Genomic DNA, 118,777 nt, shown 5'->3' on the forward strand with positions numbered 1-118,777 from the left:
ACATGCACGGAACAAGTACAGAAAGGGGCAGTCGGATTCAGACAAGAAAAAGGCACAAACTGAGCAACACGGAGCAGATCCAAAGCAGATTGGGCTGTTTCCCGATGCTGCAGATACAAGGCAAATCTCATAGTTGCTACACACCCCAATAAATGCATTTATTAAATAAACAAACAACGTGATTTAAAACAGCCACTGTGATAGTGGCTCCAAGTGTGTAAACTGTAACCATAGGCCAAATTAGATCTGACCAAATGTGTCTTTTCAAATTAGCATGCAAAACTGCAAATAGCATTTGCACCTGGAGAGAATGGATATTTTATAGACTCAGAGCAGGCAATTTAACCCCTGCCTCTTCTCCTGCAGCCCTAAGAAAAATCCTTTTTCTGAAGCTTCAGTGGCTTAAAAATGGGATTGGACAAATTAATAGAGAATGAGGAAATGAATGGCTTCTAGTCACAATGGTTCTATAGCTTGTTACTTCCAGTATCAGGGACATTATTTATGCCACTGAATTCCATGTGAGGAATATTGCACTCATGTATTGCTTTGGGCTTCCAATTGGCATTTGTTTGGACACTCTGGGTGAAGATACAAATGGGCCGTTCTAGCCCCTTTCTTCTTCAAAGAAGGGATTTTCCCTTGGTACTATAACAGGAATAGAAAGGGTTAAATGATCCCTTTTACAACTTTGATCCCACTAACTTTTTAATTGTGCTGTTTGTTTGTTTGTTTGTTTGTTTGTTTGTTATTTTTATTAAATTTGAATACCACCCTTCATCTGTAGATATCACGGTGGTTCATACTTGCAAATTTTTTTTTTTTAAGAAACCACTATTTGTGCTAAATGCAAGGAGCAAAAAACAGCCACATTGTTGCACTTATAAAATTAAGATATTTCTTTCAGACCCTGGTGGCAGGAACTCACAGGAGGCAAAAATGACCCTCTTCCAGGGTCCCTTGGCGGTCAGGCCAAGATGTGTGTGAGACAGGTGGGCGGACAGCTGGCCAAGTGAAAGCATTCAATGTCTTCTTCCAGTTAAGCCCGTAATTCAAGAAGCACCTCCTGGCCTTTAAATAAAGAGAGAGAGAGAGAGAAAAGAAGAAGAAGAAGAAGAAGAAGAAGAAGAAGAAGAAGAAGAAGAAGAAGAAGCAGCAGCAGCAGCAGCAGCAGCACAAAACACCTTTCTTATTGGCTCAAATTCATATCTCCAGAAGGAATAACCTTCCTCCGGTGAGAACTTGTAGCCCATTTTTATTCAGCACAGTGACACATATATTTCAAAGCCAGGAGCTTCTTCAGCTAATAATGAAAGGGCTTCGTACGTAGGCAGATGGGCTGTTTTGACCGCATTCATTTGCAGTCCTTGAACAGATAAGAACTCCAAGTCCTCTTAATGCTACTGAACTATTGACACAAAGAACGTGTTTATCCTCTGCTGCCGTGCTGCAGCGCAAAGTAGAAAAATCGGCAGCTGCCCAAGGGTCCATTGTTTATAAGGTTTCTCGAGGGCATTCAGGTAACCTGGCTGTTATGTTTTCACTTTGACACCGCTTATGCAATTTGGCAACCGGCCAGTCTAACAATACCAGCTCGCAACACTGCATGTGCATCTTGGATTGTGGTGGGAAGGGGGGTGGGGAAGAGGTTGTACACAGAGCACATAGCAACAATGGGCAATATGGAGCCCTCCAGATGTTGCTAGACTACAACTCCAGTCATCCCTGACCATCAGCTATACTGTTTAGGCTGATAGGAGTTGGAATTCTAAGCACACTTAGACAACTGCAGGTTCTTCGCCCTAGGAAAGGGATCTTGAGGATGGGGTTGATAGCTCAATGACAGCATCTGTCTGTGCCAGTTTTGAAGGAGTTGGATTTCACTTTTGCCTACAATATTGAAGGGGGACAACAAAGTCCCTAAGACACCTAGGACGGTAAAATAAGGTAAGTGGCACATTCCCTTTCCTTGTCTCTCGCATCAGATATGCAGTCAACTTGCTCTCTGCATTTGGAGCAGGTGTAAAATCTTTGCCCAGATCAAAGCCAGGGGGAAACGCTTTCTATCCGTTTGGAGCCAAGGAGGATGAAAACAGCACTGATTGGTTGACTCTTGTGTCAGTCATGAAGCCACCTCCTCCCTCCTTGGAACAGCTTTTCAATTAAAAGATTTAAATCAAACAAACATGCAAAGAAAGGCACACAAAGTCTGCCTGAAGGCTGGAGGGGATGGTGAAGTAGAAACCAGCACTGGATTTGGAGCAAGTTCATGTATCATTTAAGGAGCAAAATCGGAGGGAAAAACTGAAGCATTAAAAAAACTGAAAGGGGACCTCTATTTGAAGGAAAATCTGTTGGGTTCCCAGACTTAGGGGACATTGGCTCTCCTTTCAGTCAAGTCATTTTTAATATGAGCTGCAAGTGCTTCTCTGACTCCCCCCCCCCCCCCTCAATTGAAATGACTGGAATTCACCCAGGCTGCAACTGTGTGACCAGGAGCCCTCTGCTGGTCATGCCTGAGGCATCAAGGCAAATGCTGATTGTGTTGGTTTTGGTTTGATTCGTCCTTCCACCATCCCTGGGCCATTGCAAGCAAAGGGTCTGTGCTTCCCATTGATCTAGGGGCAGGGATGCACATTGCAAAGTGGGGAAAGATCCTATGGGACAATAGTCTGAGGTCTGGGCTTAGGGGTGGCCACCTTTTCTCTGACCACACATTATTGAAAACTACTCTGATATTTCATAACATATAAAGGAATATAATCTTTTTTTAAAAAAATCCAGAAGAAGAAGAAGAAGAAGAAGAAGAAGAAGAAGAAGAAGAAGAAGAAGAAGAAATGCTGTTATTGGTTGGCAATTTTAAAGAAACCACTTCCCATGGAAGCAACCGAGGTTGCCGTTTTTGCTGGCACATTGCAACAGTGAATGGGTGTTCGGATCCGGCCCATTCGCCTTCTAAATCCAGTCTGTGGGCGGTCCAGGAATCAGCGTGTTTTTACATGAGTAGAATGTGTCCTTTTATTTAAAATGCATCTCTGGGTTATTTGTGGGGCATAGGAAATTGTTCATTATTATTTTTCAAAATATAGTCCGGCCCCCCACAAGGTCTGAGGGACAGTGGACTGGCCCCCTGCTGAAAAGTTTGCTGACCCCTGCCCTACATCATGGGGCTACATAGGGCACAACCTCCTTCCTCCGTGTTGCCATGCTATCCCCCTTCAAGTATTCAAAGCTCATGCCATGAGCCCTGGAAGATCACAGCTCTCAATCACACATGGAGCCAGCTTACTATGTGAGCTGAGAAGGCTCTCTTCTGCAGAAGTTCAGCCCCCAGTGCAAAGTGGTGGGGGAAAGACCAATGGCTTCATCCCCACCTTCATATAATAGCTGTGGGGGGGAAGAACAACTGTGAGGGACTTCAATGGTTTCTAAAGCACTGGGATGCTCTCCTCTCCATCCACTAGGGGGCAGGCCAATTTGTAGGAGAGAGACTTCACTAGGGATCAGCCTAGAGGTCACCAGCATTGTCTTTATGTTTCAGACTTTCTATTTTATTGTGTTTTTATGGCATTGCTTATATTTCGCAGCATTTGCATTAGCTGCCTTCCCTTTGTCATCACCTGAAAACTGTGCTATTCAGGCAAGTCTTTGCTAGGTGCATTCTTTTCACCAGCTAATTTTTACTGGTGTTGGTGTTACTGTAATTTTGTATGCTGCATACTGCCTTGCTGTATTTATATGAATTTATTTATTTATTTATTTCATTTGCGTCCCACCTTTTCCTCCAAGGAGTTCGAGGTGGCGTTCATGACTCTCCTCCTCCTCCTTTAATCCCCACAACAACCTTGTGAGGTAGGTTAGTCTGAGAGGCAGTGAATGGCCCCAAAGTAAGCTTCATGGCCACGTGTGTGTGTTTTTTTACCCTGTTCACCCAGATCCTAGTCTGACACTTTAAGCACTACACCACAGGGGTTCTTGAAGTGAAAATGCAGTCTGTAAATATTTCAATACAACAGTACCTCGGGTTAAGTACTTAATTCGTTCCGGAGGTCCATTCTTAACCTGAAACTGTTCTTAACCTGAAGCACCACTTTTGCTAATGGGGCCTCCTGCTGCCGCTGTGCCGCCAGAGCACGATTTCTCTTCTCATCCTGAAGCAAAGTTCTTAACCCGAGGTAATATTTCTGGGTTAGCAGAGTCTGTAACCTGAAGTGTATGTAACCTGAAGCGTATGTGTCAGAGGCTCAGGAGCAGAAGAGCAGGGGAGAGAGCAAATAGAGAGCGGAGGAGAGGAATCAGAGGGGAGCGTAGGGGAATATGACAGTGGACCGAGAGATTCCATGAGCTTCTCCAGCGAATCAGAAGATTCCCAGGAGGGGGCGCCTATGGTAAGGGCGAGGCGAGTCCCAGGGGGGACGATCCATAAACAAGGAACCAGAGGGGAGTCCCAAAGGAGTAGCGGAGGAGTAGGGCCAGTTCCCCCACCAGAGCACAGTGGGGGGGAAGAGTCACGTGAGTCAGGACCAGCTTCTCCTCCATCGGGGAGTGGGGAGACGGAGGGAAGGCCAGGTCCAGCTAGCCTCCCCGAAGGGGGGAGCAGTGACACAAGTGTAACGGTCAGAAGGAAAGTGGGAGGCTGCGCGCGCGCGCCAAGTTCAAATGTGGAGGAGCGCGGGACAGCAGAAAACCCGGATTGGGAGCCAGGTCCTAAAGCCAGAAGGAGGGGGGGAGAAGAGTCAGCAGAATCAGCGTCAGAGGAATCTAGGAGGGCTGAGACTCCGACTAGCAGAAGGACCCAGAGAAAGAAGGAACAGAGGAAGAGGTGGAGTAAGGCTAGAATCTTAAGCTGGTGTCAGGGGGGAGGAGATTCAGATGGGACTTCTACGGTCTGATGGATAGACGTAGCGTTGCGCGCTGCGCGTCTGGAAATGAAACTGAACTTCAATAAAGACTTTTAAACTTGAGCAAGAAGCAGCGTTGGTCTTGTGTGAGCTGGGACCTTGGGCAGCGCTGACAGTATGTAACCCAAGGTACCACTGTACTAGTGGCTCACCAACCCCTCTGTCATTTCCCCACCACCACCACTAACACTATCCCCACCCCATGGAACTACTAAATTTGCTTTTCACCTTCCCAGTCCCATTGCTGATGCCACTTCTCTCATCTATTCTTCAGCCCTGCTTTGCCCCCGTTTTCACCTTCTCCCCATGTCTATGTCTCCCCCCATTTTTTTTACAATTCCCCTTGCACACAAATCACCCCCAAGGCAACCTCTGCATCTTCCTCCACCCACACATTGCAACTATTACAAATCCTTTTCACCTTCTCCCCAGTTATGAAGTCACCATCCCCTCTCCAAATCTTCCAGGGCAGGATTACAGCTTTACATTTTTATGTATCTAGGAAGATACAAAACAAATCTTTCGGTCTAATCTACCTCATAAGGCTGTTGTGAAGGTTGACTCCATATACATGTCACCTTTGAAGGAAGGGCTTAGAAGTTAGGGTCTGGTTTTTGTCTAGGGCGCTCAAATGATTTTCGGAGATTGACTTGCAGAATCTCTTTCCAATGGGCTAAGGGGTTTGCAGGCTTCAGCATCCTTCTGATAGGAAAACTCTCTGCTCTGGGTCCACAAGGAAGATTGCAGGCAGGTCCCTTGGCTATTAGGCAAGATTGAAATAACAGATCTGTCCAGGCAGGTTATTAATCAACTTTCACTTGCTTGAAAGGAGAAATGTAACTACAATTGCATGCACTTTTGCATAGTGCAAGTTAATGCTATGCACCTGGTTTTATGGGTTTGGAAATCCCATTTGGCCCCCTGATAACAAGGCCTAGAACAGATGACAGAAATCCTCAGTTTGGCACCTCAGAAGTAAATGACATATATGTGGAGGCACACCTTGCAGTAATTCAGTTCAGCTCTCAACAGCCTTGCAGAGAAGGCCTTATTCCCCCACTCTTGCATAACATCGCTGTTCTTTTAAGACATCTGCCTGCAATCCCCACTTTGGACAAACACCCGAGTGTTTTTCTATTGGGATGACGTCAAAACCTGCAATCTCCCCCACATATGTCATTTCAACACCAGCAGAGATCACAGCTTTCCTGGCAAGCTCTCCCTTGCTGTCACTGAATGACAGAAATCCCATAAAGGCAGCTTCGATCCAGGCAGCACGGTTAATCGGTTACCAAATGGCAGCACGTGCGGTCCAGATCGCTTTGCCAGAGGAATAATATCTGCTTGCATTGTTAGCTGTCCCTGGTAGATTCTTTCAGCAGCAGAGGTCAGAAAACCTGTGGTCAAAAAAGAAAATTGCTTCCAAGCTGGAAAATGTTCTGAACAGGGCAACTAAAAGATCAAGGGGATGGAGCAGCTCCCTGATGAAGAAAGTATGCAATGTTTGGGGCTTTTTAGCTTCGATCAGGCTAATGGCCCATCTCTACAGTATCCTGCTCACACAGTGGCGAGCTAGATGCCTGTGGGAGACAGCAAGCAGGATTCAAGTACAAGAGCAGCTTTCCTTCCTGTGTTTTCCAGCAACTGGTATTCAGAAGTACTGCGCTTTCAATTGTGGAGGACAGAGCTGGTGGCCATGGACCGACCTGTAGTTCTCCAGCCAAGCAATGTGAGCAAAAATACACATGTTGTTGTTGTTTAGTCGTTTACTCGTGTCCGACTCTTTGTGACCCCATGGACCAGAGCACGCCAGGCACTTCTGTCTTCCACTGCCTCCCCCAGTTTGGTCAAACTCATGCTGGTAGCTTCGAGAACACTATCCAACCATCTCGACCTCTGTCGTCCCCTTCTCCTTGTGCCCTCCATCTTTCCCAACATCAGGGTCTTTTCCAGGGAGTCTTCTCTTCTCATGAGGTGGCCAAAGTATTGGAGCCTCAGCTTCACGATCTGTCCTTCCAGTGAGCACTCAGGGCTGATTTCCTTCAGAATGGATAGGTTTGATCTTCTTGCAGTCCATGGGACTCTCAAGAGTCTCCTCCAGCACCATAATTCAAAAGCATCAATTCTTCGGCGATTAGCGTTCTTTATGGTCCAGCTCTCACTTCCATACATCACTACTGGGAAAACCATAGCTTTTACTATACGGACCTTTGTTGGCAAGGTGATGTCTCTACTTTTACACATACTAGAGTAAAAATGCACAGATTCATGAAAACTGCACACAAAAGGCATTTTATTAGGGGAAATGACTTTGCAAAACAAATGTTCCTAGTAGGGGAAAATGCACACAAAAAGTGTGCACTGGGAGAGATTTGCTCTAAAGTGCTGGTGCATTTTCATGAGGACCTTAAAAAAGAAAAAATTGCACTGAAGTCATCATATTCACCCATCTCTACCTGTCACCCATCAGTCAGGACTGATGGGAGAGAGAGTCCAAGAACATCTGGAGGGCAGCAGGTTCCCCATCTCTGCTGCAAGTTATACTTTTTCTCAGCTTCTAATAAGTTACTGGGTTGGGGGCTGCAGGACGATGACGGTGGCACAACTCTGCATCCTCTCCTGGTAATCGTTCCATGACAGTTTGATATCAAGCATTTTCAACAGCCTTTCTTTTTCAAAACCAACATATCGACTGAATATAAGGAACTTGCTTGGTGCCCAGTTGCCCAAGGGCAAACCCAGATTCCACAGAATCAGTAAAGACCCAGTTCCCAGCTCCCAGGCATCCATGTTCTGGTACTGTGTTGAAGGACAACATTGCAGAACTGAATATCAGACTAGACAAAGCTGGGAGTTTTTTGCGGCATCCCATCCCTAAGAATTTAAGGACATTTTGCTGCAGCCAGGAGAGCTGCAGGATTACAGCAGGTGCCACCATTCTATTTATAGGCTTATCAGATGTCAGCTAAAACTGTTTGCACTTTCTATAGATTATACATCAAGTACAACAAGAAAACACTTCAGAGTCCGTGCTGGTGGAGGGGCAGGTGCATTAGCCCAGGTTAAAGGCATCTGCTTAATTGAATGCATCTGGGAAAGGACACATGCTCTGGCCCTCTGCCCAGAACTTCTCTCAAGCTCCCAGAAAGCCGAGCTGATTGCTTTACAAACAATATTGTGTCGGGAGGAAAATTGGAGTTATGTGTGTGCACACTTTTAAAAACGAGGCGGCATTATTAGGCAGGAAGTCATTTTCAGGCCCGTCCATTTACAGATGCCTTAAAATAATACCCTCTTGCACATAGATTTTGCTGAAAATATTCCAACAGCAGCCTATTGCAGTCTTGCATGTGACTCAACAACACCTCTGAATTTTGGAGTTTGCACCTGTGTGGCTTTTCTGAAACCCAATCTGAGTCTGTTATTTCCAAGTAGCAGAATGAATGAGTTGAAATATGTGAGCTCAATATGTTCAGCTCCGTAGGGGTAGTTTTTCTTCATTCCATATGCATAAGATATTCAAGTGTGCATATTATCTCTGATACTGAATGCACATGAGCTCAGTGTTAACAGGGTTGGAAGCATCCACAGATTTATTTCAGTTGTCAAACCACTACCAGCTTCCTGTCAATGGATCCAGTTTCTCCCTGACATTCTGAGTGACCATTTTATGACAAAGGAAAGAAGACTGGGAGACTCTGCTATATAATCAGGGGCAATTTTGCTCAGCTACTTGCAATGGCCAGTAGAAATGATTGTGTCTAGATCAGGGGTATGCAGTAACCACAAGATTCAGTAAAGACCCCAAATTGCTGCTTCAGTCTGAAGCACTGCCTGTTTGCTTCATAAGGCTGCCTGATTTGGCTTGGGCCCCAAGGTCAAATCCGCTTTGGAAGGAAAACACAGCTTCATTTCCCCATCCCATTCATTATTATGGGGAAATAAAAAGACCTATTTTCCCCCCTTTTGGCAGAAGTAGGTAAAATTTGTGGGCGTGGTAACCTCTCTCAGAGTAGACAAATTATAGGCAGATAGGTCCAATGGTTCTTATGCTGGACACCTTTAAAATATATTGTTTGGTTTAAAAAAGGAATAGTCTATAACTTTATTCTATGGTGGAGCTTTATGAAATTTGCAAGCCTAGTACATCCTCCTGATGGGGTGAATTCAGAAATGTCCATGTAGTGGTTGTCCTACAAGAGCAACTTGGGATGGTTGGAAAAAGGATTCCCTTAAATCTCCCCTGGTGTTTAATTATAGCCATGACCTGTCAGCCATAACAAAGCTCTCTCTCAGGGGTACTCTGGCATTTGTTCTATTTCCCTTCTCCTTCCCTTCTTCCCCTCACAGTTTCCTTAAACGGTGAGATGAAATACAGTACCTTAGCTTTCTGCAGACTCTTGCCTGGAGGGATTTTTTGGCACCTGAGTCGCCAAGGCACCGTGAGATGCTTCAGCGGGTCCCCGTTTTGACTGAAGGCACCTCATGTGCAGATCCCGTTTTGCTTCAGACAAGCTGAGAATCCCACCAAAGCACTCCACATTGGGTTGGGAGTCATCAAAATCTGCTGCACACCCTTATTCAGTGCTATTTTTCTTGACAAAAAGGTGCTGGAACTCCCCATGAACATCTCCCTCATTCTCTTAGAATGGCAATGGCGCCTACCTGAGAGGGGCCAGAACTGAGTTCCGGCGAGTTCCATCTGGTAAAAAAGTTCTGTATACATTCCCTCCAGAATCAGAGGCAGTGTGCTTCTGAATATCAATCGCTGAGGGACAATAGCAGGAGACGGCTATTATGCTCATGTCCTGTATTATGCTCATGAGAGCCAGTGTGGTGTAGTGGTTAAGAGCAGTGGACTTGTAATCTGGTGAACCGGGTTCGATTCCCTGCTCCTCCACGTGCAGCTGCTGGGTGGCCTTGGGCTAGTCACACTTCTCTGAAGTCTCTCAGCTCCACTCACCTCACAGAGTGTTTGTTGTGGGGAAGGAAGGGAAGGGAGATTGTTAGCCGCTTTGAGACTCCTTAGGGTAGTGATAAAGTGGGATATCAAATCCAAACTCCTCCTCCTCCTCCTGTTTGTTGGCTTCCCACAGGCCTCTGGTTGGCCTCTGTGAAAGCAGAATGCTGAACTAGCCTTTGTAATGATCCACCAAGACCCTTCTCATGTTTGTAAGCAGCACACAAGTCCATGGACATGTAAATTTTCTGCAGTGATGCCTAGCGGTCCACCATCAATCCTAGTTGCGTTTTTAAAAAAATTAATCTGCATTTGCCACAATAATCCTAATGAATAGAGTTGTAAATCATGCCCTAACATGGGGGGGGGGATGCTCCCCTCAAATATAAGGATGGCTATTTTTAAAATCACATCTTCCCAACCAGGAAGCACTGGATAATGGTAGGTCGGATTTAGTGCAACCACGTTTGGGATATATTGAGGACTAGTCTGTCAGAGAGATTCTGCAGTGTTGAGAGGCAAAGAAGGAAGGAAGCATATTGTCCTTATAGGTATAAGAATTATTAAACTACAAATGAGAAGGGAGGACAGATTAAAGTTATAGTGGCAAAACCCTCTTCGGTAGCACTTATTCTTCTTATCACTATCCAGGGCGATGACCTGCTGTACAAGCTGCAGATAGGGAAAACTCAGGCAGAGCAACGCTAAATGCAATATTGACACAAGAGGCCGTTTTTCTGGAAAACAGCCTTCAGGGTTTGCTGACATCCTGGTTCACGGAACTCTGTACTTCTAAGCAGGTGTGGCCTTGAGGAGTTCAAACAATTGGCCATGGAGCTGGATCCTTCCCACTAATTATTATTTCAGATCGAATCAAGGTTTTTGGCTGCTTAGAGGTCTGTGTAAAGAAACAGGGGGGGAAACACCTCATTTATTCCTGACCAAATGACCCAAAGAACCAGCATAGGCTGTTCTTGTGCTTCTAGCATCACCTTGATCTGCCGAAATCAGCAGATGACACTATCCTGCAAGGAGATAAATATTAGCACCTGCACATATTTGAACTTGGAGGGTAATGGAGTGCAGAGCTGGCAAGTTAATTAGATTATTTTTCAGGAGCATCTATATAATCATGGAACCTGAAGGTGGGGTACAACAACCCCTAAATGGTGCCTCTTAAATGGAGCTTCTGTAACTCAGCTTCCCACATGGCTAAGAAATTAGGATTCAATGTTTTCCCAGCATTCCATATTTCACTGCACAGACATACTGCCCTTATATTTACCACCTTAAGCATTTTACTCATTCCAGCAATGAGCCTACAAGGAATTAAGAAAGAACAGAACAAATTAAAGAGTAAGTTGCAGTCTCTTTCAGGGTGCCTTGACTAAAATAGGGGGGCAGATAAGCCCTGCCCCACGTGGTGGGGTGCACACACACCATTTGAATGGCAATGTCCATCAACTGGGGGGCAGGGGCAAAGGAATGCTAATCAGCACCCAGTGCGGGGGGCGGGGCAAACCACCCGACGGCTCATGTGCATGAGCCATATGTACTGCACATGTGCCTTCTTATCACCCCCCCCCCTTAGAGATGGCACCTGGGATGAACCCCCCACCTCCTTCCTCTGCCACTCCTGGGGGGTGCTCAAATATTTTATTGGGGGGCGAAGACCCCTCAATGCCTCGGAGTTGATTTACCATTTTTACAGTATTAGTATTTATAGATTTCTTCAGTTTCCACAAATCCTAACATCACTGGATGCAAGAATTTTGACCTATGGCAAGAAGAGATAATTCAGCACGTATTATCTTCATGAAGCTGCTATGAGCATATAAGGTAGCAGAGGTATTTTCTTGTTTCATCACATCTACAGAACACTGAGGGTTCCACAAAACAATGGAAAAACCCCACAGTTCAGTGGAACCTTTAAAAACTAATAAATATTTGTTGCATCAGGATTTGTAAGCCAAAGCCCTCTGCATCAGATGCATGGACTATTATGCTTACCTAGCTTTTCCATCTTTATGTGTATCTTAATAGACAGAAGGGGAATGTTATTACAAAGGAAAAGCAGAAGATCCAGCAATTCAAGATATAGGTGTCCCAACACTACACTGAGCAGAAATACAAACAAGAGTAAAAGATTTATTCAGAGTGGTGAGTGTAGCCCACTTCCAATTGGCGTTTCTTTAACCCTAGCCCTTTTCCCTGGAATTTAGATATTTTGTTTTCTCCCTTTCTACTGAGAATTCAGAAAACATTGCCAAATCATTGCCTTTCTGTGTTTTGCTTTGTTTTAGCTGATTTGTGTGACCTTTCTTCCAAAAGTAAATGAAATGTGATTGCAGCACCAGCCTTCCCATTGTGGAGTGACAATGTGCTTTTGAGGCTTTTAAGGGCTACTATACTTTTACAAAAACCTACTAGTTCTGCCTCTTTTTGTCTTTCTGTTCAATTCAGCTGGGATGAGTGATTAACGATACCACACCTCTATGTTCCTTCCAGGTGTTAATCAGGAAGGGGAGGATCTATTTCCTAATTTTTAAAAAAAAAAATTGAAAAGCACCCTTTGCTTCAAAGGAAATAGAAAATGGAGGGGGCTAATAATTAAAGCACCATTTTCTTGTGGGAAGCAGGAGTTGATTGATTACGGGACATTTCATTTGTATTTCCCCAACCGTACCAAACAGAGAACTATGAAAAGAGATGAAGCTGCAAGAGGAAACATTTAATTAACATAGTAGTGGGGTTTTCTGAGAAAGCTTCCTTGTGAGTAAATGCAGAAGGATCTTGGCTGGTGCTAGAATGATTAATATAGCACTATATTAAGTGTTGAGAGTAATCCCTGTTTTACTTCCCTTTGCAGATAATTGTGGGGAAATGCCCCTTAATTGCAAAAAGTCTTTAAGTAAGGAAGCAACCCAATTATCAAATGGCAAAGCAATATGATTAATGCCAAGACATACCTTAAGAAGGGACAATAGCTTTCTGTGAGGAGCGTGCCACTATTAGCTGAAAGGCATTACTTATGGTTTGCAAGGGGGGACGGGACAAGAGCTTTTAAAAAAGACTGGAGGAGGGCAAATGTTGTCCCTATTTTCAAAAAGGGGAAAAGAGAGGACCCAAATAATTACCGCCCAGTCAGTCTGACATCAATACCAGGGAGGATTCTGGAGCAGATCATTAAGCAGACAGTCTGTGAGCACCTAGAAAGGAATGCTGTGATCACCAATAGTCAGCATGGATTTCTGAAAAATAAGTCATGTCAGACGAACCTGATCTCGTTTTTTGACAGAATTACAAGCCTGGTAGATGAAGGGAACACAGTGGATGTAGCCTACCTTGATTTCAGCAAGGCATTTGACAAGGTGCCCCATGATATTCTTGTAAAGAAGCTGGTAAAATGCGGTCTTGACTATGCTACCACTCAGTGGATTTGTAACTGGCTGACTGACCGAACCCAAAGGGTGCTCATCAATGGTTCCTCTTCATCCTGGAGAAGAGTGACTAGTGGGGTGCCACAGGGTTCTCTCTTGGGCCCAGTCTTATTCAACATCTTTATCAACGACTTGGATGATGGACTCAAGGGCATCCTGATCAAATTTGCAGATGACACCAAACTGGGAGGGGTGGCTTACACCCCAGAGGACAGGATCACACTTCAAAACGACCTTGACAGATTAGAGAACTGGACCAAAACAAACAAGATGAATTTTAACAGGGAGAAATGTAAAGTATTGCACTTGGGCAAAAAAAAGTGAGAGGCACAAATTCAAGATGGGTGACACCTGGCTTGAGAGCACTACATGTGAAAAGGATCTAGGAGTCTTGGTTGACCACAAACTAGACATGAGCCAACAGTGTGACGCGGCAGCTAAAAAAGCCAATGCAATTCTGGGCTGGATCAATAAGAGTATAGCATCTAGATCAAGGGAAGTAATAGTGCCACTGTATTCTGCTCTGGTCAGACCTCACCTGGAGTACTGTGTCCAGTTCTGGGCACCACAGTTCAAGAAGGACACTGACAAACTGGAACGTGTCCAGAGGAGGGCAACCAAAATGGTCAAAGGCCTGGAAATGATGCCTTATGAGGAACGGCTAAGGGAGCTGGGCATGTTTAGCCTGGAGAAGAGGAGGTTAAGGGGTGATATGATAGCCATGTTCAAATATATAAAAGGATGTCACCTAGAGGAGGGAGAAAGGTTGTTTTCTGCTGCTCCAGAGAAGCGGACACGGAGCAATGGATCCAAACTACAAGAAAGAAGATTCCACCTAAACATTAGGAAGAACTTCCTGACAGTAAGAGCTGTTCGACAGTGGAATTTGCTGCCAAGGAGTGTGGTGGAGTCTCCTTCTTTGGAGGTCTTTAAGCAGAGGCTTGACAACCATATGTCAGGAGTGCTCTGATGGTGTTTCCTGCTTGGCAGGGGGTTGGACTCGATGGCCCTTGTGGTCTCTTCCAACTCTATGATTCTATGATTCTATGAAAATAATAATTATGTCTTGGTTCTCACTGACTCACTCATTTGGTCTGATTATTAGGAAGAGGAATGACATTTTGTACAGCTCATAATCAGAAAATAGAAGATTCCTGCTTAGTGTGTGTGTCTTTTTTTTTTTAAAAAAAAAAAGATACCTTAAATGTTTAAGATAACCTTTGTGGAAAAAGCTGAGGCTTTTTTATTAGGAATTATAGGTGCAGAAATACCAAAGGAGCAGAAAAGACTATTTATGTACACAACGGCGGCTATGCAGATGCTTTTTGCCCAGAGATGGAAGAAAGATAAAGTCCCAACCAGAGAAGAATGGATAATGAAGGACTACACCAAAATGGCAAAAATGACCGGGAAGATCAGAAACCAAGAAGACAGAAACTTTAATAAGGAATGGGGAAAATTTATAGAATATTTAGGAGAACACTGTAAACTGTTAAAAACTTTGCAGGATTTTAATAACACTTGTAAGGTAACAAAAATTAGGGTATAATAAGGAAGTTAAAGAAAAGATAGATTACATTATGTGATGCAGTTGAAAATGATAAACAATGGAAACCATGGAGTGGCATAGGGAAGTCCAAGGATTCAGGGAATCCTACATAATATGTATGATTTTGATTTATATTTGAATGCAAATGTTATTTGTAAAACTGAATAAAGATATATATTAAAAATGCAATAAATGAATAGTAGAAGAAATTTTAAAAAAGGAACCGTAATTGCTTACCCATTATCTCTGCTGCCTTATACAAGTCAGACATTGATCCATCTAGCTCAGTACACTGTCTACACGGACTGGCAGTGGCTTTCCAGGGATTCAGGCAGGAAATCTTTCCCAGCCCTACCTGGAGACAACAGGGATTGAACTCAGGACCTTTGACATGCAAAGCAGATGCCCTACCTCTGAGCTACAGCCCTTCCACAGTGAGCTATGGCCACCCTAAAAACAATAACACCTGCATCCAGACTTAGGAACATAGGAAGCTGCCCTATGCTGAGTCTGACCATTGGTCCATCTAGCCTCAGTATTGCCTACACTGGCTGGCAGCAGCTCTCCAGGCTGGGTTCTCTGCTGGATTGAGCCTGTGATCTGATGCATGCAAAGGAGATGCTCTGCTATTTGGCTATGGCTGTTCCCCTAACATAAGAGGCTGCCTTATACCAAGTCAGGCCTGTGCTCCATCCAGTTCAGTGTTGTCCGCACTGGCTGGCAGCAGCTCTCTAGGGTTTGATGCAGGTAATAATTCCCAGCCCTATCTGGAAATACAGTGGTACCTCAGGTTACATACGCTTCAGGTTACATACGCTTCAGGTTACATACGCTTCAGGTTACAGACTCTGCTAACCCAGAAATAGTGCTTCAGGTTAAGAACTTTGCTTCAGGATGAGAACAGAAATTGGGCTCTGGCAGTGCGGCAGCAGCAGCAAGAGGCCCCATTAGCTGAAGTGATGCTTCAGGTTAAGAACAGTACGGACCTCCGGAATGAATTAAGTACTTAACCTGAGGTACCACTGTACTGGGGATTGAAATGGAGACCTTCTGTGTACAAAGCAGATGTATCTTTCTTTCGAACTTGTCTCCTTTACAAGTCTTCTTTAATAAGATTTTAACTGATGATGATGATGATGCCTTTCTGGATTAGGCCAATGGCCCATTCTGTCCAGCATCTTGTCAGTGCTTGTCAAATTCAGCCTAAGGAATAAGAAGCAGCAGAAGCAGCCCTAGCCTGGCCTCACTAAACCCCCTTGAAGCTTACGAAGAGTACACTCTTATGTGGACTCAGTGCAGTCAGGAGCCTGGGCTGTTCACAACTGTGTTTAACAGCATCCCTGTCCATTTAGGTCCCCAGAATTCTGTAAATTAGATTCCAGCCCAGAATAGCCTGGCCTGGCCTGAACCCTACAAGAGTCAAAGTGCCCTGTGTAACCTCTAGAGAGGACAATCAAGCATAGGAGCGTGCAGTTAGTAGCCCTTTCAGCCCAGTTCTCTCTCTGTTTATTTTTAACTGCTGAAAAATGGCTGGAAGAAAATAAACACCCAGAGTGTTCATTGGAAGAGATGCGGTAATTCACTGACAACCATCTCAAGCTCACACTCTCTACCCTACCAGCTTAGTGGCTGTTCTATACACAGAAAAGAGAGGAGAGGAGTTCTGTTCTATTCCAGGTATACAAGCGGGGTTTGCAACAAGCAGCTGCTTTGTGGAGTGCTCCTGAACAGATTTATTTATCCAGACATGCCCTTTTCCAGAATACTCCATTCTGTCCCTAATAGCCATGATGGCTGTGCACTGTTATCCACTGCCAGAGGCAGTAATGCATGCCAGATTTAGGGCAGTGCCGGCACTTCCCCCGCACAGGGTGCTGAGCTGAGGGGACACAAAATAATAAAACCTATATTTATAAGGGTACCTGCTGAGAAGAAAGCCATTGTACCAAAAGGAATTATTGTGAAAATGAGAAATATTTGGGGGGGCAGGCATCAAATTTTGTTCTCATTCAGGGCGCCATATTACCAAAGTCCACCACCCGTGCAATAATCTTTCTGAATACCAGTTGCTGGAAGCCACTGGAGGGGGGAAGGCTCTTGTAGTCAGATCCCACTTGTGGGTTTCCTACAAGCATCAATGCTGGAATAAGAATAATACCTTTATTGTCAATGTACAACCTGTGTACAATGAAATTAACCGAGCCTAACTGAGCCTCGCACTCTCCCCACCCAAGCACTCAATCTCATTGCACTCTGTGTGTTTATCGCACAACAGACCACCTCGCAGGTCAGCTGCACTATGTTATTTTCCATTCAATAGCCTAACAGCCCATGGACAGAAGCTATTTTTTATCCTTCTGGTACAACTGATTATACTTCTATATATCCTGCCCGAGGGTAGAAGATTAAAGAGGTGATGTCCGGGGTGTGAGTCATCCCTGAGAATTTTTCTCGCTCTCCTAAGACAACGATCCCTTGCGATCTCATCTAGCAGACTCAAGGGACAGCTCATGAGATCATGTGCTGTATTCACCACCCTCTGTAGAGACTTTCTGTCGATGGTCATCAAGCCAGCATATGGAATGCTGGAGAGCCACTGCCAGTCGGTTTAGAGTCCAGGCATGGCCAAACTTGGCCCGCCAACTGTTTGGGGACTACAACTCCCATCATCCCTGACCACTGGTCCTGTTAGCTAGGGATGATGGGAGTTGTAGTCCCATAACATCTGGAGGGCCAAGTTTGGCCATGCCTGGTTTAGACAATAGTGAGCAGCGGCTCTCCAGGATTTCCCACCTCTACCTGCCGTTGCCGGGGATCGAACCTGCAACCTTCTGCTTGCAGGGCAGATGCTCCCACACTGAGCTCTGGCCCTTCCCCATGGACCAGAAGTCAAAAGCCTGCGAGGGACTCCCTACACGACTAAGTATATCACCAGGAAGGATGCTTCTAGCAGGGCCGCATGCCACTTCTCTGTGGTGACATGAAGGAGGACCTTTCATGTAGCAGCACAAGTGTTACTGAATGCCCTCCCAGCAGATACCACACAAGCCTTCGAGATTTTGGTGCCTGTTGAATATATATATATATATATATATATATATATATATATATATATATATCCCATCATTTTTATTCCACCTGACTTGGTCACTGTTCATTTTGGAACAGTAGAAAGTTAGTGAAAGTGTTTTTTATCTGATGGTGATATTGCATTGTATTGAGATTAAGACGTTTTCTAAACCAATGATTGAATATAGAGCTGCCTCATGATGCAGAAACTCAATCCAGGGTAACTAAGCTGTGGCCCTCCAGAGGCGGCTGGACTCCCAACTCCTTCAGCCCCGGCCAGCATGGCCAATGGTAGGGAATTATGGGAGCTGTAGTCCAGGAATACTGGGAGCGCCACAACTTAGCCACCCTGATCTAAATCTTTCAATGTCCACACACACCAAACAAAACACCGAGCTAATGTCCTCTCCGCCTCTCTCTTTCCTCATCTCTCTCCTTTTCTCTCTCTCCCTCTCTCTGCTAAGAGGAGACTACATCCCAACATCAGATGACATCCTGTGGCAGATTTGGGCAGTGCACTTGTTAGAAGTGGAACAGCTTTTCTGAAATCCACTGAGGGAGGTTTCCGCAACAAAACAGCAAGGTCCCTTCCTGTGTCACACACCCCTATTGACATTTCAGGAACAAAGTTTAGGAAGCTGCCACAAAATGACTTGGAACGCAGGACAGGCATCGTTTTTGGTGCTTACTGAAGACCTTTCTCTCCCAACAAGACTTTTAAGTGGGCATCTTTCTTAGTCTAGAATTGTTTTTAGATTTTAAAAAATTGTTTTGTTTTGTGTGTTTGCTGTCCTGAGCTCCAAGAGGAAAGGTGGGATATTATTTTTGATGATGATGAAGCTGTCTGAAGGATCAGATGTTGGTATGAGATACACCCACATCACCAGAGTTTTCCTATGGTTTTTATGCATTTATTATATTTTTATTAAGCTTATCTGATGTTATAAATATGTACACATTTGGTCAGTTTGCTTTCCCACCCTTCAATATTGCCCTGGCCCCTGCCTTATACACACATTGGGGGTAAATCTTTATTTAAATAAACATTCCTAATTTGACCCTTAAAGATATTTCAGACTTTATTGACCTATCAAAGGACTGAGGTCACTGAAGATTTATTCCCATGTTATGATAAATGGTTTATTTATACATATATAGCATACCTGGAGGTTTCACAGTTTGAACCCATTCCAACGTATACTGCTACCCCATTATGTTTCAGAGGCAGCACGCAGCGCCTCCTTCAGACCTCCCAGAAAATCCTACAGTTCTGACCTTGTTCTCAAACCGTCTCAAGTGTTAACTACCAACTGCCTCCTTTGTTCATATCTTCTATAGACCAAATTAGCACATTCCTTAGGATGGAGAGCAAAGGGGCATCCCATTCGGACATTTCCTGGCCATGGATGCAGTCCATCAATAATCTTCATAACAGAAGAGAATTTATCAGGCTAACCATGTGACCAGTTTGGCCATTTTAGCAGTCTTGTCTTAAACACACAAGAATCACTGGATGAGAAGGGAGCCTGGGAGTCATTTAGATCTACCCCCAAACCCATAACAATATTGTGTTGGCCTTGTTTTTTAAAGCTAAGATTCCCAACAATCTTCATCAGATTTCAGAGCTTCCATCATCTATCAGGAACTGCAGATTTATATTCTTCTCCTCCTCCTTCAATTCCTAGTCCTCTTGAGTTTCAACATTTTTAAAGCATTTCCTACATTTATAGGATCATTATTTTTTATTGTTATTTCTGCATTGGAAACCCTCACCATGACAAAGTAGTGATGTATGTGCACTTGGATGAATTTCTTTAATTCTCACTGATGAATGCCATGGGACGTCTGTGCAGCCAAAACAGATGTTTGGTGTGTTGTTGTTTTCAGAGTTCCACAATCAGCCTCCTTTCTCTCCTTGCGTGTTCCATTCACTCGTTTCACAGTTTGCTGGCTCCAGTATCTGAGTAACCATCAATTACAGGAAGCGATGCCTCTGTGAAAACTAAATGGAAGTTTAGAGTTTTGTTTTGATTTTTCAAAGAACAAATTGTGCCATTTATTTTATACCATACTGAGCTTCTGCAGGGTCCACAAAATCATCTGGAACATTATTGGCATATGACAGGAAGTGTTGTTTTGAAAAGCTCAGTCACCAGCCTCTGCAATATGAAGGGGGAGGAATGCGGGGCTAGGAATAAATAACAAGGACTTGGGGCTTCAAATACACAGAGCTGTACCCAACTCTCTAGCAGCACAGCCAGACTTCTGTTTCCTCTCCTCAGTCACACCCCAAATTTGTTCCAGAGAGCCCCCCAACTCTCTAAAGCTGAATTTGACAGCACACAGGAGAGGGGCTGGAAGGGACAGGAAAGTCATCGCCAACATGTGCATGGGTATCTGCTGCACCACTGAATATGGCTCACAATTACTGCCTTGAACTTGAGCCCTTTCTTTGTGCCATTTATTGCAGGACTTTAAAGGTACAGGATCCCTGGATGGTTGTTGGTTGTTGTTGTTGTTTAGTCGTTTAGTCGTGTCTGACTCTTTGTGACCCCATGGACCAGAGCACGCCAGGCACTCCTGTCTTCCACTGCCTCCTGCAGTTTGGTCAAACTCATGCTGGTAGCTTGGACAACACTGTCCAACCATCTTCTCCTCTCTTCTCATGAGGTGGCCAAAGTATTGGAGCCTCAGCTTCGCGATCTGTCCTTCCAGTGAGCACCTGAGATAGTGAAGCTGAGGCTCCAATACTTTGGCCACCTCATGAGAAGAGAAGACTCCCTGGAAAAGACCCTGATGTTGGGGAAGACTGAGGGCACAAGGAGAAGAGGACGACAGAGGATGAGATGGTTGGACAGTGTTCTTGAAACTACCAGCATGAGTTTGACCAAACTGCGGGAGGCAGTGGAAGACAGAAGTGCCTGGCGTGCTCTGGTCCATGGAGTCACGAAGAGTCGGGCACAACTAAACGACAACAACAACAACTATGCTATATGGTAATTTATGGACCTAATAGGTATCTAAAACCATTTGCACATGGAGAATGTAGGCACCCTATATAGAGAAATGAGCAAACCAGTGATATTTTAGGGAGCAGGCCAGCAGGTGGGGCCCATTACTTACATCAAAGTAGCCTACACAACACAGAACACTGTTGCTGTATGTAGGTTTTATTTCTTTTTTATCTTATATTTTGGAAATGTACACCCATTTTTTCCCCTTTAAATTTTTTGGGGGGCCCCAAGAGAGTGGGGCTCTAAGCTATAGACTGTTTAGCTTATACGTAAATCCGGCAATCACTGCATCTTCTGGGGCCCCCGATTTCACAGGTTACTTGCCTATTGCTTTGTTTTGTCTAGCCTGCGTCTACCGCCCCTCTCAATTCACTGAATGACACACACAGAGGCCGAGTTCTAGTATTACCAGCTTATTATTATAACAAAAAAGGGGCTGTTACAATTCGAAGCAAGGAAAGCCTGCCTCTCCACTGCTGCGCCCCTCTGCGCAGTGCCCTACCCAGGTTGGTCAACCATCCCTCCGGAACGACGCGGCGCTTCTTCCTTTTATGACGTCAGCATCTCCCGGCAACGGGAGAGAATGGTTGCCTTGGCGACGTAAACAATATAGGAGAACAATGGCAAAGGCAGAACGTCGAGACACCAAATCGTGTCTCTGGTGCAGAAGTGCAGCTGCGCTTTAACGCAGGTGGCCGAAGGGGCTTTCCAGACGCCGAGGATTCTTGCTTGCAGTTAAATGAAGCGTTTAAATGGGGCACATCTGAACTTGGTTTTCCTTCCTTGTATTTTTCAGTTACGGTGTTGTTGTTTTTCTCGTCACAACTGAGAATTCAGGGTGAGCTATGTGCTTTGTTAAACCTTGTATGCATTGTTGAGAGATAGGTCTCTGAGTTGTCTGAAAGCAGGGAAGTCGACAGGCTAAATGCATGTTTTTAAGGGGAGAATTACTGTGACTTTCGTGGAAGCAGACCATATCCTCAAAAGAAACTAAGCTCTTGTGGCCTTTACTCAGCGGTAGCGTTACCCAGGCGCACACATCCGCAAATATTTAAAGTTGAAGATCCAGCTGCCTGTGGAATAAGTTTCCCTTCCAAAATATTTACATCTATGGTCATTCATCTGCCTCTTAAATTCCCGTCAGGGGGGTTAAAAATATTTCCAGTGTTTTCTCAGCCCAGTTGCTGTTTTTGCTCTTGACAGCTGATTTATATATTTGTACTTTTAAGGACAACCTGCTCATTCAAAGCACCAATGTTTTAATGTTTATGTTTTGTGTGTGTAACCTTTCTGAGGGAGGGAGAAATTATAGACCTCGGGGGTTCAGGTTGCTCTTGACATTTGTCAGTTTGGCATTTAGAAGGCAATGCAATCTATTTCATTTCTTAAGCTTTTTACATTGTAACCTGGGCTCAGCTTTTGGGAAAGAGCAGGCTATACTGAATAAACATCTTTAATCTCTCTGCTCTGCAACTGGTTAAATATAATTAGTTTGCTTTTTTTAAAGGAAGTTAGCAGGCTGCGACTGTATACAGACTTGCAAGAAAAGCTGCACCCTATGCACATTTACTTAGCAGTGTGCCCTAAGTGACTTTTGTGGAGAAGGGGTGTAGCTCAATGGTAGATTAAATCCTTTGCCTGTAGAAAATCCCCAATTTTATCTTCTGCATTTCCAGGTAGGGCTGGAAATATCCCTCGCCTGAAAACCTAGAGAGCTGCTGTCAGTCACTGTCAACAATACTGAACTAGCTGGATCAATTTTCTCACTCAGCATAAGGCAGCTTCTATGATCACATGCCCCATTGAAAGAGTGGGTTTATTTCTGTGTAAACAAAGATCATGCAGCGTATCCCATTGAGCACAGTGGGACTTCCTTCCCTGTAAACCTGATTTGGATTGTGTGCTGTATGAAATCTCACAATGCTACTGTTCGTTAAGTAGTTATTATCTTAAAGAATTACCTCAAAGTATTATAATATGCAAAGCTAGTCTTGAAAGTTAAGACTATCCCACAAATTATAGGATTGGTTCTATCAGATGTAGTGATTTACTTGTGGTTCAGGTCCTGCAAAGACTTTATGCACATTTCATCCGTAACTTGGTTCCATTTCTCTGACTTAACTTGAATCAATTCAAATAGCTTGGAAAGATAAGACCTGTAGCTGTAGGAGTATGTAAGTTTCACCCCCATAATATTTTATTTCACTTTTGGTACACAGATATCAGTACAATATAAAACAGTGCATAATGCATCCATGGGCATAGCCAGAGGGGGCAGTTGCCCCCTTGGATCAAGTAAAACAATAGAAATACTTACTTACCTAACTGACCAATTATGTTGGTTCTACACTCCAACAAAGTTCTGTCCCCACCACAACAAAAATCCTGGCTACGCCCATGAGTGCATCACAAACAAACAGAAGTTAAGGGCATTGGTCATACTGTAGTATTGAAAGAAGTATGGAGGCTTTTTGCATGTGATTTTTCGTTAAGAAGGACCGTTCCTAAATGTTTTGTTGGAAGTGCTTGTATAAACTAAATATTTGCATATTGTAATAATAATTAATCACCAGGAAGAATAATTGCCTCAGCTGAAACAAATTGCAATTTTACAATTAAATTGTACTTTCTCTGCTTCTTTGAGATGGGAAAACTTCTTAATGGAAACTTTCCCCTCAATCGTAAAAATTTTGGGTCCTCCTATTCATTCAGTTGAGTGGGGCCCTGGACTTTGGCTCTGATGACACAAATGACTTTGTGGTGGTCCCTTCAACAAGGCTGGGGAATCACTGCCTAATGAACATGACTACCCATGGCCCCTACCTAACCTTTGAAACCAAATCTCTGTTGCAGTGCATCAGGTCCTTTTAAGCTTGCCATTAACATGTCTAAAACGATTATTCAGGCTTTTTGTGATTAATGTTTTTGGGTGCTTCCAGACAGTCACTATTTTTGGGTGGGATTCAATCACATATCTGCAAATTCAGGCTGCACAATTGTAGTTGTTTGGGAGGTCTTGGGTGACAAACCCTCTTCCCCAAAAGATCAGACATGTTGAAATAAGAGAAGCAATGAGGAAATGCACAGAAATATGAGGGATAATACATGCTTCCATGCAATGCCATCTAACTTCCCCACAAACTCATCCGAATGAATGCTCCTTAAATAGCCAATGCCGTTTAATCTCCCTGCAAACTAATTAGGGTGAATGCTCAATAAGCAGATTGTCTGGAAGTGCCCTTGTGTAAGATATGTACCTTTAAAGCACATTAAAAAAACATTTTCTCCCTCAAAAAACTGGGCACTAAAGTTTGTAAAGGGTTGTTGTTGTTGTTGTTGTTGTTGATTTCATTTCTAGACTGCTTTATATTTTTAAAGGCTGCTTGGAATTGCAGTTCTCTGAGAGGTAAGCTGCAGTGGCCAGAATTCTTTGATGTGGGAAAATGAGCTTTGAATAAGCTTTAAATGTATAGTGTGCACACAGCCTCAGTAGTAGTTTTTACTTGTCCCTCTGAATATTTATATATCAATTTTATTTTATTTTCCTACAGAGACTGAGCAACATAGCTGCAGTTGGCTCTTCCCCACTCGCCTGGTGCATCAATTCTGTTTTTCTGCTTATGTTCTAGGAAGTGAACGCAGCATACGGTTTGGGGGAAGCCAACGTCCAGTGTAAACCTTACCCTGTATTTTATTAAGGCAGAACGTCGCCAACATGTCTGTAGTCTCTTTTGCTCGTTCAGATACATCTCTGAATGCAGAGAGCTCTGAAGCAACTTACAGTAAGTTTTCTCTTTCTTTCTCACCACTTTAGTTAACTGGCTTGGCCCGTTTGGTTTGAAAACTCATGTCGTAATCTGAGGAGCTTCTGAAGAATACAGAAATCTCCAGGACGTAGACATTTGTGGGATATATATTTTTATATGTCTGTACATTTTGCCTCATATCTAAGGTTCTATCAAGGCTTACTTAAAAAAAAGAGACGGAATAGAAAGTAAGCTGGAAATCTGGGGCACTAAATAAAGCCCACAGGGACTTGGTTGGCCATTCCTGATCTGAACAGTCCTCATGGTGCAGGTCCTATCACTTGAGCATTAGTTCCAAAATGTGAAGCATTACCCTCGCTTCCTGAAACCTCAAGTCTTTTTTCCAACTCCTGAGATATCCATGACTAAGAGTGGGATTGATTCTTATTGTTCCAGGAGAAAGACTGACATCTCGGCAAGTTGGAGATGTGTTTACAATTCCCTCAGTTCAGTCAGGTGAATCAAAACTAGGTAAGACAGTCTTGCAGATTTTTACTATTTCTGTTTTATAATTGCATATATGTTCCAGTTTTCCTCTTAAATTGTTCAATCTGATGTAGCTCCCCTTCTACCTTTTATCCCAGGGAACTCTGGGAACTGTAGCTCTGGGAGGTGGACATAAGGGTCTACTAAGAATTCTTAGCACCCTTAACAAACTACAGCTCCCAGAGTTCTTTGCAGGAAGCCATGGCCATTTAAAGTAACACCACAGTGCTTTAAATGCATGGTGTGAGTGTGACCTTTGATTACACAACCTGAATCCCACCTGCAAAATGGAGACAAGTCCAGAAGCAGCCTGGAGAGGAAGAGAGAGTGAAGGTGGAGATACCCTAATGCAGGGGTGTCCAACCTCAAGTTGGCTGCAATCTACTATTCAGCATTAAAAACTGGCAGTGATCTACCACACTCTCCCATTGTCATTGGGGGCAGGGAGTAAGGTGTTGGTGGCCAGAAAAAAAACCTTTCTTTCCTTAGCACGGATTCACGGTTGATTCCATCACTGCCTTCTATGTATTGCCCAAATGGAGGCGACAGCTGATTAAGCCACAGGTCGCTCAGTATGGAGGAGGAAGGAAAGGCCTCATCCCGTATGTAGAACATGGCACCCTGCACCCCAATTTCCTTTGCTCTCGAGGGGGAATGCTGCACCCTCTCCCCGCCACACGAGTGTGGTCCTGCAGCACCCAGCGAGGGCCGCCCAGCCAAAGGCGGCCTCCTTAGCAGAGTGAAGTGAGAGAGGCATGTGCTCCAGAGCTCATGGGACCGCAAGCGAAGGCACAAGTCTGGCCTGGGAGGGTGGAGTGCAGACTTACTCCAGCTACAAAAGCAGAGGCTATTGAACATTGATATTATTGTTCTATCTTTGGTCTTAGATCTTATGATTTATGTGGAAATTGTTTCCATTTGGTTGTGTACTTTTTGATATGTTTTATTTATTGTTTAGGACTTATGTTTGTAATTATGTAAATCTTGTCATGTTGTAAACTGCCTTGAGCATGGTCCAACTATGGAATGGTGGCATACAAATAAAATGATGATGATGATGAAGAAGAAGTCCCTCCCTCCTGCAGCCGCCTTGCAAGCCCCATTCAGGCCGCCGGCTCATGGGACCACAGAAGTGGAGCCGCAGCTTGTTCCCTCCCACAGCCTAGTCCCGGCTGCGAGGGAGGAGCAAAGGCTGCCTGGCCATATTGTGATCGATGGAAACCCATTCAAGGATCGATCTGTTGATCCCGATTGACGCCTTGGACATGTCTGCCCTAATTCATCGCCATCAGCATGTCTGATGTGGTCCCAAATTGCACTGGACTTGAGGACAGTCAGGATCAATCTCATTCTGGCCTGCAAAGAAAGCTTAGGCACCAACTTTGCAGCAAATATAAAGCAAAACAAGAACAATACTCAGTTGCCCTAAAAGGGATGGTGGGAATTGTAGTTCCAAAACAGCTGGCTGCAAAGAGCCATTAATAATTTTGCGTTTTGTGTGTTCTTTTTGTGTGTGTTTTTTTTAAAAAAGATTAATCTTCAGATGGGGAGAAACAAAACTTGTGAAGGGGGGGGGAAATACTTTGTTTTTATATACTACATGCATATAAAATACAAATATTAGAATGCTGTATGTGAGAGAAAGGGGAGGGAAGTCTCTTCTCAGGTGATATTCGTATATTTTTTTAAGTTGCCATTTTAAAATAAAATCTGTGTTGGGGTGCCATCCATCTGTAGTGGCTGTCCACACATGCAGATCACCAATTAGCATTGTGCAAGCTTTTTCCCCCGAAGGGCAGCTGTTCCCCCCACCCCACCCCACCCGCTTATAACTTCCTGTTTCTTGCAGCTTCTAGTGGTGCCACAGACTTTCAGTTAGACAAGAACCCGTTTAAAATCCCTTCAGATATCGATATCTTCTTGCTGCGAGACAGGCAGAAGGAAAAGGCAAGAGCGGTATGTACCAATCACAGGAGGTTCCTGGAGGAAATCTTTCTTGACCACAAGCAGTGTAGCATTATTGTTATTGTTTATTACATTTCTGTCTTGCCCAGGGCAGCAAGGAGCAAAGCAATACATTTTTAAAAAATTAAAATACATTAATACAACTATAGATCATAGGGTCAGGAAACATGTTGCGGGAACAGTGTGTTCACATGCTGCGATTTTGCATATATCCAGGGAAATCTCTAAAATGAGGCTCTGAGCTCCTTGGAAAGTGAGCTGGAAACAAATGTTATAAATAAAAAGTGCTCATAAAAATACAGAAAAGAGCAATCCAACTGATCAAATTCTTTTCTTTTTTTTTAGGGCAGATAAAATAAAGTACCTCTCTGTGCAGTACGAAATTAGATTCTAGAATATGCTGCCCTAAAATGTAGCGATAGCCACTCATTTAAAGTACTTTAAAAAATGGCATTAGCTGAGTTCATCGAGGATAAATCTCTCATCAATTAGCCATGAGAGCCAAGTAGAACCTCCATGTTCAAAAGCAGTATACCCCAGAATACCCAATATGTTGGGGAGAAACTATGGGAGAGGGCTGTTTCCGAATCTGGAAGTCAACAGCGCTGAGGTAGCCTGAAGTGCTGGTCTTGGAACTTGAAGCTCAGCGCTGAGTTCTGAGATCATCTTTGGGCTTGCTGGATGACTTTAGGAGATGGACTGTGGCTCTGTGTCTTGGATGCAAAAGATCTCAAGGTTCGACCCCCAGAATCTCCAGGTAGGACTAGAAAGACCCTGGCAATCTGCTGCCATTCAGTGCTGACAATATTCTGGCTCATTATAAGACAGCTTCCCACGTCGCTATGACTTTGCAAGTAGAACTATATCTGTGTCAAGGCACATGAGAATCCATATGAGCCATCACCTCTGGGACATCTTTCCCCCTTTACATTGTCACAATCAGCTCAGGCTTGAGTCCACAACCAATTTATGCTGTTCTGGACATTCCTTTTCCCCCATAAATAGTTTAAAATTTAATTTTAGAAGTATAAAATTATAACAATATCAAATACATACTCAGATTTAGAGATTTCTATGAAACTCCGGACTTCCCACCATCCCCTCCATGGTGCTATTGTCATCATTTACAACTGCGTATTATTTCATCATCCATATTTTAGGTCTATCCGTATTATCCAAAGTCTTTGGTACATTACAAGTGGTGTTAAAATCCTGCTAAAGTTTTCATTTGTTTACAGTGGTCTCTTAGATAAATTATAAATCTTTCCCATTCTTTCTTGAAGCTTTTGTCTTCTTGCTTCCTGAACTTTCCGGTCAGTTATGCCATTTTGTCAAACTCCAACAGCTTGATTTTCCATTCTTCTTCTTCTTTCCATCTCTGGGCTAACAGCATCCGTTAGGTGGTCGCTGCATACATAAAGAGTCTTTTCTGTTCCTTTGGAATCTCGATATCTACAATTCCTAATAAAATTTGCTGTCTGGACATTCCTAACCAAAATAGGTGTTGGCTGTTAGAGGTTGAGCAGTCAGATCTGATTTTTGCAGAGGTTCCATTCATACCAGTCCCTCTAGTTGGTCACCATTGGCCACCACCACCATACACACATACACACACACACACACACACACACACACACACACACCGTATTTTTCTCTCTATAAGACGCACCAGACCACAAGACGCACAATGCGCAGTGAAAGCAGCAATCCCTCTTGCTGTTCTGGCTTCTGGGATAGCTGCGCAGCATGCATTCACTCCATAAGACGCACACACATTTCCCCTTACTTTTTAGGAGAGAAAAAGTGAGTCTTATAGAGCAAAAAATATGGTATATTCGAAGCAATCTTAGAGGTTACTGAAAACTCGATGGAGCAATAAGCCTACCCCCTTTTTACCCTTAGGAGCGAGAGCGAAGGAAGACTTTGAAGGTTCACGAGAAGATGACCTGCTCCACCCTGCAAGGTGCCAAACAATCTGGCTTCAAGAAAGAAATCCAAATGGAAGAGGAAGCGGAAGACAAAGAGTTGGCTGCAGAAGCAGAGCGCCTCAAAGCTCTCCGAGAAAGCATCTCTTGGAAGATAGCAGTCACTAAAGGTAGGGATCTTTACAGAAAGCATCCAGATCAGGACACAACCAAGAGACTGACGGCAGTTTGGGTGACAGAACACCCACTGCTTCAGCCTCCAGGCTCAGTTGCTGACACATCTCCAGTAACAAAAGACCTCAGGCAAAAACAACCCATGATGTGCAATTGCCTACATGTTTCTCCAATATGTTTCATTTTTCAAACCGAAAGCAGCCATAGGATGTTGTAGTCTTTAGTAAAGGAGTGCCCCAGGGTTTGGGTGTGCGTACGCACATGTGCTTGACCCTTTCCCTTCCAGCTTTTTTTCCATTCAGAATTGTGGGCACCTGCTTCCACAGAGAGAAAAGCAACAGTGGGTTAGGGGGCAGACGCTCTGTGGGGGAAATATCCATGTAGCTCAGGGGTGAGGAACCTTTGTTTAAATTCCGAGGGCCACATTCCTTTCTGGGCAACCTTTGGGGGGCCGCATGAGGGTGGGCAGGGCTAGATGTCAAAGCAGGCAGAATGCTGAATGTATGTTTAATCCAGGCATCCCCAACCTGTGGCCCTCCAGATGTTTTGGCCTACAGCTCCAGTGATCCCTAGCTAACAGGACCAGTGGTCAGGGATGATAGGAATTGTAGTCCAAAACATCTGGAGGGCCCAAGGTTGGGGGTGCCTGGTTTAATGTTTACGCAGCAAGCTGATTTAAATGGGTACTTACCCACAACCCTCTCTGTCTTCCATCCAGAAAAGAAAGAAGCAGGTTCAGAGTTCAAGGGCACATTCCCAACTAGGCAAAAATGCTCACGGAGGTTGTGAAGCTGCGCCAGTGAGGGGTGTAGCCTTGGGAAAGCATCAAAGGCCAAATCTAGAGGCCAGGGCCTGAGTTCCTCCACCCCTGATGTAGCTGGTTGTAGACTCTTAGTTGCAAGTGCATCTCAACTTCTTGGGGAATTGATACTGATTCTTGAAACTCTCTGAACACAGCTTTTTTGCACATGGTCTGCCTTTGCTTCGCAGCTGCTTGTTCTGTCTCTACTTTGCACAATTGTCTCTCTCCCTCCTGCCTTTCTTTCTTTTTCTAGACCAGGTCGTCGAAAGAGAGACCATGCACGACTACATCAATCAGAAACGGCAGATGTTCTTGCTGCAGGTATATGGCTTCAGTTTGGGTGGAATTTGATTCTGAGCCAGTGGAGGGCAGCAGTCAAAGCAATGGGCTTGGCTTGGGACAGCTGGCTTCAGGTCCCTGCTCAGTCATGGCGCTCAGTGAGTGGACCTGGACAGGCCACTGTTTCCAACTTTAGAATGTTGTGAAGGTATAATGGAGGGAGACTGCATACATCATTGGAGGAGGAAGAGCAGGTTACAGTTGTGATCATATGTGTTCGTGCTAGCTTTCTTCCTGCAGGGAGACTTTCATGTGAGAATAGAGTTAGATATAGTGGCTACTGCTGGCATCTTATAGTGGTACGATCCTGAAAGGACTGTACCATGTGCTTATTTAATTAGCTAGGGTTGCCATACATCCGGAATTTCCCAGACATATCCGGAATACTGCAGTTGGAAGTAGTGTCAAGATGGAAATCACTAAAAAAATTGTCTGGGGAAATCCGGACATATGGCAACCACTGTCGGAGGAATAGGGGTGCGGGGGGATACGTCTGCTCTGGATGCCATCCCGGGGGGGTGACATTTGATTTATTTTGCATGTATATGCCGCCTTTATCTTCCAAGAATTTCAAGGCGGTGTATATGGTTCTCCTCCTTCCCATTTCATTCTCACAACAACCCTGTGAGGTAGGTTAGGCTAAGAGATGGTGACTGACCCAAAGTCACCCAGTGAGCTTCATGCCTTAGTGGTGTTTTGAACCCTATCCTATTATCTGCTGTTCCCTATGACCTCTCCTTTGCAGGCCACAGGCAGAATTGATCCAGCTCTAGGAAGCAATTATTTTACCTTCAAGAAAATGTATTTGATTGGGACTCAGTAGACTTGGGTATAGACTTTGGACTCCCTACATGACTTTGGGGAGATAATGCAATCTTTTTGCATTGCATTTCTTTTCATACGCGACTTTAAAGGGTTGCTGAGCTGAGTCAAGAATCGTAACAAACACAATTCAGCAAGTCTCCAGTGTGGGGCAGTAATTTTTCTCTTCTTTTTGGCCTAAATTCCAGTATGCTGTAACGGTAAAGAAAGATGAGATCCAGAAGCTGGAAAACTTGGCCATTGAAGAAGAAGCAAAGCTGGAAAGAGCCGAGGAAGACCTTGAGAAGGATGCCGCCATGTTTGATGAGTTCCTGAAGGAGAATGATAGGAATTCTGCACAAGCCTTGAAAATGTAATGCTGGAATTTGGACTCCATACTGTCACATTAGATTTTTTGTGTGTGTGTGTTTTCCAATATAGCCACAGTGTTTCCCTCCCCAGAATAATATGAGAGAATGGTGGGAATCAAATTGGGATTTAGAAATTGAGGAAGACGCGTGGAATGGACTGTGGATCAAAGCCTCGTATAAATCTATTCCGGCATTGACAAGAGAAAGAGCCCTCAAAATTTCACATGGCTGGTATTTAACACCTAGATGTCTAGCTTGTATAAAACCCAGCAGCTCTCCTTTGTGTTGAAGAAGGTGTCCCACTATTGGGACATACAGAAATATGTGATGGGAGTGTTCAAAAATAGAAAAATTCTGGGAAAATGTCTTTGCAGAGATATCTTTGATTACATGGCAGACAGTTCCTATGTCTCCAGGACTGGCATTGCTTAATTTGTACAGTCAGGGCTAACCAAGAACTAGAAATAAATATCTTATAACCCATTTACTGACTGCGGGAAGAATGACCATAGCCAGAACATGGAAAACATTGCAATGTTGACCATGGATAAGTGGTATGATGCGGTCTGGCAGACAGCTTTGTTGGAAAATCTAACATGGAAACTGCAGGTAGAAAGAGGCTAAAAGAAAAACTTCTACACAGTAGGGGACAATTTTATTGAACACACAGGTAGTGAGGCAAATGGAGGGGTAGTGTTTGGGGTGGGTAACATAGTTTGGAATACTTGAAGTATACATTTTAACCTTTCAAATCGTTGCAGATATAATGTATTCCTTCCTTTCAATGAGATTGGAGCACATGGTGTGTTGTTTTATGGTTTTTAAGATCACGAGAATGTTTGAAATATATGCTGTGGCAAATAAGCTATTTTTAAATGGAAACAAGAAACTGATAACCAGGGACTAAACTCCACATCAAGACTGAAGATGCCCGGAAAGGTGCATGTGGGTGGGATTTTAAAAGGCCCCACATATCTTGCCAATGACTGCACACTCAAAGGCAGCACAAGTTTATTACGGACTCAGTCCTGCTCATGCCTACAAGTTTTTCCACAGGGTCCAGCATTCTCATCCAAATGCCACCCCGTTCCCACCCTACCCCACAATTTAATCCAGATTTACGATGCCCATTTATCAGATTTCCTGTGGAAACTAAATCTGGATTAAATGGAGAATATGGGGTGGCATTCTGAAGATGCAACTGCAAACTTACATACATGAGGAGTGCTGAGTCCAGATAAGGCTGCCATGCAGAAGAGCCCTGTATGGACAAGGCTGAGCTGGGAGGTCACAGAGGCAAGGAAGCTGGAAGAAGCTTCTTTCTCTGTCTCTCTCTCTCTCTCTCTGAGCAGCTGCATCTGGCTTTTCAGGGAGAAGGACCTTTAGTCCCACGCTGCTTCATCCCCTGCTGCTGTTCTTCAGGTAACTGTTGTTTTGATGCCTCCTTCTTAGCGCCGAAAAGGAAACCAAAGCCAAGCTGGAAAAGATCCTTGAGATCCGAGAACTGACTGCGCAAATGATGAACATCCAAAGGTCAGAATTGTTTGGAAAATATTTGGAATTATTGTCAGTTATAGTAATTTTTTGTAATACCCCAGAGGCTATTTCTCCAATCCTGCAAAGAGATCTGCACTGGTTGCTGATTTGCTACCAGGCCAAAGTCTTACTATCACTATATGTACTTGGGGACCCTCTTACCTGTGCGATCACCTTGCCCTCTCAACCACTATAGTCTGTGGAACTGGTACCACATAATACCCATTCCACATCTGTGAGAAATCAACTTTTGACATGACACGAGGCAGAGGATGATTTGATTAATCTGAAAAACTTGATTTAGGGAGAGTTTTATTCCCCCACATTTATACGCGGGAGGTCCAACTCTGGCTGTTCCACAGCTTTCCCTGTTGGGAAACAGCAGCAGTGTGATGTAACAGTCTTCTATTGAGGTAGAAAGTTTAGTAGTTGCTGAAATGAAGCAGACCCCTCTGTGGCTTTGCCTCTGCCAAGAGACAAAATACATGGGTTGAAATGGTCCAACCCTGGAAGCTTTTCCTCTGGGCAGCGGTGGAGTAAGCCGATTGGGTGCCTGGGGCGGGACACTTGCTCTGTGCCCAGGGGCGGGGCCAGCCACCCGTGGGGCGGGGCCAGCTGGGGCAGGACACTCCACAGGGCCACCAAGGAGTCTGCCTGCCTCCTCCCACTGAGCCACCCTACACCTGAGGGGGAGGCAGCGGGTGGACCGTTGGGGCAGCGCGGATCCCTCAGGTGCCCAAGCTACCGCATCACTCCCAGGAGAGATGCGTGGCTCGGGCGCGCTGCAGGCCCTGCGGTGAGTGCCGCCCACCATTTTGTCACCCCCCTCAGCGGTGACACCCGGGGCGGAGCACCCCCCCTTCCTCCGCCCCTGCCTCTGGGCAGAGAAGACTGCAAATGACTCTGTTCACGGTGACTGGAACCTGATGGAACTTCTCCTCCTCCTCTAGCGAGATCGCCAGGTTTGAAGACACTATGCAGGAGTATGTAGTATTCAAGGACTTCCTCTTCCAGCTGTCCCCCAAAGAGTGGCGGGAGGAATATGAAAGAAAGCGAATGAAGGACAAAGAAAAAACGGTGAAAATTGTACCTGACAAAGATTTCGCACCTTCCAAAAGTAAGAGCTCCCAGCAAAGGACTGTCCATTGTTTGGGCACATGTGCACCTCCCATTTTATGGTTGTTTATGACAGATTAGCATAAAGGAATTGGGGAATAAGGAAAACAATCAAGCCAAGGCTAGATACTTCTCTGCTTTACTTTGAGGGGGTTCTTATTTTATGCTGGCAGTTTTAAATTGGTAACACTTCCTTTTCTAATTAAATACTAAATGCTACATTTTAGCTGTCTGAAAGCCTTTTCTTAGAGCCCAATATTGTCAGGAGAAACACCGCTGACTTCAATGGTGCTTTCCCCCAGCTTTTTCTGCAGAGAATTTCATAAATGATACATGGTTGATTAAGGACATGGAAGCAGCTCTCCTGATCCCATGCTATCCACAAGACCACCCTTTGCTAATCTGCTATCCTTATATGGTCAGATGATCCAAATAAATTTGGTATTATTTGGTACTCTTCTTGTGGGCGTGGCTGTGGGAGCTCTCTTGCTGAGCTCCTGTATTTCAACATTTACCACCACTGCACATAGCAGAACAAGGAGGATTTAACAGCAGACTGAAACCAGTAAAGGAGAGTCGATTTGCTGTCCAGGGGGAGGCAGTTTCACAGTCTGGGTCCCACAACTGGTGAGGCCCTGGCAGGGCTGGTGTGTACATTGAACAACAGGGACATGGGTGGTGCTGTGGTCTAAACCACTGAGCCTCTTGGGCTTGCCGATTGGAAGGTCGGCGGTTCGAATCCGCATGATAGGGTGAGCTCCCATTGCTCTGTCCCAGCTCCTGCCAACCAAGCAGTTCAGAAGCAAGCCAGTGCAAGTAGATAAATAGGTACCGCTGTGGCAGGAAGGTAAACAGCATTTCTGTGTGCTCTGGTTTCCATCACGGTGTTCAGTTGTGCCAGAAGCGGTTTAGTCATGCTGGCCACATGACCTGGAAAGCTGTCTGTGGACAAACACCGGCTCCCTTGGCCTGAAGTGAGATGAGCACCTCAACCCCATAGTCACCTTTGACTGGACTTAACCATCAAGGGGTCCTTTACTTTTACCTTTACCTACATAAAAGCTCTTTCATGACACACCATTAGGCTCACCTACCTGTAAGAAAGTCCTGTGAACTGTAGGGGTAAAATATGTATACACCTCTACTCAGAAGGAATACCCATTGAGTTCAATTGCATGAAATGTATTTGTCTGTATAACTTAAGGCGCATTTTCCCTTCTCCTGCTCAGGCCGGGATTGGCAGCAAAGGAGGAAAAGCCGATCATTGCCAAAACATTCCAGTTTTGACCTGTCTGGAACAGATTTGAGCTCCTCCAGGACTCAAAGCCAAGTTTTTGCTAGAAGGGACTCTATTAGGCTCAGCCAGGTGTCTTCAAGGCAGAACCTCAGATCCCAGCTTGGCAAAAGATCGTAAGTGCAAAAGGGGAAGGAATTATAAAGACAACATTATTGATCTGCATACAATCATGCCTGTGACTTACTTAAAAAATAAAATATAAAATAAAGCTCAGCCTGGAGGCCCTGCCCAGAGGTGCCAGGTTGGCAACTCTTGGTGAAGTGATGAGGCTGGTAAAAAGTGGCACACAGGAAAAAAGAGAACTTCTGTAATAAAATCTGCTGGTGTTACATCCACATTTTAGCTTGAGAAGGGTAATGACAAAATAGCTAAGGGATCTAAACAATTTATTCTACAATCCTACACTCACTTACCTGTAAGTCTAATTGAACTTTATGAGACTTACTTTTGAGTAAGCTAGTATAGGCTTGCAGTTAATTGCGACACAGTAGAACTTCGACTTACATTACCCTCGGGTTTTCTGGGTTTAACCTTTTGCGCTTGCGCAGAAGCACTCTACCGCCATGCATGCGCAGAAGTGGGATGCAGCTGGACCTCTGGAACGGATCCTGCCCACAACCGGAGGTACCACTGTATTTTGTTTTCATTGTGTGTTTTATTTTCCGCTGTTATCGCTTGCCACAAGCTTTTGAAAGGGGCAGGGCTAGAAACTGATTTCTATTGTATTTTTAAATCTCAAGTTATCCATTGTTATGGTCACGTTGTGCAAGCATCTAACTTAGAAATAACCTTTGCAGGAGCATTGCAGGAGACAGGGAAACTCCAGAGACTCCGTCTGATGATGATGACGACGACGAGGTTAGTAACCTTGAATCCAACATATTGAACGTATTCCTTTTGATTTACAAAATGGAGGTTTGCTGCTTGTGGTTCGTTTGGCTTACTCAGAAGTAAGTCTCATTAAGCTCAGTTAGACTTACTCACAGGTAAGTAAGTGAGCATAGGAATGTAGTGTAAATTAATTAGAGCCCTGAACTATTTTGTCCTTGAGCTAAATAAAGCCTAAGGAGACTAAATAAGGCATAATACTACAGTTTGTATTACTTGGTAAAGAGTTAAGCACAGTAAAGCATAAGGTTCCCAAGCAAGACCCCTGTGGTTGCTAGGAGTCCCTTGGACAACAATGGACATGGCCTCTGACAGCCCAGGTGCAGCATCGCAGGTCTGAGTTTCAGGGTCTGAGCTTCTGGTTTGAAGCTTTTCCAGCTCTATGACATCTGGGGCTCCTTTCTTATACAGTGGTACCTCAGGTTACAGACGCTTCAGGTTACAGACTCTGCTAACCCAGAAATAGTACCTTGGGTTAAGAACTTTGCTTCTGGTTGAGAACAGAAATTGTGCTCCGGCGGCGCAGCGGCAGCAGGAGGCCCCATTAGCTAAAGTGGTGCTTCAGGTTAAGAACAGTTTCAGGTTAAGAACGGACCTCCGGAACGAATTAAGTTCTTAACCCGAGGTACCACTGTACTGTATAGTGTTACACTATGCTGGCAAGGCTAATTGGTGTCTTCATATCCACATGCATACCCTCCAACATTTTGTGCCAAAAATTCGGGGCATCTCCCCCCCATCCCCATATCCATCATTTGCCCCTCCCTGCCACTGACCTCTTCCTTGCTGACTCGCTTTCCCCCTCCTTCCCTCTCCTCTCTTACCTTTGCTGTCTTTGGCTTCCTGCTCATGAGATGCTGCGTGGCCTGGTGCAGCCTCCAGGAAGGTCGCCCTACCCACCCCATGCCGTTTCGGGAGATGCAGCCCACACCACATTGAGAGACACAGCGCAGCCTGGAGTAGCCTCTGGAGAAATTGGAGCATCCCGGATTGGTATCATAAGCCGGGGCAGCTTCTGTTAATTCAGGGTGTCCCAATTAAATCGGGACACTTGAGGGGTCTGCATGTGGGTTAGACACCACTGGCATTAACATTCCTAAACCAGCCTGATGACCCTGGCACCAAAGCAGCAGTGTGAGAAATGGACTCAGCCAGCTGGTCAGTTTCTCATTTTGATCCTCCCTTTTAGCCCGTCACTCGTTTCTGCTAATTAAATGCTGACTACAAAGAAACCATACTAACTCCTGCAAGGGTAGGTTACAATAGGAGAAGAGCAATGCAAGGCTAGGGCCCAGACCTGTTCTTAGGCATCAGACCGAAGCATGAGAGGGGCAACTGCAGGCATCAGTGTAACTCAGGGGTCAGCAAACATTTCCAGCAGAGGGCCGGTCCACTCTCCCTCAGACCTTGTGGGGGGCCGGACTTTATTTTTTTGGGGAAATGAATGAATTCCTATGCCCCACAAATAACCCAGAGATGCATTTTAAATATTCTACTCATGTAAAAACACGTTGATTCCCGGACCGTCCGCGGGCCGGATTTAGAAGGTGAGTGGGCCAGATCCGACCCTTGGGCCTTTGTTTGCCTACCCCTGGTGTAACTCCTCAATATATCAAAGGCGTATTGGGATACACATTTTATTTGCAGCAAAGGAGAACATGCATGCTGTAGTTAACCATACACTAATCTCTCCTGCCGTGCATATTCTCCTGTGTGCATAACAGAAAGGACTCCTTGATGCTAACACTTTCCTTTGCAGGAGCCGGTGTTGTACTTCACAGATCCACACCAACTGCTGAATCTGTTCACTGAGTTGGAAGAACAAAACTTGTCCCTAATTCAGAATTCTCAGGAAACAGAGGAAACCCTTGATGAACTTCGGCATACCTTGGCTAATACGCGGAATAAAATGTAAGTGATAAAAGGACATTGCCCACAGTGAATTTGCACAATACATAGATACTTTTGCATCGTGAGTGGTTTCCAATTTATATCATCAAAATCTATTCTGAGAAGCACAGACTGGAAAAAGAGACATTTCATAGGACATATGACCAGTTTCTCCATTAAACTTTGGAGAGGGGGTGTTTCTCTATGATAGAATCCACGCAACTTTCATTCATCCAGTGCCAGATTTATGTATAAGCTAAACAGTCTATAGCTTAGGACCCCTCTCTCTTGGGGGCCCCCAAAAAAATTAAAGGAAAAAAACCTGGATGTACATTTCCAAACTATAAGATAAAAAAAATAAAAAATAAAACCTACATACAGCAACAGTGTTTTGTGTTGTGTAGGTTTCTATGGTGTAAGTAATGGGCCCCGCCTGCTAGCCTGCTCCCTAAAATATCACTGGTCTGCTCATTTCTATATATAGGGTGCCGACATTCTGCATGGACTGGTTGCATGGCAACATGTGCAAATGGCTTTAGATACCTATTAGTTCCATAAATTACCATATAGCATATATTCAACAACCAAAAACAGCGACAATTTCTTGTTGACAAAGGACAGCTGGACATATAAAGGGCCCCATTACTTTCAGTAGCTTAGGGCCTCATCAAACCTAAATCTGGATCTGCATTCATCTCATGAGGACCTTGTATTAGGATTCCCATGCTTGCATAATAGAGACCTCATTTCCCCATGCCAAAAGAATCCAGAATTCAGCTTCCTAGCAAACAGGTTATTAGATGTTTGCTAGGAAGCTGAATGTAAGTGAAGTTTCATAGTTAACCTGCCTGCAGTTGTTGCACATGATTAGCACATGGTGTGAAAATAAAACATATCAAAACTCCTTAATTTTTTTAAAAAAATGTTTTCTTCTGGACCAGGGACCGTGAAATAGAACAACTGAAGCAGCTTACAGTCACCCTTCAAGCCAACATTGTGAAAGAGGAGGAGACTGCAGCAGACCTCGAACTCAAATCCCGAGTCTTTTCCTTTGGAGAATACAAAGCTGACGTTCAGGTATGTATCTGAATGAAATTGATGACTAAACAACCTTGGCCAGGAGAAGAACAGATAACAGGTGCCTGGAGATTGTCACTGATGGGAGCTTGACACTTTTTTCTCTGGTGGAGGGTGGGGAATAATACTGGAAGTGTTATTCCGAAGGAATGTGTTAGTTCTAGTCCCAGGTTCGTGGAGGTTAATACTGACTCCTGCCCGCAGGACAAAATGTTGGTGAGCTTGCATCGAAAGGTGCTGGAAGTCTACCGGCGCTGCATTGGGGAAAACGAGGCAAACCTGGGAACCCTGCAGATGCTGACTGTGATTGAGCACCAGCTGGACGACTTACTGGAGTGCCTGGAGAGGATCCCTCCAGCCAAGATAGAACAAGCCGAGAAGGCCAAGGAGAAGGAGCGAAGGATGAGGTCTGACGGGGGCTGCCCACTTCTTTGGGGAAGGGGCAGAGGGCACATTTGGAGGCTGGGGGAGGAAAGTCCTGTGGGCACCAGTCACAAAATGGCTGCCAAGGCATAATACAAAACAGCTGGGGAAACAAACCCAGCAAGATGGGTGGGGTATAATAAATTATTATTATTATTATTATTATTATTATTATTATTATTATTATTATTATTATTTAAAGTAGAGAGACAGCACCATCACTACCAAGGGGAAAAGGGCACCTCATCACCATGCTCACTCAAGAGAGAGAAGCTCTTTGTTCTGAACAGGAGCATAGATGATGGTGGTGGTGGTATTATTATTATTATTAATAATAATTATTATTATTGACCCAGCCACTCTGAGTGGCTTCCAGCATATATAATAACATAAGAAAACATGAAATATTGAAATGCTACCCTGTACAAGGCTGCCTTCAGATGTCTTCTAAAGGTTTTTTACTCATCTCCTTGGCATCTGATGGGAGGGCGTTCCACAGGGTGGGCGCCACTACTGAGAAGGCCCTCTGCCTGGCTCCCTGTAGCTTCACTTCTCGCAATAAATATGGGCATGTTTAAGGAGGTGCGTTCAATGTAGGAGAAACTGAGCCAGTGCAAATAAGATCTGAGCAGGAAGAGCACACCTTCCGTCTTCCGCATTGTGGGTTTACGAGGGCGTATTTCCTGGGTACCATTCACGGATGCTATTGCAGGTACTAGTGCTGGCACCTGCAGGCACCATATTGCCTTATTGTCTCCAGTCCAAGTGAGAACATATAGAAAACTTGACCTGTGATGGAACCTGTGCTGTCTCTGCAAAGGAGGCAAGGCCTGCCAGATACTGTTAGTTGCTTGTCAGTCCTACTGTTTAAACATACTTAAAAATAAATCAGCACCGATTTATTAAAAAATAATGCACCCTGAGAAATAAAATTAAGGCACAGAGAAAAAGTTCACCCCATTTTTGAAGGCTGAACCACAGCTGCACATTTCAGAAACTTGTGGCAGATTCCGACTTAAAACTTTGAACTACCTCTGTTCCATTTACTTGGACAAGAGAATGTGCCAATGCCAAGTTTTCAACTGGGATTCAAAGCACATGTGCATAGACAATTGTTCACTTTCTCCTTCTGGTAGCAGCTGTCTTCCTCTGATAGACAGGGGGTTTTGTCACAGCACCCCATAAAGAGCCAAGGAGCTGTGGCTCAGTGGGAGAGCATCTGCTTTGCATGCAGGTCACAGTTTTGATGCCCAGTGCCTCCAGTTAGGGCTAGCAGAGAAGCCGTGTCTAAAATTCTAGGAGAGCTGCTGCCAGTCAGTGTAGACAGTACTAAGCCAGACAGGCCAATGATCTGACTCAGTAGAAGACAGCTTCTTATGTTCCTAAGGGGCTGCCAGCAAAAAAAAGGGGGGAAATGGGTCGTTTTTGTGTGTACATGGAAGCACATGGCATGGAAACGCCCGAGTCCCAGTCCTTGTGCTAATTCAACTTAATAGAAATCTAATCAGATAAAGTTGGCTTACATGACGTGTACTTCTAGCCCTTAATCTGTTTCATTTATTTTGCCAGGATGAGAGAAGAAAAGATAAGGCAGCAGAGGCTATTACAGGAAGAGAGGCTGCAGCGTGCACTGGCAAGAGCACAAGCTGATGTTAAGAGAAAGGTAAGTCCAGCTATTCCAGACAACTGGTCCTTGTGCACTTCCTTGATTTCAGAATTGCAGCCGACGCACAAACCTTTCTGCTCAGTCTCCTTCTGTAAGCCCAGTTCCACTAAGCGGTGGCTATAAAAAGGACAGGGCTTTTACTGAAACACTGCCTACATCTGCCCATTGCTCGGAAGAACAAGGGATGTTTGCCCAAAGAAACATCTTGAGGGGCAGCTTCACTTGCTACAAGTGCACTTAAACTTACTAAGAGGTTGAGCACTCAGCAATTCAACAAGTTTTCTTTAGGCTTGCTGAGAAAAGCGTGGGTTGTTGCACAGGGTAGTGGAACAGCCTGAGAAGGCCCTCGGACATCTCCGCTCTGGGCTATCCCACTTCCTTTCAAGCTTGTAAAGTACAGATATTTCAGTTGCCCATGCCTGGGATGGACTCAAGCAGCAATGGTGGTGAGAGTAGGTGGAGTAGTAGGACAGTAGGTGGAGCCCGAGCCAAATGAGATTCCCGCATTGCAAGGGGTTGGACTAGATGACCCTTGGGTCCCTGCCAACTCTACAATTATATGGCTGTGCTCTGCCTCCATATTCAGAGCTCCTGTAGTTGCGAAGATTACTAGATTAACAAGAGAAATCTGCTTGACTGGGTGTTATATATTTTACTTTGTAATGCAGAACAAGCTGTGCTGACCAGGCAAAGCTATTTTTAGCAATTTGGGAACGAATAAGAAAAAAAGGGGGGGTGAATTTCATAGAAATGTTCTGGGAACAGCTGACTGACTGATCTTACTGTTTCTATAAGGTGACCAAATGTTTGTCCTCCCTTCAGTTGTTGTTTTTTAAGCACCTGGTAGCAGACAGGTTATCTTCTCTTAGCACTTCCGCCATTTACTGGGGCCTAGGCTGCAAAAATGTCGGTGGGAACCTGCTGTGAACTTATAGCTTCTCTCTGCTGCCTGCTCCTTTATCAGTTATTAATCCTTTAGAGACCTATCATCTTACACCATTACTGCTAAGCTTACACAGCTTTTGGGGGTCTTTGTTGAAAACTCCAGAAGTCCAAGTATACAATGCTCACTGGATCACCCTGTGATATGCTAGTTGAAAACCCTGTGCGATTTTAAGAACAGTAGGATCTTTGAGGTTGAAAAAAGCAGGAGCTTATCACATCCACTTAGAGCAGTCTCACCTTTCACTTTCCGTCTGCTGTTGTTTTGTAAGGCGCTTTCATGAGAAGCTGCCTCTTGAGCCAGAGTAATGGGAATGCAAAGTTGGACACACTGATTTGGCAACCCTACCCTCCCCCAATAAACCATGGCTGTAAGGTGGTATAGTGAGTGCAAAACCAGCTTGGGTATATGGCTGAATGGTGCCAATCTGCCCTTTGCTTGTTATTGTGCTTTCTGTTACAAAAGATGTGGTTGTAGCACAAGACAATTTTGTCAACTTTCTCTTGCAAGAGTTGCTACCTCAAAGATAACTTCTGATAGCACTGTTAGTGCCAGACCTCCTCCTCCCTTTTGCATGCCTCCTAAATGAGGTGCACAAGAATAGCAGCAGCATCTTAATTTGCAGCAAAGTGCTAAGAGGATAATGAACCATCTACAGAGGGTTATTGGGTTGTTAGGAGGCAGTAGCACCACATACTCTGGGAGAGGGGAATGTAGAATGAAGACAATGCAGCATCCTGCAGATGTTGCTGGACTCCAACACACAACATCCCTGCCTGTTCATCATACTAGCTAGAGCTGGTAGGAGCTGGAGTCCACCAACATTTTCAGGGCCACAGGTTAGCCACCCCAAGGATAAAGGTGCAGCTGTGCATCCTTTCTAGAGCTGCTACATGCATCAGCACTTTTGTTTCTGCTCTTTCAGAGAACCATAGAAGAAACCACACTGGTGGTGGTTCATCTTTTTCTTCAGCAAAAAAGAGCAAATACTGCAGTTGGCTCTGCTTTTGCAGATGTACTTTTTAAATGTTTTTTTTAAAAAGTACACTTAGAACTTATGGCTTCGGTATACCGTATTTTTCCCTCTATAACACGCAGATTTTTTCTCCTAAAAAGGAAGTGGAAATGTCTGTGCGTGTTATTGAGCGAATGTGTGGTCCCTGGAGCCGAAAAATCAGGCAAAAATCAAATCGCGCTTCACGGAGAAGGGAAACCTGAAAAGAGGAAGCGGCTGCTTTCCTGCATTCTGCCTCAGGGTCTTACTGCCCACCCATCTCTGTCTCCTTGCTGTGTTTGCTGAAACAGAACAAAGAGCAGGGAAAGCCCCTCCCCTCCAGGCAAGCAGAGGGGAAAGCAGAGTGTCGTTCCTTCTAATTCCTCTCTGTGCTCCGGTGCTGCTGGGGGAGAGGGAGAGAGAGGGGGGGAGGGAGAGAGAGGGGGGGAGGAAGAGGGGGGAGGGAGAGAGGGGGGGAGGGAGGGAGGGAGAGAGAGATGGCTGGCTTGGGTGGGGGGAAACTTTTGCCTTTCTTTCCTCCCTCCCTTAAATCCCTCTCCTGCATTCTTAGCCAGCTGCTTCTCTGCACACCCCTCTCATGTCCCTTCTTTGTTTTTCCTTCGCTCCCCACTTAAAATGTGGTTACAAAGCATAGATCCACATGGATCCTCAGGATCTTTGCATTGGGTCACCCCAAATTCACCATCAGATCACATAGCATGTCCATGGCTACAGCCTGCACCAAAAAAATCACGCACCCACTGTTGCCTGGGGTTGCAATGGTGCAAAAACGTGGTTAAAAAGCATGGATCCACATGGATCCTCAGGATCTTTGCATTGGGTCACCCCAAATTCACCATCAGATCACATAGCATGTCCATGGCTACAGCCTGCCCCCCCCCCAAATCACGCACCCACTGTTGCCTGGGGCTGCAATGGTGCAAAAACGTGGTTAAAAAGCATGGATCCACATGGATCCTCAGGATCTTTGCATTGGGTCACCCCAAATTCACCATCAGATCACATAGCATGTCCATGGCTACAGCCTGCACCAGAAAAATCACGCACCCACTGTTACCTGGGGCTGCAATAGTGCAAAAACGTGGTTACAAAGCATGGATCCACAGGAATTCTCAGGATTTTTGCATTGGGTCACCCCAAATTCACCTTCACATCACATGTCTGTGGCCACAGCATGAAGCACAAAAATGATACATCCACTGTTTCATTCAGCATGTTTTTCCCCTTGTTTTCCTCCTCTAAAAACAATGTGCGTGTTATGGTCAGGTGCGTGTTATAGAGCGAAAAATACGGTAGTTTTAAATATCGCCATTTGCACACCACACATGAAAATTACTAAGGGTTTTTCTGATGCCTGTCTTTATTGTGTCTTTTAGTCTGGCAGAAGGTTGGTATTCCGGTCTGAGCCTCCTGCCTACAAAGAAAAGGAAGATGAGGATCAAGGACTCATAGACAAGGAAAAGGAAGAGCTACTCTACTACTTTACTTAACAGCCCTGAAACTGTAAGAAATGGTGGAGAAATGTTTTGGTAGTTAGTACACTTTATCAATAATTTGTTCACTACTTTCATCCCATTTCCTCATTCTGGTTACATGTACAGCCCCCAGTAATCCAGGACAGACTACAAGTCAGCTTGTACACTGCTTTTAGTTGGACAATTCAGTTTTGCCTTTTTGTAAATAAAACTGTTTGTTTTTTTAATCGAACAGGCCACCATGGTTAGCAAGAGCAAGAAGTCCAATGCTTTGATTTCAGTCTTAAGTCCTGGAGATACAAAAATGAAAGGATTTCTGCTATTCAGAGATTTCAAGTCCCCAAAATTAGAAAGGTGTTTACAACTTTGCTTCTCTTGCGGTTAAGCAGCATCCTGATTGGAAACAACAAAAAACAACTGAAATGGAGAAACTGGACATTAGGTTTTTTTTATTAGTCTCTTTGTCTCACCAGTTCTTTAGATGTCCACTGCCAGCAATGGACTTAGGCAGAATAAATCTGATGTTGACCTTTAAGCCCTTACCCTTCAATGTTTACTACAAATTCCATTGTAGGAATTTACAAAGCCAAGTAAATGATTTTTAAAAAGTAGACATGTTTACAAGTCTCAGGAAAAAAACAACCCACATGTGACTTATTCATAACTCTGCAAAACAGAAGCACCACGTTTTGATGGGCCCAGTTCATACTCTTACCTAGGCTGTGATCCTTTCAGCAGTAAATGAATGGGTGTGCTGTCCCCACCCTCCCTGCATCAAAGGTAACTGCTTACCAGGCACTCTGTGTAAAAGGCTGTAGAGGAATTCTTCTTGCTCAAGAAAGGGGTGAGGGAGTAGAAAGGAGATGAAAAGGCCTCATCACAGAGCACCCCAAGTTACCTCTGAGGATCACTGCCAAAATGAAGTGTATGAACCAACCCCACAGGATAAAGAATTTGAGGTGACTTTTATTGGGGGGGGGGTGCAAGCCTCCAATACTCTTTTAAGCAAAGTCATACATCTGCAGACCACTCAGAGTTTTAGTTTCTCTTAAACTGAACTTTAGTGATATAAAAAAAGGTTGAATGAGTTAGCAGTTTCTTCACTCGGTTCATCTAAGGCAGTGGTGGAAAACCATAGTCTCTTCTGGGCAAGCTGCTAAGCGCCACCTGCCAGCCATGAGTGGAATCAGAGGCAAAAGTGGGTGGGGGAATGAATATTCATTTCACCTTTGTACAGTAAGCCAGTTTCCACACACTGCGAGTACTCATAGCAGATTCACTGAAATTAATAGACATGACGTGACTTAAGGTTATTAGTGTCAGTGCTGCTTCTTGGGAGTAAAACTTAGCTGAATACAGCCTGCTCCTCTCGATCATCCACCCAGGCAACCAAGAGGCATTGTCAGAATTCAAGGATACATTCCAGCCATGCAAAGACTCAAGGAGGGGTGGTGAAGAATGTGGCCTAGAGCCAGTCCCAAGGGCCAGAGAAAGAGGTAGGTGGGCAGGGCAGTATTTGACCCCATGGTTCCCCATCCTGAACTAAAGGAAGCAAAAATTAACTATAGTTTTTCATTTAGTGAACTTAGTATAACAGGGCAAGGTGGTAATCAGTTAAGTTACACCACTGACAATTAAGAAATAAACTAAGATTTTTTAAAAAATACCCATAAATTAAATCTGATGTATAATCAGTATAAAAATGCCTTTAAATTTTCAGGGAAAGTAAGTAAAAAGGCACAGAAATCAGTACATTTCTAATTACTTATGGGCAAGCCCCCTCCCAATCTTAATTTGGAATGAGCTTATTGAAGAAGCGATGCATGGTCCAATAATAGCAGAAAATCATTTCCAGGGCCATTCTAGTCAAGTTGTGCTCGCGATTGCATGCTATGGAGCAAGAATAGGTCCAAGCAACACATCTCCAGGCATTAGGGATGTACCAGGAAAACCTTCTGAAAGGATGACAGAAATCTTGGTATCCAGAATGCTACCATCAGAGGCCCTTGGACAAGCTCACCTCATTGCCATTGCTGCCAGGTAAGTCTGGGTGGCTGCAGAATTAGTCCATTCCAAATTGCGCATGAGCTTCAGAGGCATATGGGCCTGGAGAAGGGTCCAGTCTGGGGAACTCTGTTTCTTACCACCACCACTCATGCTTTTCAGCTAGCTACCCTCTTATTAGTGCATCCCATGACTTCAAATAAATATACACAAGGTCAGATCACATGTGTTCATCTGCAGGATATCATACTTTGTAAAAAATAGAACTGCATATGCACGCTCACACTGCAGGAATAAAAATTCATACATACACACGCTGCTTTTTAACAAAGTCCTATATATAGATACATATATATAATTTTACATCCTTGTGGCACATCATGAAAAGTATATTTAAAATTCCAGCCTTGATGTTTGTTGTTGAACACCAAGTTCTTATATCCTATGTTCAACTGAAATCTTGACATTTGCTTTTTAAAAGTCAACAGAACTATTTTCCTATCAACTAAAGTAAAAAAGGCAGGTTCCTATTTAAATTAAATATGCACTTTCCTTCTGGGTCTGTAACTCACCTGCATCTCAAATCCTATGACACTAGCTGGAAGCTCTTTGCTCAAGTATATAGTCTGTGTAAATGGCACATGGACCACGAATGCAATCCTATGCACATTAACTTGGGAATAAATTTATTTCCAAGAAAACATGCATGGGACTGGGCTATACATACTGAAAGTGGCAACTTCACAGGAATTGGCAATACTGTTTTGTATTACTGTAAACATATTCAAGGGGTAAGAATTAGCATCTGCTAGGCAGCCTCCTAAAAGGTAGAGAGTGTACACTGCACCATATCAGGGATGGAAGAAGCAAGGAACTATATGGTTCAACTTCTGCTACCCCCCCCCCAAGAACTGTATTATCATTCTGCAATTATTTCCTTAAAACTGTATTCAATGCTATCAGAGAAAACAGTTCGATAATAAACACTTCAATGGCCTTAACGGCTCTTCCTCCACTCAAGTCCAATATTCAACTAGGGGCACTAATTATGTGTATGGGTTTTACACTGCCAAGTGTAACTGTTGATATTGCAGCACTGTCCTTGAAGACAACTGTATGGAGTACAATCACAGCATGTCCATTCTAAGATAGGGTTTCAAAACATCCACTGCATAATCTAAATAATGCTTCCATAATCACATTTTTCTGACCACAAGACAGAACATACCAAGATCTCCAAAGCCTTATCAAATAAAATTTACTGAACAGGTTTCCATTGCACGATCACCATCAAGCAAGCCACAAAGTAGCACTGATGTGTGCCCACTCCTATTTTTTTCCTTCAGAAGTAGGAACAAGTTTCTACTTCTCAAGATGCTGTACTTGAATGTTTCTGTCTGCAGCACAATCATTCAAGGTCTTGTAGGTTAATGGTGCTTCCTGTAAACTGAGAATTATCAGAACTAGCATCCTCTTCGGTAGAGTTGTGTGGCTCCTGTACAAAAGCAGAATAAAAAAATTCACAAAGTGACATAGGCATTCCAATTTCCAAGTTTCACAGATATATATGGCTGATTTAATAAGCTTCCAAATTCCATCTCTGGGAAGATCACACACACTAGATGATTAAAGAAAATCATACTCTTCTACGGCCTGCTTCTGGTCTTTTACCATTTATCCATCAAATTTTAAACAAGCAAAAACAGCATACCGAAAAGGCATTTTTTAAAAACTTATAGCAGCTGTCAATTTGTATCACGCAGGGCAACTGGAATTTGTGTTGATGTCCAATTTTAAAACACAAAAGGGGTTGTACCTGAAGGATATGAACAGGCAAGTCTACTGTCAGCTGAGAATGTGAAGAAGATGACTGAGAGCTGAGCTGAAATGGCAAATCTCCCTCTCCTGGGGAATCATCCTAAAGATAAAGAAGACAAGATCAATTTCTAGTCACAGAAAAATCCCAATGGCAACCTAATCTTCTGCTATAAACACATGGAAACATTTGGAAGTGGCAACATGTCTAATTAGCTATGCACTTTAAAGGCTCTCCATCCTGAAAGTAGAAATCTTAATCATTTCTATGAAATATATAAATCATGCTGCCACCCAATTATGGACTGGAAACTATTTACAGTCATATCTTGGTTGACGAACGCCTTGCGACTCAAATGGTTTGGCTTCCGAACAGCGCAAACTCGGAAGAGAGTGTTCCCGTTTACAAATGTTCTTTGGAACCTGAACATCTGATGTGGCTTCCATGGCTTCCAATTGACTGCAGGAGCTTCCTGCAACCAACTGGAAGTCGCAACTTGGTTTCCGGATGTTTTGGAAGTCAAACAGATTTCCAGAATGGATTCCATTCTACTTCCAAGATACCACTGTACTTTGTTACTTTATTCACTATAAGCAGACAGTTATTAAAAGGCAATGTTCATCTAACTTATTCTTCCATGGACACCATCCTCTGCATATACTAAATGCAAAAACAAGAGAGTACTTTATACATCCATGTACTGATCTAAACAGTATCCCTTTGCTAAAGGAAGGCTTTCTGACCCAGTGGAGCTTTCAGACAGCAGAACAAGAATAAAGGGAATCTTCAGGTACCTCCTCCTCCCTACACCACCACTTCCTATGCTGTTCCAAAGGGCCCAACCCTCCATAGCACATCAAACCTGTTTCTATTAATCACCATTTGCAAATTGGTTACACTTATTTTAGACAAAGGGGTCACTTCACCTGGGACAGGCCAGTCTACTGTATACCAGCTCATCTTTCCCCTGCCACCCTGACTTCACCACCAACTGTTTGTTTGAATGTGTTGCTGTCCATTTACTGTTTTGTTTTAACATATTCCCAATTCATTTCACATATGTATTTCAACAGTTTTCATTTTCAGTAAACAAGTGAGGAAAGGGGTTATCATGTGATGGGTAGAGAAGAGAGCTGAAAGGTTGAGTATAATAATAATAATAATAATAATAATAATAATAATAATAAACTTTTATTTGTATCCCGCCTTCCCTGGTCAAGACTGGGCTCAGGGCAGCTAACATCAAATATATAACATTGGTATAAAATCAAACAATAATTAAATTACCTCCTAAAAACAAGTCAGGATAGTTTGCAAGTTGATTTCTAAATGCCCTCCAGGGATGTTGCATCTGAACTATATAATGGATCATCATGCACACCAAGAACCACTTGCCAGTTGCATAAAAGTAGATGTAGGGTGTACATTTCTAAATACATAATTTAAAAATGAAGTGTGTACCGTATTTTTCGCTCTATAGGACGCACTTTCCCCCCTCCAAAAATGAAGGGGAAATGTGTGTGCGTCCTATAGAGCGAATGCAGGCTTTTGCTGAAGCCTGGAGAGTGAGAGGAGACGGTGCGCTCCAGGCTTCAGACAGCTATCCGCAACCCTTCGGAGCCTGGCGGGAGTAGCAGCCTGCAGCCTGAAGCTTCAGGCAGCTATCCGCAAGCTATCCACAGCCTGCGCATCCCGGGCTTCGGGCAGCTATCCGCAAGCCTTCGGAGCGCAGCGGGATAAATTTCTTTTTCTTTATTCCCCCCCCCTAAAAACTAGGTGCGCCCTATGGAGCGAAAAATACGGTAAATAAAGTCAGGTAGTGAATTCTTACCTGAAGTAGCTGGATTTGAACAAACTGTGTGCCAGCTGAAGAATCTCTTACTGTTAGGCTTCCATTTGGCAAAACACTATTGCATGACCGATTCCCATGGTTAGAAGAACTAACTTTATCACTTTTGCCTTTTCTTATGCCAGAGTTAGGGCTTCCTGAAATAAAGTAATCGATGTGTGTAATACAAAGTCATGTTCCAAGGAATTAAACATACGTACTTCTAAATAATGTATTTCAAAAAAGCTTTTAATATAACAATATATGCTTTTCACCAAAGAAAGTAGGTAATTAGGTAGTAGGGTAATTCTACACATGGCATATAAAAACATGGAGCTGAATCCTGATATCCCATTAGTGGAACTCAGCTTACAGAATCCTGCACCTCATAGCAGTGTTCAAAACTCCCATTGTTCTGGGTGCATTTTGCGACAGGGAATTTCATTAGTGCAAGCAGTTTTTGAGCTCTGGGTGCAGCACTGCACCCAAGATTTAAGATTAAAATTACAGAGTGGAAGGAAAGGAGGACTTTTTTCTGCCTCCCCACTTCCAGCTACTCTCTGGAGACTGGAGAAGAGACCCTCATAAGAATATTAGGGAGGTGGGCAAGGAAAGAACTAGATCATGTGAAAAATGAACATAGTATTTTAGCTGCAGTTCTTTCTTTTTCAGCTTTGTATTCTTGTTATAAAAAGTGTGCCTAGACATTCCGTTCTAGTGCCTATAACCTAGGTTTAAGGTGCCATTTAGCTCCTAGCTTTCATATCTCATTTTCTAACACTGCCTCATAGGAAAAAAGGTGTTTCCTCCAATGCCATCTTCAGCTATAGTTTCTGAAGGATCACCAGTCCATTCACTCACAAATGAACTAAAGAACTACAGTGGTACCCCGCAAGACGAACGCCTCGGAAGACGAAAAACTCGCTAGACGAAGGAGTTTTTCGTTTTCTTAGCTGCTTCGCAAGACGCATTTCCCTATGGGCTTGCTTGGCAAAACGAAGCTTGCCCCGCAAGCTCCGGGGATAGCGGGGAAGCGCAGCACGTCTTCCCCGCTGTCCCCGGACCTCTTTTGAAGCAAGGGGCGGCGGGGAGAAGATCGCTTCTCCCCGTTGCCAGCCCCGCAATCTCCGGGGACAGAGGGGAAGGCGCGCGTGCCTTCCCCTCTCTCCCCGGACCCCTTTTGAACCAAGGGGCGGCAACGGGGAGAAACGATCTTCTCCCCTCCGCCCCTTGCTTCAAAAGAGGGGACAGAGGGGAAGGCGCGCGCGCGCCTTCCCCTCTCTCCCCGGAGATTGCGGGGCAGGCAACGGGGAGAAGCAATCTTCTCCCCGCCGCCCCTTGCTTTAAACAGGTCCGGGGACAGAGGGGAAGGCGCGCGGCGCTTCCCCTCTGTCCCCGGACGGTCTCCATAGGAACGCATTGATTGATTTTCAATGCATTCCTATGGGAAACCGTGCTTCGAATTAATTTCGTCTTGCGAGGCACCACTGTAGTCCTGATCAAAGCATGGTGAATGGTGAGACTAAGTTGCAACAATTTCTCAGGTACATGAGATTATACACACTTAATATATCAATCTTCCTATAAACATAAAAAGTCAGGTTGTAAGGTGCACCAGATAAGGAGGCCAGACACGCTGGAAGGTCTCCCTGCTTTATACAGTCAGAGAATTGGTCATCCAGCCCAATTATCACATTATAGGCTTTGGATGAGCCTTTAAATAGGGGAATAGGTAATACAGACTTCCAGCTACCCCTGCTTATGCCTCATCAAAAATCAATCTGGCATGTATGCATACAGCAAGCTTTTACTGGGAGATGGGAGGACAACAACAATTTCTCTTTTTCCTACTAGTGAAAAATTAATTTCAGATAAGTACTGGAAGCAAGGAGGAAAAGTCAACTGCGTTTTTATCTCTCTGCTCATTGTCATATCATAAGTAGCTCTTAATTCCTAACTACACACAAGTAAGTTGCATTTATTTAAAATGGTGAAAGGCATTCCATGTGACTGAAGAAACTCGGGCCTCTTTGTCGCTAGACAAAGATGCGTCCAAGAGAAACTGGACCACAAACACATAGGTGTAACGGTAGAAGGTAAGTACACCTCTGTCTCAAAGACTTAAACTGAAAGAGTGACCAACCACTGGAAGATGAACTATAAAAGCTGTTGATGTAGTTCCTTGCCTTTTCCGGAGCAGCAGGAGGAACAATAGTTAATATGATTCACCAGACCTTAAGGTCTCCATCTTAAGGAGCAGTTTCACCATTGTCCACTTCAAGGTGGTGGGAACAGACCCTCTTCAAATACATTAATAACCTCCTAGACCAACCCAGTTACTTCACTTCTCCAAATATAATTACTAATGAACAGCATGGACTGAGCACAGAAGAGGTTGACCAAATTTCTCTTAACACCATGTTTACATCCTTAAGTCACAATAACTGAAGAAAACAATCCAACAAAACTGGACCACTCTTTGTCCTAGACAAAGCAACAGAGCAGATGTGATTATAATCAATGTGTACATGCCCGAGGAAGGATTAGTAAACATGGTTAGGATTGGGTGATAAGGGTATTTTACAATTGCCATTTCATACAAAAGTAAACATTTAAGAAACAGGGAAAGAGCTTCATTAAGCAATATTTCATTGAACAGTGTTCTATCATCTGTAGAGGATGATAGAGAATACCCACTACTAGAACATAGCAAAATTACCCCAATTTGAACAAGTCTTCTAAGAAGTGAGGCTCTATTCACCCAAATAGCCCCAAACTAACCATGATACTACCTTAGTAATCTATGATGGCTTGTACCAGGCACACACACAAGTCTTCAAAACAATTTCACTCGGTAAATTGCATCCTGTACTGGAACAATTATATACTCACCTATGTCATTCCCATTTTCTTTCTGTTTTCTTTTCTTGGCAAGCTGAATGGCTCGATAATCTGTTCTTGCAGACCCACCACTCTCCTAATGAGAGAAGAAGGTTTATGCATGTCACCAATACAACAGAATTCTTAGGATTCTTAGGTTCACATTTTAGACAGTATGCTTTTCCAAATATCACTGAATAGATCCCCAGAAGTCTCCCTGCATGGTCTGAACTTTTTCTATGCTAATCAACTTAACGGGATAGTGATGCAAGCATAGGGAAATTCAATATTGGGGTCACCCATTTATCTGACTCGCAGGGGATTGGAAGTACTGTATTAAGAAGACTACCACCAAAACATGTTTTGGAAATGCAGCTCTAGACTATGGTCCTCTGTCTTCCTCAAACTAACACAAGTGTTTAATTCAACTACCAGTCAGAAACCCTATTTTAGCTGCATGTGGGATGATAATAATAATATTAAGACAAGGATCAGAAGAGAAGGAACTCTTCAAGGTATTGCATTCCATTTTCCTTGTTCTATAACCAGCAAACAGGGCACTCCTTTTTATTTAGTCAGTTCCAAAGTCAACCATCACTCACTTTTGAGTACTTACAACAACTTGGGAAAAGATGTTAATAGCACTAAGCTCCAGCTGGGAAAACAAAAAGCAAACTTTCCTCTAAATGTGATGTAGAATGTGTAACTGGGTTTAATACTTTCACAGGCAACCACAACTTATACCACTTACGTTGTACAAAATATACGACGACTTCGTTCGTGGCAGACATTCCACAAACCCATTTGATCTGGTAGAAAGGATGGCTCATATACGGCAATATAATATCCTCAAAGCTAAGATACTAATGAAAACTACAGTTATTGAGAGCTACTGCATACCAGAAAGGAGCTGCCAGTCACCGTGCTCAGATCAGTTTCTTTCTGTGCACTGTAACTTCCTGGAGGGTTGGAGAACACAAACTGAGTCACCACTTTACTGCCTTCTTGCTGTCCCACAACATCCAGGCTAGGGAGTAAAGTTTGCTCTGCTTTACTTGGAGCCAGTAATTCAGATGCATTATTTCCACCAAGGCTGCTTGAGGGGGTTAAAGTGGCTGCGTCTACTGACAGGTTATTACTGGAAGTCAAACCATGCAGGTCTTGACTGGAACTCCTTGTGGACAACGATGCTAGGGAGCCTAAGGCTTCTGCATTCACAGTCTGTACATCATCCAAATTTAAAGTGCTTTGCTGTAAAACTGTGGCAGTCGTTCCCAGCAGAAGAGAGCTGTCCAGGCTGTGTGGAATGTCACTGCTAGCCACTAAAATCAGTGGGTCAACTGTCTGACCAAGAGAACTGCTACCAACGGAAAGATTGCCCCCAAGCGTGGAGCCAACGGAAGCAACATCTATTGTGAGAATTCCAGAGTTTATCAGAGCCATGTCTGTTGAAATTCCAGAGGTGTTCCCAGAAACACTGGAAAAAAGGGACACAAGGTCTACATTGCTGAGGTCACTTTGTCCTGAACTGGCAAGTTCGCTGCTAGGCGTGAGGGAACCGATAGTTTCCATCTGATTTAAGAGATCTGAAATGAAAATTTAGCATGTTAGTACCACCGTGCCCATGGAACATGGGAATCAAAAGCCAACAATAAGCCCCACCTGCTGCCTCTACTTCCAACTTAGCTGCCCTGCCATTCCTCCAAACATCCTGCTGTCTAAATCACTCCAGCCAACATCCTTCTCACCTTGCAGAAGCCCATGTTAGCTAGGAGCCTATTTCTGCTTGTCACTATTCTAGTCTGTCTTTTCGGATCATTTTCAAACCCTGCCTCCCTCTTATGCACACACAGTGGCATGGCTGCTGTTCAAGGTCAGGGTGCCACATACTATGAGAATGGCTTGAATCAGTTTCCTGTATGTTATGCAGACTGAGAGGTACATGCTGCATTTCCCCAGATTCTGGCACCATTACTTACCACTCAGTTTGGCTAAACCACATAGGAAACAAAGTCATGCAGTTCTCACAACCATGTAGAGCTTCTATCATACAGAAGCAATTTTCAGTGGCAAACAAGCCACTAGTTATATGGAATTGATCATAAAGTGTCTGAAAGCATGAGATCAATGTCTGAGAAAACCACAAGTTGACACCAGTATCACTCAGTCACTGCTCCTGCTGTAAGTTAGGAAATACTATTATAAATTAATGCCCTCCTTTTAAAAGGATACAACACTCCATAGTAATTACAGTGGTACCTCAGGTTACATACACTTCAGGTTACAGACTCCGCTAACCCAGAAATAGTAGCTCGGGTTAAGAACTTTGCTTCAGGATGAGAACAGAAATCGCGCGGCGGCGCAGCAGCAGCAGCAGGAGGCCCCATTAGTTAGTGGTCTTCAGGTTAAGAACGGACCTCCGGAACGAATTAAGTACGTAACCAGAGGTACCACTGTAAATGGCAAGGACTTGGGAGAAAAGCATTTGAAACCACAACTTATTGGGCTTTCTAAAATAACCAGTGTTTCAATACCAAAAATAAATATATTATGTTTTAGATATAACACATACCAGCTATGACTTATTGCCAAGCAGTCAGTCAACGGGTCATACCTGCACTAAAATTGTGTTGCTTGACCATGTGTGTTTTCATACTATGCTTAGAAGTGAACAATTTATTACAGCTGGATACAGGGCAACGCGTCTTCAGTGAGTCCACATCCTGAAGGTGTTTTTTGGAGTGAATATACAGACTACTACGTGCCGAGAACTTGGCACAACAACCTGAAATAAGATATCAAAGTTTAGATACTGTCCCTTAATTTACATTTTAAAATTATATCCTCTTTTCATTTGGATGCCAAAGGCAATTATCAGGATTCCCATTCCACAAAATTATCTGTCATGATTTTTTTGTATGTACTGTCATAAAAAATGTGGAAATGCTATTAATATAAAGTAATATAATATGGAAAATCCATTTAGACTGCAATCCTATACTCACTACAGTACTTGAGAATAAGCTCCACTATGGGAATTACTTCTCAGCAGACATAGGCTGTTACTGTGGAAAACTTAAAATGTCACGAACAAGCATGTATAGGGCATCCAAAAGTGCCAGAACAAAACCAAAAACACCTTTTTAAAAAGTAGTTTTGGAGGGGAAAACAAGAAAGGGTTTCTCCTATCCATGCTGTGCTATGAACGTGCTTTTCTCCCCATTGTATGATTCAGCAACAATTCAAACCTGACACATAGAGCAGCTACCATCTTCTCTAATTTTACCCTCTTGCATGACTAGGAACAAAGAAGATAAACACAAGCATACAAGAGCACATATACAAATAATACCTTCTACTGGACATTCAAATGGCTTTGTGCCAAGATGAGTTATACTATGGCCTTTCAAGTGTTCGGCTCTTGTGAAGGATTTTCCACAGCCTTCTACAGAACATGTAAACCTTCTGTCATCTTCATGTTTCCTACAATAAGAATTAAATAAATTCAATATAAAATGCTAAGGGCACAGGCATCAATGATTATAGGTTGGATCCTAATCATTTTAGCTGAACATGTGCATATTGCTTTACTGTACCTGGAACACTTAAACCAGAATTCCACAATCTGATACCCTTCAGCTGTTTTAGACAACAACTCAGATCAACCCCAGGCAGAGGGGCCATGCTGGTTGGGGCCCAACAGCACCAAAAATAATCTTCCAGATAAAATGCATATGCCTTTTCCATGGGAAGCAAAGCTTATTTATCTTCTTGTATTCATCTCTTTCCCTTTGCGCACCCTCCCGATTTGTTATTTCCCCCAATGTAAATGTTTAAAGTGCAAGCTCTTTGATGACCTCTAAACAGCCATCTACAGTCAGCTAATTTACCTTTTGTGCCTTAATAGCTTGGACATGCTAGTGAAGGACCAGCCACAACCTTCAAAGTCACAGATGAAAGGTCTTTCACCTGGAGGAAAGCAAAAGCAAAAATATTTTTTTAAAAAAACGAATGCAATTACCCGACATTTTTGATAAAAAAAAAACCCCACAACTGCTAACACATGTTATTCACGAAGTCTAATAATTTTATGTTTAGGTAAAGGTAAAGGGACCCCTGACCATTAGGTCCAGTCATGAATGACTCTGGGGTTGCACGCTCATCTCGCTCTATAGGCCGAGGGAGCTGGCGTTTGTCTGCAGACAGCTTCCGGGTCATGTGGCCAGCATGACTAAGCTGCTTCTGGCGAACCAGAGCAGCACACGGAAACGCCGTTTATCTTCCCGCTGGAGCAGTACCTTTTTATCTACTTGCACTTTGATGTGCTTTCGAACAGCTAGGTTGGCAGGAGCAGGGACCGAACAACGTTTACTACTGATTTAATTGTTCTGTTTTGTGCAGCTTATGAGGTAATTTGAGAATCTTAGCTAATACCAGTTCATTAAATTTTAAAATAAATAGAAGAAACATTCTCACCCATCCAATGACCCTTCTGCCCGCTTCCTCTCTTGAGTTAAATAGCTATTGGTTCTTTAACACCAGAAGATTCAGAGCAAGTCATGCATATAGCTTACATTGCTCAAAATGCTGCTGACTCCAGGCAATATGCACAGTTGTTTAGGACACTCTCCCTATAAATCTGAAAATACTATTTCAAGTTTACCAAATCCAAGTAAGTCTTACTTTTATCAATCAGTTAAACATTAAGTTCTATTTGCTTCCACCTCCCACTCACTTAAGCTCAGGTTTGCTGGTTTTATTTAAATAGAAGTTAACTTCTACTTAAGATAGCAAGCTAGCAGTGCACCCAAGGACACAGAACAACATCAGGATACAAGTAAATCAAATAGATTGGGGGAGGGAAACCCACACACAAAACTGTGTTTATTCCTTAGTACCACAACTCCATCTAAGAATCAAGGACACATTTCAATTCAACATAATCAGTTTATCTATTAATGACAAACCAACTTTAATGCCCTAGCTTCACACCTGTGTGACTTCTCATGTGGATTTTCAGTCGGCAGGCTTTGTCATACTGCTTGTTGCAGCCGGGGAAGGAGCAGGAGAACAGTTCTTGTTCCCTGAAGTGGATTCGATTATGAGAAAATAATGCACTCACTGTTATGAAGGTCCTCTCACAACCTAGAGAAAGAAGGAAGAACCAAACTCTGCTTTAGTGGAAAACAAAACAATTGGGTATTGCCATGATCTAGAATATTATTATTACCATGATTTAGAAAAGTTCAAGGTAATAATAATATCACTTAAATTGTTTTAATGGTGTATCTTACTGTGTATATTATGTTGACATATCATTTCTAAGTACTATGGGGGGAATTGCCTGAAAAATGGTCTACAACCCCATTAAATAACAGTAAATAAATAAATAGATACCTCATTAAACTATGAAGACCTTTCTGGGGAATTGCTCTGGACTAAGTTTATTTCCAGTACTGCAATGTACTGCAGTATAATGTCACAGATGAAGTTAGTTTTTTGCATCTCCTTTTCACTAGCACACTGCCATTCTTATACATCACTCTGCAATTTCCCTTTCTTCTAAACTGGAGTGCAAATTTTCTTGTCATTTCGCTAACCTTTATTTTCCACATCTAATATTGTAGCATTCCAGCATGGTAAGAATTCAAATGTACAGAGACAATGTACATGATAGCTAATCTAAAGTAGATTATCTCAGAGTACCAAATGCAGAAAACAAACAACAGATGAAGGCCTTCATGTCTGCCTTCTGTGCTTCTCTCTTGCAAACAGAATGCTGAAAGTTATGCACAAGTCTAAATATTACAGTGCACTTATATTGAACCCCACTACAGGGTCATTCCATATCAAGTGATCCAATTTTTTTACCTCATCCAATTTTCTTAATATTTTGTACACTTGTTGAATGATCAAAACTAAGTTTATATCTAACATTTTAATTTTTTTTAGGTGTACAAAATATTAAGAAAACTGGGTAACATTATTATTATTTTTTAAATGAATCATTTGATATGGAATGACCCTACAGCATTGTGGATGTTCTGGCTTGGATTCAAACCCTCACTTACCTGTAAAGCTCAACGAGTAATTTCCGGTCTTATAACTATCTATAGTCTATCCCACAAAGTGCCGAAAACACCTAATGAAGAGTGCAGGGCAAAGTATTTTTTCTTAAAGAGATTAGTACTGGAAGTGGCTACTGAGATTACGATTCAGCTCTCTTCCGCTTTTTCCATTGTGCAAAACAAATCCACATTGCACATTTAAAGTGCACGACTTCTCCCCAAAGAATACTGGGAACCGCAGTTTGTTGAGGGTGCTGGAACTCGTAACTGGAAGATGGTTTCCAAGGATTCTCTGATGGAATTCGGGCGCTTTAAACGTGCAATGGATGCAGCCAGCAATCTGGGGGTGCTGCCTATTTACAAGTCCAAACGGATTTTGAGGCGGGGCTCTTACCCAAGGCCGAGACTTGTTGGCCTTTGTAAAAATAAGAAGAGGGAGAATTAGAGCTGCCGGCTGCTTACCTGGATACTCGCAGCGGTAAGGCCGGTCGGGCTCCAGGTGGCTCCTCCGCTGGTGAGCGCCGAGGCGGGCGGCGCTGGGGAAGCGCTGCCCGCACGCCTCGCACTTGTGCGTCGCCTCCTGCTCGTGGGCCCGGCCGTGCGCCCGCAGGTTGTAGATGGTGGTGAAGCGCTTCGAGCAGCCGGGCGCCGAGCAGGCGAAAGGCCGCAGCTTGTCGTGCGAGTGCAGGTGGCGCCGCAGCTTGTAGGCCGTGGCGAAGGCCCAAGAGCAGCCGGGGACCGGGCAGCAGAAGGGCCGCGCCGCCCGCCCGGAGCCCCCCGCCGCCGCTTCTTCTCCCGCTCCTCCTCCTCCTCCATCCTGCGCCGTAACAGAAGCGCCGCCGCCGCCGCCGCCTCCGTGCGCGGATAGGCGGTGTAGTCGCAGCAGCTGCTTGCGGGAGAAGGCCTCTTCGCAGCGGGGCTCGGGGCAAGAGTAAGGCGCGGGAGTCCGAGACGGGCCTCCTGCCGAGGCCTCGTCGGCAGCGCCTGAGGAGCGCGGCGCCTGAGGAGGAGGAAGGAGCAGCGCGGGTGGCGGAGGCGGCTGCGCGGGCCCGCCGAGGCTGAGCAGCCCGTTCTCGAAGCGCACCAGCAGGCTCTGGTTGTTGATGGTGAGCGTGCCCGAGAACGAGGAGCCGGCGGCGCCGGGGTCGTCGTCCTCCGCCGCCGCCGCCTGTCCGCTCCCCTCAGCCAGGGGCCCAGATGCCTCGGCCTCGAGTGCACCTTCCCCCCCGCCGTCGCCCGGCTTCTCCTCTCGCGGAGGCGGCGGCGGCGGCTGTGTCGTGGTGGTGGCGGCGGATTCCTGCGAGGGGCTTCCGGAGGCTCCGCCCCGCACCAAGTTGAGCACCAGCAGCAGAGCGTCGCTGTCGTGCGGCTGCCCGGGGCCCGCGGGCGGCAGGGCGAAGGCGCTGCTGGCGGAAGGCCCCTGCGGAGGCTGCTGAGGGGCGGGCGGCGGAGGAAGAGGGGGAGGAGGCGGCAATGGCGGCGGCGGTTGCTGCTGCTGAGGCGGTTCCGGCGGCTTCTTGCCCTCCAGGAGCAGCAGCACCGGGAATGTCACGTCCAGGCCCCAGGCTCCCGCCGCCGCTCCTGCCCCCGAGTCCCGCGGCTGAGGAGGTCGGCGGGCGGGCCCTGAGGAAGAAGCCCCCTCTCCAACGGCCGCGGCGCCGCTGCCGCCATGTTGCTGGGTGCCGGGCTCGGGCCGGGCCGCCTCCACCGCGGCAGGCAGCCCCTGCGTTTCCATCTTGGGGGTCCCTGTAGCAGCGGCTGAAACCGGAGCCGCGGGGCGGGGCCGGCGGGGCGGGTGGAGAAACCCGGAATGCGGATCGCTCAGCGAGAGAGAAAGACAACAGCTCAGAGAGGGGATCCGGAGCCAACGCGGCTGGGTGGAAAACCCGGACACGGGATTGCTATGTGGAGCATGCAATAGCGCAGGAAGGTGAGCCTCGCGGAGCGGAGAGAAGTCGGGGAAAAGGGGATGCGAAAATAAGAGCAGTCGTCTTGGATCAAGCCAGTGGCCCATCCCTTCTTAACACCCTGTTCTCACAGTGGCCAACCGGATGCCCGTGGGAAACCTGCAAGCAGGGTTGAGTCGCAAGAGCCGTCTTCCCTCTCCTGTGGTTTCCAGCAACTCGAATTCAGAAATATTGCTGCTTTCGACTGTGGAGGCAGAGCTATAGCCATCGTGGCTGGTAGCTATTGATAGCCCCTCTCCTCCATGAAGTTGCCTAATCCTCTTTTAAAGCCCTCCACGTTGGTGGCCATCATGCAAAGGAAGGGATCCTGCAAAGTACAGCGATGTGCAGGTGGAACACGTGAGAATGTGCTTTTCATGTGCAGGACGAACCTAAGTGTCGGAAATAATAAGGTTTCCACCTCCTCTGTTGAAAGAGGCTTACACCTAGATTGGATCCTTCTTGTTTACATTTATTTATTACTTTATTTGGGAATTGCCTTTCACATACACCTTAAGGTGATTTAAATCATACCAGTGAAAGCAACAAAAGCAGGTTTAAAAAACAGTGCGAAAAGCAACTAAATATACTGTTACCCGTCACCGCAATCTCCAAGCAGTGCAAGATCCCAGGGGTTCAAGGCACTTACCCAGGGGTTCAGGTTTCCTTGCAGTGAGGGCCTGCCAAGATTGTGATGTCTTTAGGATATATGGTTTATTTACACATATATACAACCTGAGCCTGGGATGGAGAGGTTCACAGCATTAACACTCCAAGAGTCTCTTGCTTCTCCCATAGCAGAAATAAGGCATAGCTCTGTCCCCCAGCCTACCAGCTTCTAGCTCACATAACTCAACTCTCCACTCTGGCCTTTATCTTGTGAACTACCAGCAAGCTGAGGGAGGGGGGTTCACCCATTTGTTTTCTGGCACAGAGCTACTTCCTTTGTTACCTTAATGGCCCACACTTAGAGGGTCTTTAGCTCACCAGGAAGCCTGGTTATTCAATGAATTGAATCCACCTGTATCCAGGAATTAGAAGAGGGCTGAAGTATACAGCCTATCCCCAACAACTCATAACAATACAATACATAAGTTGTAAAAAAACGTGATGTATTCCCACCACGTACAGATGACGCCCCACTTTACACGGGTTCAGGCACCCTACACAAACTGAAAATCGTGTAGGTGGGGAGCACCCTTTAAAAGCCTCCTTCCTCTCTCTCCAAATTACTACTCTCCAAAAATCAAAAATACCGTATTTTTTGCACCATAGGGCACATTGGACCATAGGGCGCACCCAGTTTTTAGGGGGGGAAATCAAGAAAAAAAAATTTCCCCCCCAGCCCCAAAGGGCAGCGTACAGGATGCGCACAACCTCTCCCTGCCGGAGGGGTTTCGCGCAGCTATGGCACAAGCCAAGGCAGCGAGCAGGATGGATCCCGCTCGCTGTTTTGGCTTCCCCTTTAGCCCCACGCAGCCTCTCCTTGCCAGAAGAGGCTGCGTGGGGCTAAAGACTCCATAGCCCCGTGCAGCCTCTCCTTGCCGGGAGACGCTGCGCAGGGCTTTCCTGGCTTTACTGGGAGGATTCACCCACCTCCCGCAAAACCGGCAGAAGCCGCGCAACTCCTTTAAAGAGATCGCGGCTTCTCCTGGCTTTTCTGGGAGGTGGGAGAAGGGACTGATGCGGCCAGTCAGTCCCTTCTCCCTCCTGTGGAAAAGTCCGCAAGAGCGCACGGAGCTTGTGTGCAGCTCTTGGGGGCTTTTCCCGCCTGCCTCCCCCCTGCATTCGCTCCATAGGACGCACACACATTTTCCCTTACTTTTTAGGAGGGGAAAAGTGCATCCTATGGTGCGAAAAATACGGTACTGCACCAAAAATATCCACAACTGGAATTGCTGCAATATCATTTAAGCAGCAGGTGGTGCTATACCACCCTGGAAAAAAATTACATGTTGGTCCTAACTTTTGACACATTGTGATTTTTTGAACTTTTTTTAAAAAATCATCACAACACATCTTTGTTATTATGAAATGGACGATCTCATGCTTAGCCAACTGCATTATTTCTAAAGCTTTCTGAAACTGCCCCCTTTCTGTATTGCTAGGTTATTTCATACACCTGCTACAATATGAGTGTGGCACAATCACCGGGGCAGTGGAGAGAAATTCAATTCAGTTCACATTTAAAGGTTTCTCTGCTAAATTGGCACTTCCTGAAATGGTGTGTGAACCAAACACTCAGCCATCCTTCAAGATTCAAACTTCTCTGAATTCTGCAATGAATTAATGAGTACAAAAATTCATATACTAGGTATAGGGTACAAAAAATCCATCTGTCTGTCTATCATTTGTTAGTCACTTTTTTCAAAAAGTGTCCCAAAGCAACCTGGAAGCCAGCTAAAAGCAGGTAAAGATAAGCCTTTAGCACCTAAAAACAGATGAAGGTGGAACTACACATGCCTCCCTGGGGGAAGCATTCCACACGCAGGGAGCCACCACTGAAAAGGCCCAATCTTATGTTTCCAGGCTCTGCACCTCCCATGGAGAGGGCACACAAAGAAGGACCTCAGATATATTAGTGAACATAGTACCCAAATATTCACTGGTGAAAATTGCTTGCACATTTGCCCTATAATGCTGAATAATATTCATGAAGACTCTTAAAAGAAAATCTGCAAACTGATGTGGGAATGTGGAGAACTGAAATTAAGACTGGAAAAATGAGAAACCATAACTGACACATTTGCACATTCCTAGCCACAACTTTGCTAATCCAAGCAACTGCTAAGCAAAACAAGTATCTAAAACCGCCATGAGGAAAAGCTAAGTGATGCTGAGCATTTTCTGTTGGAATTCCATATGCTTCATGATGGACCTGCATATTATAACATGGTAAACTCAAAAATTAATCTGGCCGTGTCACAATGGATCATCTGTCATTGTATTCAGTGCTGTAATTTGTTAAATTAAGAGACATAAAGGCCTGATTTGGATGTCATAACAAACCATGCCACCATATGATCTTGGTTTGTTATTTTAGTTTGTGAACAAACAATTTGCAGTATCAACATATCTACACAACCCCATTTCTGCTCATTAATTTATCTGCCTTTATAATGAATATATCTGTACCCAGAAAAGTTATTTACATAGTTTGCTTTGTTGATGCAGTTTTAGTATATCCAAATTCATATGAGGGATATTGGCCACAAATATGTTTATTATATCTTGTCAAAATATTGTCTTTATATTTATATAAAATCTTTATAAGCGTCTTTTTAAAAAGCAACAACCCATTATTGGGAACAGGGTGTCCTTAAGTCTCTATTGTAGAGCTCGCTTGGGCTATTCAGTGAGATACAATTCATTGACAGCTTAAATTGAACTGCATTCCGCTGGCACAAAACCATGGAAGGAGGAAAAAACCTTGCAATGAATCGCAGTTATGAAGGAACCAAATGTCATCTAGTTCAGCCTCTTCTACACCCCCTGCACAAGAAGGGAAATCAAATGAGGCAGTTTCTGTTCACAGAATCATTTATTGGAAGCAACTTTAGGTGCAAACAGAGTGTGTTTTCTACATAATTTTAACCAAGGTGATTCCATGAGCAAGTATGGCAGAAATTGAGACCCCCAATTTACCCAGTATCTATGCAGCGTTCAGTAATTAAACCCATGGTTCTGCCACTTTTCATGTCTTACAACTACTTTATAAAAAGCAGTTTGAACTATTTAGTTAACTATTTAGTTGATGGTTAACTATTCTAGATTAACAATTAATAATTACATTACTCTTTGGGGGGGGTGATTATTTACATCTCATTATTAGCACATTGAAATAGCAACAGAAAAGTGTCTTTCCTCACCTAGGTTGCGGAAACGAAGAAAGCTAATCGGGTTCTGACCTTTTTGTGAAAGGACTGATCAGTTCTTGTACTGAAATCAGATTCCTAGCCTCAGAATGTGCTCAGAGGCATGCTGTTCTTTAATTCTGACTGTTTGTCTGTTGTACCAGCCTCTGGTTACTGGATCTTGGGGTTCAACTAAAATAATAAACAACAACTAACAAGGAAGGAGCCCTCCCTTCTCTGATGTCACTGATGAAGCTAAATATCTGGCTTTACAATCTATGGCCAAAAGCTTTTAAGTGAGATGTTGAAATATTTGGCATTGTCTGCATGCAAACTGGGTGTGGGTAAGCTCCAATAGAACCGGGAGCTTTTAAATTTATTGGCAAATTCCAAAATCAAAAGCACATGAAGATAATATATCACTGTGTATGTGTGTGATCTGGCATCTAGTCAGGAATGTTCTGAACAGAGAAGTAGCTTTTGTGACCTAAGAGATACAACTGTGAGCAATTTTCACATTGGATATATCACCACCGAGTGTGATTCATCACTGCAGCTCTGTCAGCCTGAAAAGATCTCGACCACCAGCAGCCAAGGCCCATTCCTGCCTCCATTCCAGCTAGCAGCCACAACCCCATCACAGCTGTGGCAGGACCAAAAGGCACCAACTCTTCTGTAGGCCATTTGCAAACTGTGGTGCAAAATGGTGGCATGTTCTTTCCTTTTTTATGGCTGGAGATGATGTTGGAGAGGAGATGAATGATGCTATGAGACAGGATGACAAGGAATGCAATGTGGTGGTGATGGTGAGTTCTCACATCCCTGATAGACAGATAGGGATATAAGCAAGGGGATGGACAAACAGTAGAATTCAGGGGAGGTGAGTGAAGAATGGGTTGTGGGACAACTCTGATCCATCCATCCATAGTGCTTGGAAGGCAAATCATGCAGGCAAACAATTAAGTGAATGCTTCACCCTTGTGTATATAAATTAGCTAAGGAACCGGGTATCCAAATCAACAAATACAGTGGTACCTCGGGTTAAGAACTTAATTCGTTCCGGAGGTCCGTTCTTAACCTGAAACTGTTCTTAACCTGAAGCACCACTTTAGCTAATGGGGCCTCCTGCTGCCGCCGCGCCGCCAGAGCACAATTTCTGTTCTCATCCTGAAGCAAAGTTCTTAACCTGAAGCACTATTTCTAGGTTAGCGGAGTGTGTAACCTGAAGCGTATGTAACCCGAGGTACCACTGTAAATGGATTTCCAATGGGGGCCCGTGTCAGACCCTCCTGAGCAGCTGAAGTGCTGACACATAGGCATAAATATTCTCATAATAACAATGCTGGATTTTGACTACAAACCTGAAAAATGGGTTGCTTTAAAGAGCATTAGAAATGGAACATGTGTGTCCTTATTTCTTGTGCTTGGATTTCTAGACTGACAAACAATCACAGATGTTGACAATACAACTCATGCTGGATAGATTCTTTGGTTGGGAAACATTCACTGTGATGCGATGGAAATATGTCCGTTACTGGTGAATGTTAAGTAGGTTGGAGTTTCCAAAAAATGAAAATAAAAAGGGTCCACTGTCCTGGAAGGCAAACTCAGAGGCGTGTTTATTATGCCAACTTAACTAAGGCTTGTTGAAGACCAGAAGAGCATTGTTCAAAGCCTGTTGCTGTTGTTTAAAAAAGGCAGAATAAAAAATTTAGTGTAAGGTTAACAACTCAAGGCTTGTTCCAGGATATTGTCATCTACCACCTTATGTGGAAGAGTCACCTTAAGCTTCTTGTCTTTCTGCATGGCTTGGCAGATGGTTTCATATGCATTGTTGTTGCCGGACCAACAGCGTCTAGCAACCTGTCCATAGGGAACAAAAATAAATGGGTATAAATTAAGAAAAGAGTTATTTGTCTCTCAGCTATGTCAATCGTAGGAGAACACTTCTAATCAAATGGTTCTCATTTTTAACACATTTGATTTCTCAGTACAGTATCTAGCTCCTTCACCCCCTTGGCCAGGCATAGGCAAACTCAGCCCTCCAGATGTTTTGGGACTACAATTCCCATCATCCCTGACCACTGGTCCTGTTAGCTAGGGATTATGGGAGTTGTAGGCCACAAACATCTGGAGGGCCAAGTTTGCCTATGCCTGCCTTGGCTGTCCCTGCCCCCCTTTAAAGTAAACCTGGTATGTTTTAGTTCCAGTTACAAGATTATTGGCCAGCACTAACCACAGGCAGTCACAGTATCAACAGGGTGTTTCACAAGGTTCCCTCTGATGTAATGGAAATACTAAGGTGATCTGTAATATGTTTCATTTTAGATACAGGCATTTCTTGAGCAATCGCTGCTCGTTATATGGGGAGGTGTTACACGGAGCTAAGCACTCCTAAAACTGACTGAGTACAGTGATAAAGCCTTTCCCACATTTAAAGAGGCTAGGAAAACACTGTGCTTTGAGGGTTTGAAAATCAGATTTAAAGTGTTCAAATTTGAGGAAAGCGCCTGGAGGAATCCTGCAGTTATCGCATCAGTTCAAGCTTTGTTTACGGGCTGCTGTTTTTATCATCTGCCTCTGATAAACGAGGCTTATTAAGAGTGTTCCTCAGTGGCTCAAGCCTAAAGATTAACTTCCTATATGACATACCTACATCTCTTTCAGCAGTGATAAAGGGAGTTACATGCAGAGCAAATCCCTTTTGAGTCCTGCATGATAAATTGACTATGTCCACTAAAGCAGGATGGTTTTCAGTTGCTCAAATCCCTCCTGCAAAATTAAAGACCCCGAATCCAAGACCCAGTAACACTGACCTGCCTCCACAAGAAAAAACCTTCAGCTACTGGAGCTAAACTGGAGCCATATTCCTCACTGCACAGGACTATGGCTGTTTTTTAGAACGTTGTACAGGACAAACTCCTGGAGACCTTACTAAAGCTGCAAGTGCTACATTTCATTAGAAAATAGCTAGCCGAGGAAATGACACTTTGTGATTTCACGTGAACTTACTAAGACATTTATGAAATTCTGTATTTTTCAATACATTTAAAAACAAACAAACACCCAAGCAATATTTCAGAAAAAGCAGATCAAGCATATTGGCTTACTCCATTGCAAACATCCCAGCTTAGCATCATCTTCGCACGTTCTTCTGCATCTGCTGAGCCATCCAGGACAAGGCCAAATCCTCCGTTTATCACTTCTCCCCTTTAAAATGAATTATTTATTTTTTTAATCACTTTTTTGGAGTCGAATAAATCACATGCCAGTGCACTACAATCAGACACACATTTGGGAGGAATGAAAGATACGTATTCGACCTAGAACAGTGCTGTAATTGGGCACATTTAACTGATGGCAAATAGCCAGTTCAAGTAATGGACTCTGAGAATCCTGGTGCAGGATAAGGATTTTGCCTTTTCCCACACTATGCCCAGCCAGCAAGACCAATTCTTATTAAAGTGCCAGTGCCAAGGGTTGAGCTTGCTGTAATTCTCCTGAGTACAAGATAGTCCAAACAAGTACTTGTTTAAACAAATAATGAAAATGCCTGCATGTCTGATGATTAAGTGGCTAAAGTTACTGGGTTTCTCAAAGGCCAGGCTGTGGCTATTGAAGTTTATTACACTGCAGTGTGGAATTCAGTTGCTGTGGTGGCAATGGCCACTTTGGAATATGAATAAAGACCTTGGAATAGGGTCCTAATGGAATTATGAGAAAGTATTCTTTCATTAATTATTTAATGAATAGGTTGTTTTTTCCCCAGTTCCTCCAGGCTTTGTTATTGGGGGATTTGTTTTCATGTTACCTTGCTGACAAGTCATAAGAGCATGACGTTTGCCCTTTGCAAGTGTCAATCTAGTCCAGTACAGTGGTAACTCGGTTTAAGAACAACCCTCTTTACGAACTCTTTGGTATAGGAACTCCGCAAAACCGGAAGTAGTGTTCTGGTTAGCGAACTACGAACGGAAGCCAAACGGTCAAAGGGCACAGGCGGCAGGAGGCCTCATTAGGGAAAGCGAGCCTCGGTTTAAGAACGGCTTTGGTTTAAGAATGGACTTCCGGAACTGATTAGGTTCATAAACCGAGGTACCACTGCACTCTGCATACAGATGCTCCTGGAAGTTCACAAGTAAGGCGTGAAAGGGATGGTCACTGCCTGTTCTTTACCCCAGGTAGCTGATTCTCAACGTCTGCCTGGTACTTAAATGTATACTACATCATATCTGGATGTTCCTATTTTAGTTATTGTGGATAACGGGGACAAAGCAGAACTCAGCGGACTCTATAACCTGTAACACATGCTGTAAATGTGGCTGAAGGCCTTCAAATGTTTTTAAAGCCGAGATGATAACAGATTAAACAGAGCAGAAGCTGATACTTTAAGGGTGCCTTCATATGTAGAGGCTGCAGCTGGGGAAAAAAGTAATTAAAGACTGTGCTACTTTTCTTAGATGCCCAGGTGCGAGTCAAACACAGAAAACAGTTAGCTGGAAAGCTCTGTAAAATCCCACCCCACTGTTCTTTAAAGAAAGTTTTAGACTACAACCACAATAAACTAGTTTCAACTCTATTTAACTCAACAAGAATTTGACCAAGGCTGAAGCCTAAGTTGTGTAAGCATTCTAAAATGCATAGGTTTGCATCTAACAAAGTATCCAATGAGCAGAATGACTTCTGCTCAGCCAACAAAAGATTCTCTCCCTCTCCTCCCCTGCTTGTATCCTGTGCGCACACACCCCACCACTGCTCTGGGGGGCCCCAACTCTCTGGAGCAGGTTTGGGGTGGGACGAGAGGGAGGTGAAATTCTGCTCCAGAGGAAAACTGGATATACCTTAAAATACTGGATATACCTGAAATAGACAGAATGGACGACAAGGTTATGTGTAAAGGGTTAGATTTTACAACCGCAAACAAAGAAAGATTCTTGTTGCATTTTAAAGACTAAAAAATTCATTATGGCATGAGCTTCCACCATCAGATGCAATCCACAAAAGTGTTTGCTTGTCATTTGTTGGTGTTTAAGGTGCTACAAGACTTTCCTCTATTTTTGTTGAAGGCTAACATGGCTGGAAGTTCTTAAAATGGATTAAAGTAGCCACACAGTGAACTGAGATTCAACTAATGTTGCCAGGGAAATGTCTTCAGGGACCAAATCAGTATTGCCACAGAGGCCAGCATGATATGAGTAAAAAATAGCTAGATGTTCAGGCAATGCTGAGATTAAGCACCAATTTAAAATGCTTTCCCAAGTGCTGTAGTTCCTCCACCTATCTCTGTGTGATGCCTGGTCAGAATCAGTTTCTAAGTTTCTCCTACTAGAGTCAAATCTAGAATTCTGCCAAGCAGTTCAATAGCTAAGACAGTGAGGTCCAGGTTTGCCCCACTCCACATGCCTAAAAATGCTCATAAATTAAACTTACAACAAGTCATGTTTGTTAAGCTGAATTTTCCAACAAGTCTTCTCACTTTTATTGGAGAGCGCTTTGCCCTCATTAGTACTGGGTCATATATTCAAATAATTAAAGAAAGATGTGGCATTTTGACCTAAGCTAGCTCCTATAATTTCCAGATGTCTCCATCCAAGGTGATCAAAGAACTCCAGGCCCCTCTTGCAATCAAGACATCACACTGTTGACTGTGTACTTCATTTGGTAAATTGCCTCTGTCTCTTTGTTGCTACAAGTCACTTTGGCCTCCTGCTAATAAATGGGCTTTCAGAACTGAGCTGCCCTAACAATGGCCAACCCTAATGTAACTCCCTATATGCTCCAGCTAATAGTAAAAGGATTCCGATTCATGTGAGTAAGTAATTAATGTTTAGCTCTGTTTAGGCGGCATGATTATCAGCCTATAAACAAAAATATCACTTAAGTCTCTGAAGGAAGAATAAAAATTTGTGGAAAGGAAACTAAAACATGCATATTAGAAGTGGCTGATAAATCCATGTGTTTATCCATTGGTAAAAACACTGCAGTTCAGATCTGTCAGTTCTCTAGCCAGCAATATTGACAATGGAATGCTCAGCCTCACAGACATAAGACAGCACACACATTTTATCATGAACTGATGAAAGATTGAAAAAAAGCATGTCTGAATGATGGAGTTTTCAAGGACCAGATGCATGGATCCAATGCAGCCAATCCCAGTGCTGGGCATGAACTAATTCACTGATTAATTCACTGAATTAATTCAAAATTCTCTGACTCACACCTGAAAATAGTTCCCGTAATTCCCAGGTTAGTTGAACGTGATTTTATTTTAGTTTATATGGGTTTCATCACACAGCTCTGCATCTGATTGTGGTCACTGCATTTTCCATTTTTACGTATCTGGAAAGTGATTTTGTTTTAGCTTAAAGATCATAATTGTTGGGGGAAACAAATAAAGCAATTCTTCACATTGTACCGTGTGTGAATGTTTTGATGCTTACTTAGTCTTATTACTTATATGTAAAACATCAGCAGAGCAGCTTGTAAAAATTTTGAAGGCTGAAAAAAATGTGAGGACCACATGAGTGCATTGTGTCTTGAACTGTAATGGAATTAGCTCCATTTTGGAGGGGGTGAACTGGAACTGGTAGTAACCCCTTTTAAAAAATGAACTTTCTGAGCAGTCTGCAGTCCCCACCAGCCTCAAACTTCAGATCACCTTGATTCCTTCTAATGGGCAATGCAGACAGCCACCATGGAGAGTGAAGTACTATCACTAGTGCTTTTTTACCCTTCCTATTTAGTGCAAAGTAGCCAATGGAAAGTATGAGCTTAAATTGCATATTTACCTCATTGAAATCAGACCGTGTTATCTTTTGACTGGGACAGAATTACATGTTAGAAGAAACACAAGAGGGCAGAAGTCTCATTGTACAGGTGGAAGTCCTTGTGCTAACAGGCCAACTTCATTGGATACAACCCACAGAAAGGTGCCTGATTCTGAATAAGGCAATTGGTCCATCTAGCTCAGTATAGTCTGGACCAGAGGCGTAGGAAGGGGGTTGCGGTCCACCCTGGGTGTCATGACTGAGGGGGGTGACAAAATGGCAGGCTAGTGGGTGGCACACCTTGCACCCGGTGACCAGGCGACAGAGAGCAGTCATCCTCAGCCATGGCAAGGCCATAGCTGTCAACGTTTCCGTTTTTTTAAGGGAAATTCCATTATTCCTAATAGGATTCCTCGCAAGAAAAGGGAAAAGTTGAGAGCTATGGGCAAGGCGCACCTGGCCGCAGCAGCTAGTGTTGTGTAGTGGTTAAGAGTGATAGACTCGTAATCTGGGGAACCGGGTTCGATTCCCCGCTCCTCCACATGCAGCCGCTGGGTGACCTTGAGCCAGTCACACTTCTTTGAGGTCTCTCAGCCCCACTCACCTCACAGAGTGTTTGTTGTGGGGGAAGAAGGGAAAGGAGAATGTTAGCCGCTTTGAGACTCCTTCGGGTAGTGATAAAGCGGGATATCAAATCCAAACTCATCATCATCACCTGGCTGCTGAGAGCAGGAGAGTGAGCAGCAGCTGCCCCACCCCTCTCCTGCCCTGAACTGTGGTAAGGAGGAGGGCACCCTCCATGCCCTGCCCCCTTTGGGAGCGTGCCCGCCCTGGGCAGCGCAGGCATATGTTCCACCATTGGTATGGAGCAGGGATGGGGGAATCTATGTCACTTCAGATGTTGAACTACAACTTCCACAACAACCCATTACCATTCCAGGAAGCTAGCTGTACTAGCTGAATATAGACTGTGTGGTTCCTGTGATCATTTATGTCTGCCAGCAGGAACAACAGGAACCAGGATAGCAGAATGGGTGAAAACCTCAATGGACAAGCGCTGCAAGGTTGAGGCAAAGGAAAGGAGCAGGGACTGTTGTGCCTAACTAAGAGCTTGGGGAGGATATCTTGCTCTAAGAAATCTTCCAGGTTCAGTGCCCACAGAAAAAAGGTTTAATTTGCTCCTAAAAAAAGAAAGAAAGAAAAGCTAAAACTAATTGGAGTGAGAGCGGAGGAAAAAGCAGACTGGCACCTGACCTGTTTTGTATCAGCGATCCCTTGCTGCATTTTAGCATATGGACATGTTATATTGGGGTCCAAAGGTCACAGGTTTAAATGCAGCTTGCGGGGAATTGAAATGCATCTCATCCACTGGCACCCTGAAGAACTAGGCAAGTTAATATGGTGTTGGAAGCAAGTTCTATTTAGAAAGAGAAAGAAAGAAAGAAAGAAAGAAAGAAAGAAAGAAAGAAAGAAAACCTCGAAACTACCATAATAGTTGTCAGTTTTCCACTGAATGCAGTGCTCACTGTCTTAACATCTAGGACTTTTTTAAAGATCTGGGAATGAATTAGCAGAGAATCTTGCAACATTAATCAATAAAAAGAAACCTCAAACTCCAGCAGAGTCTACTTAAACCATTCTTATCCTGGTTTTGCACTCTGAAGGCAGCTAATACTGTAAATTCATTCAAAGGCAGCCCACAATAATGGGCTGTGCTGCATGAATCCCATTGGAGCTGTATAAAAGCACAACTGTTCCTCAGTTTCCATTAACTTGCATAGAGATTGTGTGGGGCACCTTGATGTGTTTCTAAAGCACAGATGGAGAACCTGTGGTCCTCTGCATGTTCCTGGACTTCCATCCCCCACTATCCCTGACTACTGGCTATTGCTGGTTAAGGGAGTTGGAACCCCACAACATCTGGAGGGCCACAGGTTCCCCTTCACTGTTTTAAAGTCTTTCCAGAGGAGTAACTGTGTTAGGCTGCTTCAGCAAAAACAACAAAGTGTGGCACTTTAATTTGTCACGGCATAAGCTTTCATGAGTCCACATCAGACTGTCATCAACGAAAGCTTATGCCACACTATGCATGTTAACATGCCACACTACCCTTTGTCGTTTATAAAGTTTGAAACAGAAGCAATGGAGACTCCCATGAAGGCATGTCCTTCAGCAGCTCAATCCTGTTGCCCTACAACCATTGCTGTTTTTTGCTGCAGCCGCATGGCACTCAGGAAATGACTTCTCCCTTCCTTTTGAAGACAAATTCTCCTTACCAGCCAACGCCACCGCCGTTGTGCAAGGCAACCCAGGTGGCTCCTCTGAATGAGTCTCCCACAAAATTCTGAACAGCCATATCTGTGGAGTGAGAAAGCAGATGAATTACTGAAGCATGGGGATTCTTAGGTTAATGTGGGGGAAGGCGCATAATAGACTTGCAGCTGTGAACCCAAAGCTTTCCTTTCTTTCTTCATTTAATTGACTGTTTCCATGCCAGCTATCACATTGCCCTAACATTGTTGCCAGAGGGCTAAAGCAAATGCGATGGTAGCAGATCTGTGTGGCAAACTTGAGATTGCTGCCAGATGCCATAGCAATTTAAAGCACAGCCAGTGCTAATTCCGGAACTCAAGACATCCTTAGTGAGTCACCTGAACTATGAGGAATAGGCCTGACCAGGGCAGGCAGCCCAAGGAGTGTCTGCTTCTGCTTCTCCTCCTTATGAGCATCACTATGCTGGCTCATGACCTGTCCTTCCCTCAGACAGGTGAGCAGGCAGGCAGCGCCAGCCAGCATGACTAATGGTCGGGGATTATGAGCGCTGAAGTCTAGCAACATCTAGGAGATAACAGACTCCCCAACCCAGGCATAACAGAACACAATCTTCTCCAGAGCCTGTTGAAATCCTTGGAAATATCACATCTCTGAAGGCCTTTCCTTGAGAATGGACTTCACTTTGTGATAGATTGTAGGCACTGCTGATGCATTTTAGTATGTCTCTGAGTTATTCAGTTTGGGGCAGGCTGGATGTTTCTTGTTTAATTTAACTGGCTTCGAGTAAGTATGTTTACAGTGGCTGTAAATTGCCTTGGGAGGGCTTTTGCCCCGAAAGGCTGCCTTTAAATAAAAATACAATCCTTTAAATAAAAATATAAATGCATTTTCTCATGTTATGTGTACTTATAAAACTGATAAACACTTCTTAAGTAACTTCAGCTTATCTGAAATTCAACCATATAAAAATGGAATGTTATTATTTACAAGCAAATTCCTTGTCCTGGAAAATATCTAAGGGCGTTTCTAGAATGTTGTTTTTGGGGGATGGAGGGCAAGATTCAGCCACACACTAGCAAATACAGACTGCACAATTAAAGTTGATTTTGTGGTCTTGCACAAACATTCCCAATAAGGGAATTGATGGGGAAATGCACTGAAAAAGGTGAGATAATGCAGCATCCCCACAAATAAGACTGAATGTTCAACAAACAGCTGGTGTCATCTAAGTGCCTCACAAACTTTGTGCAAACAAATCAGGAAGAGTGTGCAATAAACAGGTGATCCAGGGCAACTGAAGGTATTACAAAGATGTCTGCAAACATGACATGCATGCTGGCAACATCAGCCCTGACATGTGGGAACCCCTTGCAGACGACCACAGTGCTTGGAGATAGGCAGTCAAGGTGTGTACCCATAGCAGTAACCAGAGGAGGAATGAAGAAGAAGAAGAGGAGTTTGGATTTGATATCCCGCTTTATCACTACCTGAAGGAGTCTCAAAGAGGCTAACATTCTCCTTTCCCTTCCTCCCCCACAACAAACACTCTGTGAGGTGAGTGGGGCTGAGAGACTTCAAAGAAGTGTGACTGGCCCAAGGTCACCCAGCAGCTGCATGTGGAGGAGCGGGGAAGCGAACCCGGTTCACCAGATTATGAGTCTACCACTCTAAACCACTACACCACACTGCTGGGAGGAGCGCAGAGAGAAGAAACACCATGGTGCATCTGGACACTTTCATCTGCCCCAGCTGCAACAAAAAATATCTCTCCAGTATCGGTCTCTACAGCCACAGCAAGCAATGTAACCCTCCAGTGGTTTGACTTCACCCCTGAAAGTGCACTCCTCCGTGGTCTCCCAAGACAGACAGGTGCCAACCATTAAATGTTCAGAATCTTGGGAGGGAGGAGAATTTCCACAGTGATTTAATCATCGGCCTTTCTTCCCCTTCCCTCCACTAGGCAGGATATCTGCATTTTTATGTTTTGAACTGCCACAAATGTATTCATTGAACTGACACCTGACATTTTGTTTAATTTCTAGTGGCTCCGCCTATCAGATGCTGGGATCTTGGTTAGCTGGGTAGAGATGGGAATACCAGCGGGTTCAGCTTGTCATTCAGGGGCGAGAATAGCTGTAGATTCTGAAATTCTCTCTTTTATTCAGGGACGGGCGCTTTGTCCTTCTTTGAATTAGCTCCCTGTGTATTGATGGGGTAATGGCCATTTACATTATAAATAGTTAGAATATAATGTTTACAGTATCCTAGTCTAAGTTGTGCACTCAAGTTCTGTACTCTAGATGTAAAGAATATGCTATTTTTACAACTCCTTTTTTTTTTAACCTCGCCCTGTGCATGCTTATGCCATCTCTGTCTACTTACTGCCTCAGAAAAAGTAGGATATTCCCTATGGAAGTTCAGACTACCATAACCTAGTTAACCTTCCAAGCCAAGGATGATTCAGCATCTCCCTCACCCCCTATTTTGACATCACTGAATTGCGGGCAACCTGTGTAGCAGGAAATCTTACCTACCAGACTAAAACTCTCCATGCTATTCAGCGAAATTATTTTTCGCACCTTAATCAATTCTGATCGCTCAAAAGAGACTATGCACTTATTCAGCTTACCTGCACAAAATGCTGATCCATCATAGATGTTCGACGTTTCTCTGTAAGGACTGTCTGTCCCGCTTACATCATGGTGATCTCGACTAAGGACAACTGGTGCCTGCAATATAAAATAAAAGCTGAGGAGAGAGCAGTCAGAACTAGGGTGGGTGGGAACAGATCACTCTTCCTATTTAAAAGGAAGAGCCTCAGTTGACAAATGTACACTAAACCAAACTATGGCATAACTCCAGGTAACATGGCAGCAGAAAGACCGGGGAAGGAGTTATCACAAAATCCACCCTTTTAGATTCCAAAAATACTTGCTCCAAAATAAGGCCCGTTGAGTTCAATGGGGCTTGCTCCTAGTTAAGTTGGCATAGGGTTTCAAACCTAAATCACTCCCAGAATTCCCTATTGCCATCTGGCATGGATCTCTAATGGGATGGGTCAGAAATGACAGACCTGGTGAAGAGAACAAATTTTTGTTTCTGATCTTCTGGCAAGATTAAAGGATTATCTTCATCCTCAATCCCTGCTGTAAATTATTTTAGCATGGAGACCAGTCCAGATGGAGGTACCAGCTGACATCTTCTCAGGGAAAGACTTTAGCGGTGAGTGCTTGTGTTTGATAAAAAGCTTAAACTTATTGAAGTGGAAAGATATGGAGCATGGCCCTGTTTTAGGCTGCTAGCAAATTATGTGGTCTGCTTGTAGTGCACTTATAAAGATGGAAACCATGACATTAGATCATGCAGAGAGAGAGAGCTGATAGTTCGGCATGAGGGTTTAACCTCGCCCTACGTTTTTCATTTATAGTCAGTCTTGATTGATAAAAGTATCTTATATTAATAGGCCATTCTGGAGTTTCCAAGAAAGATCCTGGGGTCTAATACTGAAAGCTGATATGCACGGTCATTTCCTATTGTATGCCCCCTGGACAGAAACAATACTTTAGCCACATTTCTCTGCCATGAATCGTTGTATTGAAATAAGTAGGAAGGAATATCTGTGAAAACCACTGGTCATTCCTAACAGGTTTTAAAAAAGGAGTTGGGTTTAGAAATAAATTTAAAACCCCCCACATTTTATACAAAACCTTATGACACCATGTGGTTAGTGTTAGAGCCAACTTCATTTCTGTGGGAATGTTCAAGGAGGCAGGAGCGGATATATTGTTAAATTATATCCTTCCCAACTTGTGTTAACAAGTTCTACAATTTAGCAGAGTAACATACCTTTTTTTAAACTTGTACAGCGGATAACGTCTCTGCCAGGCTTGTTTAAGCCTCTAAAATAAGTTTCTTGGTAATTCTCCCTTATTCCCTCATAAAAAGATTAGACACAACACAGTCTAGTATAAAATTATATAAAATAGTTTACTCACATTCTGTTCACAAATGGATCCCAGAAGACAAACTTAGGTTACAAAATATATACACCAGGAATCTATCCCATAAGGAGATAGTTCTTTTGTCCTCTCTTGGAAGCTAAGAAAGCATCTCAAACTAAGCAGATGTTGCTTCTTCGAGGAATGGAGTCAGAGAGAGATATGGCTGCCTCCGCTGAGGTATTTTGTTACCTGCATAGGTGAGGTCATGCCCACCTCTGGTCACATGTAGAGGAAGTATGTCCCAGCCCAGGAGGAAACAGGAAGTTCCGACTGGCTGGTCCAGACACCCCCTTTTATGTCCACTCTAGGAATGTTGTATTTGACTGCTCTGTGTTTCACATCCCACAATTTCAACCCAATATTCTTTGTTATTCTGCTGCACATTCATTTGCTTCAGGTGGTTTGCTTTTTTAAAGGAAATATCCTTGTCCCAATGTTTTATCTTATCCTGCCAATGTGGGTGGTGTTCAACGTGTATTTACTAGATAGTGGAACCATGTGGCTTTTTCCATCACAGGCCAATCTTGTATGCTAGAGGAAAAGAAGCAGGTCACACCAAAGTGACATATGCAAAGGGAATGTACCTTAATTTTTCCTTCGGCGATGCTTCGGTTAATAGCCAGTGCAATAGCAACACGACCCTTCTGATCTGAGTACAAAATTCTGGCTTGGGAACCCACAACCTAGAAAATAGAAATAATAGAAATATCTCCAATGCTCTAGATGTGAGCCAGCAACATTGCTCTTCCTCACAATACACATCTTCAATGATTATATTATGATGATGCCATTAGGCTTGAAATAATAATAATAACAATAATAATAATAATTAATAAATAATAATAATAATTTATTTATATGCCGCCCATCTGACTGGGTTTCCCCAGCCACTCTGGGTGGCTTCAAGCAAATTATAAAACCACAGCAAAACATCGCACATTAAAAGCTTCCCTATGCAGTACAGGGCTGCCTTCAGATGTTTATTGAAGAAGCCTTTTATTGTGTCTGGGTGCACAGTTGTGGTGCATGTGTGGCCCCAGCAACAGTTTATCTGGTTTGCAAATGTGCCTCCCAGGCTCCCAGAGTTTGGCAACACCTGGTTCATCCCAATCCTAGAGCTTTAGCACTTAAGCTCTTCACGTTTAGGTCATTTGATAGAGTGTCATTTGAAACATTTCTAATGTTGGACAAAAATAGCAGTGGGTAGTTTACCCATACTTTGGGATTCATGCTTGACTTTTGGTGCTGAAGGACTAATGCTCATCATAAGAATAAATCACACATTGGCTGCCTTGGACTGCCTGAAAGCACTTTTTCTTTAAAGGTCTGCCTGCCAGAAATGAAAATATTCCCTGAAAGTCCTGTTAGCTTGGAAATTTTCCAAAGCCCCTTCCAATTTACATGACCCAGTTAGTGCAGCAACTATGGCCTAGTTTTTGCTAAAGTACCGGTAATAAATCTGTGTCTGAGCTGGGCTACTTCAGATTGCAGATGGGGCGCCTCAAATGTTTTAATGTTTCTCCATGCAAAGGAAAATAGGTGTCAGGGACAAGGATTTTCGTATAAAAAACAATCCATCATGAAAGGTACGCCCTGCATGCATGTTTATCACCTTAATGAGAACTAGTGACCTGAATAGAACTAGGCTGGATTCTGCATATAGCCAAACTTGCAACCAGGGCTACTTAGATAATCCACCTCTGCAGAGTTCCAACCCAGATTTTGAGGTTCCACTGAGTCAGATATGTTTAATGGAGCAAAAATAAAAATCTGTTATTGTTCTGGAGGTAAATTTCCAGAATTTGGCAAGCCAACAAGAGGAGATTCCTCTCTTTTCTGCATCTTTTCTTTAACATAATGTGTGTATGCTTAATTGGAAATAAAACCTGTAAACTGTTTTCAAACCTTGTATCTTTGTAGTTAAAGAAAAAATTCAAATTTTAAAAATGAACTCCCCGCAAAAGGCACCTCAATTCTGATCCCCCCCAAAAAAATTAGCAATTGCAGTTGTCTACAAATTGTGATATTGCAAACATTAAAAACAACAATAAAAATACAAGCAATGGCTTGGACCCTAACTTACCTTTGAAACAGAATTTGTGTTCATAGTATGGGACTTTCCTGCTCTCCCCTCCCCCCCCTTCCACAGCCCACTGTGATCCCAAAGATTTGATCCCATGGGTTGTTGTTGGTTCTTGGGAATGGTGTGGGAATGCAGCTTGGAGCAGCTGCATATGGAGGTGGACTTGGCAGAAATCGCACACACCCTTAAGTGAATTAGAGGTGCAATTCTGGCCAATTTGTTTTTACTTTTTTAAAAAAGAGAGAGAGATGGATTATTATTTTTTTAGGAAAAGGTTTATGTATTTCTTCATTTTGGACACATGCACAAAATCCATTCTATTCCAAAAACTGGAAGTGCTATTATTACTCAACTGGAATGGAACCAAAAGGAATGTCATAATTTCAGACGTTTCATGGAGCAGAACTGAGAGAATTAGTTTATTCCTCCTTGCAAGCCACATCATTGCTCAGCCCAATGATGGCAGCTTTGCAATGATGTGGCAAATGTGATTCAAAATGCAGAAGGCAGCATAGCCACATGGCCATTTTATCACATGCTGTCTGATCCACTCAGGCCACAAATGAATGAGGAAAATGTGATAGTGTGAACTGGGATGCTCATGAATGTAGGAGTGTGAGATGCCTCTGTATCCAGAAGGTGATTTATTTTTTTTTCAGAGGCCTGGAGGCCAAGGCAAATATCACATACACAAACCTGCATACTATAGCCCCACTCTGTTTTTCTTTCTTTCTGCCTTTACGTAAATTGCTTTAGGAAGGTGCCAGTGAGATTCTGGTACTGAGAACACAGAGACAACCATTTACCAAGACAACAGTTTTAGGCTTTTGATTGGGCTTAGTCTTCCATTTGGAAACTATGCCCTTTAAAATGATGGCACTGAATCTGAGCAGTGCACACAGTCATTCTTTTAGTTGGCTGGATCCACATACCAAATTGTGCCTCCTGGCTTCCTGGATCCAGCGGATGTTATCGGAGTATTGCTGCTTCACAGATGCAGTCACTGGACAAGAGGAGGGGAGAGGGGACAAAATGGCTCATAAAGTGAGTACATTGCAGCCTAAGCCATGTGGTAACTCCAGAGGCCAGCACCTAGATACACTATATAGAGAATAAGATACAGGGAATGAAAAAGGCATGAGCACCTTTAAGATGACAAGTTAAATAGGAATGGAGGGTGGATAAACGATTGATTGATTGATTGATGATTGATTGATTGATTGATTGATTGCCACTAGGCTTGGCTTGCACATAAACATGCACGGTCTAGAGGCAAAGGAAATAATTTACCGTTCTTAACCTGAAACCGTTCTTAACCTGAGGTACCACTTTAGCTAATGGGGCCTCCCGCTGCCACTGCGCCACCGCCACGTGATTTCTGTTCTCATCCTGAGGTAAAGTACTTAACCCAAGGTACTACTTCTGGGTTAGCGGAGACTGTAACCTGAAGTGTTTGTAACCCAAGGTGTTTGTAACCTGAGGTACCACTGTACTTTATCTATTTAGCAAATTAATAAACCACCCTTCATCACACTGTAATCCCAAAGCGGTTTCCAATAAAATAACAAAAGCAAGATAGCATGTTCATGACCAAATATAATCAACTGCCAGAGATAAATGTCAAATATCTGCACCAATACTGAGGAGACATTATTTTAAGCCTGCCCAGGCATGATCTCTTCCATGATGCTTGCAGTTCAGCTGCAAGATCCTTTAATTAAGCATTGAGGATTAATATGCCAGTCTTTTTAATAACCATGAATAAGACATCTGCTTCCTCAGGAGAATTATACTGCATTTTAAATTCCATAGGGAACTATCCTATACAAGGACATTGGGAGAATTGAATGAAAAAATGTGTTTAAAGGGCTTTTGCAAAATATGACAGAACAAATACAAAAGGGAGTATGAATATCTCTGAAAGGCTTTAGATCACCCTGGAAAACAAACATGGTATATCTGGGGTGCAAAACAGCTCAAGGAACAAGCATGGACTCCCCACTTCTCTTCTGTCCAAGTGCGGCAATTCATTCACCCTTCCTAGGTAGAATCACTGACCTCTCATTAGCTTAACTTTGAAAATCCTTCCTGAATTGCTGAGTCTCACATTTAAAATAAAAAGGGGGGAAAGTTGCCTCTTTTCTCATGAAACTGATCCTTTATCAATTTACTTTGTTGCCTCTGCTGCTTGCCGATCTTTATTTAGGTTCCAGAAGATACTAAAAGTATGTTGTGATCTCAGCCACATTATTTGTGTCAGCAAGGAAACTGACTCCCTAGCCTGAGAGTTATTTTGTATTTTATTTTTACATCATCCAAGCCTCTCCAAATATACACAGGAAAGCACATTCTTCACATAAAACCGGTAAAGACAATTTCACTCCCACGCCAGCCTTGATGCAGAGAGGTCATCATTTCTCAGCAGATATTCCAATTTTTACAGAGTGTCACTTCAACGGGATAACCTTGGACATACTAATTTTGACTTTAAGAACGTTGCAGGAAGCAACCATAATCACATTTGAGTGCGTGGTGCAAAACACCAGCATTAGACTATGATTCAGTCTAACACTTTATATAGGTTAATGCACAAAAACCAAAGTATCCTGGGCATTCTGCTTCACAGAAGCCTATTTGCTTGTAGTAGCTATAGTTCTGAGGGTTGCCACAGGCACCAAGAATTAGTCTAGTCCTAATTAGTCTAGAATTAGTCTAGTGGGTTAACAAGGTTCTTAGCTGAAGATTGGTCTTGGTCCTCATATCTTTTCCTTCTGCTTCACATTGTGTGGTAGTCCTTCTTTCTGCTTCATAGCATGGTGTGGCATATAGCATCAAAGGCTATAAAGTTTAAGGGCTTGCTCACTGTGCATGAGAATCACTTGGCTACTCATCAGTAGCTCACACCTGACTGTGAGGCAATTGACCTCACAGGAAAACTTTTCATTTGATGTGATTAGAGCAGATCTAAAAGTTCTCCCTGTGGTGGCCTTTCTGCACATTCTATGAAAAATATATTAAATAGCTGTTTACGACTGTTAAAGCCCCAAATGGCTTAGGACTGGGACACCTTTTCTATGGCTGCATAACTCTCCACCTAAGAAAGCTCACTTTGCCCCCTCTTTGGTTACTTTCTGTCCTCACTATGCGAGGACCTTCCTTTGCAGTAGGCATCTAACCTGCCAAGTCATTAGTGACAACCTCTCCTGAAACATCCAATACTTGAAGTGCTTTACCTGCTGTAACTACTTTATCTGTCTACAGGTGCCAATGTGGTGCCCCCTAGATGGTTTTGAACTCCAGTTTGCATCAGAACCAGATATTGTTATGGCCAATGATCAGGGATGATAGGAGATGTAGTTCAGAAGCATCTGGAAAAAGCACCACGTTGGTTACCCCTCGTCTATTAGTTTGCATTTTAACTGATTATTTAAATGCTTCTTCTGTCATGTGGCAAATCACCTTGAGTATCTTTTTTTTTCTTTTTTTTTACTTTCTTGGGCTCCATGATCACTGCAGATGGTGACAGCAGCCACAAAATTAAAAGACGCCTGCTTCTTGGGAGAAGGGCAATGACAGGCCTAGACAGCATCTTGAGAAGTAGAGACGTCACCTTGCCAACAAAGGTCCGTATAGTTAAAGCCATGGTTTTCCCAGTAGTGATGTATGGAAGTGAGAGCTGGACCATAAAGAAGGCAGATCGCCGAAGAATTGATGCTTTTGAATTTTGGTGCTGGAGGAGACTCTTGAGAGTCCCATGGACTGCAAGAAGATCAAACGCATCCATTCTTAAGGAAATCAGCCCTGAGTGCTCACTGGAAGGACAGATCGTGAAGCTGAGGCTCCAGTACTTTGGCCACCTCATGAGAAGAGAAGACTCCCTGGAGAAGACACTGATGCTGGGAAAGATGGAGGGCACAAGGAGAAGGGGGCGACAGAGGACGAGATAGTTGGATAGTGTTTTCGAGGTTACCAGCATGAGTTTGACCAAACTGCGGGAGGTAGTGGAGGATAGAGGTGCCTGGCGTGCTCTGGTCCATGGGGTCATGAAGAGTCAGACACGACTAAACGACTAAACAACAACAACATCTTAAAGGAAATAGCAAGGCAAAAACATTTTTTAAAATAATAAATAAATAATGTGACAGGTTTCGGTCTTTACAGTTTTTGGCATTCCTTTTCAATTCTGCTTGATAAAATTATTATTATTTTTTATTATTGTTGTTGTTGTTGTTGTTGTTGTTGTTGTTGTTGTTGTTGTTGTTATTTAAAACAGAGGCAGCTTCCCTTCTTCAGAATGACAGTGTATGGCTAGGAGCCTGAATGTGGAATGTCCCAAATTCAAAGAATTGGAATTTTGTTTTAGTCATTATACTAATGATATGCACATTCCACAAGAGGAGTGTTTGAATGGCCCAACAAAGGAGTGACTGTAGCTATTAACCAGCCACTCAATGGCCAGCTTGATCTAAAGTTGCTGACTTGGTGTGTCAAAAATGGATCCCATGAGGCCATGTTCTGTACCTATCTGTGGAAGACAAAGAGGCAATTCATATGTCCATATGGAGAATATGGGTTGACTGGAACCAGGAGGAATTTGGTTCACAGTGAAGCCACTGTGTGTTTGCTTCACCACAGGCACAGTTTTTGCCACTCAGCTCACATTGACCACACCATAATCCCTCCACTTCTGGAACTTTTCCAAAAGAATGGTAAACGTGGTTTGGGTTGCAGCAAGGTCCAAGGTAAAGCAAGCAGACATTTCCCCATGTTAACAAACCCTGCAGAGATCCATTCAACAGGCTTTCTCAACCTTCCAATATGTCACTCTTGAAGATGAGGACTGTAGCTGAAGTTCTGCTTCTAGCTATAGCATAGCTGAACATAACAGAGCATTCAGTAACAAAGAGGTCAAAGGGGATTCCTAGAAAGGTTCATCTTATTAGACATCCACTCCACTGAAATTCAGTAGTTGTTTCTCGCTGAATTCCTCTGTCCATTGCTCTGCCAAGCACAACAACAAATTCAATAACTGAGATGCAACCTAATCTCCTTCAGTCAGCTGGATTTTTAAAATGTCTATATATACACACATATACACACACACACAATTCTGATGGGCACTTTCTTGTGAGACACAGCCTTACAGCTTTATCTGGCATTAAAATAGTTTGGGTCTCTATCCCCCCTTGAATGGTGGGAAAGTCAAGGCAGTCTTTCTAGGGTCGGATGCCATACCTTCCGGGAATATCTGCACTGTGAGAATGAGAGCGTTCCAGCTTGTCACTGTGTTTGTCATCACCCAATCGCACAAAACAAAATAGTCTTTTGCAGGCCCCCTATAGTTCCATATGGGCAGGGGGAAGAGGTACCTTTGCAGAAGGACCATAGTTCAATGGTAGAACATGCTCCTTGCATTCAAAAAGTCCCAGGTGCAACCCCTAGCATCCCCAGGTATGAGCTAGGAAAGACTCTCTATGAAACCAGGTAGGGCTGGGTGATACCCGTCTGAAACTCTGGCGCTATTGCCAGTTACTACAAGCCATATTGAGCTAGTTGAACTATGGTCTGCCTTAGTATTGCAGCTTTCTATGTGTGTTATTAGGCAAAGGTGCTCTTTTTTAAATTGCCAGCAATTTGCTCACATCTACTCATTTCCTTAAAATTAAATAAATTAAAATCATATTTAAAGTATTGTAGTGGGGTTAGCAAACTTTGTTAATATTGAGGGGCACATTTTCTCAGGTGTCAGGGGCTGTATGCTGGCAGAGGGCAGGACTAGAACTATATGTGGGTAGGTCTACACCTTCTCTCTCATCCTCTCTCATTCTCTCTCTCTCTGGCCCTCCTTTTTCTCTTTCACTCCCTCCTCCATTCCACCAAACAGGTTGCTGGCAGAAGAACAGACCACTCTTGCCAGAAGTCTAAAACTATCCCTTGCAGAGGGACTTTGAAATTAGGCCGAGGGCCACATTAAATTAGGCTGAGGGCCATGTGCAGCCACTGGTTGCCCACTCCCATCTTACAGGAAGTCTTCAATCCTTTGCCAGCAAACCAGCCAAGAGATGTCAAGATCAGAAAGCCAAGTAATGAAGACTTCATATGGCGAAACCGCTGTTCAGTCCTTAAGTATGACAACATGAATTATTTTGCTTCCAGTGTGTCATCAGGTATATGACCTCATTGTATGAAAATATTATATTTAATTCAGTCTGTCGTATCTGCGTCCGATCTTATTCCCCAAAAGCTCAGTTGCATAGATGGGGTGGTATTCAACTAAATAACTGAACTCATGCAAGGATTACCACTAGTGCAATTTCCTCCCCTCCCCCCCCCCTGTGCTTTCCATCTTCAAATCTTCCCTGGAGGGTTGGTGGAACTCCCGAGCAGATTTAGGAGGCACACAGTGGTTGCGGGGGGAGAGGAGAACATTATATTGTGCAAATAGAAATCCTTGTGCTGATGGAGCATTAGTCTTAATGCTATGTTAAATACAACCTCTCATTTTACCCCAGATCTCCCACTCTGAGCCCTACACTCTGTCAGTCACTCTGGCCTCCTCTTGATGTTTCTACTCAAGATTTACTTGGTTTTGTTGCCTGTAATAGAGGAAGAGGTTGCAGATGTCAATGACCCTGCAAATACACGTAGAAATGGCGAGAAGTTCCAATGGCTATAAAAGACATATGTGAACTGTCAGAGGCAGCATGCCTTAGAACACCGGTTGCTGGGAATTACAGATGGGGAGAGTGCCATTTTGCTCATGTCCTGCATGAGGGCTCCTCAAAGGCCTCTGGTTGGCCTCTGTGAGAACAGAGTGCTGGGCTGGATGTGTCCTTGGCCTGATCCATCAGGGCACTTCTGACATTTTGCGCCCAGAAGATGTGTCTGTCTGGGAAATTTACCTTGAAGTGGATAATAATTTGGTATTTATGGTCTTAGTTGCAAGACACAATAGACTGCAGGTAGGTTTATCCATATCCCAGATTCACCTTCCATACTAGAAAATGGGTCGTCTTACCTCCCTGAAGCACAGCTTTCTCAAGCACTGATGTTGCAATGAAGTCGGTGGTTGCCAAATCTTCTGGGTTGCCTGAGGTACAAACCCAACGGAATGGTCCAAATCCCAAAGAAAAAATGTCACTGGGAAGGGAATATGTTTCACGATTAGAAGATAGCTGAAATTCCTGCCATATTTATCCTGGCAGTTAGCAATGCTTTTCTTTCATTAACTGAAGATGAAAGAATTCCAGCTATTTTAAAAAAACACACTAATCCAAACACTAAGTTCTTCGGGCCATTATTTTTGAATTTCCACCAAGGCTTTACAGATGTAAGCTACTGTTTCTGTTCGTGGGTATCACACCTGTCATAAGCACGTTCTGACAGAAGAACAGGGAGGTTTAAGTGAAGAAGCAACCAGCTAATTTCTTCTACTCAGAGTAGACCCATTGAAATTACAGGCAACAACATTTCCTGCAGGGCTTCTCTTCCCGGCCCCTGCATATGTTGGCAGGGCATGCAAAAGCACGCATAAGTGCATTTAGTCCCCATTTCACCCTCTTCCCAGTCCAAAAGGACCCACACACCTGCAATTATGCATCAGTTGGACACACCTAAAATGGTTGTCACCTGTAATGGACCTAGGTTAGTCATGTCCATTCATTTCAATGGGTAGAAGAACTCGGTTGGATACAACATATATTTTATTCTTCAACTACATTCATAGTTAGCAGCTAGGGTGGGTTTAGTAATTCCTGGTTTAGTAATGCAGCATGAAACCAGGAGCCCAGGAAAGGAGTGTGGAAAAGGCAGGGATTTCCCTTTGGAATGCCCTATAATTTACATTTAAGATGTGTTAGCTGGTCTATATTCTCTGGGGTGCAAAAAGAAAAAAGAAAAGTGGGGGAGTAAGTTAAGTCTTGGAACACACTGCGTTTTGTCTCTCAAGTGTTTCATCTCTCTTGCTCGATTCTCTCATTACAGTGGTACCTCGTGTTACAGATGCTTCAGGTTACAGAGGCTTCAGGTTACAGACTCTGCTAACCCAGAAATAGTACCTCAGGTTAAGAACTTTGCTTCAGGATGAGAACAGAAATCGTGCGGCGGCGGCAGCATGGCAGCAGCAGGAGGCCTCATTAGCTAAAGTGGTAACTCAGGTTAAGAACAGTTTCAGGTTAAGAATGGACCTCCAGAATGAATTAAGTTCTTAACCCAAGGTACCACTATACTTTCCTCCAGCGCAGAATTTGTCTGATAAATCCCCACCAGCTCTCTATACATGTTCATATCCACATGACAGAGTGGCAAATGGGACGAGCTTCTCTATTCAAGGAGCTCACATTAGTGTTTAAAGCCCTATAGCAACTTAGGTCCCAAATATCTGAAAGACCATCTTCACTCCTACTGACGTTCTTGGGTGTTAAAGATCTGCAGAGAGGGTTCTCTTGATAGTACCTTCACCCTCAAAAGTACAGGGAAGTAAAGCCCCCAAATTGTGGAAGACCCTTTTCACTGACGTGTGTTTAGCATCTTCACTTAACAGTTTTCTCCATGTGCTGAAGATGCACTCTGGCCTTTGACAACTAAGGAATTTTGTTTTATGGGACCGACCTCTTTCGCTGAATTTTTACTGTTCTGTTCTATCTGGAATGGTTTCATTTAGTTTTTATAACTCTGGTGGTTTTATCTATTTTCATTATTGTATATTCTGTTGTAATCTTCCCCGGGACTGTACGGTGAAGGGCAGCTAAGAAACCTTTTGTGAACTGCAGCTTTTAAGAACCCATCTTATAGCTTCTGGTCTACCGACAGATTATTTAATCACAAAAGACAATTCAGTTTTTATGAATATACAGGAATGACAAAAAATGGTCCCAAACAGGAAAACTCATTCAGTGTCTTTCTCCTTCTCTTCCTAATCCCCACCCAAAGCACAAGATTCAAGTCTTCTTTCTACATTGGTGTTCCACATTTTATTCTCTCCTACATACCCCATAATGTGTTGGACGTAAGAAGGGTATCGAAATTCAGCTTTGCTGGTACCTCTTTTCTCGATGTCAGCACCTTTGGAACAATTTAAATATAGGTTTCAATTTAAAGTGCTGGGGTTTTTTTACCTTTAAAGCCCTACACAGTTGTTGTTATTATTATTGGATATGGAATTATGCTGCTTTGCATGTTGTGCTGGATATGACTGCAGAAAAATAGGATATAAATGTGATGATGATGATGATGATGATGATGATGATTCAACCCTTTTGCCAGAGTTTTACAGACAGGGTTTGGGTGAGCAGGATTGGATAGCTCTCCAACTGGCTGACAGTGGGGCATATTGGAAAAAGTTATACATTTTAAATGCCACACAGTAGGTATTGCATGCAGGAGAAATTAACATGAAACTCACATGTGATTCTTCTTGAATGTGAGATCATCATATACCAATGGTTACATGCTTTTTCCTACACAGAAAAGCGCCCCCCTTTCCTGTAGAAAATGTGCAACATGGGGAGCACCCCTGTTCTTGGGATATGTTATCTGCTGTACTCGGCCAAATGCACTACTTGCTTAACTTATGCAGAAAGGAAAAGCGCTACTTACCTGCTCTCTGAGCTTCTAGAAGGAAAGCATTTCCATAATCCCAGAAAAACATTCCTTGATCAGAGAGCCTGTTGATGGCAGCCACTTGTCTCCTCAGACTGAAAATGGAAAGTTATAACGTTCTCTCAACACTATATGAATTTCCATAAAGAAAAATTATGAGCATGCACTAGGCCCTGAAATGAATGAACCAAAGTCTGCCATGTCTTAATTGCAATGGGTCTACTCTGAGTAGGACTAGCATTTAATACCACCCGTTATTTACAGTCCTGTGTTTGATTTGCTTATTCTTTAAAGCACCCTGGGATCTTACAGGATAAAGGGTAGTTAAAAAGTGTAATTCATTATTAAGACTGAGACTAGTCTAATTAACACTGTTATTCTGAGGATAACATGAGACAAGGATACACTGCAAACTTAGAAGAAGGTAGGAAAGAGATCATCACAGTAAAATAATGAAATGGGTGTATTTATTTATTTGCATTGAAATTTATGAGGCACTTTTCCATCCAAAAGGGGCCCTTAGAGTGGAATATTGGAGGGTGAAGCATAAGAGTTATAAAATTAATGCAGTAAAAAGTCAATCAAAATAAATACTGAAAGAATAACGTATGAAATCCTAAGCTGCAAAAACAAACAAAAATCCCCAAGCAATCCATCAACATAGTCAATACTGCATGCACATAAATAAAATAGTAGGAGGTAGTTTTCATCAGACAAATAAAGGTCATTAAGGAAAGAGCTAGGCAAACTTTCCAGGAAAGAGAATTCCTTTGTCTGAGCACTGCAACAGAGAAGGCCCTTTCCTACATTCCCAACAGCCTCTGAAACTGTTGTGGGATCAAGGTCTCCCTTGAAGATCTCAGTGGATGGGTATGCAGCCCTGGCAAAATAATTTGTGTTCCTAAAAAGGTAACTATTAATTGACATAGGCTGACAGCAAGTGTGAGAGTGGGCAACCATGGTTTGGGGGCAATGACTGCCCCTATCATGCACAAAGTGATTATATAGACGAGCAGACTCGAAGTCTTCCCCATCTTGCTGTTTACCTTCCTGCAGTCTGATATTTGAATGTCTTTTGAACCCAGAGAGGCTCCGATACCGGAAGTAAACCCAGCTGGGGAAGGAGGTGCTGGGGCAATGGGAGCAGGGATGGTTTGCCCAATGTTGAATGCAACTTTCTACTATTGAGCCAGCTTCCTTGAGTGGCTTTCTTGTCCCTGGAAAATTTGAAGTCAGAAACACCACTGACCTCCCACATTCTAGGGAAGAATGGTTATCACTCAGGTAGGACATTTCAGTTTCTGACAACTCAGCTCTCCTCACTCACATGCTCTTTTTGTTCTTTAAGTCAAACCCTTTTCTCACTTCTGATTTGGGCAGACAAATGGATCTGCTGCCATGTTGCGTCTAATTTAAACCATCAAATCTGTTTGACCTAGCATCAGTCGATCGGAGTGAATCCTGGCTCCCAAACCATCTTTTATGAAAATGAGACCTAACAGGAACAAGCTACAGGAAGAGAATCATTACCGCTAATCTATAGAGCCTAATTCCCTAATTCCCAGCTCCTGTGAGTATGCATTGGAAAAACAAGCAGCTGGCGATGGCTCAAAATCAATGCAGCTGGGTCACTTAACATTTGAAGCATTCTCAGAAATAAAACTCCTCTTCCTGCACAGTCATTTGCAGATTTGATTTTAGAGCAAGGCTGAAGAAATGAATGACATTTCTGTAGCCTGCTTCGACCTTCAGAAAGGAGGATTCTTCTTTCTGGAGCATAGTTGTGCAACTGAGTTTGTCATAAGTGTATGATGCCGATGAAGAGATATCCTTTCAGACTGAATTTGATATCCCAATGTGCAGTTTCGGGTGTTCGAATTTTATGAATGTCATTCCAAAATCAATTCCACCCCCCTCTAGCTAGCTAGATAGATAGACAGATAGACCCCAAACTTAACTGTGTCTATAGAAGGAAAGTGAATATTACAAGAGACATTTGACCTCGCAACAGAAGCAGAGTTTTGTCTAAAAAATTGTCCCAAGAAAACTTGTGCAAATTATTGAAGTACCTCTCTTGCACTAGGGTTCGGAATTTCACAGGATTGCTGGACATGAGCTGGTTAGCCTCCTTAAAGCTTAGCTGTACCGGGTAGTAGCCTCCATTAAAAGGATTGTGACAAGATGTTTGGTCAGACCCCAAATCAGCTAGCAGTTCTCCAGTGGTATTGAATTCCTCTGCAAGTCTCTCCCTGCACACAGAAAGAGGAAAAAGTGGACAACTATAGACCAGATTTTGGTATGGAAATAGAAAAGTAGATACCAGGAGCACCTAGACGAAATTTTGGTAAATTAGCTCCTTTGTATTGCTAAGGGATGGATGCATTGTAGGGAATGGCACAACCAACACTTCAAGCAGTTGTAAATCACACTGATTTCAATGACAAATACTTCAATCTCCCATTAAAATCAATGAGGCTGAAGTTGCGGGGAGAAATTTCATGACACATTTTTTATCAGAACTGCAACATGGTTTCCCTGCTCCTCCCCTGCTATCACAAGGTTCATTATTAGCTACTTACCAAAGATCTACCACATTCCCATGATATCCCAGACTAAGAGCCATTTTCTTCTTCTTTGCTTCTCTGTGTACAAGTCAAAAGGGATTAACTTTTAACAATTCAAAAGCAACTTAATTTTTTAAAAATTCCATGTCATGATAGTTTTAGGTTTAAAAAATACTGAACAATGTTGCTGGGGGGAAATGTTCAGATAAAGACTTTCAAGCAAATAACAATGTCTAAAATCCTCTTGAAGCTATAAAGAGAGATAAAACTACTCTTCTGACATACTGCATTTTTCTTATCTACATCCAGGGACCTCTTTGTTCTTACAATCCCCTCCTTGACATCTGGCCTGACTGCCTGTCCCATTTCTCTGTATGTCATTGGCTGATCTTCTCTGATGTCAAAGTGAGTATTCAGGCAGGGATGTCACAGATGTCCTGTAGGTACCAGAAACTGTTCTGGCCTTGAGGACTTGGATTATTACCTTTAAGACTCTGAAGTGTTTGAAATTCCAAAAATGCAGGAATAACTCTATTTAATAAATTAAACATATACAAATCAAGACGGTACTATCTGTTATTGGATAGTATCTGGCTGATGCTAATCAGGTGAGAGGTTTGAAAGCAGGCAGACAACTCTTGTTGTTACGTGATATTATGTTATGTGATATTTATGTTAATAGTGTGGTTGTTAGCAGTGATCTGTTCTGCAGTTTGAGCACTGGCGGAGGAAGAGGAGTGCAGGGGGAGTGCACCGCACCCAGCAGTGCGACCCCGGTGAGGTGCCATCGCGGTTGGCCCCCCCGCCTGTGCTGGGTGCCACGCCCCTGCAGGCAGTGCGCCACGCCCCAGGATGCTCGTCATGCCCCTGCGGCAGCACGCCCCACCCCGGGACACGCCCCAGCTCCGCCCCCGCCTGCTCTCTGGCCCCCAGTGCTGCAGCATGAAGCTCCGCCACTGAGTCTGAGTTCAAAGCACTAAAGAATTCATTTATGTTCTGCTCCAAAGTGGAAAAATTATTCACACTAAGGCAGGTAGGGGAACATGTGACACACACACCATGTTGTTTTTCTCCAACTCCCATCAGCTGCAGTCAACATGGTGAATGCTCAGGGTTGATGGGAGAAAGCCACAGATTCCACACACCTGCACTAAGGCGGACATGGCAGAAGACGTGAGCCTTGATTGTGCTGAAAAAATAGGACAAGAATTTTATACATGTAAATTCCTATTTCAAGGAATGTGGCAAGTTGCATGTGTCATGTTTTTCACCATTGCAAAGTCTTAAATTGTTAGCCAGTTTCTGCCCCTCTTCACTACACACCTTTAAAACAAATAGGGGAAACAGATGTCAGGACCAGCCCCAAGAGAGTTTTTTATTTTAGTGAGGAGCACTGACCTAGTAGTCACTCACTTCTGAGAAATGTGAGGTTAAGCACTAGAAATAAACCATAGCAGAGATAGGGCAGAGAGGGTTGCCTGCCCCAGACCTTTTCTCCACACTGCAGAAAAGTCCTTTGGTGGGATGTGGAGTTAATTAGCAAAACGCTAAAGAATGTGTTTATTGAGCCATACCTGAGCTGAGCAATACAGTGGTCCAGACTGCTAGTGATTTCCATCAACCATCCCTGCTGGTGACGCTTTAAGAGGGCTGCTTCATCAACCTGAGAGGTTGCATTAGATAAAATCGAATAGAATTAAACAAGCAACTACTGAACTTTAGAATAATTTGCCTTTAATTACTTATGGTAAAGGGTAGGAAATGAATCAGATAAGTCTCCAGGGCAGGTCACAGCAATTTAAAAATACAATATTAAAAACACTTGAAAACAAATTACAGTTGCAAGGATAGAACGGGTCTTAAATATATATATATATCCCAAGTGTCAAAGGCCAGGGTAAAGAGGTGCATCTTCAGCATGCAATGGAAACTATATAATAAAGATGCCACGGGCAGATCTGTGGGGAGGGAATTCCTCAACCTAGGGGTTTCCACAGGGAATGCTCTTGCCCAGATCACCCCCACCCCAAACTTCTGAGGGAAGGGGAACTAAAGACTGCTCTCTTTGCTGATCTTAACACCTGAGAGGGTCTGTAGGGAATGAAGCATCCTCTCAGATTTAAGAGTCCTAAGTCATTTAGAGCTTTAAACTCTATTGTGAGCACCTTGAATGTGGTCCAGAAATGATCTGGCAACCAATGTGAACAGCAGGTGACTGAGACCAGTAGTGGTGTGTAGCTCTGAGGCCTAGCCTGGGACAGGCCACTCCTAGCTGAAGAACCACAAATGATCAATCAGTGAGATTTCTGACCCAAGCAAATTTAGAAACAAGATTTTCTCTCCATCATCAGTGGTAAAATTACACAGGTCACTGAAGTCCTTTATTACCCTGTTTAACAGCATAGCTATAAAGCTGTTATTATAGTAAGGCCTGTTTCACATGAGAACATTTCAACTCCATGGGGAAACCTTTTATTGAGTGAGCAAGATGTGCACGTCTGCCAACCACCATATAGCTTTAATTACAATCTGCCCCAAAAAATTCTTGTTTGGTTAAGAAAAACAAATTCACATTAGCAAATCCTTTCATTATTGTTTGACCTTTTTTGTTGTTGTTTTAAAGCCCAGCTGCTGGTTTAAATGGATGGAAGCATTTTTTTCAGCGAGTCAAGGTCTAGGGCTGGAGTGGCCAAGTTAGTGTGCAGCTCACTTAAGACCACAATCCAAAAGAGAATAAAATGCACATAACCCCACTGAAAATCAACAGGCTTAAGCACACTTAAATCAGTTTGGGGTTGTGGCCTAATGTTCTGTGTCAGTTTTCACCTGAGGGGTTCATAAACTTTAGATAAAATGATGAATTGTTTAACAGTGTGATCCTAAACTTGTCTCTTCAGGTGTAAACCCCATTAAGTTCAATAGGGTTTACTCCCAGGCAAGTGGGTACTGTACTGTAGCCTGAGACATTTGCCCCTCTCTAAGCTACTAAAACCTTAACTTTTGCTAGAGTTTCCTTGTAAGCTCTCTCTTCTTAAAACCCACTTTTTCATTAAAATGCCTTAACAAAATCACAAATGGGAGGGAAGTACAGGGAGTGGCCACATGAGAATGGACCTTTTCAGGGGAGGTTGATTTTTTAAAAAACTAAGCAGAATCATACAAATAAACATACAGGCTTACCTCAGCAATAATTCCCACACAGCCAGCAATGACTGCAGCCTTGGCTTGAGCGCCACTCATTCCTCCAAGGCCAGATGTGACAAAGACTTTCCCAGCCAGATTCTCCACTCCCAAGTAGCGACGGCCTGCATTGAGCACTGTTAGCTAAGGCACATTGCAGAAAAGGGTGGTGACTGTGCATGGTACCCTATGGTGTCATTTACCAATGGCGATACTTCTATCGTATCTCCATTTGTTTATCATTTGCACTTCTCATTTCATCTACTCAACAGAACCTTACATGCTCAGGAATGAGCATGTAAAGGCCTGAAACAAAGCAAAGGAGGCTTCAGTCCAACCACTCAGGATCAATTACAGGTAATTAAAACAGGAGAATACATTTCATTTTCTCCTACACTTCTCTGTGAACCACTGCTCTGGTTGTCCTTCCCATTTGGAAGGTGACAGTTCTGCTGTATTAGTAGTGCTTTGGTGGCGGCGGAAAGATTCCACTCTCAGGCACCTGATGCAGAGATAGGGCAGAATTGCCTGCTCCCAATGGAGATGGGTTTGAAGGAGGCATCTACATGGTTCAGAGACACTGTGGGAAGCCTCTTCCTTAGAGGAGGAATATGTGCTTATAGAAGCCTTTATCAGGTAATTGTTTTTTCACAAAGCAGTTCCCTTGCAGCACCCAGCTTGAGAGTTGGTGGCTTATATATGTTGCAATGAGCAATGTGTCACATGGGGCTTGTTATGTATTCAGTGGTCTGTGTTTGCCTGAGCTTGAGTCTGGACTAAGGATGCTGAGCTCCGGTGTTCTGATTCGATACATGATATCCAATCACAGAACATTTCAGGATTTGGGCCTCTGCCATTGGCCCTTAAACTCTGAGTCATGAGTCGCAGCTTGGAAGTTTAGACAGCCAATCACAGTGGGAGTGGCCCAGGCCTTCAGAAATGTATATAAGCAGTTGTTTTGCCCCTGTTGTCCAGTTCAGTAGTTCAATAAAGGTTCTTGCTGTCATCACTGTGTCTTGCACCCACCTACACTTCAGTGCTTTAGAGCAGAGAATGAAGCAGTGGGTCAACTCTGCATTTGTTGTTATTCTTGTTGTTGTTTGTTAGAAAAAACTAAATAGATCTTTAGTCAGAAGAGAACTGATGCTTCCTTATTCTACAAATGATACATTCTGCCCAACAGTGATAGTGAGCAGTTCTTACCACAGTTCCATGGACTATTCCCTGTGGTCCAATGTAGCAGTAGCTACCTGCTGTCATCTGTCCATACCTGTCAATAGGAGTGAATGCAAGGCAGTTTTTTCAGTCAACTATGGATGTTGTTTTATTTTTATATATTCTGCCCCTACATTACTCTGTTAGTCTAGTAGTGCAACATTTCCTAAGTAACAGTACCCTTTGACACATTTCTCCATATTTCTCTTTTTCTCCATGTAGCTTCCTATGGTGTGATTCTATAAATTACTCAAAAATAAGCCCCACTGAATTACACAAATATAAGCCCCACTTCCCCAAGGAAGTGAATGCATGGTTTCAGCCTTTGGGTTACCGTATGTTTCTGCATGTATACATATAATGTTCTATCCCTTCACCATCGCAGGTCTGCCACAAAAAGTTCCCAATTGAGAACTAAAAAGCAGACCTCAGAAATTAATTAGGAACATTAATTAGGACAATGGATAACTTACATTGTAACCCCCATTGCAAATAGTTTCTCATATTCATCTCTGGAAGAATAGTTAGGAATCACCTAAACAAAGCAAGGAAATGTGTCTTATTTAGAGCATTTTGACAGCACTTTGCAGCTGACCAGGCAGCCAGAGAACTTTATACAGGTAACTAAAATCAAGCCAGTCCCTGTCATCAGAACTGCAATCTAAAAGACATGACACAGAAGGAAAAAGGGAGGAGAGGGGCAAGTAGACATCAGTTCATAATATTACAAGAATTAAAATAGAAGTCCTGAGGCAGGGAGGAAGGTGAAAAGAGAGACAGGTCTCTGATTAACACTGTGATTCTACCACCTTGCCAGCACAATGCAACCAACCTATTATGGGTGCTCCCCAGCCAAAGGAATGCACACAGCAGATAGTTAACTGTATTGTCAAAAGTGGACACTTACAGAAGTTCCTACGGCTCTGAACACCCACACATACCAGTCTAGCATCCAGGCAGCTAGTTCCTCGTCTGTGCTCTATGGAGCAGTTGCAGCAACAGGGGGCACCACACCCCTCCACCAGTTTATGTACCTTCCCCTGATGGGCTGCGCACACACAGCCAGAGGCTGTGCCTGTGTGAAAACTGCCTCTGCTCTTCCCTCTTCAATCCTCTCCTGGTTCCAAGAGACAGTGGTGCAGGAGAGGGTGGGGAGACACCCAGCCCTGCACTTGCCTGACCTGCCTCTTCCTCCGATCCCTTCTGAGCTCCATTCCCCAGCTCTGGAGCTTCCCCTGCCTCTAGCCTCTGGCTGGTACTGTTGAATGGTTTATTTAAATGTAAAGGTTCATCATTGTTGCACCTGATGTGTATGTCTTTAAGGGGCCAGAGCAAGGGCCAGAGCAAGATAACGAGACCCAGCTTTACAGCTGTGAAGCATAGCAGGTGCTGCTGAGTTGTATTTGATTAAGGTGTGTCAGCATTTGGGTGTAGTATATAAGGAGCAGCACCTAGCTCTCCCATTACCCTGGGGGATGGGTTGGTGGTTGGGTCTGGTTTGGTTGTTAATGTATTTAGTGTAAAAGGAGTTTTTGTTTTTCTTATTAAAACCTTATTTAAGTTATTTTTGAGTCCTTTATTTTTTAATGCATGGTCTCCCCAGCAAGCTCTCTGCAGCGTTACCATACTGCAAACAGCCAACATCTTTAGGTCCCCACAAATCACTAGCCCCTCTCCTGAGCCAGACTCCAGCCCCTCTTTTCCCTGTGTACACTCATCAGTGTCCTGCCATTCCCCGACACAACCTTACTAATGCTGAAAGTGTGAGGGAGCCCATTTGAACAAGCAACGAGATCTAGTTTTAGATGCTCCAATTATAACTAATAAAGTTTGACCCTATAGTAATTTGGAAAGTCGGAGAATATTCAAGAACACCCAGATCTTTTCCTCTCTCTGTCTCTCTTTTCCAAGGCCGCAGGGAAAGGACAGCAGGAAAAACAACAGGATGTTATTGGATGTAGTGGTGGAGGACAAATTTGATTCTGTTTGCATTTAAAGGTGACCCTATCTGATTCACACTTTCTGAAACAAACAGTACGTGAACCGAAACACGGCCAACCTTTGATCAATGAGGCAAAGCACAGTGCATACCAGAAAAAGACTGTGGGTCGTGACAAATGATAGTAAGCAAAGAGAGGACAAGATGACAGCAGCTATTTACCATGCCGTTGGTTATGACTAATCGAGGAGCGTTGCGATGGCTGGGGAAGAGTCCCAAGGGATGGCCACTGTACACGACCAAGGTCTGATCTTCAGTCATCTCAGACAAATAGTGCATCACCAGCCAGAACTGAAAGATGGAGATAGAATGGGAGAAAGGAGCAGGCTAAGCTTCCTTCTTATATTGATCTGTGTTTCTAAGGCTTTTAAAGGGCAAACTAGGCAAGTTGGTGGCAGGCCACCATTTTAGATTAACTGGGTGGGTTACTAGCCAATTCTTATAAAGTGACTTAAAGTGCAACATTGGCAAGTGGAAAGCCAGGTAATGTATCACACACAAACACACACGCCTTTCCCCTGAAACTGCTTCTCCCCACCCTTCCGGTTGGGTTCTGAAACTAGAAGTAATTCACATGGGGGGGGTGGAGAGCAGTGTTTGGGGGGGAAACATGAGCTCTGGGCTTATACTGAGTAGTCCATCTAGCTCAGCATTGCTTGGCGAGGCCCCGGGCCCTGCAGTTCCCTTAGATAATAAGCACATGGACACGAATGTTTAAGTTAATGGGATAAAATAGGCCACAACTTTATTGGTTATAGATGTGAGCGGTTTGGCTTAGGCATTGGGTGAAACCAGACTATATCCTGATACTGCCTGTCTGCAGGGAGTCTCATAAGGGTATACCACTGGTAGGGGGAGCCCTATTATATACATCAAATTGGGGCACCCCGGGGTCCACGATGGGGTCGTGGCATGGCCCTAGCCCATGCCCAGGCTTCGGACAGGATCCACACCCCCAGATCCCTTTAATGGGATACGGTTAATGAGGAGGGGCAGGCGGAGGCAACAACCTCCTCTCCCATAAACAAGGCCTACCCAGTGCCTAACTTTACAAAGTTTTGACGATTGCTACAAGGTAGGGGAAAACCAAATGGCTGGTACCAATCTGTCAAGTGGAAAAACTCCTACCTGCCCCCAACAATAAGGCGGCCTACATTGTCTGTGGCAAGGCTGATGTCAAGCAATACATAAAAAAGAGGGGGGTGGGGTGGAGAGCAGTGGGGGGACGACATGAGCCCTGGGCATATACTGAGCCAGTTCATCTAGCACAGCATCGTCAACACCAGCCTTCCACGCCCTGGTGCCTTCCAGATGTCATTGGACTACAGCTCCCTCCATCCCTGTCCATTGACAGATGCTGGGAGTTGTAGTCAAATGACTTCTGCAGAACACCAGGTTAGAGTTCCTGGTCTACAGCGATTGGCAGCAGCTTTCCAGGGTTTCAGACAGGGAATCTTTCCTAGTCCTCCCTGGAGATTGCACCAGAGGCCTTTTGCACGCAAGGGGTGTGCTCTACCTACTAAGCTCGGGCCCTTCCCCTGAACTAAGCGGGTTACGGCTCAGCACCCCTTCACATGCCACATTTTCAATTGCCTCTCCTCCCTGCACCAGAAATAACACTTCCAGGAATAACGTTGCTACAACATCTTTACAAACGGTCTCGTTTTTCATGAAACAAAACACTGAGAACAAACTGTCCTTATCGCAGTGAAAGAAAATCATTCATCCGACTGCTGTTCTTAAGTAACCAGTGACAAAGGCATATTGTTTTGCTCCGCTGTGAAACTCTTGTTAGACATCACAGTCATATCGACGCTGGACATGGCTGCCGGTGCAAAGGAAGAGATAGCAAGTTTCCAAATGTTGTGTTTTCTGAATGTCACCTTGCTAGACGCGAAGTACAGAATCATGTTCTTTCCCTCTTTTTCAGAATATCATGATTGTTTCAGGAAAGAAAGCTGAAAGAGCTTAGCTCTGCCTGGGGACCTGGGAGTCCTGATCCCAGACAGAGCAGGGGATTCTTGTGATTCCCGAATGATGAACCTAAAGCACTCTGCATCTGCTCAGAAAACATTCAGACTAAATGATATTTAGGGTGCTTCCAGATTCGTGTTTCTTGTTTATGCAAGGTGTGTGCAGCAGCCAAACAATGACATAAAAATACCAGCCCATATCTACCCCCATTTAACCTGGATTTATGCTTTTCATGAAAAAATCTGTCAAGTTATTTTAACCAAATAATGACCCCCACAAACCTTGTAAAAAGGTAAAGGTAAAGGACACTTGACAGTTAAGTCCAGTCGCGAACGACTCTTGGGTTGTGGTGCTCATCTTGCTTTACTGGCCGAGGGAGCCGACGTTTGTCCGCAGACATTTTTTCCGGATCATGTGGCCAGCATGACTAAGCCGCTTCTAGTGAAACCAGAGCAGCACACAGAAATGTTGTTTACCTTCCCGCCGGAGTGGTACCTATTTATCTACTTGCACTTTGACGCGCTTTCGAACTGCTAGGTTGGCAGGAGCTGGGACTGAGCAACGGGAGCTCACCCCGTTGCAGGGATTCAAACCGCCGACCTTCCGATCAACAAGCCCAAGAGGCTCAGTGGTTTAGACTACAGCACCACCCCCGTCCCACAAACCTTGTAGCCTTCTATAATTAGCAGCAAAGAAAGCAGCCACAACAGGTAAAACAGCTGTCACCCCACCCCAAGCCCCCATAATTCAAGCACTGGATTGCTCTTTCGATATTTCTTAAAGTCAAAAGCCCCAACAACTGCATGGATTCATTGTCAATGACAGCCAACAACTTAGTCACATCTTCCACCAAGCAAAATATGGATGTGATGGATTAAGAGCATGGTCAAGCAAGGCAAGCAACAAATGTATCAACACCATACCTGTGCCCAGTTGCTGAAGACTTGTCCATTCCCTCCATAAGTTACAAGTTCCTGGGGAAACTGCAAAGAGCACATTTTAAAGTATGTTTAAAACAGCGTCCCTTATTTCAGTCTCAAATATGTTTAAGCCCAGTTTAATCAAAACACTGCTTAATGAGCACATAGCAGAGCTTAAATCTGACCAGGGGCATTCTAGACTGTGGCCTATTCAATTATCCTCTGTGCTGCACGAACTCCAGAACGCCAAGAGATAATGGCTTCTATTAGCACCAGCCACTTCTTAGGATGCCTCTGCAGGGCACCTGATGAATGTCTAACCTTCACCGACTGACAAACTGTCAAGTCATCCACCTCCCCATGTCTAAGCTCCAGACAATAAGCAGCAGAACCCGCGTGTTGATATAGCTTGCATTTCAGTGGAACTGAATGTTGGCGGAGGGACAGGGCTGGCTCAATACATTTTGCTGCCTGAGGCGAAGGACAAGATGGCACACTCTTCCAAGGCCCAGACATAGGCTACCTGGACTGGGAGTGGAATCTTACTCAAATACTGGTGAAAGGACTATCTTCAATTTATTGTCACATGACTGTTTCGTGCATTTTAACTGCCTGTTTTATTACCATTCCTTCAGGCATCCAGACAAAAAAATAAAAATTACGTAACATCCCTATTAATGTGGTTTTTGTTGAAATATTTATAGTGCTTACAACATTATTCATATTTTTGTTTATGGGAATGAAAGAACACCAACCATCTGATTGCAGGAAATTGCTCCATAAGCTATGAAAATGTTTTCTAAAAACAGTCACACAAGCTGTGTTAGATATAACAAACTATGAATATTTCTAATAGTTTTATTCACAATAAAATCCTTTTTGACAAGTATCAGTGGGATGGTCGAGCTTGCATTTTGCCCATGATTCGATGACTGTCAGAAATAGTATCAGACCGTTGTTGATACATAGCTTGCCTTTGTATTTTGTCTTCATAGCATAGGGTAGCATATTCTTATTTTGACTAAGCAAACTTCAAATCACTCTTGGCTTAACTATTTGCTATACCTGGTGGCAGATTAGGTGATATTTTTCCGCAAGGTGCTTAAACAAGGAGTTGTTTTGAGTTATTCTTACAGCAAGTTCTCACATAACTTTGACCAAAACTTTAAGAGGGTAAGGCTGGAAAGAGTAGGGGCCAAGTCCATGGCTTCCTTCAACAATATTAAAAATAAAAACAATATTCAAACCGGATCCATAGCTGTGCTGAAAATTCATGGATGGTGTCAGGGAACTGCCATCAGTGCCGGAGGGAGAGAGCAAGCTCCAGAGGGATTCCAGAGAGCGTCCCGGGATGGGGAGAGGCAGCCCATCTTCTGGGGAAGAGAATCAGCGTAGCACCAGTGGAGAAGGGGGGCAGATGGGGGAATCGGCGAGGCGGTCCCATGACTCCTTGCCGGGGACCAGCGGGGAGAGTAAGGGTCCTCCGCTGCCTACGCCCTCCTTGCGCAGAAGGCTTCTGTGCAGGGAGAGTAGGAGGAGACTAGGAGTCAAAGAGCTTCTTTGCTGGAAGAAGTTTAAGAAACGCCCACTGACGGATTCTGCCAGCGATTGAGACAGCCACGGGTGAGTGGCTGTCTGGACAGAAAAGGTTCACTCAGGCAACCCAGCCAGGTGTTGGCACCGGCTTACGCACGAGCAACCCCTAGAACCATTACAGATGGCAAAACTGAGAAAGCCGTTTTGCCGGATAGTCTTCAGAGGAGGACTAAAATCTCCAACGGTTTTAGGAACAGCTCAAAAAAGCAAAAGAAGAAAGTCAAAAATTGGCTGGAAATTATTTTCTGAGAAATGTCAGCTCAGCCCTGTTTGTTTTTAAGCATCACATGCTCTATCTCAGAGCGGCATGCTAATTTTTTCACCTCCACTGGTGGTGCAGCAATAAAACAGCTAGCACATTTGCAAGGGTAAGCAGGGCTCGGTATGGTCTCAAATTGGATGGGGGACTGTGTGTTGAGGTTCCCACATTGCAGGAGGTTGGATTTAGATGACTCCAGGGGGTCCTTCCAACTATGATTCATTAAAACTAATGGGGGAAAGTGGCAATGCATTGATTAAAAAAAAATTAATACATTTTATCCTTTGTTCCATTTCAGAATGATCCAAGCAGAACTGGTGTGTGTCAATTCACAAAAATCAATGCATTGTCACTGCTATCAGTTTTCTTTCCAAGACTAAGCCTTCCACCGAGGAATGTTCATTACCTGTGCCACTGCAGGGTCAAGATTATTCATAATCATGTGCATTATTGCAGCAGCTTGGATGGTTTTGCAGGGATATTTCTGGATGGGGTAAGCTCTGAAATTAAAATACACCAGTGAGGAAATGAAATAATTATCTTCAACCTTCTACAAGTGCATACTTGGATTTATCACAAGCAAATCATAAAAAACCCAAAATGAGAATAAAATGTTTGATATGATGGTAGAATCAAATGGCATCATTCTTCTTCTTTTCCCCCCTAGAGTGATCAATATTTTCAGAGATTTCTCTGCGTATTCAAAGCACTTTGAGTGTCCCTAGCAAAACACACCCCTACTACAAAAGCTAACGCTATGCCAAAAATTACTTCCATCTTTTTCCCCCAGCCATGGTCCATCAGTTAATGAGAAAATAAATTGCAACAATTTCTGGGATATTCCTGTGGTCAGGGCATAGGTCTTTCTTTTGCTTACCGTGTTTTCAAGGTGGACACCGAGTTTGTAAGTGTCCTTACTTTCATTCTACACATTATCTCTCCAGAGGCTTGCATTCTGCAGCTTTTCTGGTGGCATCCTTCCTGAAAACCCATTACATACTTGCCTGGGCTTTAACAAAAAGGCAGAAAGGTGTGTCTCACTGCTGTTTGGTGCTATTTTTTAAAAAGGTGAAGTCTTTTTACTTTTAAAGAATCAGGTAGGTAGCCATGTTGGTCTGACACAGTCGAAATAAATAAAAAAATTGTCCAGTAGCATCTTAGAGACCAACTAAGTTTGTGCTGATGAAGCGGCTGGGCCAAAGCCGAAAGGACGCTCAGTTGCGGGATATGCATGGAAGTGAAAGGAAAGTCCAATGCTGTAAAGAAAAATATTGCATAGGAACCTGGAATGTAAGAACCATGAACCTGGGTAAGTTGGAGGTGGTCAAAAATGAGATGGCAAGAATAAATATTGACATCCTGGGCATCAGTGAACTAAAATGGACGGGAATGGGCGAATTCAGTTCGGATGACTATCATATCTACTACTGTGGGCAAGAAACCCGTAAAAGAAATGGAGTGGCCCTCATAGTCAACAAAAGAGTGGCGAAAGCTGTACTGGGATGCAATCTCAAAAATGATAGAATGATCTCGATACGAATCCAAGGCAGACCTTTTAACATCACAGTAATCCAAGTTTATGCACCAACTACTGGTGCTGAAGAAACTGAAATTGACCAATTCTATGAAGACTTACAACACCTTATAGAAGTGACACCAAAGAAGGATGTTCTTCTCATTATAGGGGATTGGAATGCTAAAGTAGGGAGGCAAGAGATAAAAGGAACAACTGGCAAGTTTGGCCTTGGAGATCAAAACGAAGCAGGGCAAAGGCTAATAGAGTTCTGTCAAGAGAACAAGCTGGTCATCACAAACACGCTTTTCCAACAACACAAGAGACGACTCTACATATGGACATCACCAGATGGGCAACATCGAAATCAGATTGATTATATTCTCTGCAGCCAAAGATGGAGAAGCTCTATACAGTCAGCAAAAACAAGACCTGGAGCTGACTGTGGCTCAGATCATCAGCTTCTTATAGCAAAATTCAAGCTTAAACTGAAGAAAGTAGGAAAAACCTCTGGGCCGGTAAGATACAATCTAAACCAAATCCCTTATGAATACACAGTGGAAGTGAGGAACAGGTTTAAGGATTTAGATTTGCTGGACAGAGTGCCTGAAGAACTATGGGTGGAGGCTCGCAACATTATATAGGAGGCAGCAACTAAAACCATCCCAATGAAAAAGAAATGCAAGAAAGCAAAGCGGTTGTCCAACGAGGCCTTACAAATAGCGGGGGAGAGAAGGCAAGCAAAATGCGAGGGAGATAGTGAAAGATACAGGAAATTGAATGCAGATTTCCAAAGAATAGCAAGGAGAGACAAGAGGGCCTTCTTAAACGAGCAATGCAAAGAAATAGAGGAAAACAACAGAATGGGAAGAACCAGAGATCTGTTCAAGAAAATTGGAAATATGAAAGGAACATTTTGTACAAAGATTACCATAATAAAGGACAAAAGTGGTAAGGACCTAACAGAAGCAGAAGACATCAAGAAGAGGTGGCAAGAATACACAGAGGAATTATACCAGAAAGATATGGATGTCTCGTACACCCCAGGTAGTGTGGTTGCTGACCTTGAGCCAGACATCCTGGAGAGTGAAGTCAAATGGGCCTTAGAAAGCACTGCAAATAACAAGGTCAGTGGAAGTGATGGTATTCCAGCTGAACTATTTAAAATTGTAAAAGATGATGCTGTTAAGGTGCTACACTCTATATGCCAGCAAGTTTGGAAAACTCAGCAGTGGCCAGAGGATTGGAGAAGATCAGTCTACATCCCAATCCCAAAGAAGGGCAGTGCCAAAGAATGCTCCAACTACCGCACAATTGCACTCATTTCACACGCTAGCAAGGTTATGCTTAAAATTCTACAAGGAAGGCTCAAGCAGTATGTGGACCAAGAACTCCCAGAAGTGCAAGCTGGATTTCGAAGAGGCAGAGGAACCAGAGACCAAATTGCAAACATGCGCTGGATTATGGAGAAAGCTAGAGAGTTACAGAAAGACATCTACTTCTGCTTCATTGACTATGCAAAAGCCTTTGACTGTGTCAACCACAGCAAACTATGGCAAGTTCTTAAAGAAATGGGAGTGCCTGATCACCTCATCTGTCTCCTAAGAAATCTCTATGTGGGACAAGAAGCTACAGTTAGAACTGGATATGGAACAACTGATTGGTTCAAAATTGGGAAAGGAGTACGACAAGGCTGTATATTGTCTCCCTGCTTATTTAACTTATATGCAGAATTCATCATGCGAAAGGCTAGGCTGGATGAATCCGAAGCCGGAATTAAGATAGCCGGAAGAAATATCAATAACCTCAGATATGCAGATGACACAACCTTGATGGCAGAAAGTGAGGAGGAATTAAAGAACCTTTTATTGAGGGTGAAAGAGGAGAGCGCAAAATATGATCTGAAGCTCAACATCAAAAAAACGAAGATCATGGCCACTGGTCCCATCACCTCCTGGCAAATAGAAGGGGAAGAAATGGAGGCAGTGAGAGATTTTACTTTCTTGGGCTCCATGATCACTGCAGATGGTGACAGCAGTCACGAAATTAAAAGACGCCTGCTCCTTGGGAGAAAGGCGATGGCAAACCTAGACAACATCTTAAAAAGCAGAGACATCACCTTGCCAACAAAGGTCCGTATAGTAAAAGCTATGGTTTTCCCAGTAGTGATGTATGGAAGTGAGAGCTGGACCATAAAGAAGGCTGATTGCCGAAGAATTGATGCTTTTGAATTATGGTGCTGGAGGAGACTCTTGAGAGTCCCATGGACTGCAAGAAGATCAAACGCATCCATTCTTAAGGAAATCAGCCCTGAGTGCTCACTGGAAGGACAGATCGTGAAGCTGAGGCTCCAATACTTTGGCCAGCTCATGAGAAGAGAAGACTCCCTGGAAAAGACCTTGATGTTGGGAAAGATGGAGGGCACAAGGAGAAGGGGACAACAGAGGATGAGATGGTTGGATGGTGTTCTTGAAGCTACCAGCTTGATCAAACTGCGGGAGGCAGTGGAAGACAGAAGGGCCTGGCGTGCTCTGGTCCATGGGGTCACGAAGAGTCGGACACGACTAAACGACTAAACAACAACAACAACAAGTTTGTCCTGGGTATAAGCTTTCATGTGTATCTGAAGAAGTGTGCATGCACACGAAAGCTTATACCCAGAACGAACTTAGTTGGTTTCTAAGGTGCTACTTTTAAAGAAGTTAGTGTCAAATCATGTTGTTGTTGTGTTTCTTTTTTAAAAAAAAAGTAAAAAAGACTTCCCTTAGAAACAAAACCAACAAGTGCATCAGTCTCAGGCAGTCAGTTGCCAGCCTCTCTGGCTTCCCACGCTTGAATTAAAGCCCAATTAAAGACTCAATGAGCCCCTCATGGGGGAGTTCAGATCAGGAAGTATGGGCAGCCAGGGAGGATTCAGAGCACTGGAGAAACCATCAGTGGAGAGTGAAACACAAATGCCTTCCTTGGTCACCTCACAACAAGGAGGTAAACTCAACCCCAAACCCACTGAAATTCTAAATAAATTTGCTGTGCAAATGAAGCAGAAAAATGGAAGCCTCTTTCACAGGGGAAGAATACAGCTCTAGCATAAACTGATCAGGTACAAAATGATGTCCGTAATTTCCAAGATTCATAGACCTGGAAGATGCATATCAATAGTTGTGCTTAATACTTGTAACAGATCCCATTTCTAGATAAGAACTCCCTTATTTGCATATGGATTTTATCTGGATTCTCTCTCTCTCTCTCTCTCTCTCTCTCTCTCTCTCTCTGTGCATATGGAAACTCATTTAAGCTGGGGGAATTAGGGCAGCCAGCTGTGCTCATCAGAAATCCATCAACCAATTTCAAACCCTGCATTTGAACGATATGTGTCTATATAGCTTTAGCAGCTGGACTCACCCCCATGGACAAATACATATCAGGATGAAAATGAAAGTTTGTAGCCTTTGCAAGGTTAGGAAGTCATTTTCATTTTGTTTTTAAAATACTGGTGCTCAGTTTTATAGCAATGAATGGACTGGAATTAGCGCTGCTTGTCTAATATTATTAGCTGAGTTAGAGATGAACAATATATTGAGCAGATGGGGGGGAATCTTCTCATTTGCTGCTGGTACAAAGTTAGCTCCCAAGAAGAGGGCGCTGCTTTATGCTGTGCTGCTCTTGGCTGCCCCCAGTGAAGTAGGCCACAAAGAGGTACTACACTGTAACTACAGAACCAGCGAATGCCCAGAAACACAAAGAGCCAACAGGAGTCTGATTAAAGTCACAGACTCTGGCCCACTTCCTTGGTCTGAGCAACACCCTTAGCACAAAGACCAAACTATTGTCAGATTCAGCAATGGGCCAATTTGCCTGCCTGCCTGCCTGCCGGCTTCCTAGCTTGCATTGTCTCCCCTAGCCTGCCTTCTGTCTGTTCCGTTTGGTTCATGGGTTGTGCCTCCACATCAACTCACTCTGACAGAATTTAGGTACAACTCTAAACAAACAAATGGCTTTCACTCCCAACATGCCATTCCTCGTAGAGCCCTCCTCAAGCCTTTACCTCATCTCAATGCGGGGGCAGAACCTGTACATGTAGATATGTCCATAGAGTCTCAGCTCCTTGGCAAATTCTGGCGCCAGGACTTCGTGGAAGTTGGAAGGGAAATAACGCAAGGCGTTCTTCAAAGCCAGCTGCACAGAGAGAGAGAGAGAGAGAGAAGGAAGCCAGAAGAAAGTGACCAAGTGGGTGGTTATCACAGCTAATTAAACACATGCATTTTTATCAGCCTGAACGGGAAATGTGCCCAGATGCTGCAAACGTATTCAAGGGCACTGACCGTTAATAAGTATGAGGCTCCAATAAACAAGGTAGCACAGCATTTTGAATGGGATCTTCCCACCCTAACCTTTGCATAAACAAGAGGCTATCCTGGCACAGGATCTGGGCTGCACTTGTTCTCCAGAGGAGATGGAACAGCAAGCAGAATCAGCTGTAGATAACAGACATGCCAGGAACTCCATTGTACCATTATACCCAAGCACAACATGATGCAGGACACCCCGGGCGCCTGTTTGATAGCAGAACTTTGCTAAGTCAGGTTTGTAGCTCCATTGTCGCACTGAAATGGCACAGAAGGTTCAGTGCATGCTAATCTAATGGACCAAGATCACCCAGTGCTGTGCCAAAGAAACCAGAAGACTTCTGTGCTCAAATTTGCTAGCATTGCCAAATGCTGGGTGGGCGATTTTGTATCAGGAGAAATCAAAACAGGGAGGAGATTGGAACCAAGTTCTATGAGAAACGGCTGCAAGATGATAAGATTAGCCTAGAAAAGAGAAAGTGTCTTCAAATATCTGAGGACTGTCACACAGAAGATGCAGCATACCTCTTCTCTGTTATTCCAGAGGGCAGAACTGGAACAAATGAGTGGAAATTGCAGGAGAGCAGAGTTTAGTTAAACATTAAGAGAAACTTCCTAACAGTAAGCACTAATTGTCAGTAGGATAGACTAGCTCAGGAGGCTGTTCATTCGACAGTCATCTGCCAAGGATGCTGCAATCACATTCTGTGTTGCAGATCCTGCAATGAAGCAGGATTCAGAGTAGATGATCTCCAAGGTCCCTTCCAACTCAACCCCACCCTGTCACTTTGTGGTGGCACCTGCCATATGCCCTGAAAGGGATTCACTGAAGCCTTTTGTTGCTTTGGACATTTCTGCAGTTGTTGCAGTTTTAATATTTTCTGAGAACCATATACGGTTCATCAAAATGAGCTGTTTGTTACCTTCACCTCAATCTCCAGGGAAGGAGCCAAGTCTGAATATTTTAAATAAGTAAAATATGCCAGCAGGAACCCCAACAATACTTCAAAGGATAGTTGTTCCTCCAGCAGGCAAATCAGATAAAATCTTTCCTATCCTCCTCAGTAGGGTCCTCCTCATGTCACTGTCATTAACTCTTTTTTAAAAACACACACACAACAAACCACCATATGGGATATGAAACAAGGAAATGTTTGTTCACTTCTCAAGTTCACTCCCTGCTTTGGAAATTGAGCATGCTATTAAATGTGTGGGAGCCCCAGCCCACCTGGGTGGAGTAAAAAAACTAAAACCATAAAGCAGACCCTTCTATATCCAAACTTCGGTTTGTAGAAATTTCGTTGCTTCCACCATGAAACTGCTTAAGGGTATACTGGTAGTTATCTGCTCTTCTTTGTGAAATCAAATAAGCAGGCAGCAGAGAAGGGAGCTGGCTTTAGCCTTTGGCTTGCATGGTATACGAGGCCAGGAAGCAGTGGTGAGATCAGGGCTGTACAGGCACATTGAATTGGCTCTGCCAGCTTATTTGCACAGCCCTGACCTTACCACTGCCTTGCCTCCCACTCCTAATCAGTGACAATGCTGCTGCCAGAAAGCTATTGCTCCCATATGGAAAGGAAGCTCCACAGATGGCGATGCCTTCAGGCTATGCAAAAATATGATGAGCTAGCCCAGTGTCTCCATGCTGACAAGATTCAAGCGCAGCTTGAGCAGCATTTTAAATATTCAAGCGGCATTTTAAAAATACTGTTTGCAGCTCTAGGCTCAGTTTTTAGGAAGAATGGGTTACAAATCCACAATCTACTATATGTTTTGCAAACAGGCTTGTCCATCAGCTCTCTTTGTTTCCAGGCACCTCTTGAGATATTGTCTCCCAATTTGGCACGACATTTCCTGAGATGGTGGAGTGGTCCTGAACCAGATCAGTGATCCTCCAGAACTGCTATCTTTCCTGGGAGGGATGTTCCCATTGGTACCAAGTCAGGAGAACACAAGGAGAGCCATGCTGGACCAAGCCAAAGGCACATTCATTTCAGCATCCTGTTCATATTGTGGCCAACCAAATGCCAGGACCCCCACACAAGAACACTCTTCCCACTTGTGATTCCCTGCAACTGGTGTTCAGAGGAATACTGCTTCTGACCGAGGAGATGCTACACATAATGGCCAGTAGCCACTGACAGCCCTATTCTCCATAATGCTCTAAACTACTACTCAAGTAGTGGTAGCAGCCTAGCAGTAGAATAAATAGTCTTTAGAAAGCCAAATCCATTATTTTGACAAACTGTGATGCATTTCAGACACTGAATGAACCCAATTCCCTAGTTGTTTGTGGCTTAACATCTAGTCATCTGGAATTGACAATCCTGTGCCCTTTTCCAGGTGAAGACTTTAGCATTTGCCGATTCCCTTCCCTTTGACTATTACAGCACAATGACCTTCATGTGCAAACTAACGGCCATTTGTCCTAATTTACACAACCAAGTACTGCAGACAGCTACATTTTAGAGACAAAAGACTCTTGTCTGCAACTGACAGTTCTAGATGGACTCTACTTAAGAGGCTAGCACAAAGAAGATGAAATGTGTTTGTGTTCTACTAACAAAAGTAATTGGATAACGATGGGCTATTTGTTGGGCAAATGTCTTTGTTGAATTGGCAGGTGAAGCCACACAGTGAAGAGACATCAGCTGGCAGGTGGAATATTAGATGCTAAAGCAACAATCTGGAAAGCTGGCGAGGTGTTGAATTTTGACAGGCTGCAAATTGTTCAAATAAGCATCTGCTTTGTGTATCCAAACAAGTTAATTCAGTGAGGCTCCAGTTTTCCATGTGCAAACAGGAGTGACCAATAGGGAGGGATGGATCTGATCTCCTAGCAGCAGTGCCACCGTCTAGTACTGGGACAGAATAGTGGCAGTGTCATCAGACTGGCACAAGTGCACCAGTGTGCCAATTGAGTGTGCCCAAACTGCCTCAACCTTGCTGCTGCCCTGCTCTACATCTGCATCACTCTGGTATGCAGTAGTGGCACTGCTGCCAGGAGGCCAGGTCCAGAGCTGCACCTCTCCTCACTGCCATCTCCTGTGTGGAAATGTTTCAAAGCATATCCTTTGGGGGGGTGGACCACTGCTCAATAACAGAGCACATGCTTTGCATGCAGAAGGTTCCAGGTTGAATCCCCGGCATCTCCAGGTAGGGCTGGGATGGAGGACATGCTGCCTGAAACCTCAGAGAGCCACTGCTAAGTCAGTGTAGACCAGAGGTTCCCAAACTGTGGTCCACGGACCACTTCATTCAGGCAGCCTGTCTGGATTTGAAGGCGGGAGATGGTACATTCAACATTCATATTGATTTTATTTCTTACACTGTATTACAATTTGAATGCTAAGGAATTCAAATAACAATGCAATGAAACACACTGTGTAGGAAATAAAAGAAGCCCATTAAAAAATACTGTTAAAAACCATACAGCACCTAGCACATGGGTAGGCAAACTAAGGCCCGGGGGCCAGATCCGGCACAATTGCCTTCTAAATCCAGCCCGTGGAATCAGCGTGTTTTTACATGGGTAGAATGTGTCCTTTTATTTTAAATGCATCTCTGGGTTATTTGTGGGGCATAGGAATTCATTCATTTCCCCCCATACAGCCCAGCCCCCACAAGTTCTGAGGGGCAGTGGACCGGCCCCCTACTGAAAAAGTTTGCTGACCCCTGACCTAGCACAATGCATTATAATTGCTACAACAGGCAGAGAAACCATCAAGTGGTCCACCAAGATGCTCAACCATTTTCATGTGGTTCAAGGGGGTGGGGGAGTGTGAGGGCCACTGGAGTAAATGATACTGCCCTAGATGGAGCCATGGTCTGGCTCAGAATAAGCCCATTTCCTAAGTTCTTATGTAAGGCAAGTTTACTCTTTAACAGGGGTACAATGAAGAGATGCAGGCTATCTATGTATGGCAGACAAAGGAAATGCAGCAGAGAGTCCTATGGCATTGTAGGATAGCAGAGTAATACATTTAACAAAAAAATGTTGTTTTTGCTGCATCAGGCCAACACAGCAACCCTTCTGTAATTTGCCAAAGGAAGACACTGTCTTTCTTAGGATTGGTAATAGTAAAGCACAGAGACTTCTGCCTCTGGGCAGGGAAAAGGAGGAGACAGAGGATGTTGCGGCTTCAAGTCCCGAGCAACAAAGGGGCTTGGAAGAAAGAGAAGTCAGGAACCATGTATGGAAAGAGCCTTGCAGATATGGTTTGGTTTATCCAAGGAGATTAAAGATGAGATGGTGGAAAGAGCCACGTAGCTCTTCCGAAGGACCCCGAAGCACATGGCTAAAGCTCTCATAAAGGCTTTATATTATTGCCAGAAATAGAGATGCATGAAAACAAAACATGGGAACAGTTTTGGGTTAATACTGCAAATATAAATTGAAAATAAAGCGCTGCAGATACACAGGCCTGATCCTCAGCTTATATTAACTGGCATTGTTCCCTCAGCTTTGGAACACATTACGGTTACACTGCCGATTCTACTTCTAATACTGCTACTACTATTCCAATGAATTATATTATCATGGCTGATATTATTAATAGTCACAGCAACAATAATGATTTATATTCATTGCAAACTTGTTCTCAAAGTGCTGGTCTTGGGATGGAGCAACTGCCCTATGAGGAAAGATTACAGCATTTAGGTTTTTTTAGTTTAGAGAAAAGGAAAGTAATGGCTTGTCTACATTTCCACTGTCCCATGCCTAGAAAGCATGGCTTTGAGCAGTTTTGTCTTTGCCTCACTGCTTTCCCCCAGAAAACCCACTCTTTAGTGCTAAATCAGAGCAAACAACATTCTGGAGAAAACCCAATTGATGTTTGCTCTGATTCAGCAGTAAAGATTGGGTTTTCCTGGGTGACAGTAGCAGGGCAAGCAAAAGTGGATGAGCCCAAAGAGCCAACAGGATAGAAGTTTATAAAATTAGACATGGCATAGAGAAAGTGGTCTGATGCCAGATCCTATAAAGAAAGTAGCAAGACGAACAGGCTGTTGCAGGACCACAGACAGCTCCCAGTGAGCAACTTGCTCCCACAAAAGTTGGGAGCAGACTAAAGCCTTTTAAGCTTCTGTGTCCAGACTCCCTCTTCCAGACTCCACTGCCTTGTAGACAACTTCAGAGTCTTAAAGGGCCAGCTCTCTGGCCTGAAGACAGTCACTCTTGCCCTGTTCCGTAGTTTCTCTCCTGGTGTGCTCCCTGCACCATTGAACCAATGATGTGTGGTGGGAGGAATCTGGTTTCTCAGGGGAAGGAGCCTGTGATGGTCCAGGCTCTGGTCCTATAGGCCCTGGTGGTCGACTCTAGGAGATTCTTCTGGAGGTTGCCTCAATTGTGGTCATCTCCTGCTCTCCAGCAGTCAGTTCAGTGCTTTTAATCTGATCTGGCTCCTCAGCGCGTGCCTCTGCAGCCTCTGTCTCTGTGTCTGGATTGCTGCGGCTTGATTCAGAGGTCATGACAATGCAAACTTGGTGCAAAACCATCTAGAGTCAGCTCAAACCCTCTCAGGACAGAGAGCCTTTCTACCCACTGTACCTCTGTCTTGTGTGGATTATCTCTGATCTAGTTGGAGTCAGTAGGCCTCTGAATACCAGTGTTTGGAAACCACAGGAGAGAGTGCTCTGGTGCTCAGATCCTGCTTGCAGCTTTCCCACAGGCTTCTAGCTGGCCTCCACAAGAACAGGATGCTGGTTGAGATGATCTATTGGTCTGATCCAACTGGCTATTTCCCTCATAAAAGCCTCTGTTGGTCCTAATTGCCCTCTGTCAATGCAAGGGACACACTAATGGATACAAACCCATGAGGTTAGGCCCACATTGCAGGATGATGCTATCTAGAATATAAGCCTGTTACATTGAAAAGATACATAACATTTAAATTACCTGCTAAATACGTTTGGAGAAAGCGACTCACAAATATATTATATGCCAAGACTTTTGAGCCAGCTACTGCCTCTCAGCCTAATACAATAATGCAGGGTGAGTCCTTTAAAAGAGGCCCCGGGGTTCCATGGGGCCTCTTTTAAAAGGCTCACCCTGTACAAAGATGCCACAAGTCCTCTCGGATTCAGAGTAAAACAATCCTGGAAGCACTCTCCTGGGGATTTCTCACTGGTTGGGGAAGCGGTGGGCATGTAACAATACTTAAGAACCCAACAGGCAACTCAGTTACTGCTTAGTTAAACAATTATTTATTTTTTGGTTGCCCAACCAAAGAACAAATCATTAACCCAACTCACTCAAGGATGCGTCTCAGTTTGAATATGCCAGGCCAATCGATTTCCCCCCAAATGTCCCTCACCACCATATCATCATAGCAGTTTCTTTTTAAAGGCTTGAAAAACCAAGTCAGTCTCCTGCACAGACTGTTTTTGTTGAAAATTGAGAACCTATAACCCTGTAGACAACAATTCACTTTGTTTATTCTATTTTTTATTTATTTATTTAATTTCTATTCTGCTTTTCCTCCAAAGGGAGCCTAGGACTGAAAACAAGTGATAAAATTATTTTAAAATCTCAAAAACAATTTCAGTATAAATACAGACATGGACAATAGGTCAGTATCCATGGCCATTGGTCATTCTGTCTGGGGCTGATGTGCATTGGAGTCCAACATCTGGAAAGTAACAAGTGGCCTTACAGGAACACATATCTCTGTATACATAAATACAGTGTATTCTTATGTTAAAGGGCAAGTGTATCCATTCCTTTAAGTTTACAAAGCGGAGCACACTTACTAGAAAATGTTCCCCTAGAACATGCACAAGCATTATTTAGGACTGGGCTCTACTTGTGAAGAGGCATGTTTGACTAAGCAGACAAATGTACTTCACTCTTTATTTGCTTCACTGAGGGACAACAGAAGGTCCATGATGATTGCTTATGGTCTCCTCTTTTGTCTAGGCAACATGTGTCTCTATAACCAGTTTCTGACAGTGAATATTTTTATTCCTGTGCCTTTGGGGAACTGGGATGCCGCAGACCAGCAAAGACCGAAGTTCTGGTGGGTTTAAACTGGTGTGGGCACCCAAAGAGATCCAGTGCAAATGTTCTTACCTTTTCTTCATGAGACTCCAGGTTGGGAGTCCTCACGGGAGCATGAGGGATTCCACTCTTTCGGCCCCTGTTCTCCGGAAGAGGGTTCAAGGGAAGCCCGCCACAAATTTCTTTCAGGCTGGACATGGCTTGTGAGGGGTTGTAATTAGAGGAAGAAGATCAATCACAGAGAGCTATTGCCTGAGGGGCAAGACAGAAGATAGAGGCTCTCTTTGGAGAGTCCTGGGGGATCTTCAGCAACTTTGAGGTGACCCCTGATGAAAGCAAGCTGCTCACTGGCTTTTGTATGTGCACCTCCAGTTCTCTGGAGAAAAGACACCATGCCTGTCAGACACACCTATTCAGTCTCCACAATCCTATTGGCTTCTCCTGCCTCCTCCTCCTAAAGAATAATTCACAGGCCTACTGATTATTCTCTGGCCATTCTTTGCGCATGCTTTTGGGCCTGTTACTTTGAACCACATTCGGCAAGCTTATGTACTTTGCACACACACACACATTCACTACTCTGAGGGGCCTGGTGGGTTTTGCAAAGTTTTGAACCAATTGAAAGACACAGCATTGTGTGTCAAGTCTAAAAGATTCTACAATCGGGGAAAAAAATCAAATATTCATATTTGCGTATTTTCATTTGTGGGCCTTAATGTAGATCACCTTTGAGACTCCCCTATCTGATTATATTATTATTAGTAGTAGTAGTAGTAGTAGTAGTACCCTGCCCATCTGACTGGGTGACTTCCAACAAATATAAAAGCATAACAAAACATCAGACATTAAAAACTTCCCTATACAGGGCTGCCTTCAGGTGCCTTCTAAAAGTTGTATAGTTATTTATCTCCTTGACATTTTATGGGAGGGCGTTCCACAGGGTGGGCTCCACTAGTTATTAAATCATCTGTATACCCTCTTTGGGTTCCAGTAATCACTAGCAGAGCTGTACAACAGGTAAAATTCACAATAAGGTGAAGAAACATACATATATATTTTTTAAAATCACAGCAACAAAATGTCCTATAAAACTGACACCAACATGTAAGTCTACAAAGAATCACGGGAGCCATACAGCAGTAGCATAACATAATGACAAAAGCTCCAAATCGCTCTAAAACAAGGCACCCCTTTCCAGGCATTTGAAGGAGCAATGTGAACTCTCCTCAGGAGAGATTTCTATAATGTTGGGGCCACCTTTGAGAAGCCCCTGTCCCACGGCAAGCCCCTTGCTTCTCTGATCATGAGGAGGTGGAGGGACTCTGAAGAGGATCTCAATACGTGCCTGGCTTCATTTGGCTGCTGCAGTCAGTCAATTTGGGGTGTCAAATTGCTGATTATTTAACTTATTCTTATCAGGCACTTCCAGACCATCATATTTTAGTACAGATCTCTCACACTTCTGGGTACATGCTGGAATAATATGCCTTTTACACAGTAAGAGCACACCTTCCTAATTCACCCCCACCAGCCCCAGTGATTAAAATATGCATAATGGGGTGGGTGGAGGGGGGAGAACTCTGATGAACCAAAGCAGAAGTGAAGTGCTTCTTACTATCTTAGGTCTTACACACATGGCCCACAAATGCCTTGGGGAAGTGAAAGAAAAGAATGAAATATTTTTGCAGATCAGGGAATTAAGTCAAAGGCACATTTGCCGAGGGTGGGGACAATAAGCCTGTTATCAGAGGGCTGCAGGCCTGGAAATCTGGTTGGAAGAAAGGAATGAAGAAAGGAAAGAAAGGAATGGCTGGTGAAAATTTTGCCTCTGAATATGTCCCACTCATGCAGTCAGTCAGAACTACTGCAGAAAGAGATTAGAAAATACACTTTATGGCTCCAGTAGGCAGCAATCAGTTCTGGTGATACAGACACTCAGGGGCTAAGAACAGAGAGTTCTTCGTAATGTGACCCAATAAACAGACTGCTTGGGAAGATACAGAAACTAGGGTTCAAACCCCACCTAATCTGCAGATTCGCTGGGTGGCCTTAACGAAATTCCTGTCATTCAGCATTGACACACCATCTGTAAAATGGGTATAATGCAGTGATGTATTTTGTGGTGTTGCAGCAAGAAGATGGGAAAGGACCACAGCAAGGAACAGCGA

At 43.8% G+C, this 118,777-nt stretch overlaps 3 protein-coding genes across 8 annotated transcripts; 1 reads left to right on the top strand and 2 right to left on the bottom strand.

Annotated features, from left to right (window-relative positions):
* Positions 1-21,528: 21,528 nt before the first annotated feature.
* Positions 21,529-48,772, top strand: CFAP100 (cilia and flagella associated protein 100). Of its 4 annotated transcripts, XM_053378026.1 has the most exons (17): positions 21,529-21,771; positions 24,563-24,715; positions 25,136-25,210; positions 27,075-27,181; positions 29,093-29,285; positions 30,345-30,412; positions 31,441-31,604; positions 33,055-33,135; positions 34,089-34,255; positions 35,484-35,664; positions 36,349-36,409; positions 38,199-38,350; positions 39,271-39,406; positions 39,611-39,813; positions 41,399-41,492; positions 44,830-44,956; positions 48,696-48,772. In XM_053378026.1, exons 2-16 carry the CDS (start codon positions 24,649-24,651, stop codon positions 44,941-44,943), a joined length of 1,863 nt encoding a protein of 620 aa, XP_053234001.1. In that variant the 5' UTR covers positions 21,529-21,771; positions 24,563-24,648; the 3' UTR covers positions 44,944-44,956; positions 48,696-48,772. The 4 variants fall into 4 exon arrangements, with proteins under 4 accessions (XP_053234001.1, XP_053233999.1, XP_053234000.1 ...); XM_053378024.1 differs by lacking the exon at positions 48,696-48,772 and having other exon boundaries at positions 21,530-21,771; positions 44,830-45,148; XM_053378025.1 differs by lacking the exons at positions 21,529-21,771; positions 48,696-48,772 and adding an exon at positions 23,772-23,794 and having other exon boundaries at positions 44,830-45,148.
* Positions 45,358-61,287, bottom strand: ZXDC (ZXD family zinc finger C). 3 transcript variants are annotated; one of them, XM_053378022.1, is made up of 10 exons: positions 59,987-61,282; positions 58,449-58,601; positions 57,347-57,425; positions 56,809-56,939; positions 56,071-56,241; positions 54,357-55,042; positions 53,469-53,553; positions 50,580-50,734; positions 48,749-48,850; positions 45,358-48,427 (listed from the first exon to the last, which is right to left on the bottom strand). In XM_053378022.1, the coding sequence occupies exons 1-10, from the start codon at positions 61,257-61,259 to the stop codon at positions 48,341-48,343; spliced, it is 2,922 nt and encodes a 973-aa protein (XP_053233997.1). In that variant the 5' UTR covers positions 61,260-61,282; the 3' UTR covers positions 45,358-48,340. The 3 variants fall into 3 exon arrangements, 2 of the variants coding, with proteins under 2 accessions (XP_053233997.1, XP_053233998.1); XM_053378023.1 differs by lacking the exon at positions 56,071-56,241 and having other exon boundaries at positions 59,987-61,284; XR_008329058.1 differs by lacking the exons at positions 45,358-48,427; positions 48,749-48,850 and having other exon boundaries at positions 50,643-50,734; positions 54,208-55,042; positions 59,987-61,287.
* A 5,629-nt stretch (positions 61,288-66,916) lies between these two features.
* Positions 66,917-117,302, bottom strand: UROC1 (urocanate hydratase 1). Its single transcript, XM_053378032.1, has 20 exons — positions 116,682-117,302; positions 109,312-109,442; positions 104,160-104,253; positions 101,902-101,961; positions 99,167-99,295; positions 97,479-97,540; positions 96,994-97,060; positions 95,791-95,934; positions 94,185-94,273; positions 92,626-92,688; positions 92,116-92,295; positions 90,044-90,141; positions 89,437-89,509; positions 87,465-87,586; positions 81,379-81,449; positions 78,948-79,046; positions 76,992-77,091; positions 74,365-74,446; positions 68,435-68,534; positions 66,917-67,187 (listed from the first exon to the last, which is right to left on the bottom strand). The coding sequence occupies exons 1-20, from the start codon at positions 116,805-116,807 to the stop codon at positions 67,047-67,049; spliced, it is 2,031 nt and encodes a 676-aa protein (XP_053234007.1). The 5' UTR covers positions 116,808-117,302; the 3' UTR covers positions 66,917-67,046.
* Between the last annotated feature and the right edge of the window lie 1,475 nt (positions 117,303-118,777).

This window comes from Podarcis raffonei, chromosome 2, assembly GCF_027172205.1.
Source record: "Podarcis raffonei isolate rPodRaf1 chromosome 2, rPodRaf1.pri, whole genome shotgun sequence".
NCBI classification, from domain to species: domain Eukaryota; kingdom Metazoa; phylum Chordata; class Lepidosauria; order Squamata; family Lacertidae; genus Podarcis; species Podarcis raffonei.

What these genes read in the sequence shown, in the direction of transcription:
- UROC1 (XM_053378032.1), bottom strand. Translation starts at nt 116,807, where the DNA reads ATGTCCAGCCTGAAAGAAATTTGTGGCGGGCTTCCCTTGAACCCTCTT. An exon ending in GAAAGCTGTGCTTCAGGGAG is followed by an intron (nt 81,450 to 87,464) that starts GTAAGACGACCC and finishes CCTCTTGTCCAG; the next exon opens with TGACTGCATCTGTGAAGCAG. An exon ending in AACGGCGGTGGCGTTGGCTG is followed by an intron (nt 68,535 to 74,364) that starts GTAAGGAGAATT and finishes TTCATTTTAAAG; the next exon opens with GGGAGAAGTGATAAACGGAG.
- CFAP100 (XM_053378026.1), top strand. Translation starts at nt 24,649, where the DNA reads ATGTCTGTAGTCTCTTTTGCTCGTTCAGATACATCTCTGAATGCAGAG. An exon ending in GGCAGATGTTCTTGCTGCAG is followed by an intron (nt 30,413 to 31,440) that starts GTATATGGCTTC and finishes CCTAAATTCCAG; the next exon opens with TATGCTGTAACGGTAAAGAA. An exon ending in AATACAAAGCTGACGTTCAG is followed by an intron (nt 39,407 to 39,610) that starts GTATGTATCTGA and finishes TCCTGCCCGCAG; the next exon opens with GACAAAATGTTGGTGAGCTT.
- ZXDC (XM_053378022.1), bottom strand. Translation starts at nt 61,259, where the DNA reads ATGGAAACGCAGGGGCTGCCTGCCGCGGTGGAGGCGGCCCGGCCCGAG. An exon ending in TTACCGCTGCGAGTATCCAG is followed by an intron (nt 58,602 to 59,986) that starts GTAAGCAGCCGG and finishes TTCTTTCTCTAG; the next exon opens with GTTGTGAGAGGACCTTCATA. An exon ending in TGACTGGCAGCTCCTTTCTG is followed by an intron (nt 53,554 to 54,356) that starts GTATGCAGTAGC and finishes TTCTCTCATTAG; the next exon opens with GAGAGTGGTGGGTCTGCAAG.